The 144,054-nt window shown below is 39.0% G+C and overlaps 2 protein-coding genes across 6 annotated transcripts; one reads left to right on the top strand and one right to left on the bottom strand.

Annotated features, from left to right (window-relative positions):
- Positions 1–33,618: 33,618 nt before the first annotated feature.
- RALGPS2 (Ral GEF with PH domain and SH3 binding motif 2) lies at positions 33,619–143,759 on the bottom strand. Of its 5 annotated transcripts, none has more exons than XM_051624778.1 (20): positions 143,590–143,759; positions 120,168–120,299; positions 117,897–118,004; positions 109,350–109,400; positions 106,507–106,590; positions 100,242–100,331; positions 96,859–96,951; positions 92,583–92,709; positions 67,083–67,220; positions 66,093–66,183; positions 63,597–63,664; positions 62,789–62,924; positions 61,860–62,011; positions 51,768–51,822; positions 48,648–48,725; positions 47,043–47,148; positions 46,441–46,533; positions 38,966–39,071; positions 37,409–37,534; positions 33,619–35,301 (listed from the first exon to the last, which is right to left on the bottom strand). In XM_051624778.1, the coding sequence occupies exons 2-19, from the start codon at positions 120,222–120,224 to the stop codon at positions 37,425–37,427; spliced, it is 1,743 nt and encodes a 580-aa protein (XP_051480738.1). In that variant the 5' UTR covers positions 120,225–120,299; positions 143,590–143,759; the 3' UTR covers positions 33,619–35,301; positions 37,409–37,424. The 5 variants fall into 5 exon arrangements, with proteins under 5 accessions (XP_051480738.1, XP_051480735.1, XP_051480737.1 ...); XM_051624775.1 differs by having other exon boundaries at positions 37,443–37,534; positions 143,590–143,758; XM_051624777.1 differs by lacking the exon at positions 143,590–143,759 and adding an exon at positions 142,988–143,162 and having other exon boundaries at positions 37,443–37,534.
- Positions 70,036–89,259, top strand: ANGPTL1 (angiopoietin like 1). The gene is made up of 5 exons (XM_051624780.1): positions 70,036–70,126; positions 76,492–77,352; positions 82,438–82,631; positions 84,886–85,156; positions 86,256–89,259. The coding sequence occupies exons 2-5, from the start codon at positions 76,527–76,529 to the stop codon at positions 86,441–86,443; spliced, it is 1,479 nt and encodes a 492-aa protein (XP_051480740.1). The 5' UTR covers positions 70,036–70,126; positions 76,492–76,526; the 3' UTR covers positions 86,444–89,259.
- Positions 143,760–144,054: the final 295 nt, after the last annotated feature.

The raw sequence follows: 144,054 nt of genomic DNA, 5'->3' as shown, positions 1-144,054 counted from the left end.
ACACACAATGATACCCAGAATTTAGACACGGAGTCCTTTTATACTTTATTATACATATTCATACACTATATAATCAAATTATGCCACACGTTGGGACTGTATTTTCCTCCACAATACGCCTCCTTTTAAAATTTAGCCCTCACAAGAAGAGAAGTCGGAGATCCCCGCCCACTCTGTAGCAAATAATATTATTAACTTCCTGTTTCCCTAGATTTATACATCCCTAAATAAGAAATAATGCTCCAGGGTGGATTTAATTTAGCTCGAAGCTTGGCAGGGAGGGCACAGAAATGTGCTCAGAGGAGTGTGACAAGGGGCTGACAGGGCTGTGCCAGCTCCTCCCCTCACACACACCATCCCTACAGCCTCTACATCCCCTTCCTTCGTGGCTCCTCACTATCCAGAACACTTTTCTGCACCCGTTCTCCTCCACTTGCTCTTCCTGATCGTGGTTTTGGTTCCTTTTGCCTACCCTGCTCTCATGTACTCCTGGAACAAGCCCAGCCATGGAAGTCTTCACGAGTTCCTGAAGGCACCTCCTATGGCTTTTCACCACCCCAGGCCTCCCTCAGCTGCACCTTGCACAAACTGTTGCTCAAGACTAGACACTACTCATTTAAAAAAAAAATAAATAAAAAATCTGGGTGGGGGAGAAGGAAAAGTCCATCACATACCAACTTGGAAGACAGTCTCCTACCCCAACCTTTCCCAGAGATGGGAATGAAGCAGGTCTGAAGGCCAAGTCAGAAAGTGGGAGTGCTATTTTGCTCCCAGGGCTGTGACTAGAAGGTTTCAAGTCGTAGGAGCTTGTGGTGGAGAAGGTGGGCTGCTGTGCACCAGCTCCAGCCCTCTGCCTTCCACCAGCTCCAGCCCCTCTGCCTTCCACCAGCTCCAGCCCCTCTGCCTTCCACCAGCTCCAGCCCCTCTGCCTTCCACCAGCTCCAGCCCCTCTGCCTTCCACCAGCTCCAGCCCCTCTGCCTTCCACCAGCTCCAGCCCCTCTGCCTTCCACCAGCTCCAGCCCCTCTGCCTTCCACCAGCTCCAGCCCCTCTGCCTTCCACCAGCTCCAGCCCCTCTGCCTTCCACCAGCTCCAGCCCCTCTGCCTTCCACCAGCTCCAGCCCCTCTGCCTTCCACCAGCTCCAGCCCCTCTGCCTTCCACCAGCTCCAGCCCCTCTGCCTTCCACCAGCTCCAGCCCCTCTGCCTTCCACCAGCTCCAGCCCCTCTGCCTTCCACCAGCTCCAGCCCTCTGCCTTCCACCAGCTCCATCCTTCTGCCTTCCACCAGCTCCCTCCTGAGCCAAATAAAGTCTTTTTTTCATCTCACTCAGGGCTTCAACCTCCCCTATGCCGAGCACGCCAGGTTTGTTTGGCACCATGCATCCTAACAGCCCTATTTTTACTACCCTTGGCTTTCTGTGACTTCAGAAAGACAGTTGGAGTATCTTCAGCTACTTTAAGGCTGCAACAAATACTGCATTTCCAGACTGGCCTGTCTGAAGTGGAAAATAAATGTATTTCTTTCCAGGAATTTTCCCCTCCCCACCTCCATCTTTAAGCCTCGGAATGAAAACCTTTTTTTTTTTTTAATTTTTTTAACAGGACTTTAAAAAACCCCTTTGAAAAAAAATAAAAATAAAATCATACCCAGGACTTTATGACTTCCTGCTCCAAGCTTCCAAGCACCACAAGTAAACATCTTCACAGACATCCATGCACAGGATAGTTTTCTTGTGCAATGCTATTGCTAGAGGGAAAGAGATATATATATATATATATATATATATATGCACAGTTTCATTGTTATGGGCTGCACCTCTGCTAACCCCCCACCCAATTCAAATTTTAAATTTAATTTTCAATTTAGTTTTTAGCACATCCATGTTGAAGTGCTGAGCAGCTGACTGCATCTATAGACACATCGAGAGCTAGAAGTGGCCAAGTTGAGGTCACAGAGCTGAGGGTGGTGGATGAGAGAGGGACCAGGAGGCGACAGGGTGGTTACAATGGGCCAATGTCTTCCAAGGCCAACAGGCAGAAGAGCTCTGTTGGTCCCTTGCCAAGGAGACTCCAGGAAGATCAAGAAAAAGAGCTGATGGAGCTGCCTGCAGAACCTGCAGGTCGTGGGAACAAGGACTGTCTCAGGCTGGAGAACAAGGTCTGACTGGGGAACAGCAGTCCAAGGACCATCTCAAAAGCTGGGGCTGGTGTGGGAAGGAAGCCAGAGAGGCTGTTAAGTAATTCTAGATGCTCCAGGAAAATCTCTGCGTGCTCAGAAGGAGAAAGCTTTAAATCAACACACACACACACAGACACAGAGTCACCAGATGCGGCGCAGATCGTCCTGTTCAAAGGGGGGTGTGATCCTGGCAAGAGACAGAAATCAGATTTATCCAGTACAAAATAAATTCCTGAGTCAAGAACACCACTTAGGCCCAGAGAAGCATGTTCAGTCGCTTTGCAGAAGGCACCTATATATGCTAAAACCATGTGCCAGTGGAAACAATCAGCTGAAGTTACAGGAATCACTTCAGACAGGGTGACACCAAGGTCAGGTGTGGAGCACAGGCCCTGGGATGGAAACTCTCCAAATAAGTGGGTGCTACCCCCAGCTCTGTATCTCTCCCTGCGAGGCAGTGGTGAGAAGAACAGGTGCCTTGACTTCCCTCTGAAGGGGAGTCCTTGGATATTGTGAAACGGGAACAGTGAAAGAACCTGAAATAGCTGGACCAGCTCCACGCTCATGGGCAACAGAGAGGAGACAGAGCCTGGGGGAGGACTGGGCAAGTGGGATCAGGAGCACTCATGTGCATGGGTTCTTCTCCATCTTGCCAGGCTTGGCTGCATCCCATCATGAGGTTAATGCAACCTAGAGGCCAACCTCCCCAGCACCTTCCTTCTGGTGCTACCAGGAAAGGCCACAAGGTCCTTGCTCTATGGGAAGATGCTGACAGAAAGCTGTCATTGTGACCAGAAAGTGGCAAAGAGGTCCCTTAGTATATGGTCAAAAAAGGTCAGATTCTTAGTTCTGGGATCTGATGGATGGGATCCAGGCTTTGGGCAACGTGCAAAACATGCAGGAACAAGCACAAAAAGAGAAGTGTGACAGGTGATGACTCGGCCAAGGTGACTTAACCAGTTGCCAGCAGGTTTGCTGGCACCTAAGGAGCAGACAGGCCAGGCAGGGCTTGCTCCTCTGTCCTGGACCTGCCCAGAAAAAAGACTGGAATGCTGCTTTGGGGAAAACTTCAGATGTTCCCCCCAAAAGCCAGTTAACCTGCTTGCTGCACACACCAGTGTGTCCAAATCAACACCTTGTCCTTACTTGTGGTGTCAACCTAAACAAAACTCGTGCCAAGATCAGCAGAAGTTCTACATCATCACTCCCTAACCTGCTTCAGGGAAAAGAAGAGGATTAAAAAAAACCAAAACAAACCAAACATCAGAGTTAGTTTGCACAGTGTTTTGTGCAACCTTGGATGATTTTGCCTGGAGCAGATCAGGAAACACACACCCCAGCTGCTCCCCAGACAATGCCAAGGAGAAGAGTTACAATAAGAAGCTACACACATCAGGATTTTAATAGAGCTCTGCACCCTGAAGCACAAAGTTAAAGCAGTTAGACAAGAGATTAAAAATCTTTTCATAGCAGCGTCAGGCTTGTTTATACAATTAGATTGTCATTTTTATAATTAAATATTTGGGATTCCCCCCCCCCCTTCCAAAACTGTGTTTAACTGGAATGACAAAAAACACACATCTAGCATTTAACCTCCTTGGTTGCTTTTAAATGTCATGACAAATTAAAGCAGTGTTTGCTTGCAGTATAATTGACAAGCAGCACTAAGACAACACCTCTCCACCTGAGCAGGAAGGGAATCACAGAGCAGCAACACAAATTCTCATGGCACAAGCTGATTTTATCCTCCCTGCCTCCCCACCAGCACCTCTGTCTGTGTGTCCCCTTGATGGCCCCATACCTGTTTTCCAGCCTGAGAGTTGCCAAGTTCCAGCCTCATCCCTTGGTGAAGCAGCTCATTGTAGATAAAGCCTTCTCCTGTGATGGGGAAGTGTCCTGGTCCCTTGGAAGAATAAACCAAAGCAGTTAAATGAAGGCCAGACACTGGTCAGGGTGGGTTTCCCACAGGGCTCAACTACCCCCTGTATCCTTCCCACCACAGGCTGTGCCAGGAGAAGAGGGAGAACATGGGGCTCATTAAAAACTCATCAGTGGCCAATCAGTCAGTCCAGTCACTGCAAAAACAAAACCCAGGGGGTTAAAGTTGGTTTTCTGTGCCTTCAGATTTTGCATGAAAGGAATGAAAGCTTAAACAAATTCATATATATATATATATTTTTATTCATAGCATTTTTAAATTAAACTGCAAGCCTGGTTTGGTTGTTGCATGAAGCATCAGTGGCCAAAGTTGAGTTTTACAAGGTAGAACCTGGTGAACAAGAGCTGTGTGCATGATTCTGAGCCTTGTTTAAAAGATTAGGGTTCAGCACAGCCTGGGAAAAAGGAAGGGAGAAGAAAGGTTGTTTTGCTAGGAAAACAAAGTCCAGAGAGAAGCAGCAATACCTGCAGTAGTGTCACTTTTTCACTAGAGGTAACAGAAATGTTATAGATACTGGATTAAAACCATAGTATTCTCAAGCTTCTTGTAACATCAAGCCTTGTTCTACTGAGGGGTTGACACAAGTTGCTGTGCCAAGAACCATGAGAGCCAGGCTTTTGTGGACCTCTCTTCTTCTCTTGCATCTGGGTATTAGCCTGAAATAATAATTCAATATATTGAAATCATAACTAGCTGAGTTTAGAGCAAACCAGGCAGGTAATGAAGAGGACCTTATGGTTCTCCCCATCACTCTTCCAGGTTGTCAGCAGAGTCAGGCAGGTATTTGTTATCTGTTCTGAATGTTTTACCTGATTCCCAGTATGAAAGTCTTTCAATCTTCACATGAGCCTTTTGAAAGTGTGCTCAGCTGTTTGACAGAGGCCAGGGCAGGGATCCTGAACACAGGCTTGAGACCTGACTTGGGGACCTTTCTTTCTAAGTTATTTAATCTTGACACCAACTTGGCTGCTTACACACCAGCTACAGTTCTAGGGCTGAAAGAGACTTGTGTTCATGTAAAAGGCTTCCATCCAGTCTTCTTCCTGGTGAGAAGGGACATCACCCAAACTTACCTAACCTTTATTTAAAAGGAGAGATTAATGCCATTTGTCCTCCATGGCTATGAACTGACACTTTTCCTTGCAGGTAACATCTTGATGGCTTCTCCTCAGGCCTGTAAGCAGCTGCTGGAGAATAAGGGGTGAGTTTCTCTCCCACCTTTCACTCAGAGATGGCTGGGGCACCATTCAGTGGCTGCTCCATGTTCAAATTCACATTTTTTCACATTTCATCTGTATCATACAGAGACTATAGACTCTTCCTGCTAATACATGGGAAGTGCCATGGTATGACAAAACCAAAATGGCCTATTTGGAATCTATCAGTGAATTGCAATCCGTAGCAGCAGCTTATTCTTCCAATTTCAAATAACAGAAGCTGTAAACATGAAAACCCAAAGCTAGTTGCTCATATATGCATGGTAATCAAGAGCATTTCTGTGATATAACAGGAACTTTTATTCAGTTTCAGAGAACATTGATACTCACTGGCCATGAAGATTGGATAAGAGGCATTGAATGGTTGGTTTGTGGCCAGTAGGAAAGATTAATAAAGTGGAATATGGGTCTAATGCCAGTACTGCTGTTTTGACCCTCCAACAGATGGTTTAGATGCAGCATTCAGCTGGCAGGGCTGTGGGTATTGCATCTGCAGCACAATCAGGAGGGGTTTTCAGGGTTGGGAACAGGGAGAGAGCAAGCCCAGCCATTTGGGGGCTAAGCTACTCACATGTCAAGTCTAATCCTATTTCCAGGAGCATTTCCAGTCTTGGCAGCTGGATCCGTCTGTAAGAATTTTTTAAAGTGTCTATAAATACTTTTTTTTCATCTCCAAGCCTTTTACAGACAGGCATGGTGGGTCCCTGATCACTGAGACAGGGCTCCTGTCTTGAAAACAAAGTGACTGCTTGGCCAGCTCAGGGCTTCCCATGACCTATTCAATACTGACCTTAGCAGAGATGGAAGCACAGAGCTCGAGGGAGGGTTGACATGGCTAGTTAAGTAAAACAACACTGCAATTTGGCCACAGTCCTGAAATGCCCATTGTTTTGAGAAGTGAGATGGTATCTTTAAAGCCCTCGAGACATTGGAGCTCAACCTTCCTCTGGGATGGAAGACACAGCGAGGGTCTAGCACTAAGGCCCAGGGACCCACGTCATTCCTTCAGTGGGAAAATGATTCCTGAAGGCAGAGTAGCACTAACCTGTATCCAGCCTTCCTTACTGCAAAACCAGGGATCCACTTCTCCCTGCAAACAGCCTTAGCAACCACTGAGTTTATACCACAACTCATTTCTTCTGCATATTCTGTCCCTGCTCAGCGCAGTCTGGCTCAGTTTTCCCTTCTGCAGGGCAGTGCAGCCATGAGAGAATTAAACCTGTTATCATTCTTGGAGAAAATTAATTAGACCAGGAGTGCTCTCAGGCTGCCATAATCTCCTGTGCAACACTTGGCTGCACCCACATCACCAGGGGCCTCCTCAATAACCATCCTCTTGCTTCTTATTGCATGTCAGTGGGGATCCTGCTCTCCACTGGAGCAGAAAGGGAAACTGATGCCTCTGTAACTGGGATGCTCCCTGCCCAGAAGTAAATGCAGAACACAAACACAGTGAGGCACCTCAAGGCACTCAGAGCCAGACATTCAACCAAGCAACTGACAGCAAGGACGAGCAAAACACAAAGTTGCTGCTCTGCATATTCAAAAATGCACATTTACAATCAGACAGACCTTTTTGCTCTTGCATTTTAAAACAATAATCCAAACTGGAAGGGGAATTCTTAGTGTCCTGACTTCATCCCAGTGTGGAGCAGCTCCCTGGAGTGGTTCCAGCTCTGCAAAAGAAAATCCTTTGGGAAACTCAATCCAATACATGTACAGAACTTGCAGAATATTCCCCATCATCCTCTTTATGGCAAAAGAACTTTTGTGGGCTTAGCTGAAAGATTTTAAAAATCCACAAACTATTTCTGTGAGAAAAGATAGAAAGGATTTTTTGTTTTTTAAATTTGAATTAGAAAAGGATGAAGCTTTTAACTGGAAAAAGTTTCAAGTTTCCTCTAAAATAAATTTATTACTGGCCTATAGCATCAGGAGCAAGGATCAGCAAGACCCGCAGAATGTCTCTCTACAGGTCTCCACGGGGTGTCAGTGTTATTTCAAATTTGGGTCATTTTACACCGGAATCAGGCTAATTTTCTCACCACGTTTTTTTTCACGAGTCTGCCTCTCAGAGAGCTGCTGCCACCACAAGCTGCTCGCTCCAGAGCTCCCCCTTTCCTCCCATCACAGCATCAAAATGACATGTCTTATAATGGGGAGACAGAAACACACAGACACGATGGTCTGGGGACAAGATTTGAGAGAGATTAGAAATGGGGTTGATGTTCACCACTCCCTGTGTGCTACCAGTTTGCTGGTGGGATTCCCAGTTCCTGCTGGGTTGATGGTCTTCCAGCAGGTGATCCACGAGCATCTCTGGTGCTTCAAGACTGCTGCAACCCATTCTATGCCTTAAAGCCATTTTTGAGCCAACTCTGGGGCACAATAAAGCTGTTCACCAGTTGACCCTTGCCAGAAATTATTTTCCAGACATGTTACCAAGGTGGCTGTGCTGAAACAAGGTCCCATTGTACTCTGGCAGCTGCGTGGTGTGACACACAATATCCCCAACGACCCGTATCCTCCACGTGACCACACAAGCCAGCCTCAGTTCTTCTGCAGGGGCTTTGCAGGGATGCCCTCCAGACCAACACTCCCATTCTCAGCAACTTGCTTCAGTTCCCACCGGCCCAGCTGACCTTCTACAACACTTACACAATTGCTCCCCTCCTACCCTGTCATTGTGGGAGAGTTACTGGAGGCAGACCTCAGCTGGATGTCCAACAAGGACAAATCCTTGGGCAGAAGGTTTCTACAATTATTAACCACTCAGCGTGTCAGTTCTTTAGATCATTCTAAAATGGGGCATTTCTTACCAGTCTTAAGGGCATCATTCAAAGAACTTCTCCTGAAAGCAATGCTCAAGAATGCAGTTGCCCAGGGACAGGCAGCACGTTGCCTGCCTAGCCCTGCAGAGGACACACTCTGCCTTTACATCTCAGGCAGTCATTTGAGAAGCAGTTGTGTTTTTTTCAGCAAAACCACCGATTTAAGTTGCCCCTGCCTCTCCCTATTTCTCCCTCCAGTGGTGCTGTAAACGGAACTGCAGAACTGACCTCGGTTAAAAGTCCTCTGGCAACAAAGTAAACAAAGCATATGTTTAACCCACATTAATGATCTCATCTAATTCATCAGATGGGTGCACAAAAGTTGTGCCACCAGGAAGATGCGTGGGAGGAGGAGCAGGTGGGAAGGTGCTGCTGGACATTCAAATTGGTGCTGTTGACAACAGCCATCTTCAGAATCTTGGAGTTTGATGAGTTAGGGCAACAAAGAGGTGATCTGGATATCCAAAAAATACCTGGGGGTCCTATTTCTCATCGATTTCAGGATTTTCATGTTCCTCCTGTATGACCAGCTTGCTTTCTCTGATGAACCTGTCCCAACCTCTCCAAGGAGACAAGCTGAGAGGTTGGGACAGGCAGCTGGACTCCTGATCTCCCACACTGGTACTCACTCCACAAGCTCTGCAGCTCTCAGAGGGTCATTCACAAGATCACAGTTAGTCTGGAGCTGGTTGGTGGGTCCACCTTCCTTGCTATAGTCTTTCTCAAAGAGAAAGGGGACCTGATGGGATTCACCCACGGGTCCTGGAGGAGCTGGTGGATGAAATTGCTAAGCCTCTGTCCATCATATTTGAGAGGTCATGGCAGTCTGGTGAGGTTCCCACTGACTGGAAAATAGGGACCATAGACCCTATTTTTAAAAAGGGGAAAAAGGAAGACCCAGGGAACTCCAGGCCGGTCAGTCTCACCTCTGTGCCTGGCAAGGTCATGGAGCAGATCCTCCTGGAAAGTCTGCTAAGGCACATGGAAAATAAGGAGGTGATTGGTGACAGCCAACATGGCTTCACTAAGGGCAAGTCATGCCTGACCAACCTGGTGGCCTTCTACAACAAGGCTACAGAGGTGGTGGGTGGTGGCAGAGCAACTGACGTCATCTACCTGGATTTCTGCAAGGCCTTTGACACTGTCCCACATGACATCCTGGTCTCCAGACTGGCAAGACATGGGTTTGACAGATGGAGCACTCGGTGGGTAAGAGATTGGCTGGATGGGCACACCCAGAGAGCTGTGGTCAATGGCTCCATGTCCAAATGGAGGCAGGTGATGAGTGGTGTCCCTCAGGGGTCAGAACTGGGACCAGTCCTGTTTGACATCTTTGTTGGAGACATGGACAGTGGGACTGAGTGTCTCCTCAGCAAGTTTGCTGATGATACCAAGCTGTGTGGTGTGGTTGACAACCAAAAGGGAAGGGATCCATCCAGAGGGACCTTGACAGGCTGGAGAAGTGGGCCAGTGCCAACCTCATGGAGTTCAACAAGGCCAAGTGCACAGTCCTGCATCAGGGTCAGCACAACCCCAGGCACAAATACAGGCTGGGGGAAGAATGGCTGGAGAGCCTCAAGTCCTGAGAGGGACTTGGCGGCGGTAGTAGATGAGAAGCTCAACATGAGCCATCAGTGAGTGCTGGAGCCCAGAGAGCATCTGCATGCTGGGCTGCATCAAAAGAAGCGTGGCCAGCAGGGCCAGGGAGGTGATTCTGCCCCTCTACTCTGCTCTGAAGACCCCACCTGGAGTGCTGTGCACAGCTCTAGTGCCCTCAGCACAGGAAAGATATAGGCCTGTTGGAGAGGGTCCAGAGAAGGGCCACCAAGAGGATCCAAGGGCTGGAGCAGCTCTGCTGTGAAGACAAGCTGAGAGAGTTGGGGTGTTCAGCCTGGAGAAGAGAAGGCTCCAGGGAGACCTCAGAGCACCTTCCAGTGCCTGAAGGGGCTCCAGGAAAGCTGGGGAGGGGCTTTTCACCAGAGAAGATAGTGATAGGACAAGGGGTGATGGTTTTAAACTGAGAGGGGAGATTTAGGTCAGATGTTAGGAAGAAATTCTTCACCCTAAGGGTGGTGAGGAGCTGGAATGGGTTGCCCAGGGAGGTTGTTGATGCCCCATCCCTGGAGGTTTTTAAGGCCAGGTTGGATGAGGTTTTGTGCAGCCTGGTCTAGTGGTTCCCTGCTCATGGCAGGGGGGTTGGAACATGATGATCTTTAAGGTCCCTTCCAACCTTAATGATTCTATGAAAGACTTGTCTCCAGCATGACCACTACCTCTACTCAAGTATGACTACTATTTCAATTTGAGGGAAGCTGGAGGAGTTGGGATGTGACAGTGATGTCACACAAGGGGATAAGGATCTTGCACTGGACAGGTGACCTAACGGAAGGGCCAAGCTCTGGGTTAAATGCCAAATGTTTCCAGCATGGAGGTGGGAGAGAAGGATATTTCCTGTAGCTGCAGTTCTCTAAGGGAAAGCAGGGAAGATCACATACCCCAGAGAAACTTCAGAACAAAGGAGCATCCTGAAGACCTTCACTTAGGACTCCAGAGCAGTCACTGGACTGTGGGCTTGTCCTGGCTGGACTAAGACAACTGGTTCTTTCTGCTTTCTCCTGCCACAGCAGGGCACCAGGCAGCCTCACAGCAAGCCCTGCTGCTCCTGCTCAAAGCTACCTGGTGGTCTGCAGAACACTAGAAAGGTTTGGAACAGCTGCACTGGATGATGCCAGAGAAGGAATATTGACTGGGACCACTGTGGCTATTTCTTAAGTCTTTAGAAAAGAAACATCATGGCTGCTATTTAGTATGGTTTTTGAGAACTCAAATATTGACAGAAGGAAGTTTTCCAAGGGATGCCAGCAGCTTTTGCTGCAACCCCAGGAGCAGAAACACACCATGGTGTCAGATGTGGGCTGTAGCACAGACCAAACCCACAAGCTCCACACAAGCAGGAGAACGACCAGCTGAGCTGAACTACAGCAGCACTTCTCCCTGCTGTGAGATGTTTGACTGTGGGCTGGGGCAGGGGGTGGTGAGAGCTGGGAGGGTGGAAGGGAGAGGCTAAAAAAAAAAAATGCCCTAAGGAACTACAATCCCACTTGCCAAATTGCCTTTTACTGGGAAGGGGAGAGAGTGACTTCACTTTTTACCTCCCCTTCCCCACTTCCCCTGCCCCAAACAGACAGATGTGGCTTTGCCATAAATTAATTACAGATGGAGGCTAAAAAAAGAGAAAAGAAAAAAAAAAAAAAATCCTCAACCACAAGGCTTTTTCCTCTGCAGACTTGGGGATGGATGGGGCGACCTGGGAAAACTGGCAGATGGAAAACCCATTACAGATGTGAGGTTTGGAGAATAAGACTGAGGGACAATTTGAGAGTTGTAAATTTTAAGTTTGGGGGTTTAAATGCATTGCTTAGCAACAAAAACCAAATAGGAAACAAGCTGCCTCATGAGACACATGCTTAAATATTTTAGAATCCCTATTTGAGGTGAAGACTACATTACCAGAGATGTGAGGGGCTCCTATTCTCAACAGCTAGAGTCAAGACAGAAAGAAAATGAGGACTTTAATCTCATTCCTACACAGAAATGTATTGAACTTATTTTGGGCAAGAAAAATAGTTCTTTGTTTGTTCCCATACATACCTGACAAGATTGGAATACACAGTGTATCTTTAAGCACTTAGCTACCCAAGACAGATTTTCTCATCATGTCTTCAGATATATGCAGGGAAGCTGCTTTACTGAGGTGTACAATCATTGCTACCATATGTCTGACCCTTGCTACATGCTCCAATGCCTTTTTATGCTGCTGCATAAATCTCCTAAAATTCCTGACATCACAAAGGATGGCAAGGGCCTCCACCTCAAGGGAGAGGAGGAGAAGGGTGAAAAAGAACAGATCACCTGGAAACAAATGCTGAATGTTTTACACTGTTTCTTCTCCATGAAAAGACAAGGATAAAGGAAAAAAAATCCCAAAAAACAGACATTACCAGCTTTGGAAGGTCAAATGTTACTGCTTTTGGTTTTTTTTGGTCCATTGAAACACAAATAAAGCAGAGCACAAAGCTTCCAAACCACCCCATGACCAAACCCTCACCTTCTGCAGCAAAACACCCAGGGAGTTCATTGAAGATTAAAAAAGAAATTAACAAGAAACCAAGACTCCCTTTAAAAATTATTTTTCTTCTAAGACCCTGTATAAATAGTTTTTCAAATACACACACACACGTATGCACACACACATTTCTATACCAAACAACATCAGCATCAGGTAGTTCTTTCCCTTATCACAGGGTGTTAGCCCATGATGTTACCTCTGGGGTCTGCTGGATTGGTAGGAGCATGTTCTGATCCTCTCCTGCACTGCTGAACAGGACATCATTCTCTTTCTTTCATGAGGGAGGTCCACATTAGTGGAGTTCAGAAATAACCCAGACATTCCCATCTGGCTTTGCTGCTTGAGCTACAAGGGATGCTCCAGGTCCAGGGTTAGATTATTTTTTTTCCCTTATATGAAAAAAAAAGAAACCCAAGCACACAAGCACCTAATAAGTCTTGAAATAACTAACACTTGCACAAGTTAAAATCAGTAGGAAAGTTTCTTGGTAGCTAAGAACCTCAGGCCAATAAAACCAGCTGGTTTTATATGTATTTTACCTTCAAAATTAATGAAAAATAGAGGCATAATGGACACAACTTGTTTAAACTCATGGCCAGAAATCAGGAAAGCAAACAGCACTTAGAGAAAAGGCATTTGGACATAAGACAAAATAAGGCATCACTTGCACAGTTCTACTCATTTGGAGGATGAGAAGAGTATTATAACCCTCTAGAGAAAGGGAAGTCAGAGAATCCAGTGTCAAAGAGAACTGAAAATTTTGCCTAGAAATGCAATCAATTGCAGTCCTTGGCATATTAATTACACCAGTTCAGAGCTTAAAAAACACATGAAATCTAGAAAGTTTGAACAGTGCTTATTCTTTACCTCAGTACAAGACAGAAAGAGGCCTGGTAGGGCTGCCCTGGGTCACTGCCTCCTGTCCTCTTGCCTGCCCTGGGATCATGTAATTCCTTTAAGGAGTGCACTTGGCTTGCTTTGCTGCTCAAAAAAGGTGAACTAACAACTTACAGGCCACCTGAAACTGAAAACATGAAGCTTTAACGTGACAAACATCAATGCATTTTGAAGAGCTATAAGAATATTACAAGCTAAGGCTACTTTCAAAGGATGAGGGAAATAGGTATTTCTATATAGACCTTCAGTGGTTTTTATAAGCAGCCCTACATCAGCTGAAACTACCAGAGGCAAATACTGTGGACAAGAATCAAAGCCAATTGTGGTTACTCTCCTAGCATTAAGAGATGGTAAAAATCTAAGTGAATACCATTTTCCAGGCATGCTACAAAGACAGTGTAAATCAGAAAATAGCTTCTGCTGCTATGTATCTGCACACCTACCTGAAAGTCAACACTAAGCTGTTCCTGGAAGACAGGCTTTTGGGAAATGGGTTGATCTTTGGCCAAAAGAGTCAATGTCAGAAAAGCTCATACGGGAAAGATTTCAGATACATACTTTGAGCTTGGCCTGGAACAAGAGCAGAGACCATAAGCAGAAACATGGTGTGTTGAAGGTACATGAGCTCATGTTCCCCTTCCCCATCTCCCTGTCTAAACCCATGCTGGCAGGACTATCGAGAGGTTTTTCCTCCACTGTCCTTCCAAGACGTTTTTTGCTTTGCAGATCAAAGAAGTGAAAGAGCTTTTTTCCAGTCCCTGAATTAAAGACTAGGTCACCAAATCACCCACATATCTCATTTACCAGACTCAATTTGAGAAAATGCCTACTGCAAAATTCACTTGGTAGATCAGCAGATGACCTTAATAAACAAGGCCCTAGCAGCTCCCAGTGTTTTTTCTACTTCAGTTAAAACTATTTGACATGTTGGTAAATACATGCCAGAAACCAAAGCTCTCATCTAACTGCAGACTCCCCAGTGCTGCTAATGCTAGTAACACCACTGAACCAAGGGTAACATTAGCTGGGAAGTTTCACAGAATTCCCTCAGATAGCCAGGGGTCTCAACTTCTAGGATTAAAAAGGCAAGAAAGCCTGGGATCTTACACAAACTTAAAAAAAAAAAAATAATTCCTGTAAGTTCCTCTGTTTGCTTCTCTTCAAAATTCCCATGGGTCTTCCCTGAGCAACACAAGAAAGCAAAATAAAACTCACTATTCCACCTTGGTCAGCTGCTGCCTCTCCTTGCCATGGAGCTTCTTTTTCCATCATGTTCCCATCAGAGATGCACCACAAGCCTGTAGCACTGCTGCCCAGCTTGGCTTGCATATTTTTTGGAACTGAGGGGCATAGAGAAGGCACAGTGAGAAATGATCCTTGCTTTGTTGGATTCTTTCCTGGATGAAGGTAGGAATTCCTCCTAAACCCCACGCACCTGTGGCCAAAAGCTTTCCCCCAGCCAAGGATGTGACACCAGGTCACTTGACACAGGGAGCTTGAAGGAAAAAAAAAAATAAAAGCCCTCAGAGTTTACTTGTACTCTGAAGTGAAAACAGGCTGCTAAAAACTGCACTCAAATTAAAGAGCATCATAGTGTGGAAACTGAAATCTCATCAGATATTCCACTGGAAAAGAGAAGGAGTGGCTTTTCCAAGCACGAGACAGTGATGCTGCTCTTGGAGAGAGGGAGGGAGAAAGCAGCCAAGGGGCTGGACAGGCTTGTCCTGCTGAACAAGCCTCACTTTTTGGATGCTGCTGAAACTTGCCACCGTTGACTGAAACCCTGGCTTTGATATGTGCTTCACAGAGAGGAGATAAATGGGGGGCAGGAGAGATGAGGGGGAAAGGGAGCAGGCAGAGATAGGAGGCAAAGGGGCTGCTCTGTTCCCCAAACCCCTGCCTACCCCATGTCCTGAAAAGGCTCCTTCAGCCAGACCCATCTGTCAGTCTCCAATCTTCCTTTCAAGATTATGATGCTCTTTGATTTTATTCATTCCTGCTGGAGGTTTTGCTTAAATATAAACAGCAGAGCATTTCAGCAGGAATTAAAAAAAATACAAATAATATATATATATACATATATATAAAGAAATAAGAAATTCCCTAAATCTCTAGGCACATTTTAAAACACATTTAAAAAGACACAACAGTAACAGCTTCACACATACCACAGCTGCAGTGATTTGGAGCAAAAGTAAGGAACACTGAATGTGCTAGTGTTTTGTTTTAAAATATGGCCTATAGACTTCACATTCAGGCAGGAACCCTCTACAACACCAAAATCTCCCCTTCTCCCCCCTGAATTAGAGTGAGAAATACAGCGATTCCCAGTTTTCCCACCTTCATTTCTTCTCCTTCACATGCTGGGTAGGCTGGACTGTGGGAGACCAGAAGCTTTTGTGAGGTCCCCAGGACTCCGGGAAACACAGGCAGCTTTACATTAGGATTTACAACCAGTAGGTGAAGAACAACTCAAGAGGTGTTTTATTACTTGTGATGAGGGACTATCAAAGAAGCCACAGGGTACTTTGCCAACCGTTTGGTGTTGTTTCTTTAGTTCTTATTGGCAGCTGTCTTGGTTATTGCTCTGTTTTTCTTTCCCCTCCTACTCGCTTATCTTTCATCTCGCAGCCTCCAACATTGACTTAATTGACACACACTGTTAGGCTGGAAATTAATCCCCACGAATGCTGAAGAAATTTCAGCTGCTAAAAGAAAAAAAAAAAAAATCAAGGCAGCAGCTCAAGCTCCTGACATGCACAGGCCAAGATAGTGCTCCAGCACTTTAGCACAACACTGGTTGTGCAAAGAGAAAATGAAATCCTGGTCTTGAACCTTAGGGCTCTCAAATCCCTCTCAGTAATCCCAAAAGCCAAGGATGCTCAGCTCAGAGGCATCTCTTTTCCATTATGCTCTGCCAGCACAAGGGCTACAGGGAGAAGAAACAGGATTCAGAGAGAGAACCCTCTGGCTGAGAAACCTACAACCAAGAAGTTCTTCCTTCCCATTAAAAGATGATGATGATCACGAACCTATGAGCTATATTCCATTTTAACCTTAACATAGATGCTTTTCTTTTTCCTCTGCTCATGAAAGAAAAGTTGACTGCCTTTGCATGAAGTCAGCTCTGCAAGTCTCTTGAGTTACCAGTAAAGGCAGAGGGTTCTTTTGCACAGCATTTGACATTTTTATTTTCTGGTTTCAAACATGGCCAAAGGATGCACAAAGAGGGCTTTAACAACACGTTCCACCTTGCAGTTAACAGCAATGGCTTGGTTTCTTGATGCTTTTGCCATGAAGAATGGAACCAGATAACCAGTCAACCAGCACGTGTAAAACTACATGTCTTTACTATATTCTTGTGCTTTCAGCATTTCTCAGATAGTGCCTAAAATAAAAGCTTGCTCTGTGACTGGCACGTGTACAATCTCTACGAAGGACAAAGCAGTTTAAGAAATGTAGGTGAATATCTACTGACACTCCTTTGCACTGTGTGCAAATAAAGGGGCCCAAGCCAGGGCACTTATGTTTTACAGCATCACAAATGTCAGTAGAGATGGAATAGCTGCCTGTGTAGCTTAAACAAAAATGAAGAGAGAGAGGTGGTGTATGCTGTAAATCCATACTGGAGGATTCAGAAGCAAGTAAACCTCTTAATCTTTTCTGGCTTGTATGTACAGATGTGGGGGTTTTTTGGTAACAATTTGAAGTTAGACCCAGATGTTGTAAATCAAGCTGTAATGCTCATTATATATACACATATAAATATATATATATATATATAAAACAACCATACATTTATTGCATCCCTTCAGCATTCCAAGCAGTCCAGCAGGGCTGAGCACCCACCCTGTGCAGATGACATACTTGACCCTGGCAGCTACTCACAGTTCAGGCAGTGGATCTGTCCTCTAGTCGAGACAGAGACTTTCCGACTGAAACAGGAGGCACCAGGGTATATAAAATGAACTCACTTTCTGAGCTGACAATAACACAAGGATTGGACCATGTATGCAGTGAGATTTTTTTCCTCTGTCCATTGAGAGCTACAAGGCATTTTGGATAACAAAACTGCATTTAAAAAGTACTAATAATTTTTTTTTTCCTTTGTAAATTCTGTCTTCACCCAGCATCCTTCATGTTTATGAAATTCTCTCTTCACCTTTTCCAGAGATTAGTGTTTGCAGTGACCATTTAATTCTATGCAAACTGCTATGTGAATGACCAGTTAAGTTCAAGCACTCACCTTGTTTTTCCAATCCCACCATTACTTTTGAACTTACTCCTGTTTATTTTTGTTTGCAATGCCTTCTCTTAGCCTTACAACCATATTAACTAAGTACTACGATCCTTTCTATTACCAAACTGTTTAAAAGGTATTGTTTAAATAGCTGTGCTTCCATGCAATAAAGCCATGAGTACATAATAAAATATGAAAAACTCCAAACGACAGAAAACTGATAATAAATGAACCTTATTCATGCCAGACAAAGCAACAAATCCTCATTTCACACACCAAATAATTTATCCTTAGCCAGAAAGACACTCAGTCCGACTTTCAAACAGTCGTCTTTGTACACACAGAGGAGCTGCCAAGTCTTCATACTTGAATGATCTCATACTCTGGAAAAAAAAAGAAAGAAAAAAAAAAAGAAAGAAAAAAAAAGAAAACCAAAACATTTTACCATACTAGCTGAACACACAGGAGCATAAAAGATTCGACTTTAAAGCATTTTAGTGGTTCGGGTCCTAGTACGGATCTGTAGACAAGCTTTAGGAAAAATTATTACCACAAAGTCACAGAAAAAAATAAAAGAACTAATAAAAAAAAATCTCCTTTAAGTTTTCTCACCTACAGTAGTGCTCTCAAGGAATAACCACCCCTAAATATCTATTGCTGTTCTCTCCCCTACTCACAACAAGCAGAACTCACGCTTGTTTCACAAACAAGGAAAAGGTTTGTAACAAATTATATAAAGGTTGGAGAAGTTAAAGGCAGCAATGTTTTTCTCTTGAATCATCAGAAAAAGGTGATCAGTTTTCATCTGTGGTGCCTTTGCTTTTTGGTGTCAGTGAGGCATTGCTTAGTTGGACAGGAACAGGGTACAGGGGATGACATGGATCCAAGCAAACAAGAGGACATTGATCCATGTGCTGCTACCTAGGAGAAATATCTGTGTGCAACTCCGTTGGCTTGGGTTTAGTGCTGAGCACAGATAGTTACTGAGCTCAGCTTGGTTCCCAGCTGTGTACACTGGACCTGATCCTCTGCTTGGGTAAATTTCCATACTTCAATTAGGCTGCGAACGATGACAATTTTACCAGCTGGAGACTGCCTACACTTGGGGTTTCTAAAAACCCTGCAGTGCCTTTCATCATGAGACTGCACGTGTGAAACCTCCTTAGAAAGAGCACACGGGGTAGGGCTGATCCTGCCCAGATGAGACAAAGGCAGCAGGAATTGCAGGGTTAAATAGCAACTGATAGCTTTGGATTCCTCCTTCACCAGTTGCTAGGTCAGGATGGGCTGAATTCCCAAATGTGCCACATACTCCAACTCCCAGTTGACAAGAGAGACTCAAACAGTCCATTATACCACTGAAAATTATGTCCCTTGAAGTGTTAAGCCAGGCACCAAATATGCATAACCAATCTTAAAAAAAACAGGCATAAGTCACTCGCTTCGCCTCGCCTAGCGCAGAAACTGCGTGACGTGGGAAAATAACAGGGACCATTATGGGGAGGTAACATCAGTTTTCTTGAAGCCTTACACAGTGTTATCTACAGCTTAACTTAGGGTTTCACCATACTGTTTCACTGCTGCTTTGCATAAACAAGGAGACATCAGATGGAACAACCAGCTCAGAAACTGTCTCAGCATCTCTCACGCCACCTCAGCCTCCCTGTGCTGCTCCCACGCAGCCAGGTCTCTGGGCATGTCACAGGATTCATCTGCACCACCCCAATGGCACCAAACCTGCCCTGTCTTGTGTGTCTGAACGTGCCCCAGTGGCACCAATCCTGCCACATCTTGTGTGTCTGAACGTGCCCCAATGGCACCAATCCTGCCACACCTTGTGTGTCTGAACATGCCATTCACCATCTCAGCTCTGTTCATCTACAAGTGAGGACTAACCAGCACAGCCATGTATGGACAGACCAAGCCATGCCAGGCCATGGTGTCCTGCTGCACACCTGCAGGTCCTTCACACTCAGCCTACAGCTCTGGAATCTCTCTCTCCAGTCCTCTCTGCATAAATCAAGCAGCAGGGAGGCTCAGAAACATGACGAATACGTTGGCTAGAGTATCTCCTGCTGTAAAGACACAGGGAGGAAGGGGGATACTAAACTAACCTTGCCTTGGATGGAAAAGCAGCTGGAATTTAATGTTCTTGGAAGGCAGCCCTGGCTGTTCAGACATGGATCTGCTAGGGAAGTCCCCAACGGAGGCATTGCTCATTCTCCAAAACTAAAATGTCAAGAGAAAGCACTGGAAATCATTAAGCACTCTGTTCAGCATTTCTTGAACAATCTCAGCCAGGGGAAAGAAAACAAAAAATACCCCTCAACCACAAACAAAGCAGAAACAAATTCTCAGTGTTAACACAATACAGAGGGGAGATCATCAGGAATCTGACGTGGGATTTTGCTTAATTGTGTCAGTCTGAAATTATACAAAGCCAGCCCTAAAATAACCACAAGCAGCAAGACAGCAGAAAGAAAAGATAAATGTCTAGAATTGTGTGGGGGTTTCAGGGACTTTACCATTACAACCCACCTAGTAGGACTGCTGCTGCACCAGCTGCACCACCCAAGCCGTGCTTGGTCACCACGAACGCACAAAGGAGGAGAAATGGTGATGAAAAAGAAAGCAGCAGAGAAAGCCTTCCCCTGGAGAAGAGCTGGAAAATCCCACAAAAGCTGCATCTCACTGGCACAAACCCCATTTGGAAGTACACCACTGCTTCTCCAGTTAAAATTAAAGAGAAAAAAAAAAAGAAAGGGGTAATTTTGCCATCTGCTACAAAAGTGCAGCTCTAGAAAAAGTGTGTGTGCCAGTTTTAATCCTGTACCAATCAAACACACACACACCAACTGGCTATTGTGGAAAAAAACATTTCTGGAGTTGGTACCTCCCAGCCCCTTCCAGGGTGAGGGAAGATTTTCTTACAGATGTGCCTCTCCTCCACGCACTTTGTTAGTGAGTTGCCTTCCACATCACCCACAGAAAGGCATAATTCAGTACTGAGGTTTGATGCCATGCTGTGGAAATACACACCAAGGGAATCACCACCTTTCAGCAGAAATATAAATGACTAAGTCTTGCCCATTGAAATACCTAAATGCTCAGGGGCCATTTTTGCACAAACTTGGTAAGCAGCAAGTTAAACTGGATAGGGTTGTTTTGGTTTGATGGCAAAGATTTGTATTTCCTAACAAAATAAGGTTCTGAATTTTATAAGTTGGGCAAGCTGGTTGCTCAGTGTTGGCTAAATTGGTTGCTTACTGTTGGCTGATCCAAAAGATGCCAGACATTATTCCTCGTTTCCCATACGATCCGTAAAGCATGTGACAATCTCCTTCAGGTGAGAGCTGTACCATGGAAAAATAAGTAAATAAATCAGTATTGTACTGAACTGAAGTGTTAAAATCTCAGGAATCAACTGAGAAAGTTCTCCACATTGGCTAAACCTGTTTATTTTTACTTTTTTTTTTCAGCTAAGATTAGTAACATTTCTTACAGTGCTGGAAAACACAGGCAACTACATTTTCCTGAACGGTCCTACAGAGAATCACTGCACATTGATGAAGCATTTAGCCTCTGGCAACAGAAAAATTGACTTTATCCTACCCCCTGAATGCCTGGAGAGGTTCTGCCCAAAGAGCTGCTACAGGGCAGGTGGAAGGGGCAGGTTTTGAAGCAGGCTACAAGAAGAGTGTCTCTGCCCTCCACTCTGCTGAGAAGCTTGTAAAGACAGAACACAAGGTGTACAGGAATCCAGCAGCAGCTATTAGGGAGCATCAGGTGGGGACTGAAGTATCCCCACAAAGCAGTCCTGGCACAGCCATGGGACCTCTCTGAGGGGTGGCTGGGGAAGGGAACACAGGAAGCAGAAGTCTGAGGTACAAGAGACTTCCCCAATTTGTTTACTCACATGTATTGATGGGCATGTTCCAGCAGGAAAGATGGACACTCCTTGAATAAAACCAACAAAATGAGAAACAGCCTTTGTGCATTGGGACGAGACACCTCTTCCCAAACAGGCTTCCAAGCAGAAACAAGCCATTTATTCCAATATCTAGCAGCAAACACTGGACTGACAGAATTAGGCGGGGGGGGGGGAAGGCTTTATCCTCCCCCAAGCTGACTGGTATAGCAATTATCACCTAAAGGAGCAGCAGATCACCAAGACAAACATATTGACAGGGATTTCCTGTCAAAAGTCACTGCAATACAAACATTTTTACTGGAAGAAAATAAAGCTTACTAGTGACATCAGCTTAACACTATTTCCATTCAAAATGAAGAGCATGGCAACTTCAGTTTTAATGGAAATGAGAGTGTGCTGGCACTGTCAAATAATTGTTAAGCCACTTCAGTTTTGTTTGATTTTTAATTTAAAAAAATAATACTTCTGAGGCAGACATACTGTCAATACTTTCACAGATCCAATCCCACTTTCCATGTGTGCAAATGGAACCCTTATGGTTCCTGATTCACATGACTTACATTTGGGTTACAACTTCAAACCTTTAGCCTGATCTTTCAGGGAAAATTAAACCAACATTTTTCCCACAGCTTGTGATTGCTTACGTACAGAATTTGTTTCACTGTTGTTCTGATTAATCTTCTATTCCTAACAGGCAAAGGAACTAGAGTTCATCTTCAGGGAAGCTGCGTGAGTTAAATTTGCATTTTCATAGTAGTTGAGTCCCTCACAATTTCAATTATAATAAACAGAGTCTCGCAGGGATTCGAAACCTCAAATTCTTGTATGTTCAGACATCATCACTTGAAAATGTTCATCTTACAAATTCCAAGAGAAGGTGCAACCTAAGAAGATTCTGGTCTGCCCTGTGAGCCCCCAGGAAGTGGCAGATTTCAGGAAGAGCTACACCATTCTAGCCAGGCATACTTGTCAACGTAAGTTTTTGTACTGCTCACAAACTAGAACTAATTAGATACTTTTAACAAGTCCCTTTTGAAGATGACATTTCCTTCAATATTTAACAGTCACCAGGACCATTTGTAAGAGATGGCAGCCTGGAAGAGACTTCCTACATTGCAAAGTGCTGCCTTGTGGTATTGCAGACATCTAAGTATGATTTCTTTCATGATCTGAGTAAGGCCCACAATCCCCCTCCCATTAGGGGCTTTCTCCCCACTGCTCCTCTGAGAAGCTGTAACAGAACCTCACCCTCCCTGATGGTGTAAAACCTACCTTTTATTTATAGCCAGTGTACGTGCATTTGTTCATGCAACTAGCTTCTCTCACTTCAGATGTTTCTTTTCCATTTTCATGTTCCAGGATATGGGTAAGAAGCCTCTGCAAGTTTCACAATGTGGGAATAATACTCTTTTGAAATATTGAAGTGAATTAGGAAGTGGATTTAAAACAGTAACATAACCATAAAATATGGAGTGTTGGGTGCCTAAATAGCTCTTTAAAACAAACCACGAGAAATCAAAAAATCATCTAGTTACCAACATTCAAAACACCACTGACTTAATCCAATCTGTTATTTCCTTGCCAGCAGCACATTTTTACTTTCATCTAACTGCCTATTACATTTTCATTGCATATCCTTGATACTGAGGGAACAAATACTGAGTTGATATCAAAGCATTCAATGTCATTAACTAACTAGAAGTGACAGGCAGGACAGTGGGTTAAAAAACTCCTGCTTAACTGAAGGACTCGAAGAGCTCAAGGTGAACCAGTCCACTGCATCACAAAAGCCTCCACTGGAAGCTCTTCATACAGGAAGCAGGAGGAAAACATCCCATTGTATTTTATGGAATCATAGAATGGTGAAAGTTGGAAGGGACCTTAAAGACCATCAGGTTCCAACCTCCCTGCCATGAACAGGGACACCTCACACCAAAACAGGTTGCACAAGCCTTATCCAACCTGGCCTTGAACACCTCCAAGGAGGGGCTTCCACAACCTCCCTGGGCAACCCATTCCAGTGCCTTCCTGGTGAAGAATTTCTTCCAGATGTCTAACCTAAATCTACCCTCTTTCCATTTAAAACCATTACCCCTTGTCCTATCACTGCCCTCTCTGGTAAAATACCTCTCTGGTATTTGATTGTTTACCCTCAGCACTGAAAAAGCAGCACTTCAAAAGGCAACATAAAGCCCCAAGCTACAGAAAATAGTACATGTATAAACCCTGCAGGATCTGTTACCTCCTTCTGCTCTCAAAAGGGACTGTAATATGGGGGTAAATGAACAGGTTTGTGTACTTTCCTTTTTATAAGTGGACCTAATCAATAATTTTTTCTTTACCTTTTTAATTTGAAGTAACTATTCTACTCATATTGTCCCTGGCCACTCTCATGCAAACAAAATGGGAAGAGGACCAGTGGCTTACCCCTCCTGAGACTGGCAGAAGAGTCAGCAGCAGCAGCATGCTGTCTTACAGTCATTCAAGTGCATTATTAATCTTAAGTAAACCACTTTTGGGGACCATCACCTGATGTGCTATTGGAAAGTCTTCAGCTCAGTCATCCTTGCCTAGAGATTATTTTCTTCAAGTGGTTTTGGTATTACAAGCTTCTCTGAGTGGGGAAAACGGCTCTGTCTGCACAGAGCCTCACTGAAATCCCTGGGGTTCCACTTCCACAGGCTCCCATCCACAGCTCTGGCAGTACCAGCACTTAAACGATTTGGCTTGCTCAGCATTTTTCTCAGGCTGACTGCCTGAGAGACACAGCCAGGCCACCAATGGGCTTTACCTCCACACATCGTCAGCGTCAAACCCCATGATTTAAATCAGGATAACTGTTACACTTTTGCCAGAAACACTGGAGCAGATGTACTCTGACCAGCTCTTGCGTGATTACTTTATGCATTTAAGACCCACTGGAAAGTGCACTGGTCATCATCTCAGCAGAGCTGGCTTAGGCTCCAGCCTGGCACTGTCACTGTAGCAGCTCAACACTTACTGCTTCTCTGCTGTGCCTCAGTTTCTCCATCTGCAGCACAAGGACAGCACAATACCAGCCTCCTCTGGAAGACACTCTGAGACCTGCTGGTGATCCCCTGGTAAGAGCAGACATGTGAACTGCTTGCTGATGTTAAGAACTGGGCAGTATAGCAGCACAAAGCTCCTGAGAAACAGCTTCCCCTGATATCTTACAGCCACCAAGTTACTTAATTTGACAGCTCTCACTCAGCCAAATGTGATTGGAAGAAGAGCAGCACAAGGAATATGATTTAAGCAAGATGTTGTTTAGTAAATATTTATTAGATACCATAGTAGCAAGCATGATCTGTCTCAGCATAACGGCTAGCAGATATTCTCAGATAACCAAATGGCTAATACATTTATCCTGGAATAGTTTCCTTATTCCAGCACCTCACAAATTAAATGCAAAGCTGCGAGCAATAACCTTATGTGTAGATATTACATGAAGCATTTTGACTCCCCAAAATAAGTAATAATATGCAGATGTCTCTGACATGTAAGCCAAGATTTAACACAAAACCCAAGACATGTTTCACATTGGTTCCAAGCTGGTGTGTTCATGCTACGTCAGTTCTACTCTTTATCATCTTAAATGCAAGAGCTTCATGAATGTTTTGAAAAACATTCTTTCTAGAACAGGGACTGAAAGTACCACATCTCTCTCTGTCCACTCCCCAAAAACACTTGGGGGTTTGTAAAAATGTAAGCTTAATTCAAAGGGCTTTATGTACATACAACCTTGTTTCCAGATGACAGTCACAAAAACCTCAGACAGCTCTGGTGGTGTTGGGTACTGCAGGCAAGAGACATCAGGAATGGATTCTCATTTCTCTGTCATTCAGAGCCTGCCAAAAGCAAGACTCTAGGTTACACGAAAACTGAACAAGCATAAGGAGAACACAACCCTTATTTTCTATCTGGCACTTCTCTAGTGAGTGTCAAAGAGGCCCAGTACAAAAGAATGCCACATGTGCTGTGGAATATGGTCTCTCCACATTGATCCACTTCAGGGCATGCCATGTGATGGCTGTGAAGTCTCTCAACATATGCAACTCCTCACAACTGTGCAAAGACTGGATCCTCTCTAAAAGAGCCAACATGGTTCTTGAGTCATTCAATTGCTATCCAGTCTTTGGGGTTAATTCTGCAATGGAAGATGGGGGTGTTGGGAGCTCCCATGTAATCCCTTGTGCTGTCAAGCAAAGGCTTCTGGGTCAAAACAAGATTAGAAATGGCATTGCTACGTGTTAATTTTTTAATTATTATGTAATCTTACCTGAGAAGTCCCTACAGCTCTCCCTTTTGCTGACAATGGGCCTGTTCAGTAACCCAGTTTACTGAAATAGTCAAATTGAAAAGTCAGATTCTGGCAAAGGGTTATTTTAAACATACTCTTCAACATAGATTTATAATATTTTTATTGTCAGGAGTGTTTTAATTTTCATGAACGTACATTTTGATGGATTTTAATGAGGAAACTAAGGGATGAGCAGAAACATTTTAATTATTACAGCCACCGTCATACTGGACGAAATGAAGAAAACGAGACTATGAAGCTTTCAAGACATAAACCAGTCACTAAGTGTCAGAACTTACTTGCCTTGATTGTCTACACACTGTAGGTTTTAGTCTTTCCTCTGTAGCCTCTGATGCAGGTGCCAGAGACAGGGCAATAGAACAAAAGCAGCACTGGTGTAACATGATAGATTTCATACCGGTGGGGAACTGAGGACTGAAGTGAGTGACTCGGGTTCAGTAAGTGCCTAGACACAGTATTTTGGATATGCAGCACAAGTCAAAAGTTTGTAAAATACCAAGTATCCCCAAATCAAGAAAGATAATAGATGACAATTATTCAGTTTAGACTGTCTTAAGTCTCAGATCCATGTTTACACTCACCAAAGAGCATACTCTGTTGTTTCAGTACTAAGAACTCAGAATTTGCTTGTCCCAGTTCTATCACCTAACACTCCTGAGCTATTCAAAATACCATACATTTGTAAGCCACTGCTTTGGGGTTGTTCCTGTATGAGGCAATGCCCCCTCTTCTCATGCTTGCTCACTGTATCTTCATGTACCTTCCCCTGCAGAATGAGCTGCTTTCTATATTCCAGATAGTCATTCTGAAACAGCAAAGAAATTCTGCACTGTCAGATAAACACCACAAGCCACAGTTTGCCCTTGGCTGTAACATGTGTCTTCAACAAGCAATTACTTAAATATTAAGCTATATTACTTGACCTCAAAACAGTCCAGCTCCTTATTGATTTCCATAATGAAACTGAAACATTTTCTTACCTGAAAACAAAATAAAAGATACATTAGCACTTTGCTGTTGGCTGTATTCTCTCGTACAAGGGTCTCTTTAGCTTAAAAAAAAAAATGGCTTGGACTTAATTTTGTGTTTTCCTACACTTTAAAAACCCAATTTTTTTAAATCTAAAAAAAAAAAAAAGAAAAGCTTTCATTCTTTCCTTTGCAGATCTCCTTTGAGCAGGCCCTTTTAAATGTTTCAGAATAAAATGTTGCAATGTCTTATATGCAGAACATCTTGTCGGGTTCCTGACCTGCTCTATCATGTTATACTCATTATACAGAAACAGCTTCTTTTAAACAGCAAGATAAAGACATGTAGTAAAGGCTAGTTTTGCACAGCAGCAACTAACAATCTCTGGTACTAGCACAGGGAGACAAGCAAAAGGTTTTAACTTTGGATCTGCATTTTGTCCTTAAGTATCAAATTGAAATAAAAAAGAGGAACTGAAATGAGCAAATAAAAGTGCAAAGAGAAGTATTACCTATGTAAGGATGCATCTTTCAGTAAAAGTGCTCAATATAAGTGAAAACTAATAAAAATATTACAAGTTAAAGCATGGATTCAATCTTCTGTATTGAATTTGCTGTTACACATCTCTCCAGTGTTCAATAAGACTCATGCCAAAATTATGTGATCTGCTTACATCTGGAAATCATCCACTTACATTTTTTGTTACCCGACATTCACACTTGCAAAAACTAGGCTTGATACAAAAAGGGGGAAGGATTATCTCTTTTCAGCTTGCTTATTTCATGCATCTGTGGTTTGGTTTCTGTTTCTCCCAGAGAAGCAAAACCATTTCTCCAATCTCCATTACTGATTCCTTCACATGCAACATGAAAAAAAACACAACAAACTACACTGAGGATGAAGTTACAAAAACCAAGGCATTTAACATTTCAAAAAGGAACATTCAGTTGAGGGAGATATGCACCTGGTGAAAGGTAGCAGGAAATGTACCCATTAGGAAAATCATTCCAGCTGGGAAAAGCAAGGAAGAAATCAGGTGTCTTTTCCCCCCACCTGTCTTCTCACTCTGCAGATGGCAGGCCCTCTCCTGTAAGCAGCAATCCAAGAGACAAGAAAGACACCAAAGGAGTCCCTGACACATTCCTTGATTTGAAATAAATAAATAAACACTAATAAAAAAGCCTCAAAGAACTCCCACTGCAGCCACTTCTAATTGGCCCTGCAGAAAGATGCTAGAGCCCTTGAGTATTTAAAGGCAAGAAAAGCATATGAAAGATAGATGCTACGAAGAATGGAGCTAAGAGAAGAGAGCACCACATTTGGAATCACCATCAGTGTTTTGACAGAGACGCAGCTGAAACAGGGGAGAAAAAGTCTTTTCCAATAAGAGGCATCTGAACCAAGAATCACTACTCTGTGCCTCTCGACTTGCAGTCTCAGGCTCCTGCCTAAGAGCACAGAGTCAGCATCCAAGTTAATAAAGCAGCTCATCAGAAATCTGTTTGCCAGACACTGATGAGTAACCAATAGAGCTTTAAAAAGGAATCAAGAAGGAAAACAGAAATCAGCAGCTAATTAATTGTGTTTCTTTCTACACTATTGAGCCCTGAGCATTTTTCAAACTCAGTCATCTGGAAATAAGAAAAAAGGGAGAATGTACAAACATCTATTTTATTCCTTCTCTCTTTGTAAATACATTTGAAATTAATTGCTCCATTAAGGAGTTGGGGGGGGGGGGAAGAGAAGGAGCCCAAGGCTCACAAACCAGCAAGCATTTCACAACCTGACACCACAGCATTTCCCACTGAGGGTTGCACGACCCTGTTCAGTAAGGCACAGGAAGTAGAGAAGTGACACCAAACAAAAAGTTAATGCAGTAGAAGGCTTTGCAAGCTATTAATTCATTCTTCATTTTTTAGTTTCTCTTCCACATAGCTGCTCCTTAAGTTTAGAACCAATCTGCCTGATGACCACGTTCAGCCAGTTTAAATTTAGCACATCTGTAAGTACAGAAACAACAGAAAAAAATCTGATAAACTACCACAAAGAGAAAAACCACGTAATTTAACAGAATTATCTCTGAAACCAAACATAAATCTCTTCAATGAATGGTATTTTCTTGATAGTTTTTCAATTTCTTTTGTACCAACAGACAGCGGTGCATTTACATGCTACAATTCAGAGGCTCACTGAAAAAAGCTACTAAAATTCCAGCTGGTAACAGCATTTTTCTGAAAGACAATCAAATTCCATGTTGCAGTATCAATTTCTGGTGGCAGCACCAATGCAGTTGTTTCATGAGAAATTAAAACTTCAGACACGGGCCATTTTTTCAATCATTTATTTCAGTAGGAAAGATTTTTTTTTTGAAACCTGTACTTCATTTCAACTAGCTTATGCAAACACACAATTTTCACACGCACACACAGAATAAAGTATTAAAAAAAGTTGAAGAAAAAGGCTAGAGGACAGCCAAACTGCACATCACTCAACGAGATCATCGTGCAATCCCTCTATCCCTAGAACGTCTCACGCCAGCAGGGAACATAAAACATGGCTTGTGTTTACTGCATGACAACCTCCATCCCCCTTCCAGTGGTGGTTGGTCCTTACAGGATTATTACAAAACAGATATATATATGATTTCCTGCTGCTTTTGACATTGCAGTACAGTAGTATTTGAATTGATCTGCTCCTGTACACAAGGAGCTAGAAGTGCCTGTAAACAAAGCACCCTAGAATCCTTTATTTCAACATTTAAATTATTTCTGATGCTTTTCAGTTTCATCTGTGAGCAGCTTTGGAATGGTAAGAAATACCTTCAGGAAACTCATGTGAAGGCCAGCACCTATCCAAATAATGAGAAATACTATGCTAATCAAACAGCCAGAGCTTGCATTGAATTAGATTTCACACACCTTTCTTCTTAGCAACTTCAAGAAAACTTGTCAGGTCTGTTCTGCACAGGCAGGACTAAAATAAGTAACTTATCTTCTCTCCTTTTACCCAACCCTTCTTTTGTCTTTGAATATTCTTAGAAAGCATATGATTAATTTTCAAATTATCCTTCCCCTTTCCAAAATTTGAATTTACAAACACTTTAGTAAACCTGCTATGTTTTCATAGGATGTATTCCAGGAAAACAAGTATTTAATTGCTTAAAACCAACACATTCTTTCCTCCAACTCCCCTTCCAAAGCTTATAAAGTCTTCCTACTAAAACAATCTCTCGCAGTTGTTTCAGTGAAGGACAGTACTCTCTACATATTGTTGGCACTAGAAATACAATATATAAAACTGATCTTATGTGATATTAAGAAAGAGTGAATTTATCCAAGCCTTCTCTTCCTCCAGTTTTTTTTTTTTCCTGTAGTATTTATTTTCTATTAGCAAAAGCTTGTAAAAAATAAATCTCATAAGAATGCTCTTGAATGTTTAAATCAAAACAGGAGAGAGAAAAGCAGGCTCCTTTCTAATAATGTGAGCTCTTAAGTTGATCTGGTCTAGACCATGACTTGAACTACCCTTTTAAAATTCCCCACACACACACCTAAACCTATTTAGAGACATCTGAAATAAAATTAAATTCATTTCAAGGAAGTCTGAGCTACTTCTGACAAAAGTTGAACAAGCCCAAGCTACCAAATATCTCTGCATTTTTCCTAAAAAGAAGCTACTCAAATACACAAAAAACCCCATCATCCTAAAGCAACTCAAGCCACAACTATTTTACACTGACCAAAACAACTAACTTCTGCAGAAATGCAATTACTGTGAGGAATGTTGCCCCTTGGTTCACCAAGGACACAGTATGCAAAAGTCTGCCATTGTGGTACTCTCAGCACTGAAATAAAGGAATTGGTCTTCAAGGTAATAATAAGGCACTGACAAAAGTCCTCCTTAAATTCAAACACTCATCCCTCTTGCTGCATTACAAATTAGAATGACTGTTTTCAGGAAAGAATAAGCCCTACAAACAAATTTTATGTCCACTCTTATTGACTCTTTTCATGATCACTTTCCCAAGCCAAATCACCTTCTGCATGAACCACCTTTTAGGAACAAACACAGAAAATGGGCACTACTTAAAGAATAATAAAACTCCTAAAACTTGTCCTTGCAAAGAAAACAAGCAATCCACTGATGTGATTTAATATCAGCTCTGCTGTTTTGTTGCTTGCACACCCAGCCAAGAAAAAATATCAGAACTACTAATGCTGGTGAGTTAACACACCATAAAGAAAAGGAAAAGAAAGAAGAAAAATGCCACTGACAGAGCCAGAAGAAACAGCATCCCCTGGTTTATTGTATCTGAATTTGGACAAGATTTGCTACAGTTAACCAAAACCACAAGATCAATTTGCCTTTTATCAGAACGGGCCACACCTCCTCGAGTGCCTTAGCAGCACAAAAAACTGCAACTGCTCCTGCTGGATGGGGAAGCATTTCCTTTTAACATTTGTTATGTCTGATAAAATAGAGGAGGACTAGTGTGGAAAAGGTGTACATGCTAATAGAGGAGGCTGCTTTTGCAAGATTAGATGAATTTAGAAGAATTAGATGAATGTTCTAGGGAGGAACAGATAACTGAGAAAACCCTGTTGTGGTTTTTTAATGCTTTCTTTTGTTCCCAGTAAGTTTTCAAATACCCATGCTTCTATAAACGCTTTTCTTGGTAAAAGCTCAAGTGCTCTGCAGTTGTGTTTCGAGGAGGAAAGTTAATTAGAGGATTTCCCAAAAGAGACACTGACTCCTCAAGCAGGAGGCTGGAACATCTGCGTGACTGTGGGGCTGCTTAATATGCCAGCTGCAGAGTTGAGAAATGAAGTCTGCTATGACAGTATTTTCCTTTTCAGATCTTTCTTAAGCAGGATATAACTTTCACAGTAATTTTACAGAGCTAACAGTAACAAAATTTTAAATCTGCGTCCTAAAGCTCATTCTTTAAGTATTTATGTGCATTCATTTACTATTTGTAGTTTTACTGCCCATAACTGGCACCTAAACACTTAATGAATTATAATAGCCCAAGTAATGTTCCTCTGGCATGAAATGCCTGCAAAATGAAAAACATGTTTACACAAATTACCAAAATTTTTCACAAATAACTCTTATTTGCTTTCTAAGAACACTGGAATGGGAGTCAGGTTTGAAAAACCTGGCCAGAAAGCATGTATTAAGCAGGAAAGATAGATGTCAGCAGGGAGTATTCAACCACCAGTGCAATGTTATGTATTTCTAAAGCACTGCACCGATTTCACAAACCAGACATTTCCCTGTTCAGTGTTTCCCAATACTGCTAGTTTAGCTAACAAAGTGGGTAAGAGTGAGCAGGTGATTAACATTTCCAGGTGGAGGCTTGCTACTAAGATCTCCTTCGAATACCTTTTGCTTTTATGCCTCCTTATATGCTTTATTGATAGGTAAGTGGCTTCTTTAGTTTGAAAAATCAAAACAAAGAGAGTGACAAATATTAGCTCGAGTATTTCAGCAGTTCTTAACAAAAAATTAGAGCAATACATTAAAAATAAAAATCAAAGAGGAATTGCCAACTACCTGAAGAAGTCTGGATGACAGTCTTACCTGAACACCAAGAGCTCATTGCTGTCCTGGTTTTCTCAGTGCTCGTTTAAGCTATTTAATTTTTTAAACCCCTTTTTTACAAAAAGAGCATTACTAAGTTATTTACAGTGTATTCGACTTGCCTGAGTCTTTCCAAGGCTTAGCTGAGGCAGCTTTCCTTCAAGGAACAAAACCATCACATCTTTCTGAGCACCGTTTATCTCAAAATAAGTAACATTTAAGTATTCCTGAATTTCCCTGTAAGGACTGTGTGGCTCAATGGGAGATAAACAATAGAAAAGTACTGAACTACTCATCATAACAAGTGCCAATAATGCTTTCCATGTTATCATTAGTCACTCCAGTTATCATGGCTGCACTTTTTCAGAAACTCCTCCCACAATATTCAATCTCTTCCAGCATATCTGAGGGTAGAAAAACAAGGAAAAGCAGGAGGCTTGAGAACAATGGAAGTTGGTACCAGCAGCAATTCACTAAATGATGATTTGTGAACTGTTTTCCCCACCATCTTCCTACCATAAAAACCTAACTCAAAACAGCTGGAGAAATTAAAAAAAATAAATCATAAAATGACACCTTCTGACCTGGCTCTGTCTTTAGCAAAGCTGTGTGATGTCAGGCTGTGGCTCCCAACTGCATGTTTTCTTTCACTAACAGAAGAACAGACAGTTATGCTGCAATGAACCAATAATAGCTTATTTAAAAATTCAAAATCCACAGGCTAGTAATATTCACAATGCTTTAAAAAGTACACACGTCGTTAAAAGACAGTTGTTGAGAATCAACACACGTTAAGTCATTTTTTTTTAAATGAAAAAAAAACCAAAACAAACAAGTTGTGCAAAGTCTACTACAGTAACACTGCTGGCTATGAAGATGTCTTTACTACACACCCAACGTGAGCAAACTCGAGAGACGGGTGAATTGCAGAGGGATTCAGCACAAGGAACCCCTTCCAAAAATACATGACTTCAGGATCAGAACAGACTATTCATTCCCCATCAAAGCAACATGAAATTACAAGGGGGCACAAATTCCCACCATGTTTGTGGGGTAATTCTGACAGAAACATCCTTCTACTGTTTTCTTTCTACCAAGAGCCAATTCACAAGAACAATTCTTGGAAACATAAACCAGCCTATTAACCTTTACTCTGCATCACCAAGTGGTTGAGGTTTGTGTGTTTTGTTTTATTTACTGTGAGATTGGATTATCCTTCTTTTTTGCACACCACCTCCCCCTCCTCTCCCCCAGAAATCAAACATTAATCCTTTTGATTAAGAGATTAAATTGACCTTGGGGGAAAAAAAAGAAGAAGTTAATTTATAGGCTTCTACTCAGATGCAATAAACAAACTGTACATTTTCAAAATAATAAATAGTAGTAGAAACCTTTATTAGATAGTCAGAAAACTCTGCCACAGACTGGTAGATAGCTTGCTTGTTTTTGAAAAGGAGTATTCATGGTGGAATCTGCAAGTGTATTTATGGCCACTAAACCACACTGTCAATGGAACAATCACTATGTTGTTACAGACTTTGACGTTCTGATATTGGAGTAATATTTTGGACAATGTTTCCTTGCATTACAAGGATCATATTTTTTCAAGATTAAAGAAGACTAATCATCCAGGAAACTCTATCTAGGTGACATCAAGGAAACCCAAATAAAGCAAGAATCAAAAATTTTAAGCATAAAATACACATATAAAAGCATGGCTCGTTTTTACAACCATAATGTTTTTTCTATGAGTAATAACAGTGACCAAGAATTATTCCTGTCAAGGATGGAATTTTGATAGCCCCACACCTTTTCTCTCCTGAGGTTGTCCTACCTTCAGCTTACTTACTTATTTGCCTGAAGATCAAAAAAGCTTCTGTAGGTAAGGTCTGCTTTAGGCCATGTTATCAATACCACACAATGTCAACTATTTTGACCAAGAGAGATACTAAAATCAATTATTGCCAAATGAGAACACGAAAGCTTGAAATTGTGCCTCTTATCTTTTAAAAATTGAGATACTAAGTGATTCCATGAAACACCACACACTAACAGTGGTCCCTAACTGATAATTAACAGCCAGAGAAGTAAAAGATCTTGGTGAGCTACACCCAGGTGTTGGTTTTTCTGTCATTCAACCTTCATATGCCAGAGAGTGACAGATGTAGAAACAAATGGGGGAAAAAAACACTCAGTTCTGACCCAACAGTGCTTTCAGTTTTGTCTCTTCCACACACACACACACCCCCCCGACCACCCAAAACCCGTGAACTACGCTTTTCACCAGGAATTAGGCAACAAGGTACCAAAAATATGTTTTGGTGTGTAAGTGTTCAGCCTTTGTGCCACTCGTAGGGAACATTGGCTCCCATACAGTACTAAGATTTACAACCTTACTGCTATTTTGAACTTGCAGGTCTTACATTTCTTCTACTTGTAGATCTGAGAGAAATAACATTGCTCCAGGCTAAGCGTACCTGGGACAAGATCCCAGCAAGAACTCCTGGTATAGTCTAAACATCATCTCTAGAACATGAAGTACCTTTTTTACCCAGTCCGTACACAGCTTTTGATACGACTCTTAAATACCAGTTTACTTGTTCTCTTAAGAATGCCTAAAAAGGTGAGTTATTTTCAAAATTAGTATAAAGTTAAAAGAAACTCAAACTAGCTACAATCTATTTAACTCAAGCACAGCACCGCCAGAAGTTTCATACACACTATTTGGTGTTTCATGTTGTTTTTCCTCTCACTCTTTAAGGCAGTGGTTTCCACAGGTCAGTTCAGAGAATATAACAAAGCATGGTCCATGGCAATTCATGTTGCAACTCCATTTTTAATTTGGGGGACTGCTCCCCAAGCATTAGTGGTTTTGTTCAGGGCTCCAGAGTTCAGAGGTTGAGTTGACAGGCTCTGTTCTGGCACAGAATACAGCTGGCACATTTTTCATCAGGACCTCCTTCTCAATTATGAGATGGTTCAAATTGTTCTTTTTCTTTGTTGCGAATTAGCCTGTTATTCAAAGGTCATCAAGTTGGCAGGAACCTGAAAAGAAAAACATAAGTGATAGCAGATTGTAATTTGGGTAGTAGCCACTTACACTGCACTGTTTCACAGACTGGCCACCTTGTTCTGTCTTAAAAAAAGGGGAGGAGGAAAGCAACCATCATTCAGCAGTACAAATACACTTAGAGCTGCAGAAAACTGAGGGGAAAACCAAAACTGCTGCATTTTAAAATAATTTTATTATATGGCTGAAGAGCTTACTAATTTTGACGACATTCAAGATTTAAGTTGTCAGCAAAACAACCTTAACATGACAAAGCTCAGCACCAAGTTACACAAGCAGAACCTTCACACTCGTGTCCCAGCTAGAGGATTCCTGGCACACAGGTCAGTGACTGATGTAGGTCTTACAGTATTTTTAAGACTAAATTCAAAAAGTTAGCCACTTACTCTTGCCTGGGCTTTTCCCCACAGGAAACCTGAACACCTGCTGCAGACATCACTCCCTTTCACAAAGATTAAAACTAGTTTGCATTACATTTATATCCCCATTTTCTTCCCATCAGGGTTTTTTTTTTAAAGCAACATCTCTTGTTATCTCAGGCTATTAAAGAGCCACCATACTCCTCATGACTGTCAATAAATACATAGTTTGGTGAGATTTGAAACAAGCATTTCTTGCTTCACATTTACCTTTAGATGCAAAAGTAATCAACTGGGCTAAAATTCCACCATTAAAAATAATATCTATTAAAATATTTCCCAATGTTATTCAGCTGGATAGGTGTCTATGCTTTATCATAAACACTTTTAAATACCCAATCTTTCTTAGTCACACAAGCAAACAAGATCTCCTATTTTAAACAGTACCATAAGGCATCTCTCCAGGGGAAGAACTGCTCAGGAATCAAACCATAATCAAGAGAAACATTTTAATGGGATTTGTTTTTGTTTTTCCTCATTAGGTAAACCAACTTCTGCAAGCCAATGTTTGGGTGAGGCCCTGCTTCTTCTATGGGAGCAACTCTGCTGCAAGAACCCGTATAGTACAGCTACACAATATGCCAAAATACACGCAGGGATTTCAGCCTTTTAGGGGTAGTGTTTTTTTCACTAATCCTCCCCACCTTTCTTCTTTTAAAATCTTCCATGCTTATCTTTACTTTGCTGTGATATTTTCCACAGGAGACCCCACCAAGATCCTTAAGCCCTCTGCTTTTGCACAAGGCAGGGGCTGAATGCTTTAAACAAGTTTGCATTAAGGAGTATCATTAACCCTTCCTGAAGAAAAGCTGTCCTCAGAGGGCAGTTCTAGCTTCTCTGGAAATCACTTTCTTGCAAACTCTCTGCCACTGTTTGCTACTGCTCCCACATTCTCCAGTCAGGAACATGATTCCATCTCCTCTGCACCATCTCAAACGCTTTCACGAGAGCTTCTGCAATCCTCCTTCCCTCCTTCTCTCAGAAGCAGAACTGAACAAGAAAGCACAAAAGGATCAGGAAAGGTCCTTTTGCTTCCCCTTCAAATTCAGTAGGACTTTTGCTCTATGAACTCCATAAATAAATGTGCAAAGGAAAAGGAAGATTTCAGGAATGGTAACTTAAAGGATTTTGCTGATGAAAAAGGTCAGAATTTATATGGGAACTGAGTTTCATAGGAGTCAGAGCAGTCTTATCTTCCTTTTTGGTTCATGGAAAGTTCTACTTTTGCTTAAAGTCTGCCACTGTGCCCAGGACTAAATTATTTTTGAATACGTTATTAGAAATACATACAAAAACCAGAAAACATCCATGCCCAAGTGTTATCTGGAACTGATGTTGAATGCTATGGTTAACAGCTTTTTACATAACTAAAATAGACTTTTTAAATATGGGCAATGACAAAAATACAGCCCCTCAGGCAGATGTATTGGAGCTATTCCTTCCATTTATCCAATTGCTTTACATGAGCTTCAAGACGGCCTCAAATCTTTGGTCATTATTTACAGAAGCTCTGAGGATTTGTTTGCCAACAGACACCCACAACAGCCAAGGGAAATCAGTGAGCATGTGAAACACACATACAGACTGCTCAGAGTAGATTGTCCCTCATACAAAGCAATCAGCTACAGCTCAGTCAATTTGAAGATCAGTTTTGAGCTCTTACCAGCTAATATTCCTTTTCAACATCTTGCTCTCACCTGTTGTCTGTTGCTTTGGCAGGCAGCACTCAGGTGTTTAAACCAGAGCATTGCATTCATCCTGTTTCCAGCTTGAAATTTATATGAGTTTCCTAAGTAACAAAGAAAAAAATGATAAAGAAATACAAACAATCATAGAATCATAAAATGGTTTGGGTTGGAAGGGACCTTTGAGATCATCTAGTTCCAATGCCCCTGCCTACCCCACCAGGTTGCTCCAAGCCCTACCCAATCTGGCCTTCAACACTTCCAAGGATGGGGCATCCACAACCTCCCTGGGCAACCTGTTCCAGTGTTTAACCACCCTCACAATAACAAATTTCTTCCCAATGTCTAGCCTGAATCTCCCCTCTTCCAGTTTAAAACAATTAATGTCCTATCCCTCCATGTCCTTGTGAAAAGTCCCACCCCAGCTTTCCTGTAGCCCCTTCAGGTATGGGAAGGCCACTATAAGGTCTCCTCGGAGCCTTCTTTTCTCAAAGCTGAACAACCCCAATACTGTATATTTAAATCCTACCCATACTCAAATAACTCTATATTAAAGCATTATGAAAAGATTTAATAGCAGAAGGTTCATATAACTTTACACTTTGTCTGGCATAGGTGCAACTTAATTGTTTGACCTAGGGCAAGAGAAGTTTCAGCTTGCCTGTATCCTTTCCAACACTCTAGATTTCAGCTAACACCACTGTCAACTAGGAAAGAACAAAACATTTCTCAGAACCATACAACAAAAATGGTTTTGCTTGTTGCCATTATTGTAATTTGTTTATAATAGATTTTTAAATGAAGTGCAAAATAGCACTGAAACGCACTCGAGAAAGCAACATTTGAAAGCTGTTCCTGAACATACTGATCCATTTCAGACTAGCATTTTCAGTGCTGGAGTTATAAAGTGCTTCCTGGGGTTCAGAAAGGCCAAGGATTGCAAAAACATTTCAGGTTGCTGTTGCTGAGTTTAAGCTGACAAGCATTCATAATTTACCCTGCATGTCAGTGATGCCAGAATAGAGGCTTGGAAATAAAACGCAGTAAGATTTGAAGTAGACAAAGCCATAAAGAATGTTAAGCTCCTTTATCAGAATGTCTAATGATGCTTCCAACATAGTCTGAAGTGCTATGGAAAAGGAACAACTTCTTCATAGTTTAAACCAAAACCAGGGCTAAGGGCAGTCAAGGCTCCTCTGCAATACAGTAAAGATCTCTTAGCTTTGCTTTGTATGGTTTTGGTTTGGCTTTTTGTTTGTTTGCTTGTTTCTTCCTGGTACTAGCACTACATTTGAAGAGATGTTTGGTATGGGGATGGAGTAGTTACAGTTTGGAGAGTTCTTAGAAATTCATGCAGACTAAGGCTTCTCCACAGACAATTTTTGCATTCTAAAGGCAAACATGTCATACTGGAGAGCAGCTAAATAAGCGAAAGGTAACATCCTTCCAATTTAATGCAGCTGCTTCTGAATAACTCAGCAAAGCATATGTTTGTTCTGGGAATCACTGTACTCTTAGTGCTAAGCACTGCTTACCCTTCTCCGAATCAGTCAATAAGAAGAGATCTGGATGCTCAGGGTCATCTGCCATCATCACCATCCAGCCCACCACTGACACATTCTTACTCGGCGTGGATTTGAACTGAAAGCACAAGCAGATATATAAACTAAAGGAAAACAAAGAGCTTCAGCCAGACTGACTGCACAGAACTAGTATTCAAAAGGGCAGCTGTTCTCAGTGGCAATGCTAAAGACAGACAATAACTTCAAAGGAAGCATAGCACATCATAAAATTAAGAAAGTTTATTAATTTTATATGGAAGTAGTGTCACAAAGACATTTCAAACAAATTAAAAGGAATAGCACTCTCACTCATCATGTCTCAACTGACTTCTGCACTGTATGAATACAGCAGCATTCCTCAAGGCACTATTGCACATATGTATACTGTAGATCAAAAAAAAAGTGCATTAACCAATGCAAAGCTAATCCCTCCACTGTTAACAGGCAGAAGAATTAAACTTGTCTACGTCACAATTATTCAAAGCTAACATGCATTATTATAATAGCTTCTAATTACACATAACTTGAGGCCTGTGGATAAGGTAGCATAACAGTGTAATTAAATGTTATGATCTGATGAATGAAATGGATCAAAGGTGTAGATTCAATAAGCAAATGTGCAGAACACAGTGTGCTCATTTATCAACAAGATGTTCAAAATTATGGGGTTTTCCTGTTCAAGGTGTTAGTCACACAATGACATGTAACTTAGGCCTCTTCTAAGCACAATACACCTATCTCTGGTACACTAGCCCTTCCTCACCTGACAGTTTCTTGGTCCTATGATTCTTTTTCTTCACTGTTGAGCATTATTTTCTACTTCTCAGGCTTCTACTCTCAGTTCCAGGCTACTTTTGCCCATCAAATCCCACTCCTTTCCAAACCATAAGCTTCCTTCTCCCTTGTGTCCTTGCTTATCTCTTGGTAGACCCTCACAATTCACCTTTCATTACTTGGTCATGCAGTCCAGTTCACTCCCCAACACTGAATTAATTAACTTTCTCTCAAGTTTTTAATTGCCAGATCTTCTCTTCCCACATTTATGGGTCTAACACACTTTGGTCATCAATCCTAGCAGTCTCACCCTCTTTACCTCACTTCTCTGCCCAGAAAGTCCAACTCTGCTATATGCTGGTCCTTATCAGATGTGTCTTCTTCCTGCCTTGCAAAATCTCTAACCACTTTGTTAGCACAGTAATTTTGACCTAATGACATTATTAGCAATGATAAAGCTAAAATAGTCTTGGGAACATTTCATGTCAAATTTATTTGCAGTTCTAGAATACTCTTATTCTTCATACTAATGCAGCACAGTAAATCTACAAGGTTAGGCATCAAATGTCTTTTGTCTCAATTTAAAAACACTGCATTACCATTACAAATCCAGAGCTCTGGTTCAGCAACAGGAAGCACTACAGCTAATAGATTTAATGGTATCACAAGCAAAGTAAGAGCTTTTAAGAATATTCTCTAGATGGAAATACAATTACTTTATAAATAAAACTACAGTGCAAGTCTAATGTCAGTTATTCTAATCTATGCCACAGATTAACTGCTAAACCTGAATGTCCAAGTAGATTTCTCATCTATGCCACAGATCAACTGCAGAACTTGCATGTCTGTCTGTCTGGGGCTTGTGCAACAGACTACACTTAAAATAGATTAGAACTTTAAATGAACAAATGTTAGACCAGTATTTGAAATAAAAAGTATTTTAACTAAGTTAAGAGTCCAGCCTCTCTGTATCTTACAGACTTCTGACTGCATTATCTGTGTACTGCCCTCTTTATGTCACCATAGTTACATTTGCAGGAACCATTCCATCCTGAGTTCCTACCAGTCATGTTCAGCTAACGTTTGTGTCACATTAGTGGAAATATAAAAGCTGGGAAACTTTGAAGGGATGCTTGCACAGATAGCTTAAGTGATGATGACTGCTCTCAGGAAAGACCTGCCTGCCAAATTTCAAAATGGATACCCTTTTCATGATATTACTATGGATAAAACGGTGGGAAAAGATAATTCCTCATAAAATCCACAGAACCACATATACTGAAGTAACTACTGCCTTTGGGAAGTGGGCAGATCTGGTAGAACCTCATAAGAGGAAATAAATTTTAAAATTCTGTCAGACAACGTTTCATTATAGTGAGGGTGGGACAATGTAACTTCTTTCCAAATAGAAACTAAAATTTCTTTGAAGATTCCAGTCAGTAGTGAAAAATGTTAAGGAATTCTATCTGAAAGAAGGAATAAAGACAGGACAAGGGATTAAAATAAGAATACAGCTGATGAGTTCTAAAAAACAAACCCAAAAACTTATATATTCAGGACTTGCTATGGACTCATGGAAGAAATTGTCTTGATAAATAAGATGACATAACTCACACTTAAAAGGGACTTCCAAGTAGCCCTACAAAGCATTTTCAGAGAGGTGGAAATTTAGGTCACCAAGTGGTTTTTATCCATTACAGAATGAAAATGTATCTCTTGAACTGCACTCATTTCTAGGGTTTCATGAAGCAGCACATTTGCACTTCCCTATACTATGTTATAAATAACAGACAGTAGGTACATAATGCATGAAATCATCATGCAATCACAACTGCTAGAGCTCCCTTGTTTTCTTTTCATTTTATTCAAAACAATTAGTTAACCATGGCACTTCTCAAAACTGTAAAAAACTCCACACAAGGAAAGTGTTTCCTGCCAGCATCAATCCATCATCACTTGAAACACGTCAGTTTTCCAGCCCTGTGCACGGCTGGATTTGTATTCCATGTTTACATAGTCCCCCAGGGCAGTTCATTCTCCACTGATGCACAGAGCCTTGCTAACAGCAAGTCTGCTTTGTTAACATGAAGGGAATGAAAGCTTTATTGTAATTTAATGTTCCTGGTTCCTCTTGGCTTTTATTTTTATACAGGCCACTGGAATGACACTCTTATTATACACATAGAAAGCTACACAGCTCCAGCACTAGGCTTCACATGATTTTTTGTTGTTGTGAGCTCAAAGGCATTTTTACTTAAGTCTTTTAATCAAAACCTCCTAATTAATCTGTGAACAGACTCTTCCCTCCAACCTTCTGGCACATACACATCTCCTCCTCCGTATCTCCTGTTGAGATTTTAAAGCTTTCTAATAAGCAAATCATTTTCTCAGTGGCTGAACATACCTCCAAGAATGACAGGATTCTTTATCACCATATTTCAAAGAAAGCGCCTGAGCAACAACTACTACATTTTCTGGAGTACCAACAAATGGCTTTAATTCAGAATATAACATGCAATGGAAGGCTTGGAATGAAGAAGGGTTCATACTCCAGCATGAAGCCTCGAAAAGTCTCTGTTGCTCTTCCAAGTACCTACAAACATGGAAAAATCTCTCTTGCATGCTATGTTGTTACAGAATTGGCAAGATTCTTCCAGACAATCACTATAAACAGTTTTTTATGGGTTTAATTCACACTTCTCAGGGTGAATCCTTTCGTTAAGACTATATTTAAGTTGGCTATTGTCCTTTTAAGTTACTGTTGTCCTTTTCTAAAGGTCCCCAAGTGCTATAGTTTTTATCACAGAAGATTGTTTGTAGGTACCATTTCAAATAAAATGTTACACATTCCTCTCAGATTCTCCTGTGCTGCATCTCTGGCCTCTGAAGTTCACATGCTCATTATAGACCATTTTCTACTACTAAAGCAATAACTGAAACCTGTTCACTATTTAAAATACAAAGCTCATTACATTTATAATCTGTCTTAGTAGATGCAGCACAAGAAATTAAGTCCCATCCAGGTATCCTTTTCCTTTGGACTGGGTTCACATCTAGAATACACACTAAATTGGAGGCACTCTTTTTTTTCCTAACATGCATGAGAAGAAGAGTAGGCTTTCCCATGTTTAAAATGAGGGAATTTCTTGCCCTTTTTGCTGAATTTCACTGGGATTTTTATGAGGTAATTTTCCAAAGAGGTTGGCTATTATAAGCCTGGAAGAGCTTTTGAGTATCAGAGCATTCCAAGTCCTCAGTCTCAGCTGCCTGAAGCAACAGCAGCAGCAGAATGGTCAAATGCCTGTAGTCAAGACACATTTACCATGAGAGTTCTAGCCAGGAAACTTTAAATAGCAGACTAACTTTTTCATTGCCAGTGTTCCTTTCCATGACACAGAGGCCTTGAGAAAGGAAGCTGAAAAGACAGATGTTTACATGGTTCCAGAAGATGCCTGGACTAGTTTACTTAGGTAAATCTCAAGTGTATCTGTCTTTGAAAAAGAAACCTGTTTTTATCAATTTAAGCTGGACAGTAACAAAACATAGATCTAGCCTCAGATGTCTTTAATTTGCAGAATGGGCCTCTTGGGAACATCACTGGCCAGTATTTGTGCAGTGAACATATACTCATGCACTACCTATCTACAGCTGGTTGACCATCTACCGTTTATTCTCTCTTGATTAACTTGGTTTCAAAAAATGCAACCCAACGTGAGCTGAAGCATGACACTTGTTTGACAAGTCATCTCCACAGACTCCAGAACAAAAGCTGAGGCTTTGTACAATAACCTTGTCATGAAATGGATGGAAATCTAAGCCATCAATAGCTAGGCTAGAAGTACAACACGGGTAGACTAGCTGAGGAAAGTTACTGACCACCTATTATTAGGCTGTTTTATGAACTGCAGCCTCTCTCCCAACCTCAAGCTCCCACAGCAGTTACCAGGTTATCTTCCACCTTAATTTCAGCACAAAAATTATACTGTGTTATCATAACCTTTGGAACAGAAGTATGTGTGCATTCACTGTGAACTACTACTGTAAATATAAGATGATCCAAACCGTAGCTAATAGGTATTACTTTATGTCAACCATGACTGCACCTGGAAAACCAAATCAGAGACCTGAGCTTCACAACATGCTTTGCATGCACAAACAGAACAAAATATGTTCACTGCCCTGAACAGCTAAAACACATCAGCTACATACAGACAAATCCAAGGTTGTGCTGGATAGTTCAGTCCAATTCCATGGAGACAGCTGTTAAAATAAATCTGCCCTAGCAGTCATTGCTTTTTACTATCACTCCTCCATCTCCCTTTCCTGGGAATTGTGTTGCTCAAGCTCTGCTCAGTATTTGCAAGCCTTGGTGCTGGCAGGCTTCTGATGGGTACTCCTGCCAGCATTATGGACTTGAAGACCTCCTAGCCTTTATCTGCAAACTACCTTACTGGTTTGCTGGCACATCCTTGGGCAAATAACCACAAGAACATAAGGAACAAGACACATTTTAGCTTCTTAAGCACTTTTCTCTGTTCACTAGTAGTTTAGTTGTTGTAGGTATCACAACACATCAGTTACTTGGGGAACATTAAAAGTCAGTTCAACAGATTCAGAACATTCTTTTTGAAAGAGCATTCTAAATGGATATGACTGGATTTCAAGACAAAAGTAAAGGCTTTTGCAATAAGAGACTCATGGGGATCTGATGCCAGACTTGAACATTTACATTTGTTACCTTTTTACTTCATTTACTTTTCCTAAAGAAAGGACAAGAACCTTTAAATGTTTGAAACTGTTATTCAGAAGGAAATGTATAAACAAACAAATGACATAAAAATTCAAAATACATAACTGCTAAAGAATAACATTGCCAGCTCTGCAATTCTTCCAAGTTCTCTAAACTTGTATGTTATTTACATTATTTTTAAATATTTATACACAATACTGAAAAAAAGCTTCTGATTGAATAGGTACCAGTATGGTAAGTCTTTCATCATTCAGTACTTTGAGAGACAGTGGACAAGAAAGACTTAAAAATGCATAATCTATTCTTAAAACAAAACAAAATGCAATTTTGGCATAAAGCCTAAAGGCAGCACATCAGTAACAGGAAACCAAAGTCTGGCATAACAAAAAATTTCTTGTCCATTTCTCAAATGTTTCCAGAAAAAAAACAAGAAACAAACTGTGATGTGATGCCAGCCCGTGTTCTTTTGTGGGTCTTTCTCTTGCTTTAATACTTTATGGTTTTGGTCATAAGAGTTTACAAGTCAGTTCCTTCCAACTATCTTTACTTCTAATGAGACAGGCTCCTTCCATAAGGTTTTCACAGATACTAGAGACAAATGCATGCAAATACATACACTTCTCTAAAGACACCCAGGAGACAGGATGCTTGGCTAACAAACCTTTGGGCTGGGCTAGTGTTGCCTTAAGTGGCAAGACAAATTAAGCAGGATCAGTTTTGATTTCAGGTAAGCAATCAAAGCTATTAGGGGTGGGGCAGACAGGTGATGGCAAAGAAACGATGCAAATATTCCTACATGTAATTAGCTATTATTAAACTACTTGGAGTATTAGTATACTGTTTCCTAATGAACTACTTTCAGTAAAAGTGGACAATACTCAATTTTTTTTGTAGATTAAGACAATCTTACACACAAACTTTGCACACAGAAAATCCAAGTATCTAGGAATCTACTAATTAGGAATCTTAAGGTTCAAATCTCTACCCTCTGAATACAAAAGTTAGGGTAAGAAAAAAGCATTTTGTACCAAAAAGAAATAAGATAGTCCCCTTAGAAAGACTCTAAAAGCACATTTCAGTTTGTAGCATTACATAAGCTTTACACAACACAAATGTGTTTCAGTGACAGTTGTCATAAATTAAACTGAAACACTGGCCAAGGCAACTATAAGTAATGATTCTAAGTAGTGAATGAACTCAGAAAAAGTTCCAAGTATCTCAAATTTTACCCAATTTCTCAACAGAAACCCTGGCAGCATCACCTTCCATTATAATTAACCAGTGAAAATAGGAATTACTCACCTCATAACACCACTGGAAGCTCTACAGAAAATCCTTTTACTACTTCCCCACTTAAGCAAAGTATTTTTGGCTTTTCAAATAAAGCTGCAGTGAATAAAAGGAAAGCCAGCACCACGTGATATGCTAGCTCTCTGCTTCCCACATGAAGTGTCCTGTACTCCACTGTAGTTAACAGATTACAGGATTAAACAGAAAAAGGGTATTCTAATTTTACCACATACATGAAATCAATACGTTTAATGTGTTATGTAGCGATTCCTCAGCCTTTCCACGTCAGTGCTTGTTTGGATTTTAAGCAGCAACAAACCGCTGCAAGACTCAGAGATTATCAAAAGATAGGACTTCCACCTCAGAAAAGCAGACAGATTCCATGACCAGAGTTCCATCCTGTATAGACCAATAAATTCAAAGAGACCCATGGCATATGCAAAGCAGATGTTCTTGGTATAGTATAGAAATGTGCATGATATTTCCATTAGGGCACATCTATATGAGGTGACTGACTGGGAGATAGGATTGAGCTGACTAGAAATCATGCAAGTTCTAAACTACTCTGTGTTTACATCAGGAAATCACATTTTAATTTTGGCAGATGATACTGGAATACACTGCTTTTACATACATGTTTCCTCTCTGTAGCCTTCAGAGATTTTGCAGCATAGTAGAAGAGTTGGGTCCCACACAGTGCTACCCAGTATTTTGTCCAAGATGCTACCTAGAGAAAAAAAAAGTGCAAGAGCTAAATGAAATGTGATAAAAACTCTGTGCACCTCACTCAACACTTTCTGCAACCTTTACTGAGCACTTCATTGAGTTAGTGTCCAATTGTTCCTCTCACATTTTACACACTGCCACAAGGTATCCCCCACTGTGAAGAATATGTATTTTGATTTATAATTCATAATTCAAGGGTTATCTACTGAAAAATTGTTATGGTCCACCTGCTGTTCAGAAAGACAGAACATGCTCCTGTATCTTAAAGTTATCAATAATTCTAAGAAATTTCATGTAGCACTACACTTCTAATCTCTAGATTATGGGCATAGCTTTATAAAACTGAATAAATCCACCAAACAGAAGAATGCAAATGCTACCAGTGACCCTAAACCTAAATCACCAAGGATGAAGAGGAGAGATCTCAGACACTCAAATTAGTTGTAAAAGGCCATTTTATCATAACTGGGTAAAGCAAGCAGGTGAGAGTATGAACTAAGAATATCTTACTGTAGGTTTTTTGCCTTCTTTCAACAACGTCTTCCTCCTGAGGACACCTTGAATAGTAACTGCTCCTGGATACAAATGAACAGCCAAATCTTCAGATTCTAGAGAGCTGAAAGGAGCACGTGAAGACTTGAATGAACAAAAAAATATTCCAAAAGTAGTTTTCCAATCATTACCACAAACTACTGCAAACATCTGTAATTTAATTTAGAAATGTCAACTTTTTATTTAGTGGACTTCGTTGTGGAAAAAGACTTTGGCTGTTATAAGGAATTGCCAATGTGGAATTAACACTCACAAGCAAAAGTGATCAGAAAAATTAATTAGCCAAGCAGGTGATCCTTAATTTAAAAAATGAAAACTCAAGACAAGTGAAATACAGGAACAATTAATTTTAAGAAGCAAATGTTTGAACTACATTCCTACTGTTGGTGTGTGTGTTAAAACCTCTTTTTCAACCTTTGCAGAAAAGATTTTTTTTTGTTGTTAGAAATACTGGAATCATTAGCACATCAAGAACAAAGCATAGCTCAAACATGCACAATCTTGAAAACATCTGAAAGCAAGAAGAATGGGGAGGAGCAGCAGCAATAAAGAGCAGAACCCTGAACCACAGCTTTAAGGTGTTTCAATGCATCTGGGGCTTTACTAATCAGCTACCCTATTAGGATCTGAGAGCAATGGTTCAAAACAAATGCCAGGTACAGCACTGTGGAAAGAAAACTTAGCATTATGAAACCATCAAGCTGACTGGCTTATAAAACATTCTCAGTCAGAAAAAAAATAACAGAAAGCATTGCAGTAACTGTCAATCAGAGCACGTAACTAAATTACTGAACCCAGCAGCTTTCTAGAAAAGCCAAGAAATTGAACGGCACCTGAAACTTATTTTGAAGTAAGCCAGGATTTGCTGTTTCATCCATCCTAACCTTCATGCACATTCAAAGTAAGTGGGAAATGAGTATGATGATATGGAGACAGTTTTGGACATGAATGGATGTGAACATGAGTTTAATTCAGTGAGACAATGCTTGCTTCTTGACTTATAAAAAGATTAATAGCTAATGGTCATCTCTTTCCCCACTGCAGTGCCACAAAGCTGGAGACAATTTGTATGTAAATTAATCAGAACAGCATGTTATATTACTGTGTCAGCTTGCAAATAATACATATAATTAATTTGGGCCTATTTTAATGCATTAGTCATTTTAGCCATATTTCTTATTTCAGGGAAAAGGGGAAAATACTGAACTGCCAGCAAAGAAAATATCTGGAGTGTCACCCATTAGCACAAGAAGCAGCTTCCTTGTCCACATGAGAACTATCAACACTGCTACACAGTTAAAACACTACCTTTGGTAAAACATCTTTAAGCCTTGATACAAAGACCTAATGGTTCAGAATTTGGATTTGCAGACCAGAATGAACAAAAGCCCTTAACGGTGACACAGATCAAGTTACAGAGGAGGAAAGAAAAAGGCCTCTACCTTTGTTGTGACATAAGTTAGAAAGATAACATCAGAAAACACCCACTCAGTTATGAAACCAAACCAAATCACCAACACCAGAGGGAAAGTCTGACACCTCTGTGTGCAGTGGGGATTGTACCTGCTGGCCTTCATGTGGCCTCGATAGCCTTTTCGTGACACTCTTGTCCCCGGACCGAGAGAATGGTACAACCTGTTCCTGTTGGATTCCATTATAAATTGTACTTATTACATACACTTTTATTCACACAAACAGCACGACTGCTAAAACAGCACAGTATTTCTTTTGTCTGTGTATCACAAAGCCACTTCTACGTAAGAAACAAAGGATAATTTTATTTAGAAAAATGCACGCAGGGGTGGATCCCATGGGCTTTTATTTCATCAGACATTCCCTTTGTCAGTATTCGTAACACTGAAGTGTTTTATTGGCACTGAAGAATAATCCATTTTGAGAGCAAAGTGTGCATTTAGTTCTTAGAGATTAAATCGATGCGTAGGAACCACATTCATAAAACTGTTACGTCTTTTAAATTCTGATGATAGATGTTGCTACCAAAAAATTATTCAACTTCTATGAGTATGAGCACACATAGAAGCTGTTGGGCTGAAAGGAGTCAAAGGCACTATCAAAATATGACTGACACTACTTTAAAAAACTGGTGTATTAAGTAACATTGAAGGAAGCTGAGCAACATTTCAATTCTCCATTTCATAGAAGCTTCACACTTTACACATAAGCTTCATATTTTAGAATCCTTAACCAGATCTATACTGTTAACCCTAGCCAGGACTTGTGTTCTAGACCTGCCTTTTCAATACTGTTTTGCTTCACTGGACCTTTTTTCTGGCTCAGATCCCTTGGTTGACTGAATTCTATTTAACTCTATAGAAGCACATATACTTTGTCCTCACCTCCTATTTTTATCCATTTTTGCTAGTTGTTTGTATTATCCTAAAAGACTGATATTCAGCTCTAACTCTGCAGAAACAGGCAGTTAACATCATGCAAATTTTACAGGCAAAATCTCCTACATAGCATAAATCTCTTTTGTGCTTAAAAACAATTACTTTAGTTCCCATCCCCTCTACATTTCCCAGTTACAAACAACAGGAGGACCAGGAAAACCAAGAGTATTTTATACAATTCCTTCTGTTACTTATGGAATCTGTATGTGTTGTATCCAATTACTTCCTGTCAAGCATATTATGCAGATTTAAGCCCCCCTACCCAAAGATGCTGTTCTTAAATCACTTGCACTGAAGTTTCCCAATTTTGCCAGTAGCTGTTAATTCTAGATAACTAATGCTTCTCCCTCACTTAAAAACTCTTCTAAAATGGAACCCCACTGTACAAGACCAGAACTAACGTGATGCCCTCTCTACTTATCTTAAATATTAACATTTGCATTTCAGTGTATTACCTATTACATTTCAAAACATGCTTTATCATCTTATAAATCATCTTATCTGTTAATTCTAGATAACTAATGCTTCTCCCTCACTTAAAAACTCTTCTGAAATGGAACCCCACTGTACAAGACCAGAACTAACGTGATGCCCTCTCTACTTATCTTAAATATTAACATTTGCATTTCAGTGTATTACCTATTACATTTCAAAACATGCTTTATCATCTTATAAATCAAGGAACATACTCAAAGTTGTTGCACACCTGTAGGAACTTCACATGGTGTTTGGAATGCCTGTAAGGAACCCAAACCCTCTCCCTGGAAGCAAGAGAACTCACCCTCAGAGGGGTTCAACTTCAAATGGAGTTCCCAAAGAGCTCTCTCAGGAGAGAGGAAAGTACTGAAAACAAGTGGAATTCAGAGGCCAAATTTTCTGACATAGTTGTTTGACGTGGAGCAAGCCCTTTAACTAGGGGAGTCTGGGCCAGACAATTCTCATCATGACAGGATGAAAAACCTCTGCTTTGTCCCGGAATTCCACACAATCCTGCAGAGTGTTACCATGCTCAAAAAACATGAGTTTAAGCCTTGAGATTTTACTAAAATCTTTACATTTCTACTTAAGGGAAAAGCACTTAGTTTATAACTCTGTCTAAGGTTTTCCCATGTAACATTTTGGCTTTGAGAAATCATCTGAACTTGATTAGTTCTGTCAGTCAACAGGGAAGGAAAAGCTGAAGGAAAACCTTTTGAATGTTGCAGGCTGAATCACAGAGAACATGCAAGTTACAGATGTTCTTTCTGACCCAGCTGTCTTTCTGTGCCCACATGTAATGTTCTTATTTAATATTTAAAGGAATTGTAAGGGCCTTTCCTTAAGTATGTAATCATATTTATATGATATCGTATTTATAGTGTGAGATATCAAAGAGTTCACCTTTGGCACCGAGGTGTTTTCAAAGATTTCTTCCAAAAAACAACACAGAACTTCAACTGCTTCAGTGAACTGAAGCAGAATATAAGGTTTGTTGCAATAGCTCTCAACTATAAAGTTCTTAGACAAAAATTTCTACCAAATACATCTTCATAGCATGTTATAAAAAGCCATCCATGGCAATTCTGAAGCTGAATTACCTGAAACTGAGTTATGGAAGCAAACTATGCACTGTATGGCACATCCTACTGGGCTGTGGAGGATGAAATTTCCATCTTTTACTATATTGAACTAGAGCTGTTAATCTTTCTTCTCATTCTCAAATACAAACATGGGAAAGGATTGAAGTGGTCATTGTCACCTGAGCATCTGCAGGTCTTTCAATAAGGAGAAAGATAAATTCTGAACCACAAAATCAGACCTGAGCAAGGGGCATTACTGTGCTTTCCCATGGAGTACGGGCAAGTAACAACAAATTGAGTAGCAGATGGGAGAGACAAAACAGATGACAATGTCAATCACAAGAACAAAGAAACAAAGAATGGGTGACATGTCTTGGGGAAAGTGAGAATGCAAGGCAGGTCACATGAACAGCATACACAGGATATGTAAATATATAAAACAGAAAAATCACTTGGGGTTTAATAGTACCCTGGCTGAATTATTTTAAAAGGATGTGTGTGATGACTCAGTGTCCAATTAGACAAAAGCCCTACTAACTACTAGTGAGCAGAAGCTACTTCTCTGCTGCTTTAACAGATCCAGTGAACTCAATACAGCTCATTAATACTCTTACCTACAGACCACTAAAAGAAAGCACCGTTTTCAGGACTGAGAGATTGCAAGTAGCAATGTCTGAACAGAGAACTAGTGTTTGAGTGGCACTTTTTCTTACCTTTCAAATGCTGGCCAGGAAGTCTCTTCACTGAGTTCAGAACCATCACTGCTACCTTGAAAAAGGTAAGAATGAATGACAGTTCATTATCTACAACCCAACTATTTCAATGATGTCTGCTTCTCCTCAGAATAGTTACCATTAAACACATAAAAAATACTTCACCAAAATACTACAATGAAAATACTTTGTGATTTGCTTCAAGACTTTGACATAAACTGAAGCAGAGGTTTGAAAGGACTGGGCTTAAAGGAGTCTAAGGGAAATGCTTTTTAAAATATGTAAAGAACATCCTAAATGTGGATTTGTCTGATCAACACAACATACATTTAAAAAGTCAGTTATTTAAATAATTCCTTATGAAATAATAAATGGTGGTGACAAACCAGTGCAACTTCACAATAAGTACAAACTCATTGCTCGATCTCCAACACATTAGAAGGCATTGCTGATTTGAGAAGTCTTAAACAACTTTTTAAAGCTATCTTCCACTTATTATCAGGTCACAACAATCTGTCCTTCCTTCCGTTCTTCAAAGTAATCTAAATATTACTGCAAGTATTTTATTTTAAACACTAAAAGTAGAGGAAAACCAAAATCCAAATACCTGATGCATTGACTAATGGCAGGTCCACAAACAACATACTAACTTTACAATCACAGTGAATCCTATCAGCCTGAAAATTAGCATTTAAATTAGTATGTAAATGCAGTCACAAGGTATTGTTACCTGTAAGGGTCCTAACAATTAGTAAATATATAGGAGTATACAAAAACTGTTAACAGAACTCAGTAACTTCAGTTACTAACTACTACAATGTTCAGGTTGTTGTCCAGGAAGCTTTTAACCTTTCAGACCAGACCAGCTTCCTATGCCAGGTCCCATCCTTGCCCTCCACTTCAAGCAAACGTGTTTTTGGCTCCAGACAACCCCAGCTCCTCAGAGTTTCAGCCTAATGTGATGTCAGTCCCTCCTAAGAGCCCAACTATTGGCACACTAACTTGATGGTTTGTTTGCTTTGCCTCCTGAATACTCATATATAGAAGGAAGAATTGATTTACAGCGATTTTCATACAAAGTAAAAGTAACAAATACAAAAATCAATGCACCCTGGTGGTTTTCTGCTATCCATCTCTCTAATTTTTCTTCTCCTGTTTTCTCTCTTTTCCTTCCTAAAATTATTAGCACAAGGCCTAACCATGATTTTTTCTCAGGTTGTTCAGCTTAAACATACATGTATTGTACTCTTGTGATCTAAATGTGAGCCTTATTATGATTGTGCAGTCTGAGATAACAATTGAAACATCAGTATTCCTTCTATAGTTTTAATTAAACCTAATATTCAAATACAGACCTTGAGTGTTGTTTCACCTTAACCTGATCAAGGGGTACTGGATGGTCAAATATTTTCTTGGACCATGACATTTTAATCACTCTCCCTGGAAGGGCCAGGTCTGACACTAAGGCTGGATCCAGCTGCACCCGGGCTCCTCTCTGAGGAGGAGTTTAGAAAGCAAGGGGGTTCAATCTGAATCTCCCTGGGTTGCCCTACCTGGGTCATGACAGCACCTTACTTAAGTGTTCCCACAGAGAAACAATGGCTGAAAACGGGAACAAGTTCCCTGCAATTTTACATAGAATATCAGCAGGGAACAGTGGTACCCTGAAGAATAAAGATAACCTGTACAAAAGCAAGTTTGGATATCCACTGAGTGAACACAGAGTAAAGATGGAGATAATAAATATTCACACCCAGCAGAGGTTTTTCCAGCCAAGAGGCATGAAAAATCTCAGCATGGACTGAAGTTTTCTCTGTGCAAAATCCAGGAGAAAATACATGCCTTTATCTGTCAGCCAATTAAGCTTTGATGTCTCTTTTCCAAGCACTAGCTCAACATTCTCATATTAACATGATCTCTAAGACATACCAGATAATTTGGTCTCAGTTAATCCTGAACATTTCCTAAAGGAAGACCCCAATGTGGTTCACACTTAACATTATTGTAAAAGAGAGTTGCATAGTGGAAGAAGGTAAGAGACATAAAAGTGATGTTCCAGAGGAGCTCCTGGCTCCTTAGCCAGGCATAAAGGTTTGCAAGAAGGGGATTACAATACTCAACAGGTGACTAATTCTTTTCTAGAAGTGTCTTCAAGATTTTAGTAATTACATTCTCAGATCATTGATCCTTAAGCATTCAACTGCCTAAAAGGTTACAGCAGCAGGCAGGTTGTCCATAAAAAAACCCCCACAGTTACTTATACTTCTGTGACTTATATTTCCTCTGTAGCTGTGAGAACAAGGCATCCAAGAGCTACAGTTACTACCACTGAATACATGAGGGTTCTTACTTCAAATGACTGCCTGCACAAATTGAACCTACCAGCAGTCATTCTGGTGCCACAAGACAGGTAAGAAGCAAATATAAAAAGTCCAATTATTTGTTTCATCCAAACAAAACCACAGACCTATCTATCCTTTCTAAGGCAATATGGAAAGTCTCTTCAAACAAGTCACGTGGTTTGGAGATGAAGAGACAGAATCACATGTAACAGAATTCAGAGACAACATTAAGCAGGTATTTTGGGTAAGACTTCCCAACTGACTGTCTTTTGAGGAAGACTGTCTATAGTGGAATATCTTATAGTAAGGTCTTGAAGTTCTGTAATCCTTTTAGCAGGTGGAATGACAATTAGGAAGGTAGATTTCATGTATGTTGTCTCAGCATGACAATTTCTCAAGAAAGGGAATGCAGCATCCTGGACTGTTGTGAAGACAAGAGTGAATTTCTTGAGCCATCTAAACACCAAGGAGCACAAAGGACACAGAATGGCACATATAGGAAGTTAACAACTGATGCTACTATCAGGTGCATTTGCATCAAATAAAGGCATTGACTGCATTATTCTGAGCAAAGGTAGTAGCTCAGAACAGCACTCCTGGAATGTTTCAAAGAGGTCCAGATCCAGACCCACCCAAATACGAAATCTCTATTTGCTCAGTTAGTCTACTTATGAATTTTGTAATAATTCTGGCTGGAAGGGATGTTGGGAAGTCATCTGGTCCAACATCCTACTTGAAAAGAACCTAATTTGGTGATCAGGTCTCTGAAGGACTCATCTAGCCCATTGTTCAGGGATGCAGTGTCTACAGCTCCTCTGAGCAACCTGCTACTGCATTTCATAACCTGCATGTCAAACAAATTCTCCTTGTTGCTACATGGAGCAGTCTGTCCTGCAAAACAGTGCCAGAATTTCTGTCTGCTCTACTCATCCAGACAACACTGAAGTTATTAGGGACAATTAAAGTCTTATTTCCTTATGACTGCATAGATTTAGCTTTCTATTAACAAGTGCAACTTCAATATGACCAGAGCTCTACTTGATTGAGGCCCATGTGACAGAAACCCACATAATTAGAACCCACTAACAACATGAAGTATTATCAAGTAATTTTTCATATTTAAGTAGGCCCATACATTAACATTTTATCTGAAATGACATTTTGATGGCCCCTATATCAGCTTTGCTAAGAAAGCTACCTTTCAAACACTCTGCTAAGTACTCTACAGAAAGATTTAAAAGCTAGTGTTGCTGTTTAAAAATGCAAAACAATCTAAGGCAGAAGAGCTAAAATGTCATCCTTCAGAAAGTGACAATTCTTGTTACAGTATCAGTACAGTTACAAAAGTTAAATGAATTTGGGGACTCTAAAATTATTTAATGAAACGTTTTGTTTCAACCTCTACAGAAGTTGCTAGTTACACTTTTAAGAACAATGCTACTTTAGAAAAAAGTGGGCTTAACATCACAGCTATTGATTTAACATTTATATTGATGCCTATACAGGTTTTAAAACAATTGCAACAAAAATAGGGAAGAGGTTGAATTTTAGCATTTGACTAGCCCTCGTTAAAATCTATATACAACATCTCTGACAGGATTTTTTTAGATTCTAAAAAACTCTGGAAGATTTTTTTTTTGCACAACAAAAGTTCTGAGATTAAAAAAACCATTTCCCTGACAAGCAAAAGAATATACATTACATCCCTCTCTCCTAAACAAAACAGAGGTGAAAGAGACTGTTTTTAACTTACTAAAAGCTAGATGCCTAGCCAAATTCTGTGCAAACATTAGGTGCACTATTTGACTATCACCTCAACTGGAAACATTTCATTCATTCAGTACTTTAAAAATATATCACCTTCTTAAATTCTTCTCAAGTATGTACTCAATATTTGAGATTTTCCAACAACCTCAAGCAGCTCTTCAGGTTAAACTTAATAACAAATCTTAGGTAGTATAAATCCTTTCTATTAAGTGATGTTCTACACAAGTTTTGGTTTTATGTAAGAAGCCACATGACACAAACCACTATCTCCCTAGTTTTCTTTATTGCTAATAAAATTAAAACTTCTTGTACAAGGTTTAAAAAAAATGAATCAGAGTTGTGTTTATTTTTACTATGGAATAGGAAGGCTTTTTCCTATCTCAGGAATAACAGCAATTGGCAACATGTTTTTATTTTTGCCAACTCTGCTGATGATTACCTGAGAAGTTTCAGGATTGTTTACCCAGAGCTCCAGCACTGCAGCTGAATACAGACATGAATTTTTGGATGGCATTTGTAGATGTGGACATACATCACAGCCACACAACCAGTGGGAGGCTAGGCTCCCAGTTATGCCATAGGGAATGCCTAAACCATTGCACACCCTATTTCCCCCTGGTCAGGGTATCTACTCATTGCTGAAGGTCTGAGGATACTGAATGCTTAACACAGGCTTCCTTTATCCAGAAGTTAGTCCCCCAAAGTTAAACAGGTGTTAATATAAACAAACCAACCCCAAAGAGTTTAAGAAGTATTCAGACTAAAAATTCTTTCCCCTTCTCAAATCTGCAACTGACACTCTCTTGGCTCTGGTTACACAGTGTTTCCAGAGCTCTAGTCACTATAGCTGGTGAGCAAGCTTGAAATTCTAATGTGAAAACAGAAAAAAAATTGGTCTGGAGACCTGAACATCAATTGCTGTAGCACAGTAAAGCCCAGCTAACATCACAGACAGGGACTCTATGCTCTAAAAGTTATGTTCTGCCTTCTTGAGTCTATGACCTTATAGAAAAACTTTGTGTGTATTTGAACTAGTTCACTACCATTCAACTATAGTACAATAAAGTAGAAACAGCTCAGCTTTGGCTTGCTAGTTAATCAAATAAGAATGGTGTAAAGACTGGTAAATGACTGTCAGTCATAGGCTGCTGAAAAATCAACACAAACATCTAATACCATCACTGGTAATGAGTTTCATAATGAAAAGCCAACCACAACAATTAACCAATTGGATAAAGATGGGGCAGAAACGGGGGTTTTGTACAGCTGCATTAATCACACAAAAAACCCAGAGCATATGTCCAGTACCAAACAAAACTAATAAGGATCAGGAAAGAAATGAGGTACTAAAACTCCTGCATATCCCTCATCTTCTCAAATCCAGACATCTTCATGTGCATTTTTAACCTAAAGTATTACACAGCTCTTAAATTTACCCTATCACTAAAGAAGTAATTCACAGAAGCAAAACAGGGTATCCACATTCAGGGCAAGAGACATCTATACACTCATTTAAATGGAATATTAAAAAACCCCCATGTTTCTTCTGCTTGAAACCCTACCCAGACTTTGATCTTCTGACGCAGGCTGCTGATGACTCAGAGTCCTGAACACCCAAAGGGTGAAGGCATCAACAAACACTGGCTGTATAGAGTTCTTCCCTACTGTAAAGGCTGCCAAAACCCTCAAAGTAAATGCATACACTGTATACCTACACCTATACTTAATTTATTTAAAGAGAAATATAATCCCTTGTAGAATTCAAGTACTTCAAGATGGTAACTTAATAGAGAAATTCATTAAAATGCTGATATTCTTGTATGCATTTTGTGCCAGTTTTGGTTTTAAAACATACTGTTCTTACAAAGGCACTTTGTAACATTAATTCACACTGAGTTAACATACCTTTCTTTGACTCTGTAGCATTAATTTCTCTGATGGCATTAAAATAAAGGCTCAAGTTATTCTCAAGTGATTGGAACACACAAACAAGTGTTCAAGCACCTTAGTTTTTCCAGAAATTTCATCCATATCATTGTAGATTTGGGAAAATATGTAGAAAAAAAGAAATAAGTTTCAGAAAGAAAACACTCCATATTAGAACAGAATTTGCATCCAGGACTTCTACAAGCTTAATGTATAAATGCGTTTCTTTGTGTTTTTAAACATCTAAAATTACATTCTCAATTTCAGCCCAGTTATTTCTGCTCTGACATCTATTCTTGTTTACATGTGAGTCTGCACCTTTAAAGTAAAATTGCTTTGCATCTGGTACATTAGGTGGTGTAAGAGGGAAAAAGTAACACAGAAGCAACACATGAAAAGAGGGCTCTTTTACACTGTCCCTTTATCTCTACAGAATTATCTGGACAATCAGCTCTTTTAAACAAATTCCACTTCAGAGAAGAAATTCAGTAACTCAGCTGAGCCAAATAATAAGAAATGGTGAAATCCAATTCTAGGAACATTATTGAAGATGAGTTGAACATTGCCACAGAGATACTTCAGAGGGTCCTTAAGCAAGAAAATAATAACTTCAAAGTATAAAAGTCAGGGAGTATTAGAAAACTGTGTACTCTTAAAAAAAATCCTATTAATTAAAGGAAGTTTTATGTTATTTCTGAGTTGAACCACTCTCTAATAAAATGAGGAAGTGACAGCAGGCAAATACATGCAGGAGTACAGCTGGTAAGAACTTGCAGATGGTTCCTTCAACCCAGCCAAGAGCAATGCTTAGACCTCAAGAAGGGCAAGCCCTCTTTTTCTGAAAGAGTATACAGTGGCCTCAGCAAAACAGAGGGATCACAGAACAAAACTATCTTGCAGCTTTAAGACTTACTGACAGCAAGTAGTGCAGGTTCTTGGTGAACTTTCACTATAGAGTTAAAAGCCTCTGTCCCAGTTTGCTACAAGCAGACATTCTTGATTGTCTGCACAGGACAGATGTATTTTTCAACAGTATTCATCTGTCTGTATGTTCATGTGTTATCTGTCAAAAGTCTCTTTGCAGTCAACAGAAATAAAATGAAGTTTTAAGGAAACAAGTCCTGTAACTTCTTTTTAGTGAGATTGAAATGAATCATATCCTTGAAGATTTTAATTCTCTATGTGATTATAAGGAGCTCCCAATTACCATATGCAGCTGTCTAAATTATGAGCTACTAAGAGTCAGGAGGTACTATTTCCTCTTGTAACATTCCTGAATTCAAGAGAACATTTCCCATCTAATATTGCACATATGACTGGTTAAGTGTTTCTTCCTCCTAGTTAGGATAGTCCTGTTGGAAAATCATTTCTCACTTTTGATCAGATAACAAGCTCCTATATTAGAATGTAAACTGGCAACAGAACCAGATGCACATCTCCCTTACTCTAGCAAAACATACAACTGCACAACATAGTTCTAGGAACAAGAACTGTTTTGACCATGCACAATAACTTGTATTATTTGGGCTATTTTTTTTATTATTTTTTTGGGTTCTAGGTTTTTGCAGAATGAGTTAAATGTACAACTATCAGTCTCCAGACCCTGAAATTAAGGAAGGATACACATAAAGATCTCTCACCATGGCTATCGTGTTACAGATTTAGAAAATCTCACTCCTGGGTGTAATTGCTGCTGCTTTATGAATTATTCATTGCAAAGAAAAATACCTAGTGTATCCTTCACATATGAAGGATGAATTAGATCGATGTAAAAATTTTGGTATGCTATGCACTATTCCCAGAATGGATCCTCAGTCTTTCCCAGCACAACACAATCAAAATTGCCCACCATCAGTTGAACGTGTGCTTAACTGGATTAACTTCTCAGTTTTAGTATGCTTATATGCAGAACAGAATTTCACCCAGCCATGAATCTCAAAAGCCTAGTGATGCTCTGGCTGACCTCTATCACAGATCGAAAGCTTCTATCTTAATCTATGAAGAAATCAAAGTGGAAGGGTGCTGATACATCTGAAGAAGTCAATGTGTTCACCAGTGGAAAAAGAAACAGTCCTCCTGTTCTTGACTGTCTTTTGAAGTTATGGTCTAGAATACTGTGAGCCTGCTCTCTGCTGTAGTGACTGTACTACTTCCAAGTATTAAGTAAACAGACTACTTCAAACATGATGGAGGAACTTAGCAGCTTCAATCAACTTCCTTAAATCCTGCTGAAGCAGCAGTACAGAATGCCAGACAACTTACATTTCCAAGAATTCTTCTGTAATAGATACTGCCAGTCTCCAGAACCTACTCTCTTCCTCCATACGTATTTCTAGAGTCTCTGCTAATCTTTTAATGTCACTGAAATCTTCATAATTACCAAGCAGCAAAATTAATAATTGTGCTAGATTATTAAAAGAGATTGATAAAAACTACAGTATCCACATATGGGGAGGCTGGAGGTGAAAGAGAATGGGACAGGGGGAGTTCAAACCACAAACACTAATCTTGTTCAAAATGCATAAGCTTGCTATTTTAGAAGTGATTTATAACAGTCTTCTAAAGTGGTAATTTTGTTCCAACTTGTAAGGGTGACTACCTCAAGTCAATAAGGTCATGCCTGAGCTAAGCAAGAAAACATAGTTGAGAATTCAGAGATGAGACACAGTAGAAAACCTTGTATTCTCCAAAACAGCCAGATGGTGACTGGTTCTCAGCTGTACCTCATGAAGAACTGCACTGAGAAATGGAGCAATGCTCCATCTCAACAAAGGTGACAGAAGTCTGTTTTTACCCCCTAACTCCAGCACAATGCTGAGCACACTGCACTTGGATGCATGCATGTAGGTGCATGAGGAGCTTTCATCTCCTGTACAGTGTGAACCCTGTCTGTAAGCTAATGAGAAATAACATTTCTGCAGGATGAAAATGAAACAGCCAGAGCAGAGAACCTGTAGAAAACGGGAGACAGGCAATGCACATTTAATAGTGGAGGCTGAGTGATGTGAACAGGTTCAAACTGCTTTGGTCTAAGCTAGTTCCACAGATTCACTTGTTAGCTTTTTTAAATTGTCTCTAGATATTTTGCTTTTTCCACATGAAAAATATATTTAATGGTTGCTCAGAATACGTCCTTCTCCTCAAGAAAATACATGAAAACATGTATTATATAAAACATATGAAAACAGCTTAGCTCCTGAAAACAGCACCATTTCAAACTGTGTGACCTTGCTTCTCTCCATGGAAGTTAAAAAGCAAAACTGTTTTGTAAAATTACCTAAAGAAATATGTAACACTAGAAAATTCTTTTATTACCACAAATGCTTAAATACTGAAGTGAACAGAATTCTGTCCAGCTAACAATTTTGAGAAAAATTACTGATACAGCTTCAATTTCTCAGTCCTGGCTGCAATCAGGTGGATCTGGGAGGCACTTGCCCTGCCCTCTCCCCCAAAAGGATCTGTGCACAAGAGGAAAAAGAGCAACTGCCATCCCGTAAGAACCTAAGGGAGCAGAAGTTCTCAAAAGAATACCCTAAATATTGGAAGATAAACCACTTAACAAAATGAAGCAGATTATGATATTTTGAAGTATCTGAAAGTTAAACTGTTACCTACTCCTGACAAAATTAAGGAATATTTAGAAATTTTGCTTTTAAAGGTTGTCAGCAATTTACAGTTCTCACTGTCAGTTTGATACAGCACTTCAAATAGAAATCATACCACAAGACATTTTTAGTTTGGAATGATTGGAGGGTGAAAGCAAGAGAAGAAATGGTGTCCTGAGACCCCTCACACTCCTGTCAAGGAAGAAGAGGACAAACAGTAGTTGTATTGTTAAAGGGGATATAAAAACCCAAAGCTTTTACATAATTTGTCAGCATGGAGTCAGTGCTGTATAAATTATGCTGCTGTTTTCCACCCACGTTTCTCAAGTCTGTTCCAAAATAGAATTTTCATTTTAGAATAGCACCACTGCTTGCACATTTGCCAATGAATCATGCTAAAATCTTTATTAAATGACTGTGTATCACATGGGTATGTTAGAAGCTCATACCTATTGAGATCCCACTAGAAAGGGTGGAGCTCTCTGCCTGCCCTCGGGATGGGACGTGAGGCTCCATGACACTGTCATCCAGAAGGTGTCTTGGTCCTGCGTTTGGGAATGTTGCGCTTTTAAATTCAGTTGTATTCATTTTGTGTATGAAACTAGAAACAAACAAGGACAAAAACTGTTACAGCATTATCTTTGACACACTTCAAAAGCTGTTGCTTCAACATCCTGAAGGACTGCATGCAGCACGTTCTGAATACCAAACCAAACCATGGCTCAAGCAATTCTGCACAAACTATATTATCTATGTAAATTGCTAGTCTTAAAACTGCACAGTGATCCTGGAGCCAAGAAAGTCTGGAGCACTTTAAAAATTACTTTCAAGATCTTAAGGTATTTTTGTCTTACTTTAACGCATAATTGAACTTAAGAATTTCATTTCAGCTCATAAAAAGAAAGCTTACACTATATAAGCTAAGGGATGAATTACTGAATCTTGTATTTTGAAAAGATAAGGGAACCAATGATAAAATGATCAAGATAATTAACTAGGAATACACCTACATAGAAAAAACCTGAAGCCATTAGTACACAAAGTTAAAGGAGAGTCTACAAAGGTGGTCTCTTAATACAAATACCAATAAAGCAGTGATTTCAGTTTGTATGTGAAAGAATTGCACTGGCATTGAGCTGCTCTAAGCTAACTCCTTGGCCATTGCTGCCATCCTAACAGCCACAAAGTCCTCCCATTTTGACTGATTCTCTGTGGTTGGGACACTACCATTATAGTTCTGAGCTCGCTCTCTTGCCACAAATTGCTTTCTAAGTGAAGCACTGTGGACAAATCCTGCTCCTGTTTAACAGCAAAGCTTCTGTGCTGAGAGGTGATACGTCACAAAGCTCGGGATTTGCAGGTTAAATAAAATGCTGACTTGTATCCCAGACTGTGACATTTCCGATGCCCGTGGGGTATCAGGTTCCTGGGTGAGGGGGGTGTTGGTGGAAGCAAAGCTCCTTCAGCTGCAACGTTCTTCCGTCCACTTTGTGGAGATGCTCCAACCTCAGAGCCTGGGAACAAAAAAAGACATTACTCCTGAGTAACTTCAGAGTTACTGTCGTGGTGACTTCTCAGAAAATTGGGGAAGAGTTGCACAAAGCTTCCTAAACTCAATTTATACAAGATGGCCTATAATAAAACTCGCTGATAAGCACCTCTTGATAATTTAAAAACCTGTACTTTAGGGTTTTTTTTTCCACAGGGTTAAAAATAAACACACTTATTTTAAATAGACCACCTAGCTACAAGCATTTTTAAGTCCTAAAGGTTGCTGCATTAGCTACATTGGCACTAAACAGGTCCCATTGATTCCGTTTTGAAACTCCTGCCTTCAATCCTTTTTGGCATTGATTAAAAAATTGTACATTTTTGGAAGCATATAACACCATGAGAAGTGTATTTGAAGGCCATTCTGTCTAGACACAACGAAGAATGAATATTTAATAGCTCTTCACCCCAAATGACACGAAAAAGTCAGTGCCACAATACATAAAAGAACCTAAAAAAACTGACTCAATTCCTTGAAATAATTTCTTTACAGATCACCTTTAGGCTTTTTATTACAAATACACAGTGTTTATACTCCACACTTAATTAGCTTCGGGCAAATATTTATCACATTCACAACTCAAAAATAATGCATTTGACAACCACAAGATTTTTCACATTTATTAAACATTTACCTACTAAATCTTCTCTAGAAGCAGCGGAGTGGGGGGTGCTGGTCCCTGGTTCTATCTTTAATGAAAGTCTGCATTAAAGAAGCATTAAAAATTACTTTAGCAGGAAATAAAAGCATATAAAAGTAGCTTTTGAAGATTTTTTTTCTTTAATTTACAATTGAAAACTGCCTGTTTCTGTAATTGCAGGAAACACTATAAAGTTAATATAAACCATGCATAGTTATTTTTAGGACACACTATTTCCAATTTTTTTTAAAATATTTTTATACTTATGCTAGGGCATAATGTAGTAAATTATTCCATTGCTTTGGTTGATACAGACCAGGACAGGCCAACAGCTAAACTTTGGCTGCTGCAACATTTTCTGCATCGAGGAGACTGGCACAGCTGGACACAAGCAGCCAAACAGTCACAAGTTGCCATCCTCACCCTCTGTGACAGCAAAAACTCCTTGTGAGCTGTTAACAAGCTGTGGCAAAGTCACACTGAGGAAGGAGCAAGGGAAAAGGCCATTGCTTGGCCTTGGAACCACCCTTCAGAGAAAATACAGTCACATTGAAGCCAGGGACCTATATGGCCCTGGGACCACCAGCACATACATGAAATCCAGTGACAATATTACTACTCTAACATAAAAATGGGGAAGCATAGGGAGTATACAACTGCCACCCACCTTGACTAAAATATTTATACTTACTACACTTCATATTTTGTATTTTTCTACAAAATGCGGTAGTGTGCCAGGCCTTTTGTCTTCACTGGAAAGCAAATTTTTTTCTTTTGTATTTTGTAAAATACATTATCAACTTGACTACATCCACAACTTAAGCTTTTTTCTGAACAGGCATTTTACAAGTGCCAACTCCAACAGTACCACAAAGAGGGCAAACTCCAGGAGCAGAGAACTCCAGGAAGATCAAACGTATCTTGTCCACACAGTCTGCATAAATGGAATCTTTGATATCAGCAGGGTTGGAAAAGCATCTACTTAATTTTGGAGAGAAAAAGTTCAGTTTCACAGCTCCTATCCCTCCGATCCCCAATTTAGCAATGATTCATAACAGTTTTGAAATTTAATTTTTTAAAATAAACTGAAGTTATCTAGGAAGAAAAAAACATGTATTCAGGTCACAATGGCTGCTCTCTAACTTGAACCTCTTTGCAGACACTTCAGGGGATTAAAAAGTGTAACAGCCACTTATAGTAAGAACACTTCAAAATACACTCCTCCCACATAAAAAACCTGTTTGGAGATGTAAAAAAATAACAGTGTAAAAACAGACTTTCTGAACAGCAGCCACATTTCTGCATCATGTGCAATTGTCTCAACTCATTTCCTTGCTATCAAAATGTGGGTTGTACATGTGGGTTGTACAGGACAGAGACTCTAGCTCCTTCAGCAATAAAATTCTCACTAGTAGCAAGTCTTACCTACCGATGGTGGAGGAAGACAGAGTGTGGAATTCATGGAAACAACATGCCACTAAGAAGCAGACACTGTAGTTAAGAAATCTGGGTTGATTTTTTTTCCCCACCTCTTCAGATTTTTGACCACTGAGCTTTACTCTTGGCAATAAGAAACCAATATTTTCAAAATCAGGCTATAGAACATTTCAGCAAGAAGGTAAAGCTGGATGCTTGAATATGGACAGGCAGAGAACAATTTACAAATCCTAAAGACTGCAACATGTGAAGGAAAGCCAATAGTCTGAGCCTGGTTAACTGAAGGGTCCCCATTTGCTGCTTTTCAGTAAATCCAAGTTTGGGCTAATAAATGGGAAAGCATATTTGCTCCTCTAGTGAGCACACCCCTCCTGCCATTCCAGTATAGCTACACAAGCAATCAATTCAACACAACTGAGGTGACAAACTTCCAGGGTGGGCAGGATGGGAATGGGTGGGGAACCTCCTCAAGGAGATCAGTTGCTGAACAAAAACCTTCTTCATATGCAGGATTTACTTTAGGATTTTTCCTATCCTCAGGGCTTGTTCCTGTCTCCTGCCAGAGATTTCCATCCCCAAGTTGTGCTGGATGCCAAATCACTTAATACAGCAATAATCTTTTAATTAAGAAAGTAGAAACCTTCACTTGGGGTGAGATACTTGGGGGAGGAATGGGTGGGGATATAGATAGACAATATCTTGCTTCTCAAATTAAGTGTTTACATTTTACTCATACCATACAACCTGATCAGTGCTACATATGAGCTGAAGTAAGAGGTCTTCATTAGCAAACATTCAAAGAGATTTGCAGATCAAATCAGCAGATCAACCAGACCAAGCCAGGGTTTGATGTAGTGAGCTGCACAAAAGGAAGCAGATATGCCATCCAGCGTGCTGAAGATTGTCTTGATCACAGGACACTGCTTTAATCTCACTACTTGGAACTAGTGCATCTGAGATGCATAATCCCCTGACATAAGTGCAATCTTACAGGCTTTGTGTTATAAAAGTTATTTTGTAGTGAGTTAGCCAGCTATAGCACTTCATACTTACTTGTAGTTGTCATCTTCTACAAACTTTTGTAGTTCTTCTATGTACTGAACTGAGTTTAGATATTTTTGGACATGAGGCAACAGAGGAATATCTGGAGAAGAGAGGACATTCATTATCACTGTACCATTCCTTGGTAACCAAAGTTATTTCCCAGAAACTATTGAAACAGAATCACATGTCTTGCTTCTTTACGGGAGATGGAGGTATAAACTACAGTCCTTACTGATACTGACATTTTTGTCCTTCAGAGGACAAAATTCTCATGAGTTGAGCTGGTATCTCCCACATCCATAAAGCCAGGTATGTATCCCCCTGGAGCTGCTCTGCTGATCAGAGCACATACCAGTGAAAAGTGAGAGTATGTCCCTGGTCAAATGAAGTCCCAAACCGGTAGGGTTGTATCTGAGGACACCTTCACAGCCCACATTCCCAATATATTGAGCTTTCAGTGAAGCCACAATTCTGTGCTAATTCACCTTCTGTCATCACAAATGGAACCTTATGACTTTATTGGAAAGTGAGGAGGGTTGTGAGGGAGACCACCATTAAAGAAAAAATATGTTACCTGATCTATGAACAGAACTACAAATGTCCAAAAGATAAGCTGAACATATTTTATTTTCCCCAATAAAAGCAATCCTGGTTTTAGAATTGATAGTCATAAAACTATGAAACACAAAGATACAGGTTTATAAATGCACCAGTAAAACTACTGTTAAGTACAACACATTCCACATTTTTCATCAGAAAATATGTGCTGCAAAAATGTGTGTGATGTAAGAAAAAGGCTACCTTATTCTGTCTCCTCATGTTAATGCTCTGTCATAACCAACAATACCAGCATAAACTTAAGACATTTGGGCTGAGAGGATGAGAGAGACTCTTAATGACATTCAAGTGGGTTAGAACTTAAACTGCATCACAGAAGACAAATACTAAAGCTGTTAAGGTTGTTCTCTTTAACACTGCACTATTTACATGCTAGCTTACCATATTCACATGACTGCTGTAAATCTGAGATAATTCGAAGAATGTTGTTCATGGAATTTGTTCTTTGCTCGCTTTCCAGGATGCTCCCTGTTGATGGGTATGCAGAGTCAATATACGTCAAGTCTGACAGATAAATACCTGAATAAGATTAGAATGAGAAGTTTCTTAGTTTGGTGTCTCATATCCAGCAGAAAATCTTCACAAACAATAGCTGAAGAATTTTTGTTTTCATTGACACACGCCCACATCATCGCTGCAGAATGTTACTTGGGATTTATCTGAGAAATCATTTTGATGAGATCTCCAAGAGTCTTCAGAGTAAAACAGTAATAATGCTTGGACTTACAGCAAAGTACATCATGGTGCCACCCTTTGTCTACTGGATTTGCCCTCTCCTCATCATTTAATCCTTTAGTTTTGCCAACCTTATCTCAGCTATATTTGCAGATGCTGAGGATATGAGAGCAGCGAGGTTTCTGTGTGCAAGGTTTCATTCTCTGTACAACAAATGCCAGTGGGAAGCAGAGAGGATCCTTTTCTCCTGCAGCACACCAGGCATGTAGTAGGTGGCTTTAACAGTGTTGTCACTTCTAAATCTAAATGTAATTACAAGGACATGCACAACTACTCGTCAACCTCAACTTCTTCCATACCACCCACTAATGATTCCCTTGACAATCCATCTACAAGGCTAAAATACATTATTAAAATTACTGATTACTTTAGGAAGTCTACTGCTTCATTCTTCCAATTTTGCAACTAAAAAATCTAAAAGAAGGAAAAATCATTGTCTACAGCTCCTCAAGGTGAATAGAAACTGAAAGTCAGCTTGTAGCAACATGGGAAAAGTTAACAAGGCAAAAACTGCACTCAACTTGAAATGTGGTACAAGTCCTGCAGTTAATATGAACTGCAACTCCAAACAGCCTTATAAAGTCTCTTCAAATGTTCTACCTGCTTTCTTCCCCACCACCACTGTAACCTTACTACTCTTTCAATCCTTTGCCCATGCAGAGAGGAAAGCCCTCCACTTGACATACCAATGCTTAGATAAAACACGTATTTTAATGCTAAATGCGATTTCTTGAACTTCACTCAAAGACTAATCATTTGTCTCGACTAAACGAAACATATTCCAATCAGCTCTGCTACTAGAAGGAATTGCTCTAAATCCCCTGCATCTTCCACAAGATATCCACGTTTAAAAAACAAAACAAACAAAATTTAAATAATATTTTAAAAAATCTTATTTCAGTAACTGGAAATTTATACTTTGCTTCACTCTCAGCCTTGTATAACCAAAATCATAACAAGAAGTTTGGCTTTACAGGTGGAAGACTATTAATACAACCACACAAGAACAGCAGTTGTGTTTGTATAGCACCTAACCAGTACAGTCCTCAAATGTGAGTTGGGAGACTCTGGGCATGACTCCAAAATCAACACACACACACGCGTGTGCTCACACACACACAGAAACAAATTAAAATACTTGTGGTTGAAAGGTGACATACAAAAAAGTGAACAAAAAGGTATCACACATGACCTGATATACTACTAAATTTCCTCAATTTTCTATTCTATTAACATAAGTTTGTAAAAAAACAGAAAGGATAACTGGAGACATCAGAGAGCAGCACAAAAGAAATGTTACTATATAGACTGCATAAGCTAATTCTGCTAAGCAATGTCCAAATAGGCCTTAAGAATTGCAAACCTGCTCAGTCTTCCACAGAAAAAAAGTAAATCATGCTTACTAATTAAGGAAATTAACTATGAAAGGCACCTGCAATATTATGCATGCTTCTATAAATCAATGAATTTCTAGGATTATCTTTCTGAATGACTTGCTCAATTAAGCACTGATTTTTTTTCTTTCAGCTAAATCAAGAACTCTTCTGCAGATAGCTGGTTCTAAATGATTGGATGCATTTTTATGAAGTCTAAAATAATTTTGAAAGCATACAGGGTAATTATCTTCCAAATGTAATTGGCATATCCTTTGTGAAGAAATCACAAAGATCAATGAAAGCAAATTGAATGCACTTCAGTGCTGACTATTGGCAGAACTAAACACAATATTCTGCATTCCGCACAGAGCAAAACCTCTGCAGCTTTTACTACTTTTAACACCAGTCAGATGTTATCAAATATTCTGATACCTACCCAAAACCATCACACACACACAGTTTTAACATTTTCCACATGTATTGGAGACTTCATGCCTTTAACAACTGGAACTGTTTCTTATTAAGGGAACGTCAAGAATTGAACGCGACATTCTGTTGAACATTCTTCTAGACTATAAATGGTTCATTTTTCCTGTTGTATCCAGCCAGGCTGCCCCTTTTATTCACAGCAACACAAATCGAGTTTTATCAGCCTGAAAGAATCTTTCTTCTAAATGAAGCCCAGTACTGTAATAACTTGAAAGGCATCTTTAGTCAGCGTAGTAAAAATGTTTGATTTGTAATTGCCTGCTGAACTCTTGCACAGTCTGTTGCCATATGGTACCCTCCCTTCTACTGGCAAACAATCTTTCCTTGTTCATAACTTTTCAGCCTCCCTACCCCCCTCCTTTTCTGGAGGGTACAGATAGGAAATCCGAAGGAGGAGTTTCTCCGCTCCCAGTGTGTTCGTGGTGACATCATAGGTGGGCTGAACGTCTAAGTCGAGTGTGTGTTTGTTTAAAAAAAACTGTCCAAAAGTGATGTATATGGAATCTGGGTCAGCTGTAGCTGGTTAGTGCACTTCTGCATGTGAGAGTTGCAGGCTCAAAAAAACTTGTTTCTGTCTACTGGAATAAAACATACTGGAACATTACTCTCTTTTTTTTATTTCTAAGATTAGTTAGCTTGGTTATCATATGGAGAAACCCAATTCCTCAACCCAGTTTGGATCTAACAGACAAAGGCAAAAGCAGTTTTCAACTCCAACTGCAGAATAACAATCCACAGCATCGGGTAATATAGGAAGAAAAAGTAACTCGGCCTCTGGATTTTCCATCTACCACAGAAGCAAAACAGCTGGAAGCTTTTTTCTTGGTAAGTTTTAATGTTATTCATACTTGCAAGCCTGATTCTGAGCTGTTTGTGAATTGTATATAAATCTACTATCCATATACAATTGTGAATAGATAAATCTCCCTCGGCCAGAGAAGAGTTTGACAACTAAAATATAAACCTCACTTTTGTGGCATTTGCTAGACTTGGGAAACTTGGAAAGAACTAAAAAGGACTCTGCACTAGAACAGAGCTTAACTCATTCCAGTTGTAAGGATGAACAAATTTCAGTTGTTTAGCTTTAAGACTTCTGTAGATTTTGTTACATACAGTTACAGAAAATTAATACTACCAGATTCTTTCCTAATGTGTAATCTGAGTACTTTGAACATATTAATGTGAAATTCTGATCCTACCAAAAAGCAAAAGCCAAAAATCCCATTGATTTCAGGGCAGCTGGATTTCACCCAACACAAGAGCATAAACCTAGCATTACTAGAGCTAGAAAATGGATACCTCAATAAAACCACTGTGAAAAATCACAAGTAAATCAATGCACATCTATAACTAACATTGTATATAGTTTCAACTAAACTATTATTCACGGTGCTTTTGAGCAGTAAAAGTAGTCTGAGTTGTACAACCAAGAAACCCGAGTCATACATTGATTCAGAATATAATCAAGTTTGTAGCACAAACAATTGTGCAGCTGAAAAACCAAAAGCATTGCTGCAACAGGCACTAATCCCTTCCTTTAACAATTTGTGGAAGGATAGGGAAGTTAACTGTACCTCAGTGGAGCAGCAGTTTCTTTCTAAATAAAGATTCATTTCACAAACACGAAAAGCAACATAGAAGGCAACACTAATAAGTGGAAAATAGAGGGTTTTGTTACAGTCTCTTCTGTGGGGGAAGTGAAGGGGAAGGATGCAGTTTCAAGTCAAGGATTAAAACAAGAAAACTGTTTACAAACAGAAGATGAAAGTACAGATAAAACCAAAAAAACTGCTAATACATAATACTCTAGGGTTTTTTTCTCTCTGTGCTGACTTGGAAATTAAAATACTGTAAATAATCCAGAACAATGGAAAATAAATTAAGTAACATATTGTATTTACAAATGCTCAGATATGCCTAACACATTAAGAGAGAACGAAGGGAGAAGAAACAAAGTGTTACAGAAGGCCAAACCTAATGTTTAGTAGCTATGGGAGGAAAAGAAGTCTAAAGCAGTCTTGAGAAACAAGAAAGATGGATCCTTTCCAAGTTCTTGAGCCCTTTTTCTTACTATCTTTCTTGTGCTTTACATTTTAAAGAGAAGAACCTAAACAACAACAAAAAGCTCAGTCTCCATTCATTCACGACTAGCCAACGTTTTGATTTACACTGCTTAGAACAATTCCTAAATCTTTCACAAATGAACACAGCTGAGTCAATAATTTTGAAGTAACAAACTGGCTACATGCAAGGTTTTAACTATTTGTTGCTGTCTTCCAACTTAGGAGTTCAAGTTTTGAAATGCTTGTTTTAAACAAATAACGCACTGCTGATTTTCTGCAGGTACCACAAGAATGATCCGATGCAAAAATGTCAAATAACATTACACATTAATTCACTTCAAAGACTGGAAATCTTAAAGTTATGTATATGCTGGCAGAATTCTAATCAGGCTTTCATTATTGTTTTAATGAGCTTAGTTTGTTGTTCATAACGTGCTCTATTAGTCTGGTCCTTAAAATTTATACGCTGATGAAAGACACATAACTTCCTAGAGAAAACACTGCTAGATGCTTCAAATCTTCTGTGGCTGTTTTACAAAGAATCCTGGAGCACCAAAATCACACATTTCCAAATGCAATATGTGCCACCCCATTGTGCCTACCTGTTAAAATGGTGCAAACAAACACCGTGGCTGGAAATAAACATAAAGGAAACTCCATCAAAAAAACACTACAGAAAAAAAACCTGGAAATGTGATAGTTTCAGAACATCAAGTATGGCAAGATTAAGAAAACACTTCTGCACAGTATTTCTAAGAATCTGTCATTTTTAGAAATGACACATTTTCAATGACTGCTTCAAAAACTCCTGAGGATTTTTAGATTGCCTTTTCTAAAAAGAATCAGATTCCATTCATCTCAGAGAAGTAGAATTCTGTGACTCAATACATCATATGTCTGACTAACAAAACCCAAGAATCTATTATTTCTGGATCCCAGTCAATACAATTGAAAGTAATTCTATTATTTCAGCAAAGGCAGACTGACCTACTGGAAAAGAACTTGTTTATATAGGAGAAAGTAATTCACAGCAGTATACAGATATATCAAGATCCATGTTAACATTTCTCCTATAACACTTCTAGAAGGAAGTGTTTTCCTTATAGTAGTATTACTTCTAATGTTATGGACCCAGTTTTAAGTTAAAATCCCTAACAAAAATCTCCACTTATTCTGACAGGAGACTATGGATGATTTTATTGATTTTAGCTGCTTAGACAAAGAAAATGAATATGCATAACATCAATAAGAGCTTTCAGATTAGCTGCTACCAGGTTCAGAGGATCTTTATTCTCTGCATTTTTAACTTTCTCAAAGAAGCTCGTTCATCTTCCTGTTTTACATGTTTTTAAATGAAGGTTTATAAGAGAAAGCACCATTAGTATTTTTAACATGACCATATTCTTTTAATATTCTCAATAAAGATATATATTGGTACTGCACTTTCCATACAAAGGAAATCCTACATTCACATTTACCTGCAACACTTCCCTTGCATTCAGTCCTAACAACCCACACTGCCCAGTCTTCACCAGCTCTGAAAGAACAGATTTTTATTTGCATTGAGGGTCTCCAATTTCTGCATCCTGCCCAATGAAAGAGTCACAGCAGTACAACAAAGAACAAATAGTTCACTGCATAGAAAAGTTTAAAAAAGCCAAACATATACTAGCTTCCACACTTCCTCATCCCTGCAGCTCTAATACTTTAAAATGATATAACATTTTGGGGGGTAACAGCCCATGCTTCAGTAGCTTCTCAGCGAAAGGTAAAAATACTAGTCACTGGTTTATTTTGCTCTTAAATTGGATTTTTGTTGCTTTAAATACTCTAAAAAGTAATAAATCAAAGACTAGTTTTGGAAATGAGGGTTGTTTTATTTTTGCATAAGGATCAGTCTGGAAAAAGAAACGAGAAGAATGGCATTCCATGTCAAATGGTATTGAAGCCCCAGCCACAACTCTGAGTATTTCTGACAAGATGATGATGATGAAGTTTTGAGTTACTATGAATAGCTGCACATTTTCTCCTGCAGAAGCAATAAAATATCAGCATGCCAGAACATACGTAATGCCACTTCTGCAGAAACCTGAGACCCAAATCTGGGTGATGTGGGAACACGACAGAACTGAGTAAAATGACAGCCTATTCTAATTTTAAAAACATGACAGTCATCAAGAGTTAATTAACCTATTTTAAAGCAAGAGTATCTGTAACAACCATCTCACTTGCTTATATTCCAAGGTTTGTGTTCAAGGTATTTCAGCAGCCCCACTCACTACAAGCAGCTCTAGACTTGCAGGAAGGGTTTGAGACTGGCTGTGTCTGAACTGATCCCTGAGCCTCAACCACTTCATCTTGTAACAGATATGACAGCCCCTCAACAGCTACACCTAGCACTCTGTGACAGTAGGTCTGACTAAAAAAACCTATCATAAAAACTATTAAAAGCCCCCCAGTTTCCCAACTCTTAGTCATTTTCAGGTCTTACATATTAGGCTATCACTCTGCAATATTTTGGATAAACAGCTTCTATTTTTTTAAGCTGCTTGCCCAGAACATCAGGAAATTTCTCAAACAGTATTTCATTTCCTTCTAAGCTGATTAAAACTCCAGGTAAATATCTTACTCAGAACCTATTATTGTATAACAAGTTGGGCATTAAGCTGCTCAAACACACCAAGCAACATCATAATAATGTGTAATTTTTTCAACAAAATTTCCATGGAAGCATACATATTCCCTACCAGGCAGATGCTCAGAAGGAACTGATCCATGCTTATCTGAATGTCTCAGTTTAATACAACGACATCTGAATTATTTTAAAGTTTCAGGGCATAATCTTATCCAGCTGTTGCATTTGGTTATGCTCTATTATACCATTTAACTAATTTTATGGCCTGACTGCACATATAAAAACTGAACTTCTAACTTTAACACCTAAACAGAAATGTTCAAAATTAACACATAGAATATTAAAAGAAATGTGGAAAGCAGACTGCAGCAGAATACATGGTTGAAAAGTGGACTGGCATTGCAAAATGTTTGGGTTTCAAAGATTCATTTCAGGGGAAAAATATGCTGCTGTGGGGAAAGCCCCCAGTCATTCATTACTTAAGTAACTGTACAGGTCCTCCAAAAACTACTAAGAACTAAAGTGTAATTCACCTTTTTGGACTATGAAGTAGGTATTAAATACTGTGAAAACAGTAAAATCCTGGACTTTTGCTATGGCTTCATCCTTAACCATATGCCATAAAGTCACTTTGTCTACATCTGCAAACACTGAATATGAAGTATTGAACAATAATTTAGGAGATGTCACGAGGTTTCAAACTTCAGCCTATGAGTTCAGCTCATCCTTGTCATGTTCTAATGCACACACAGACCTCTCTTCCCATGTGTTTACCAAGATTCATGTGAAAATTTACCTAATGAACTTCCAACTCTAAGCACTGTTCAAGTGATTAATACTTTAAATGTCTGAAATTACCAAAGAAAAATACACAACTAGCTCCAGAGAAAAGTTAGACTTTTTACTATTTTTTTTTTTTAACAGAAATTACACTTTGAAAGGAGAAATATTAACCAAACATTTAAGCAAGTTCTGGTTTTGAAAATAAAACATTTACTAGTAGACACTGAAATTCTTATTACTACATACTAACAGTGAAACATAAAAAATAGCTTATAAAATATAAACATTCTTAAACTTATATATATATTCCCTGTGTTTATGTGGGGTAAGAAATTATTTTCACAATTTGCTAAAATCAAGTGTTTTCTACCCCTCCCAGAAGCAGGGCTTGAAATACAACTGTCAATCAAACAAAAAGTTATTTTTTATAAGCAGTGGAACATCTTATGAAGATTCCTAGATACTATTCCTGGCTGCATGTACAGCATTGTTTGAAGTTTATAACCACTGCTCCTAGTGAAGCCAAAAAATAAAGACTTGATATGTTTACTCTGAGGTTGAGCAGACATAATTTGCAGCAATAATATTTAAGCCTGTAACAGAACTGGGAGAAGTAACCTGACACAAGTCACCTTACCTTTTGTAAATGTGAACTTAAAGGGAGCAGGTCTGGTCTGCTTCTCCTTCAGGGTGACTGTTTCAGGACTGCCAAATGCACTTAAACTTGAACTTGGCAGGAATACCATGAAAATTATTAACTTTCTCTGGTTTTACTTTATTTCTCTTTGTAACTATACAAAGGCCACTGTACAAGGCCTTGTACAACCCCAAAATTGTAGTCTGGAAAACCAGATGAACAGCTGAGACAAGGAAGACTGATCTTCCTGACAAAGCAAATCGACAAAAACGTGAAAAATGAGCGTTTTGCCCCTGATTTAAGTGCTACCTTTACAATCTCAAATATTAAAAAAATAAACTTAAAAAACTGAGGTCTCTGAAAACAGTCTTGGATCTTCATCACTGCATTTTAATATTTTACACAAGGTTAAAAGAAATAAGTTATTTCATTTGAAAGGTGAATGAAACATTTCACTACGTTAAGCTAAACTCCTGCCTAACAGTAATGCCCAAAATTAGTGTTTGGTATGTCTGCATTTTTCAAGTCTATTATATCTGTGTATACATAAATTTGAAAAACATGTAGGCACGTGTACACTATTTAACAAATTCTATACCTACACATATATAAAGCTAAAAGATGACTGGAAAAGCTTATGTAACCCACACTCCTAAAGTTATATAAATATTTTTGAAAATACAATCAGTCATCACAGTCTCCCAACTTCCATTAAGATATTCTGCAAGCACTCTTCGTGTTCTATAACCTTGCAAATTTAATTGCAGTGAGTACATCTCTAAACAGTCCAATTTATAGTAAGAGCATAATACATAATCTAAGCAGAACATAGTTTCTCAAGGTTTGTCCACTGCAATAACCATTTCTTTGCTAAATCCAAACCCTAAATGTCAGGGTTTGCTGTTCAAAATAGAAAGCTATTCTTTGAAGCTCATCTAATGGAATCTAATTACAGATTAGATTCCAGAGACTTGTCTACATACATGGTAAATCTGCCATTTTAGGCAATTTTAGCAGTACAGGAGCCTTAGTTATGGCTCTAATTGAATTATTTTATCTTTTATCTATTCAGTAGTCTCTCCTGACAGTCATCACACTTGCTTCAAAATGAAGATATTTAAATGGACTTTGGGTGTACTGTTGTTCCTGCTGTTGTCTATTGGGCGCTGTACAGAACCATCCACACCTAATAAAACATCCCAACGCAGGTACCCTCGTTCAGCAGAGGGGGGAGAGGAAGGGAAGAAATGTGGCTACACATTCTTGGTCCCAGAACAGAAAATCACGGGGCCAATTTGTGTGAATACTAACGCACCAAGTACTGGTAACAGAAAAGATGAAGTCACCAGAATGGACATAGAGAACTTGAAGGACGTCCTGTCCAAGCAAAAGCGGGAGATCGACATTTTGCAACTGGTGGTGGACGTGGATGGAAACATTGTGAATGAAGTGAAATTACTGAGGAAAGAAAGTCGTAACATGAACTCTCGGGTCACCCAACTCTACATGCAACTCTTGCATGAGATAATTCGAAAGCGTGATAACTCCCTGGAGCTTTCCCAACTGGAAAACAAAGTCCTCAACGTTACAACGGAAATGTTGAAGATGGCGACAAAATACAAGGAGCTTGAAGTAAAATATGCAGCACTCACTGACCTTGTAAATAATCAGTCTGTGACCATCTCGCTGCTGGAAGAGCAGTGCTTGAGAATCTTTTCACGACAGGACACCCATGGGTCACCACCTCTAGTTCAAGTCGTGCCCCAGCACATTCCTAACAGCCAGCCACACACACCGGTTCTTCTGGGAGGTAACGAGATACAGCGAGACCCAGGCTACCCCAGAGACAGAGATGTAAGGCCACCACCTGATCCAGCTACTTCTCCTACAAAGAGTCCCTTCAGAGTACCACCACTGGCTTTAATTAATGAGGGTGAGTTACCTATCACTATTTATCTAATCTGAGATTTCTGTTTCAGAGGGATACCAACCTGGCTGTAGCCATAGAATGAAGAATTTAAAGTATCTGGTACAGCTGACCCTTGCTCCAGACTGACCTTCCTCACCCCCTTGGCTCAAGGAAAGCTTTAAATTGTCAAATAGTCTAATTTTTAAGCTATAGCTGCATAAGAGGAATTTGTTGAAATAGCTGATAGTCAGAAATTCAGTCAGAAAAACTTATGCCTTGGAGTCACAAAGTACAGGGGTTTCTGTCTCCACCTGGGTTTGAGTTATGGGAAGGAAAATTCTGTATTAGCATATACTTGCTAATATTTAGCCCTGTTTATTTGAAGATGCCTACTAGCTAACATGTCACAGTAACCAGCAATGGTGAATAAGAGAAGGTAATTCAGCTTAAATAAATGAAGTAATTTAAAGCAGTCGTCCTTTATACTTGCACATCTACATTTACCAAAGTTAATCCTGCTAGAAGAATTTTATGGTATTCTGAGCTGCTTTAAAATTAACATCTAAATTCACCAACACAGTTGTGCAATAAGTCTCTAACAGTTCAGTTTTAAATACTCAGGAGAGTAAGGTAAGTTTGAAAAGATAATTGACTCAAGGCTGGATCCAATTAGATGCACTCAGCTTGGAATATTTCAAATTGGTAACTACATTCCCAATAACTTCAGTCAGTAGGGGATGGCAAGGAAAAGTAATACCATAAATATTATGAAAATACATTTGGGAGATTCTATCACATCTTTATGTATTACATTCTTCAGGTCATTAGATAAATTCATTTATCACTAGAAACCAAACTAGTGTCAAGAAAATTAACTAATTCTGAGCTGCCCTGCATTCTATCACGATTCTCACATTATTGAAATGTTGACAAAATTGCAATTGAAAAAAACAGATTCTGAAAAGCAAGTTATTGTGCATATATCCATTCAAGCACTTGCTTTTGGCTCCTGCTAGCCTGCACAGCAATAAGATATGGTTTGGTTGTTCTTTTTGTTTGGGTTGTAAGTTGTTGGGTTTTTCTGCTTTACAATTGCCTTTAGTCACAGCTGGAAGTTCAACTTGGTTCTTAAGCTGAAGACAAACATTTATTTGTGACTGTTGTACAGCGTGACAAACAACCAGCTGCTCATGTAAAGAGCAACTATTTTTATTCAGGGTCTGCAGAAAATTCAGGCACAAGTCCAAGTAAAATGCCAGATATCGTGAGAATTTAAATCGCACCTCATGACACAAAGGAAACAGCTAATATAAAAGCCTTACGTTCATGTCTGGTCAGACAGCAAAAGTATCATTCTAAAAAACAACAACTTCCTCCTTCCCAGAAAACCCATGCTTCAAGGTTTTGCCATAAATGCATCTTTTTCTCTCCTAATATACACTTGCTGTACATATAAAACAAGCGACAGCACAAAATATTTTCTTCTGAATTCTCCACCATGATTTTTACTAGACTCTTCACCACTAAAAGTTCCAAGTTTGAAACCATTTTTGCAAGGGAACACAAAGAAACCCTAGGAAACTTATTTTAACATTATTCAACTTCTTATAATATTGAAGTGCTTCTTGCAGTGCCTTGGGAAAATGAGGGTTGAGAATTGCTACAGCTGGTAGAGCATCAATCATAAACAAAAAATCTTCTAAATTGTAACACAATGCCCAGTTATTACCTGATTTTTTTAAATTAAGGTCAGCATATTTAATGGTGCACAGAATGAAAACTATGTCACAGAAAAATGGCCTTTCCCGTTAAAAGATGATGACTACTTATAATGAATGGCTAGAGATGTCAAAAAAGACCAGGTCCCATTTAGAAACAGGCCTGTCAAAGACTTGTTTATGACAGAACAAACAGTTGGGCAAGAAGACAGGAGCTTTCTCCCACTGCATCTGCAGAAGTCAGAGCTAAGAAATACTTGTAAGTAGCATCAGTTTACAGAAGGGTCAACATGCATCTTAATATTGTGGGTAGAGAGTCAAATTCAAAATATATGGAGAGCAGAAGGATGAGATAATATTTTGAGTAATATTTTAGTTAATTTGCATTAAAATTGCTCTACAAATAGTGGAATAATAACGTTCCTGTGAATTACAGTTTTCATAATTATCTTACTCCTTGGAATATCTACCAGTATCCCCAGATTTTACTGCCACTGTGTTGTAGAAAGTACCTTCAAGTACACAGAGTACTTCCAAGTTACATGTACACACCCACACTTCACTCTGGTGCCATTACCTCTCAGCTAACCAATTACCTTTTTCTTTTTAATATATATCCCAATTTTTTTTAGCATTTTCTTCTATGATTGCCCAAAAAATGCTCTATGAAGCTTACACAAGCAAAGCTTCCATATCATCCCCTCAAGGTAACATTCAGCATCTTAAAATAGGATTCAACCATCATTTTATTAAACTTCCACCTTAAAATATTTCATCACTTTCCTTCTCTACTACATCTGACTTAGGATGTGACCTGTACTAAATCATGCATCTAAACCACAATTATGTAATAGATCATCTTGTCAGAGTATTTCTAACTTATTATCTCAGTAACTTAGTGTACACAGGCTGTTACAAAAGACTAGGTATACATGAGATACTTACGCCTTTCACAGATAACAAGATTTTAAACAGAATAATTATCTGCTAGGGCCTCCATGCACACCTGCACTGTGCAGAATCTTAAACTGTTTCACAAATCTCAGCATTTCCACTGAACAATAAATTGATCAGTTCTTATACTGTGAACTTAAAATCATTAACACAACAAAGAATTTAGTTATCAAAAAAAATTCAAGGCTATACACCAAAAGCTACAGAATTTGTTGGATTTCCTTACACTAAGAGCAGGAGTCTGTTATCACTACTACAATACATCCTACTCATGGTAAGCACACAGACAAATCTGAACAGCGAAAAGCATAAAAGTTGTGTTCTTAACAGTGGCTGAATTTCAGAAGTGATCAAAGTGAAGTATATAAACAGACGAGTACAATTCTGTCTGCCTTAAAAGATACTTTAAATTACTCCAAAAATCTGCTCTCATGAAAAAATGCGTCCTCCATTTGTCCTCCAGTAGAAATCATGTGAAATAATATACAGCAGATCTAACTGAGCTATTCTTAATCATAGAATGGGTGGAGGTTGGAAGGAACCTTAAGGATCAACAGGTTCCAACCCCCTGCAGGGACACCTCCCACTAGATGAGGCTGCACAAGCCTCATCCAACCCGGCCTTCAACACTTCTAGGGAGAGGACATCGACAAACTCCCTAGGCAACCTATTCCAGTACTTTACCACTATCATGGGGTACATATATAAAATACTGGTTGTCTGTTAACCCTTTTCTTTATGCAATAATTGCTTTACTTCTAGAACCACCTCTCTGTTCAGTTATACACCACCCAAACTTACTGTAGACAGCTGAAGGAAAGACAATTGAGACTCAATCTAGTCCAGGAAATCACCTATCCACTGGACAAACTTTGACATGAGCACAATCTATGTGTAAATTTTAATTATGAACAAGAGAAAAAGCATTCATATACCAAAGCTATCCTATGTTTTTCCTAAGCTATTATTACAGGCACTGCAAGAATAACAAAAACATCATTAAACACTGACAGCACAGGATGCAGCAGGACTTATAAAGACAGCTCCATGTCTGCAGCATTCTTGTTAGCACTCTCACAGAAAGCTCCAAGTAGTCACCTTCATTAGACAAGCTTTTGGCATTCTAATGTGAAATGCTTTATGGATTTCCTGCTAATTACACACCTACCCAACTGGCAACAACTACTGTAAAATCTAAAAACAAAAGCAACTTGCAACATGCTTTTGTGCCACAACCTTAATCTGCAATGAAGGTCATGTTCACTCGACCTTCACTTTTGATTAAAGAATAACCTCAACCACTGTCTTTTATGCTTCTCTGCACATTAGCTTCTTCTGTGACTGATGAGCTTTCTCTGAACTTCCAAGCAGATTTGAGAAAAGAGCCTTCTAAAAAAAAAAAAAAAAGAGGAAAGCTGCAGGTAATTAATTTTCAGGCTTACCAAGTATGAGTTTTCAAATACATTTAGGGCATCAACCACTAACTAGCCATCACAACACATCCTGCTTTTCATGAGTAAATAACCAGTGTCCCTTCAAATCAACTGAAGTCATGATACATGAACATAAATCACTTTCTCAATAGCATAAAATAAAAATATTACCAAAAGTAAAGGTGAAATAGGCAAGCTTCTAGAGATATGTAAGCTGCACGCTTCTTAGAGAACAACCAGATGCTCTTCTAGAGGTATTTGTAAAACCACTATTCACATAGTCCACAACTGAGCTTTCAAGCAGCACTGTCAACAGCATTTCTGTAGAATCACAGCTCTGAAAACAAGTGAGTCCTTCTAGGTGCTTAAAAATCCTTCTCCACTGCTTGCCTACTTTCTTCATCAGTATCCATCTACACATTTCACACCAGGATGACACAGGAAAGTTAAACACTCCTATCTACAGTTAACAGGCTGGTCCCAGAACTGGATGAGTACATAAAAGCCAAAGTTAGGCAGCATAAGAATACTCTTCTACTAAATTCCATGTCAGTAGATCTTGGCAGTAAAGATTTCTTAAAGCAGATCTCAAACTATTTTTATATTCGAGGGGGGCACTAGGACAATTAAGTAAGTCAACATCTACCTTTTACAAAAGTGGTACACAAGAAAACAGTTAATGAAAATCTTTCCATGCTTCTTGAACATCAGGAGTCAGAGTATAAATCTTTGACACAGTAGACAAAGTTAAAAATTGGGTATTGGTAACCCAAGTCTATTATAGGTTTAGGAAAATGAAGTGTTTGTTTAAAATATATATAGAGAGGATATTAAGATGTTTATTTATTTATACAATTAATCTCAGAGAGTAGCTTTTTACACTGTTTTCCATAGCAGTTTGCCTTAATTGAATTACTGACTTTCCATTACCGTTACAAAATATTCTTGAACAATGTGCACTGCAGAGCCAAGCCTGAATGCTGACAGCATTTCTTTTCAAAAAGGTCCATTCAAAGACTGCCAACAAGCCAAGGAAGCTGGGCATTCCAACAGTGGGATTTATATGATCAAACCTGAAAACAGTAATGAGCCGATGCAACTATGGTGTGAGAACAGCCTGGACCCTGGAGGATGGGCAGTTATTCAGAAGAGGACAGATGGATCTGTCAACTTCTTCAGGAACTGGGACAGTTACAAGGTAAATTCTAGAATGCAGAAAACCAGCTGCCTCATTTCACTGAAGGAGTGACATGAGCTATTGCAATCAAGATGGGGTGAACCCTTCCAATACAATTCTTCATTGCAAAGGGTTGTACTAAATGATAAACAGGAGCTGAAAACAGCTGCTGAAGTTACACAATGAAATTAATTTTACAGAGATAATTGAGAAGAGTGGTCATCCCTCAGAAGCACACATGTTTCAGTGGGAACATTCTATTTCATTGCATTACTTAACTTTGTATGAACTAATTTATCGTCTGAAACACCCTGCATTTGTAATACACAACAACTGGGGTGATGTGTTATTCTAGACAGGGACCAGGAAGTCATTTATTGCAAAGATGTAACTAAACACATGATTTCTATTAACATATTGAGAACTACAGTAAGTACTTGAAAAGCTTAATTGTCTGCCTTATAAATAAGCAATTTCAGCCAGTGGAATTATTCATTTAAGCACATTAATAGATCTGCAGGATCAACATATATACATTCTTAATTAATTAAATGAAATAATTTCTACCTTTAAAATTAGGTTAAAAATCTGTGGATGTAGGACTGGTGAAGAGAAACATTGTGTTTTATTGTGATACTATGATAATACATAGGATGACAAACACATGCTGCTTTAGAGGTAATTACATGCTAGGCAGGAAATTTGAAAATCCATTCTGTTGAGTTTTTTTCAATAATAACTGTATGACTTTACACAGAGAGGACAGTTTTTCCTATGATGCTGTGCCCACTTTCAAAGAATTTACCATTGCCATGTGCATATTATCTGAAGAGATAACTAAGCCACATTGAAGTCAATTATCAAATTTAAAAATATATACCCAAAGGAAATTACGAAAAATTACTATATTTTCACTCTCTTTTTTTGGAATTTAATAATTCAGTTATTAATCATCCCTCAGTAAACATTATATTCAAAGTCTTCTCAGACAAATGGGTTGTTGTTTTCTGGTTTTGGTGAGGTTTTTCTTGTTTGGGGCTTTTTGGTGTCTTTTTAAATATGTTGTAAGGTTGCTACTGAGTGTCTTATATAGTGACCGTAAACATTTTTAACATAATGCAAAGAAAATATAGAAAAGTACACAAATGGTATTTAATAATGGCTCAGTCTTGAGCAAAACCTTCCTCTGAAGAGATTTCTCATTAAATTACAGTGGCTGAAGACTGTATTCTTATCACCTAACTTTAAGTACTTGAAGGTGCTTCCTTGTGACTGGCTTTAAACTAAAGGCTGCACCACTGACAACAGGGATGTCTCCCATGCCCACATTTCTACTTCTCACCTGATCCCTGATCTCTGTGTGGCTGCACAGCTACAACACTGACACAAGGGAAGTACTGCAAACGTGGCCATGAGCCAGCAGAACAGCACTGCTACCATTTTTGGCAGCAGCATGATGCTAGATCAACTTAAGCCACTTGTGAAACTGCAGCTTGAATTAGGAGCCTGAACTGTTTATCTGCTGGAGAGAGACTTCCTCAGAAAGTGATTCAAAGCACAAAATCAACTGTAGGTCCTACATAATCAACAGTCTGAGCAGAAAAAACTCAAAATCTAGCAAGGATAACAGCTAGCTACTCTGGGTGGTGTACCTAGTGTAGCTTCTACAGAAAACATTAACAACACTGATTTACTCAGACAGGAGGCAGCAGACATGAAATACCACTCCACAGCTACTGTGTTGCAGAAAAGGTGTCCTTATATTTCATTTCTACCACATCTAGTAAAAACCACAGATGAATTATGTGATTAAATTCACGGTAAAAACCAATACTAGTTGCATAAAGAAGGCAACCAGAAACTATCTACCTTGAACACAGACTGCTGATCCATAAATACCTTTTCTAACCTGGAAATACACTCCCTTAAATTTCTTTACTCATATATTCTTACAGGTTCCCTTACCTTTGTCGAGAAAAATATTATTTCCCTATTGTTTTGGTTTCCCTGTTCTATTTTAAAAGGAAGAGGACATCACACACACACAAAAATAAGTTTTGCCACCTATACTGATTCTGGCAGTACCTCGTGGCTGGCAGTTCAACTGACTAAATGGCTAAATGCAACAAAATAAAGCATTTAAATGCGTGGGTTGAGCAGTCACTCAAAAGCTTAAAGGTTTTCAGTACATTGGTTTATAGGAGTCCTGCTTATGAGAGTTTTGACAAACAAGAAAAACTAAGCTAACATCACCTTCTGGTCCTCTTTCTTACAGAAAGGATTTGGAAACATCGACGGAGAGTACTGGCTGGGACTAGAAAATATTTACATGCTTACTAATCAGGATAATTACAGACTATTGATTGAATTAGAGGACTGGAGCAACAAGAAAGTCTATGCAGAATACAGCAGCTTCCGCCTGGAGCCTGAAAGTGAGTTCTACAGGCTACGCTTGGGAACCTACCAAGGAAACGCTGGCGATTCCATGATATGGCACAATGGGAAGCAGTTCACAACACTGGACAGAGACAGGGATATGTATTCAGGTAAGGGAACTGGTATGTACATGAGAACTGGGTAGAGTAGGTTCCATTAGCGACACCCCCGTTAACACAAGAACATAGTACAAGTTTAAAAAGTATTAAGTTCTGATTAAACAACTCCGAAAGATGCTTCAAATGGATAACGGTAAAAACCATCTTAACCCCCTTTAACAAAAAAACATACTACAAAAAACAAAGTATTAAGTTCTGATTAAACAACTCCAAAAGATAATTCAAATGGATAATGGTAAAAACCATCTTGAGAGAGCCCCCCTTCAAGCCCCAGCACCATGCAGAAATTCAAATGCTATTACCCTCACTGCAGGCAGCTTTATATTTCGCTCAGTGACATCCTCGTCACTTGCATGTGACTCTCTGCAGTCAGGATACTTGTCCAGGTGACTTTTCAGAGTAGTGCTGTGGCCACAATCACCAAGAACTAAAGCCCCTGAACAGCCTGGAAGGAATTGCAATTGCACACTGGCTTAGTTACATACCAAAACTTAAGAAAAACAGGCAGATCACTTTGGTTTGTTCTCCTTAAAGGACAAGTTGGTTTTGTTTTATTTTTCATTTCCATGTTCTTCCTCCAACTTTCCTCTTAAAGCCTTAGCAGTAAAAGAAAGGTTGGGGAGTGTTAACACCTCAGCTGCTTTTTCTCAGCTGGACAACCATAAATCTTAAGAACTCTTAAACAAGCCTGTAATGGTAAACAAACAACTGTCTGCAGAACCATGGCCCTGAGCACTGCTTGGGACTGTATCAACTCACATTGCTTCCACTGAAGTATAATCTAAACAGTACATAACCAGAGTTCCTTGAATGTTACCTCACAGACAAGCACTGCTGGTAGTCCAAGAAGAGTTGAACTCCTTACTTTTCAGCTGTCACATTTAATACCATGTTAATCACCCCACCTCCAGGCAACGGTTCCTGTTACAGCAGAATTTATAGTTTACATAGAAGCAGCAATTTATATGACCACAACAGGATACGAAGTGCTTCAAAGTTCCCTTTAAAACTGAGCCAAAACATGGAAGCGTGCTAATCTCCACTTTTCCTCTTGAAGGCTGAGTTTCACCTACTTCTCTCTGTTCCACAGGAAACTGTGCTCATTTTCACAAAGGCGGCTGGTGGTACAACGCGTGTGCCCACTCCAACCTGAATGGGGTGTGGTACAGAGGAGGCCACTACAGGAGCAAGTACCAGGATGGAATATTTTGGGCTGAGTACAGGGGAGGTTCCTACTCCTTGAAAGCAGTTCAAATGATGATCAGACCTATAGAGTGAGGAGGAGAATCCCGCAGTGCTCAAATGATCACGTATAAACTTCTCGGGGCTTGTGTTCCAGAAAAATAAAATATTACTTTTTAATCATTATTTTGCACAATCTGCCCCTGCAAAAAGCAGGTCTACAGTTTTCCTGTCCTTTTTTTCCCCCTATTGTGTTCCCCTCTCCTTTTTTTAGAAACCTTTTCTACTGTGACAGACTGTGTTTTTTTAAACACACATTCACAAAAGCAGATGTTTGTGCTTGCAATGCATATTTATCTTTGTTCAAGTTCAACATACTTTACATAAACAGTCATTAAAGCTGGTAAAAAATTCCAGATATGACAAGATATAAGCTTTTTCACTTAAAAAAGCTTATGCTTTTTCAGGTTAGCTCAATCCTTAAATGTAAATATGTGAAATGACATTGTCTTGCTTTAATGTGAAAATTGGTTAGTTATTTAACAATTTATTTAAAAATGTGGGTATTACTTTCAATGAAAATCTGACTTCACATTTCTGTTTAAGATCTACTTCAAGAAGCTACACAAACATTTAAAGACATGCTAGCTTTGCCAGCAGAGAGAGATTTTTGCAATAAACAATTGTTTCAAAATGAAGCGATGAATTAAACTATAAAACTTCTTAGTGATGTAGAGAATTCCTTAAGATCTGCATATTCTACCTTTTGTAAAACACTTAGGCACAATGCTCCTAACATAAGAAAACGAAGTGTATGAGACCTTAAGACAAACAAATTGCTTGGGACTTTTTTTTTTTACTGTATTCCAACATTGTAATTCCACGAAAGTATTTCTTAATTCTTAGAACTTCCATGGCAAAACAAAAAGTCCTGATACCAAAATCAACTTCAGATTTCTAGACCCCTCCCTTGCTCCAATAAGGAATAATGAGTTCTGAACAAGTGTTTACACTTGAAGAGAAAGACCCAGTCTGAATGCTGGATTTCCTCCAGCACAGCTTCCTGCTGACACAGCGAAACAAAGATCAGAAGCCAGGTCTGAGTGTATTTTCCCTGCCACCCCAAACTTGGCCTGCTCTTATGACATACTCATTTCCCTTCCCCTACATGTATAAAACTTTTGATAGCCTGTATTTTTTCCTACCTTTTACATATCAGACTTCCACTGGAATTAATATGTAATTTAAGAAATGAATTAGAAAACACTTTTTCAACCGTTAACAAAAGCCATGCTACAAACTACATCAGAACAAGATAGTTCCAAAATCAGAAACAACTAAATATTCACTTTCAGTACTAGAATCTCCAAATCTAAGGCTTTCTTCTTACTATATAAAATTGTTTGATAATGGTACTTAGCCACACAGCTTACCAAATCTAATTTGATATTATACAAAAACTAAATATGCTGCTCAGAGCTGTAACCAATGTATTAGTTTGGCCCCTCATGGGTTCCTTCAGGATTTTAAGGAACTTTGCCCCTATTTAACGTAAGAAAACCCAACAGCTAAAAGAATAATGTTTATGTTAAATTAGTTGATACCAATTGCTATGCAAAACCTCATTTGTAATTCAGAGGAGGAAAAACTACAATTCTGCTCTCAAAACACAATCTCTGGAGTAGATACAGCTTCATTGATAACACCTGGCTGCAAGAGCTGTAGTTAAACATTTGGTCAGAGATGAACGTCAACAAATTCCAACAATATTCAGTTGGGGTTGGTAGGGAAACCAGTCCCAAAATACTCCATTCCTAAATTCCAAGAATTTTAACTGACACAACTGTTTAAGGTTACAATTCTGAAATTATTCTTCATATATAGAATATTTGTTTGTTACAAATATTGTACAGACCACACTGATTGTTCTGTAAAATGCTTTTGAATTGTAAATGCTTAACATTCAGACTATGTATAGTCTATTTTTTTGTTTTATTCCTATGGTAGTTGGAAAGAACAGTGGTTCAAGTAAATTTAGAAGCTGAAAATACCCTCCAAAATGTTACTTTAATGAACACTTCTAGCAGCTTTAGTTCATTCAACCAACAGATTTCCTCTCCTTGGAAGAGGTCTTATTTTACCCCAACAATCTCTTGCCTGCTACAAAACCAGCGTTTGTTTATTCAGTGCAGCCAGTGAAAGGTGTACTTTGCAGAGAGCCCTAAGCAAAATTACCTTGCACTCACACTTTCAATTAAATATATTAGACATCTAGAAAGCGTGTCTTGCCCAATTTAAAGCTGCAAGATGACATGAACTGAACATTATTATAAAATATACCCAGGAAGCTCAGACTGTACAAACACTGTGCCCTGAAAGGAAAGAATAAGTTGCCAATTTGAGATTACAACGAGGGAATGCACAGCATCTTTTTTCAGGCAGGTTCCTAAGAATTTAATGTAATAACGGTTCACATAACAATTCACTACTTTCAAATGCTTGTACCTCTGTCAGCTCTTGGCTTTTGGATTTCATTTCCTAAGCATGGTAATTGTCTTTAAAAGTTCAGTGCTTTCTCTCACAGGTTTTTTTAGAAAAGTTTTTCAGAATAGGCTGAAGCATCCCTTAAGCTTCTTGCACTCAACACTCAGAAGCAGCCTCTCTGTGAAGGATACAGCTTTCACCATTCCTGTATTATTAGTCCAAATTCAGCCAAGCAGACCTCAAACAAATTTAACATGTACTAAACATGAAACACTGTTTTCACTTGTATTTCCAAAAAGTCTACTGCAAACATTATCACTGAAGCAGCCAAATACTCAAACAAATACTTCAATAACCTGTTTTTAGCTTTCCTGTTTCTGGATATAATTCCTGAAAGTCAGCTGTAAGAAAATATTTCACAAGGTAGCACTGCTTAAATAAAAACCTTTCTTCTCAACATATGGCTCAATTGTTTCATTGTGCAATCACAAATTAATCAGAACTCTCTGGCAAGACTCCCTTTTGAGTATGGGTTTTTATTCTGAGATGAAATACATCATCACATATACAGCTCCCATTTGTTTTGGCTACTTTAGTCTTCCACGTGATGCAACAAGTGATGACATCCCACACCACATCATGAGGACCTAATGCTGAACATTTTTACTGGGGTTGCACAGCTCTTAGCACTCACATTTAAGTTAGTGAGTCCACAATGACAATGTGCTGCTCCTATTTTTTCTAGAACTCTGCAATCACATCACACTTATTACTGCAAGGAACTGAAAAATATCATTTTTTTCCACTAGTTAAATGTGGAAAGACACCTTTATTTTGTTCACAGTAAGCTGTGGAAATAACAAAACATTCTGTACTTCTGTGGCCCTATTCCCATTGCAAAGACTACACAAAAAAAGCATTTAACCATTTTTCTTATAATGCTAAGATGAAATGAAAAAATGTAATGAAAAAAACTTCACAGTCACATTTTATATTTGGTTGCATAAGGGTAAACCTATTAACCTCAAAGGGCAAAATATTCCATCTTTAATATTGCAGCTGAAATTCCTTTATATGCTCCCTTTTCCTATTACCTTCCAAACAGGGTCCTTCACGACCAGTGCCAGCATTTCTCTGGAGGGGATCTGCCACAGTGAATGTTCCTGTGAGGCAGGCTTGATTCTCTGCACTCTTCTAAAAAGCATTTTTGGGGCACAAAGCAACTGGAGGACCTCTGCACCAACAGTGAAGAGAGCCCCACCTCACACCTCCCTTTTTCCACGAGAGGAAACAGACCTTATGACTAATCCCCCATCTGGGTACGTGCCATGATCGCAATATCAAACAGCAGATTTTTAGGTAGACTTTTCTACACATTTTAAGCCAGGATCAGCACTACTCCCATATACAATTTCATACCAGAAGTTAACAGCAGAAAAAGATCCTTTCAGGAAGTAGAACCTATAGCTGGTAAGCTTAAAACAGTAAATCAAACAAGTAACTTCAGTTTCTTCTTGTTCATATGACTCTTACATTGGTAAAAATGCCTTGGGAAGGAAATTTTATAAACAAGACTTCTGCAAATCTACTCTAGTCTTACTGGAGATGAAACTTTTGATCAACTAAGAAAAACTGGGCACAACAGCCAACCTTCCAGAATAGATCCTGATTCATCACAACTGTAGTTTCAAGGCAATTTTGTTCTCTATGCCACTTACTTAAACCTTACAAAATCAATTTCAGAGGCAGTGCACCAGTAGGCATTTGCTATTCCTTTGGAGAGTTAAAAGAGGCTTGAGGACATTCTTCATGTCATTATTAAGGATTGATACCAGGTTACAACACATTCTTCAGCTACAGAGGGTCACAGCAAAGAGCATTTCTTTCTTTCTAAGAAGAAAATGAGTATACATTTCCATCAACAAACAATGGAGTCTAGCCCAAAGTCTTTTCTAATGCAAAAGACACTGCTCATGTTTGGAGGAAAATATGTGTAACTGAACAAAACTTAAAACATTGTTTTCCAATATGTCACCTTTTAAAAAATTTACACTTGCACATAGGAAAGCAGTATTTTTCAAATGTTGGAGAAACACAACAAGGCACAAAGATTTCTCTATACAGCAGTAAGTGTCAGAAGGCCATAACTGCAAGGGTCAGAGTATCCTGAGATTTTGAAAAGTCTGACAGCAGGTTGGCCTGGGACTTTTATAACCAGCAAGAAAACAACTTGAGCCTGGTTTCATGCGTCATAAATCATGGCATATAGGTAAAAAACACCTGGAAAGCTAGAAACTGCATTTCAGAACCATATAGTGTGTGTACACAAGGTGGGAAAGCTAGAAAATCATGTTTGATCATATTATGTTATACTTGGCTGCTTCTTTTCCCCTTTTAATCCAGTTTTAACAGCTATGTCAGCAAACAGGGTAGCATGTGATAGGACACCAAACAGCAATTTCTAGACCTGCACTTCTGACAAAATACGCTTGTGCTTATTCTTCCATTCTAGGATATATCTGAACACTTGAAAACACAGGAAATTAACAGCTGTTAAGATCATGTTGGAACTGATGGGTGTTTCTGGGAGGGACGTAACAGGGAGGTAAAAAATGAAAATGAAATAAGGAACTCTATAAGATTACTGGTCATTAAAATTAGTATTGGCTCTCCACAGCCAAATCTTTTTTTCTATTTAAGTATAAAGCATGAAAAATTCAACCAATTTGGAAAACCTGAATGCATGCATTTTAGAAGCATCATTCTAGTATCAATTATGGTATTGTCACTCCTATCAAGCTATGAAACAGCTGAAACAATATTGGTACAGATAAACAAATCACAGCATAAACATGACTGCCAAGTTATCAAGCTTGAAAAATTAATAACCCCTCTGAGTAAAGGAAGTATCAAACTGCAGAAACAAAGAGATTACAGTTTAATGAGCCTTAGTGATCACAGGAGGTCATCTTGAATATAGAGCAATGTGTATCTAGAAAAAATGTCTACTTTTTCCAGAAAAGGAAAAATACAAGTAAATATATACCGAATTTTATGACTACTGACATCTTACAATATCAAAGAAAAGCTACATTAAAAAAAGCACACTGATCACTTAAAAAAACTGAACTAAGAAATTAAGTAACACTAGATTCGCTTGGCAACAAGACCAAAATATATTAAACACATCTATATAGTTTTAAAAAACAGAGGAATGTAATTTACTCCTAAATATTCCATAAAGCTGAGTCAGTTGTAACAATCCAGTTTCTCTTGTCACCTTAGCATAATTTAATACAGTAATATCTCCAGATTTTAGCATGTTTGAAACCCCAAGATCTACACTTACTTATCTCAGAGGTTGGGGTTTTACAGCTTCTCATAAATTAAAAGTCATCATTACTATAACAGTCAAGTATTTAGCTCCAAGTGCTAGCAGGCATAACAATTTAAGTAGCTCTCCAGAAGTCAGTGTTATCTATATAACATATGGGAAAATAATTTCCTAGAAAACTGATACTGTATGTAAAACCTGAAGTGTTTGTGAGGTTTAACATGTATTGTCTTTCTGAAGCTAGTGAAGTTATTTCTTGCCACATACAAAGTAACCAGAATCAACTAGTGGTTATAGATTCCTTACTGAAGTATTGAAATACTTTCACGAACGCATGGAAGATGGTGCTTAGCTTGTGTAATCACTGGACAAGTATGTTTGTCATCAGTCTTTCCCAAAAGAAATACTTCAACTCACCTAAATAGGGAATACAGGGAGTCATCTTCAAGCTGCTGATATAGTCTCTAAGTCTTTTGTAATTATCTTCTTTACTCATAACATACTCCAACTTTTCAAAGGTGGCTTTATCCTTCCGGCTCAGTAACTAGGAGAAAAAAAAAAAAAAAGAAAAAAGGCAAAAAAACAGGTGAGCTTAAGTTTTATTATGATGATTTCTCTCTCTTTTACTCTTGATTATGAATTTCTACCTCCACCTCCCCACTGTTATTGATTTGTTTTTTAACTACAACTGCTTCAAAATTACAGCATTTACTCCTTAAGAATGAGTACTTGGAGAGTTTACAAAGGAAAGCAGCTGTTTTGGCTGTTAAATTTAAGCTACCCTTTTATGTCCTGGAAGATCCATCTCAAATAATACAAGTTCTCAGAAGACTAATCTACCTAACATACATCACAATTTTACAAGCTGTCCACATCTACAATATTTCAAGCCAATATATTATTCATTCCGATTATCTGTAAGTTAATATCCACTGAGAAATTTTATCCTAATCCAGCTTCACAAAAACCCTAATTCCAAAATCTATTTTTATTCTGTCCTGGTTTGAGCCAGGATGAGGCCAATTTTCTTTTTCTGATTGTTTTTTTTTTTTATTCAGTGAACTCTTTTAAGCAGCACACTTGCTGAAAGTAGCAGCAAGTTTTCCAGCCAGTGCCCTGACAATGCCTGAATGTTTATGTTACTGCTGAGAGACCAGGGACACTTTGCTCTGCCTGTTGAATCTGCTGCTTCAGACACTAAAGGAGCAGAAGCAGCATATCTACAACCCACCTGTAGGGAGGAATGGACTAGACAGATGGCAAAATTGGCCAAAGTACTCCATCCCATACATGACATCATCAGTATAAATTCAGGGATCACGGAAGTCAAGTCCCTTCTTCTTCCCTTCATGGCTGGCATCCAGGGAGGACTCTGCCTATCCATCTCTTTTGATCCCTAGGCCCCTATGTTTCTGCCCCTCATCACTCTCCCCTCAGCTCCTGTCTGCTCTGCCACTGTCTCTGGCAGCTCCAGGACATTTTGGAACTGCTCACAGCTCAGGAGATGCCGGGGGAGTTGCTGGGGGTGGGAGGAGGCAATAAGGGGTTTGCATATTCCTGCACATACTTGTATGTATTTGTACATATTTTCTTTTAGCATTAGTATGTCATTAAAGCTGCCTAGTTTAGTTTTCAATCTGGAAGGCTCTCTGCTTATTCTCTCTCTCCTTTCCCTACCTGGGTGAGAGGGGGAAGGGACAGAGAGCATCGTTGTCATTCGTTAATGGCTGATCCCGAGTTAAACTGTGACAGATTATTGATTTGCAACCTCTCAACAAAAAAATATCCGAAAGACCCAAACCATTCTATCAAGATCTGATAAATACCTTAAACTAAACTACAATTTTAAAATCAATGAATGCAGATATACACATATACACGAACTTGAAGGCCAGCAAAAAGAGTAAGGATTTAATCCATTTTTCTTACAGCAGCCATTATGGACTTGAATACAGGCTGTGTAGATTGTTCTGCCAACTAGCAACTTTACTGGCTCTTACTATTACAGGAATGTCCACTTCCAATACAAAGCTTAAGTCATGGATCTCCTTCATTATCCATTCCTCTTCCTCCACCCCTTCCTTTGACAGAATTAACAGCAACTGTGCTCTCTTTGTAAGACTAAGGAATTAAGTGATTTTTAGAACATCTAGCTGAACTACAGCTGCGAAATGGCATTAAAGGCCTAATTCTAATTCAGGACCAGAGTTTAAGGAAGTGTATAAGATGTTCCCACTGAGCATTTTGGCAGAAGACTCAATGTTCTAGTCCAAGTCACAATTTTTCCCCTGTAAGATACCCAATAGTGCAAAAATTACAATGGTTGGATCACTAAATTTTTATGTGTAATCCCTTTTCTCTTCCAGTTAAGGATGTGGACATGACAGAAATGAAATGTCTGTTCTGTAAAGCTGTAAATTCACTATTAAAATTGCTCTTTTTACTTACATTTCCTATAACCTGGTCTTCATTTGGTTAGCTAACACACCAACAAACTGAAGACTGGCTACAGAAGAAAGCCCCTTCTCAAAAGTGAATTGTTTCCCAAGACATATTGATCTCTGACATTCCAGCAATTAATTTACATCTTTAGCTTTGGTTCCAATATTTGGATGAACAGCATCTCATGTTCATTAAAACTGCAGACATTTGTCAATTCGAGGACATGGAAACAGTAGACAGGCATCACTCCTTCTGACCACCAGAACTTGACATTTACCTTTTGAATTTTACCTCCTCAAAGTTCCAGTTTAATCAGCTTAGATTAGTTTGCCTTCGATAATATTATCAAACATTCTGCTCACATTTGGTGTCTGGAAGGCACAAAACTCTCTAAGGAAATCAAAATGAAGTTAACACTTTAAAATGATCTCAAGGAGATGTTCTGTTTTTCTGATTTTGTCATGTTGATGAGTTGATGCCTCAACAGTTTTACATAACTATGATGTGAAATTGATTTTATTTTTTTATCTCTGTGACTCGAAACAAATGGCAACTATAACCATTTATTAAGATAACCATGTTAGTTACTACCATAATTATACCATTCAGAACTGGGAGTGCCCACTGTCTTTTCCTGCTTGGTCAACCAGAAGTCCTAGTTTGCACTTACAAGGATTATTTGTGTGCTGTTGGCATATGCATCCATTTTTAAAGTTAGCACTTTTCCAACCTCTGAAATGTCAGGTAACTTCTCCCATCTTTCTGCAGGTGTTTGATTTCTTAAATGATCCCAAGTGAGTCTATGCTTTTCATCATCTTCTAGAAGCCTTTGCAACTCCAAGTTGCAAGATAGCTTCTAGCAATGTGCACTGCAAACTGCTTCAGATGTCTTTCTCTTGCAAGTTCAGTTTATAAATTCTTGAAGTAATTTGAAGCCTTTGGCTTTCTGTATATTGAAAGCCAGAAACGACTTGTGAAAAGGCACACCAAGCCACTGGTTGAGTCACCAAGTCACTTGAGTAAGCTACATGGTAACCTTCCAAAACCTTCACTGAGGAAGGATTTTCTCTTCCATTTCTGAGATAGTTTGTAGCCCCCACGTGAATACGACTATAAAACCCTTTAATTCTAAGAGACAGAGGAATACAAATTATTTAGAAAAAGAAGCAGCTCCAAACAGCTGGGTCCTTACTTGCCCTCACACAAACACTTTTAATATTATCAGGTTCTCTGTATTTTTTTTACATTAATGCAGGAATCAGAGACATTTAGAGATTCTTCAAGGAGCCTGAAATGATATATCAGACAAGATTTGGCAAATCAGCATATTTTGAGGAAAGTCCAACTAATTCCATTTGAGTCTAAGTTTAGGCCATTACTATATCTATTAGTCTTGTCTTACCTTCCAGTCTGTGAAACTAAAAAGCCTTCCAGATGCTGAGATGTCTTCAGTGAGAGTTTTTAGCTCTTTTTAAATTATCTATTTGTATGGATCCCTCTAACACGAGTATTTCAGTCACTGGATTATCTCTATCTGTTCACCAGTTAGTTCATCTGTTTATACAGCTGGATAACTACACAATGTATGGCTGAATCAAGCACAGTGTCTTCTCAGTTACCTCAGTTTTCTGAGGTATCAATGAGCAAAAGTAATTCCTAATGTTCTTCAGATCAGGCCACACAAGAAAAAAATATTAATTCTAGTCAAAAAACAGATTTCCAAAGAGCACCACTCTTTCACATAACTGTACAAAAGCAGAGACCTACTAATGCACTATGCAATGCAGTTTTTTAACTAGGAAAATAATTCTGAAAACTGCTAGATTTAGTTATCAGTCAGTGAAACTACAAATCTCTTTATGGGAACTGAATCAAGAGTTTCTGGACATCTGCTCTCCACAGCAAAAATAAATTCCAACAGTATGAAACCCCTAAATGATTGAAGTATGACCCGCTTTGGCACCCATAATTTTCCAGCAACTAAATACAAAATAGATTTGGCCAAATTAGAAGCCTCTGCACTTAGCAGAATCTGCAGGGAACTATTTTTCAAAGGAAAATATTTCAATGCCAGAACGGAAAAAATTCAGCAGGAAACCAAAGACTTAAGAGGCACTAGAAACATTTTGTACATGGCACAAGGAGATTAAAAGTATATGAATAATTATTGCATCCTTGCAAGCAAGCTACAGAATGTTGTGTTTTCCCAAAGACAAATTAAAACCCCCACATTGTCCTGCTGCTCACTCACCGCCCACGTTTTAGTCAGCCTGAAGATTGGAGCGCTCTGTAAGCCTGACACCACTGCCATGAGAGCATGCAGATTGTTCAGCTCGTACAGTTTCTGAGGACAAAAAAAACACATACAATAACAGTAAACAACATTTCAAGTGCTGTTAATAATGGCTGTAGAATAAATAATCTAAAAATGAGGAAATCTTGCATGTTCTAAACTGAATAGCCAGTCACAGCGAACTGCTGTGCACCCACATCCCTCCTACGGCCGCTCCGAATTTCTCATTACTGCCTCTTTACAGTTTTGGATTAGACTATAATAGCTGTTTCATAGCCCAGAGAGAGCCTTTTAAAAAAATATGGTATCCATATATGCATACATCTTGGGACATATATCAGAAGTGTCAGACATTCAAACCCAACAAATTCCTTTCATAGCATTCAAGAGCAATTTCAAACTTCACATGCCAAAAAGGATAACCCAGTTGTATATGATGTAATAATGTAAGTATTTAATACTGTAAATGCATTTAGCACTGCAGGTTTATGTAGCTATAAAGGTTGCATCAAAGCACCCAGAAATTACAGTTGCAGAATGAAATCAAGCAGGTAAATTTCAAAAAGCCATGTACCTGGAGTATGTCTCTCAATGAAAGGCAATTTTTGGGGTATGAGAACTAAAACCAGGGGAAATGAACAATGAAATCAAAACTGAAAACAGAAGACATCACTGTAAAAGAATTTTCTTTAAAACTCTCCACAAAACACCGTGCATAAGTACATCTTCTCACATATTTGGAATTTCTCTCTACTCTTTTTTCTTCTGTCTCCAAAACCATCAATCTGCCTTAGCCAATTAGATACTGGTACTGCTGTCAAGAAAGCTTAAAAATGGTCTAGAAGAAAAATATTTTCCATAAACTTGCAATATCAATTCTTCCAATAGCTACGAGCACCCTGAAATCTGAATTTCATTCAGGGATTTTTGGTGCAGAACAAACTGAGGTTTTACTTTGATAAAGAGAAATGGATGCTCAAACCCTGTTTAACCCATTTGGGAAATTCACCAAGGTAGGTTAGCATTCCAGCCAGAAAAATGATACAATAATATAAGGAACTCTTGCTACTCAAGAAATGCTGGAAGATTAAGTCCTTGAATCTCATCTTACTCAAGTTTTCTTAATTAGCCAGCCTTTCATGAGGTAACAGGACAAAAATGTAAGACTAACAATTCTGAATAAATGCTAAATGTCAAAGGAGACCTCACATTTGGAAGGCTGAAAAATGACACCACAAGGATGTTTTCCCAGTTTTGGAGCATGTCAAATGATTCTCTCTCCACTTAACACACTACTAGAAAACTAATAAATTTTTATAGAATTATGTTCTCATAGGTATTACTCAGAAATGCCACATTGAATGATGTCAGGTCAGTCTACTAGCAATTGCAGTTTGGGTGCCCAGAACCTTATAGTTCCAGCACCTCTACTGACAAACAAGAGTCTTTCCACATCTGCTGGTAGTGTTTCCCACTCTTAATCCTCTTTTGGAGAGATTCTTTAGTAACTGTGTAAAGGGCAATGAATATTTTCTGGCATGAAGTAGGACACTAGATATTTGTCCTATACCATAGTCCTACTATTCCTCCAAATAGTACTGCTGGTGTTCGTCCCTATGCTTACACAATAATCCTTTTCCCACCCCCACACATCCCCAAAGGACAGTGTAGCTGATTAAAAATGAAAATAGGGCTTTCCCAGCTGCTGCCAGCATTGAAACAGAAGGCATAACCAATCAGGATAGTCTGGAAACTTTGGGGGAACACAGCTATTAGGTCCAATTAGTTAATGCATAAAGCAATATAGCATGAGACAGCCTTAAAGGACTGCTAGGTATACAACAGATATAGTTGTCAGCACAGAGCATTCACTATAGAGGGATTTACAGCTTTTCTGATGAAAAGTTGAAGTTTGACCTCTAGTACCAAGCAGCTTTGATGTAAACAGAAAATCCTTCAAATGGCCCTAACTGCAGGAACTTCATGCTATCAGCCATACACAAGCAAAACCAAGGTAATACAGTAAGTAAATTAACAGATATAAAACCCACCCCATAGAATAGCTTCTTGCTTTTTGTAATTGTGACTTTTACAACTCTGGGGTAAGCAAAACTCTAATAACTGTTAGAGCAGATAACTGTCTCAAACCCAGCAGCATTTCAGCAGACTCTGCTGTCTGCGGTCCACTGATGATACCAGGCACCTTCAGGGTGCTGTGCTCAAAGCAGAGCCTACAACACTCACAAGTCAGCAAATCCCACCCAAGTACTAACCAAATCTGACCCCACCTGGCTTCCAAGATCCATTATGCACTATGATCACAGCAGGAGAAACTCTACCTTATGATCCATGTCACTCCATAGAAGGGGAATCTTTGTATGCTTGTATTTCTAACAAAAACCCAATAATTTGTTTTGAGAAGTATATGAAATTCAGATACATTAACTCACCAGATATCAAAGGACATTTAAGAGAGAACCTTAATAGTTCAGTTTATGACCACGGCATGTTTATTGAGCAAAGCCTATGGAATCTTGCAAGCTTTACTTGCTTTGCCCAAAAATTACAGTCAAATCCCACAGAAGTAAAACATTAATTTAAAAAGTCCACATCAAGAATGCATTTGCAAAGTGAATACCAGGTGATTAATTAAAACTTCAGATTTTTTTGCAGGTAGCCTGAGGTGGTCATAGAAGTAAGCTGTATTAATAGTCAGCCACCATCTGACCAAAAAACTTGAAAAACATCTCTTTCTTCATGCTACAATGAAGAAGCTTCATTCTGTTTGAAAGGCCCCAATTCTAGTTCATCTACATGTAAGTCAAGATTTGCTGACACTTTTCTTATTCCAGTCCTAAAGGCTTTCATGAAGATAACATATATTGAGAGCTCTAAAATGTTTTGTGAGTTCAGGTATATTTTTGAAATAGTATTTATTGAGTTATACTCATGCCACAATTAGAATAACAGATAACAGAAGTACTTCCAAAAGTAAAAAAGCTATTTCTGTTCTGACTGATGCTGTTTGAAGTGATTCTACATATAGAGTTTTGATTTAACCAACACCAGGTAGGTTATATTGTCTAATAAAGAGTATTTGAAATAAGGCATCTTTGCATTTCCTCTTGTTAAGCTATTTTTCTGTAAACAAAGGCTGCCATTTCAGGACTTTGGTCAGTCACAATTTCTGACTACTTTGTTCCAAGCAGAAGCCAAACAGCTATTCATGTCAACAGATAAAACTTGAACCAGGTATGAGATAAATATTTACCCATGTGTATTCCTGAACTGACCAACTTAAGCAACAAGAACTTTCATCATGGTAATATCCAAATTCTTACCTTTGCAGTTTTAATATAGTGGCTCAAAACCTCAGCTCTTATTTTTAAAGTCTGTGCATGTAGAATCTCTCTAACAACCCAGAAGCTTACCTAAAAAGAAGAAAATTTACCTTTTTAAAATACACATCTTCAACATCACACTTTTCATATTTTTATTTCATGAGTAATACATTAGAAGTCACACAATGTTCAGCCTCCATCTGTATTAACCCAGGTACCAATAAAAAAAAACTTACTTCAAAGTGTTTTGCTCTGCTGTTATGCTCATTCTTACCCATTCTTCTACATGGTCAAGCAGTTACTTAAATCAAATTAATAAATCCAACTTATATTTAGAATTTAATCTTATCTTGCTACTCTTTACCTTCCACAATTTTACAACTGGTAGCCATGCACACCAGTATGTTATTGGAGAGCGTGTTTCCTGGTGCCTGCTCTTCTCACTAAGTGTGTGGGTGGCTAGAATTTGTCTTTGTAAAATCTGCCACATCAGCTAGTTGCACACAATGACATTGGGAACTGTTTTTCTAATGAGGAAAACCCTTCTGCCACCAACACATCTGAAGAAACCCAGCAGAGTCAGAGTTGTCTTCAGAGAGATTTGAGGATGAGATCTCGCAGACAGAAAGCAAAAGGCAAAACTCTCTAACTTCAAACAAAGTTCACCCAAGAAATTAAAATAACAAAATGTTATTAAGAGAGTCTACAAAAAAGAAGGAATACAAGACCTAAAATTAAGTTCTATTCTTTGGTTCTACTTTTCCACAGCTTCAAAGCTACACTATCCATTCTCAGTTGAGCTGAACAGCTTCAATGACAGCTCACTAATGTCTCCAAATTCTCAACACCTCAGAATAAAAGATAATAATCAGATCAATATCACCTGAACAAAACTGAAACATAAGGTAGGAAGCCTCTGCTATAAGCCAGAGTTTATAGTTTGTATTCTTATTGTTACCTGCTAATTTACAGCACAGTGCCATCCTCATTTGTTTAGCTTTACAGGACTAACTTCAGCATAGTATAAAAATCCCTGTTATATTCAGTATGGTATGAAGGATGGTTGCTGCATTTCATAGTCACATGAATGCCTCAAAAACTATACTTGGAAAGTGTCTTTTTACCACATATACATTCTAATCTTTTCTCTTCTCTGCTCCCCCCATGCCCTCTGCCCTCATATACTTCAGCACAAAAAATTCTAGAAAATAAACACTTTCATAAGTGTAACAAGACAGTAGCAAAGAATTAGTAAATGGTAACACATACTGTAGCTTTTACTAATGTATTCAAAAGTTTGGAAAATATGAACAACTAGCAAGATACAGTGTGACAGCTATTTGCAAACCCACTGAAAACAGTGTATGAAAACGTGTGCTGTCATACTTAAATATTTTTCAACCTGTCATGCTGCTTTAATTTTAAGAGTGATTCTAAACTACTTCTTGTCAACTAACATTGCATATATATTCAGGTTCCTCCCCAAAATTTCCATTAAAAAAAACCCCAAAATATCCTGTTTATCCTGGTTTGCTTTGTACAGTATGACAGCTCTTTATACAAAGTAGCACAAGAAGGTCTGCACCTCCAAAACTATTGCATTTTCAGTGAAGCTACAGTGATCTCATAAGAACTGGGATGTCAAAACGCAACAGCCCTTTGGAACTGGAAAATGGAAGAATTACAAAAACCCACAAGTATCTTGCATAACAACTGCTTTCCTTTGGCCTGTTTGTCTAAGGTTGCATTAGCCAGGAAAGAATTAGCCATGGAGCTCAATTTTCTTTTTCCTTTTTTCTTTTTTTTAATTTTAATAGCAAAGTATCTCCAGATAAACTGTGTTACTCTGACAAATATAAAAAATGGTTCTGTGCAAACAGCATGACTGTAAAATACTTAAGTACCAAATACATAAATACTAAAATATTTGACAGTACTTCAAAATACTGTCAAAAAAGTTGAACTTCAGTTTGATGCAGTTACACAGCTTGAGAAAAATAGCTTTTCTCTTGACAGACGAAGGGGCTTCCAAGGGGATGCTTTCCCTTTGAAGATCAAGGGAATTTACATTTTTAACAGATTTTTCATATCAGAAAGCATCAGGTAGAAGCAACAGATGTACAGCTATGCCTTGAAATCAGGACCTCTTCGGTCTCAAGAGTGTTGATGTAATAGGAGACTGCTTGTGGTGTGCCAGAAGATGAAACACTTGCTCAAAATGGAGAGCAACACTCAATCATTTTCCTAAGAATGAAAAACCAAACCACTTACTATGTTGACCCTGACTGCTACAAAAGTTCATTACTAGCAACTGTGCCACACAAGTTCTCTTGTTTACTCAAGGAAGTTTGGTGTCCATCCCAGCCAGGCCCAGTTTCAACACTTGCAAGCTCTTGCAGGAAAAAAGAAGACCAAAACAAAATACCAGATTTTCTTCAAAGCTCAGAGCCATCCAGTCCCTTCAGTGACACAGTAAGCAGGAGAGAAAGAACTAAACACATTTAGTCATTTCTACTCCAATCACCTCCACTCCTCTTTGATAAGTTTTTACCAGCATTCCATTTCTTTTTGGCTGGTCTTGTCTATTCACTGGTGATATCTTGAGACAGAATCATAAACTAATGTGTTACAAATACTGAAAAAACCCCAAATTTTAATAAACCTTTTTGTTTCAATAGGCCACTTTTTTATTTCATCCAGGTTCATTCTTCACATAAAACATATCTATTTGTATAAATCATATATTTTGTATTTTGTGGTTATTTTGCTTTAAGCCTTCTCTCACTGCATTTAAATGTTATTATTTCTCACTCTGTCCCACCAATATCTATCAGTTAAGATGACCCTCAGCATTTGGGCATCAATGCCTCTGATACCAGTTCAAGAAAGCACTTAACCCCTGACATATATTTGTGCCCTATATGTATTCTTCCCTACTAGAGTCAACCTAGAAAAACATGCTTAACTTCAGAGTGTATCTTTAATTCACAGCTTAAGTTTTTAAATCATCCCATGTTTGCTTTAAAAGCATCAGGATAACAAAATCAGTATTTCAGTTAAGTGAATAGTCATTGGTTTTCAAAATGCATTGTGCTTTCTGTGGTAATCAGTAGGTTAATTCAAGGCCTTTTACATAGAGCTTCTGGATCTTTCTTCTAAATATCTGCTGAGAACATAGTTCTATGTCACCCCAAAAGTATTTAATAGAAAACAGCACTGACCTTGCATCATTACAGCTAAGGTGGAATCCCTGTCTTGTTTTCAGAGGAAGCACACTAATCCATCAACCACCCCATTTTTTAAATTTCTGACAACCTTTGTAAAATTTCAGTATCACACTTCACAGGAACTCAGCAACACTACAATATTCAAGGCAAACTATTCTACAAAATGTTTGAAATTCAATTAAAACAAAACAAAAAAACCCCAACCAACCAAAAAACCCAAAGCCAAACTGTTTCATAGAGCTAGTAAAACACAGAATTTGTCTTTCAAGTGGGATCTTTTGCTTTAAAATTGCTCCAATATACAATATATTGAGTCTAGCTGAAAAGTTTCTCCAATATTTTAAGCTCTGTGGCAGCCCTGTTCCACTCCCATTACAAATAATCTTATAACCAGGAGAGGAACAGCTTCCTTTACATAAACTATGAAACATTTTCATATCAATTCCTAAAAGCAATGTTCAAAAAACACGCCTCTCGTTTGAAAATTGTAATAAACACTAATTTTCAAAAGATAGAGAACAAGGGTTTACTAAGTAGAGAAACCCGACAATTTTGCACTAACAGATTTACCAGTAACAATAGCAGTATGTAATCATATAACTAATTTTCTGAAGAAAGCTGAAAAAGGCAGATGAGAGTTTTGAAAAAATGATGTAGAAATTACATCTTTAAAAACAATGCTTAATAGTAGATGTGTAGATCTATGAAGTACCACATAGCAATGTATTCTTCAAGAATAAGAGAGCCCTGGAATTATTCAGCTGGTTCCTCTTCCCTGAACTCAATCTGTTTCTACAGGCAGCACATATAATTATCACATAACTAATGCTGGAAAAACACTGCTTCATTCTCAGTGGACAGCAATCAAGTGCAGATAATAATTATTCTTCCCAAAACACTATGAGCAGATCAATTTGCTGTGAAGCAGCTGTTATTGATTTGATATTCTCTTCACTTAGAAAGTGAGAGCTGCTTATTGTTTTCTTTTGGCAAGCTGGGGGAAAGTGACAGATGTGTAATGGCTAATTTAAACTCAGTGAAATTTCAAAGGTTAACAAAAGTCTGATATGCATTCATGCATGATAAAACCAAAAGTCAGAACAATTTGCTAATTTACTTTAGGTCTAAGTATTGGAAACCCCCAGATAAGTGGGGCAGGTGCCCACCTGGAACTACACCTGGTTCAGCAAGCACCTGGGGTGAAAAACTGAACATCAAGAAGGCAAATAAGGCAAGCATGATGAAATTCACCTACTCCACTGTCCTTTTTGTTCTCAGCTGCCATGACCTATTCCATAGGAATCCTTGGGCTTTGCTGCTCCCAAAACTATGGTGAATCTAAATACAACATACTACTGGGATGAGTAAATCCTCCACAGTGGTGCATTTGGAACCATAGGCCCACACCACATCAAAAGTTACCCAAAGTACTGTCCCAAGAAGTCAAAAGTTGAGGTACTAACATGAGTAAATAGGAACCTGATACTGAAACAATACTTGTCCCTTTTGCCTCCTCTCTCCAGTCCCACCCTACTTCGAAGGTAAGACTAATGACTTTCTTTGGTGCCAGAATAAAGGCTGATGCAAACACCCTGGAAGAGCTTCTTGCCACCAAAGCTGCATGCAGCAGTTTCCCAAAAAACTGTTAGAGGCAAACTAACCCAACATCTGAGCAGATGTGAAATAGCTGGACTTGTTTCCTCTTTATTACCTATTCTTCAACTCTGCAGGGCAGAGTTTCTCCTACAGGCTGTTGTGGCTTCTATGTTAGTGTTTTTCAAATGACAACTTAAAGATCAGAAACAAATAAGAAAAAAAGAAATAGGAAAGACCACCTAGAAATGCCCTCTAATCTTCTGGCTTTTAATACAATCCAGCCTAAACACTGCAATACATGACTATGATGATGCTGACAATGTGAAAAACAGAAAGAGAAGCTACTTGTCCTCTTCCAGGTGATTTAATGGTTAAATGCAATGGCTTCAAGTATTTACTGGCCTGCTAAAAAAAATACTTTTTTCATTTATTTGGAGATAATCAGTGGATAGAGCCTCAAAAGTGGCCTGTCATGATTACACTGGTGACTCCACAAAAACTCACTGACAGGACAAAGACACGCTCCTGTTTCAGGGGTGCCCCAAGGACAATTCAGAATACTGGCAATGTTCTTTCTTTTACACATTGAAACCAGCAGTAATGGGCATCTAAGAAAGGGAATCTTCTGTAGCAGTCAATACAACTTCTGAAACCTAGTGGGAAAAGGAACACCAGGGACAGATCATGTCAGATGGATAGGTCTTCACTGGAGCAAGTCAACAGAAAACAAATTTTTTAAGCCTTTAGGAAGGCTCTTGACAGAGGGGCACATCCAACTTTTATGGCTGTAGAGAAAGAACATGAATGAATTACAGCTTAATTAAAAAACTAAACCATAAGACAAGCAAATCTGGAATGGTATTTGTGTCCATATCACTTTTAAGCAAGAAAGCCACAATTCTCAAACACTCTACCTGAAAAATAATGCCAAATAGAAAGTTAATGAACAAGTTTTGTACAGGAAATTGCTTGCAAGTTTTAAAATTTGCCCAGAATCACCTTAAAAGATAGCCATATTGACAAAAGGCTTATATTTCTAAGGACAACAAAAAAATCTGCAAGGAGCAACAGAAACTCAACTAACACAGAAAGAAATTGTATCTAATTAATTACTCCAGAAATCCTGAATGGTAAGCCTTTAACCTGTAGCTATGATTCTGCCTTTATGCAAAGGACAGCCAAAATTAAGGGGGGGGGGAAACCTTGATGTTTTCCTGTTTCAGCATTAACTGCAATTTAAAAAACACACACAAACAGCTATTTCTTCAGTACTTTTTTGGCCTTTCTTTATATCCTGAAGACAAGTGACACCTTATAGCAGATACTTTAGGTTTTCAAGTAATCACCTGTGATCAGTAATAAGAGTAACATGCCAGACCTTTTGATTGCCCAGACTTTTTCAATGTGTACATGCAACGACACTGGCAAAAACAACAACTCACATGATTGAATCTTCTGGTGAAATCAACAGCATTTGGTGCAGAACTGTATTTCTCTTTTTTATTCCAGCCACAGCTTGCCAGCTCCTGGGAGAACAAGGATATAAATTAATTTTTTTTAGTTATTACATAATGTGTTCAGAGCCAAGAGCATATAGAGAGACAAATCTCAAAAGTTTCAAAGCAACTGAAGACAGTAATAATACATTGAAGCAGCAAATTCATAGTTACACTTTTTCTAATTTTTTCTGTAAACTGTGATTCCACAAGAGTCATTTATAAATTGTTTTGAACTATTAGATTTTTACAATTCATCTTTTGCTGAATCAGGGACTAATTTAGCTCTTTTGAGAAACCAGTAAAATAATTCAAGTTCCAGTTCATTACCACTGAAAATTCTGCTTTAATTGTGAATGAGCTAGGGAGATCAGTATGTTCTATTGTTTTTAATTGCTTTCTGAAGATATTTGAAGTCTACTTACTTTAATATTGAGTCAATGACACCTCAGTAAGTCAATCTTGACACAAACCATACATATGTGTATATATATTTATCATTATTATTTCAAAGAAGACATCTCCCTGTTCTGACAGAGGACTAAGACAAATGAAGCCTCTGCTCCAGAAAAATGTTGAGATGTTCCCTATCTGAATGGAAAGAGAAAAAAAAAAATGACTGGCAGAGAATAACTGTTTTGGTATTTAAGAAGGAAATCTAAACAATGAGGCAGCAGAAATAGGCCCCAGAACACATCACAGCAGATTCCCCTAAGACCATTTCTGTATTCCTGAGCCTGGCTATAAGACATGATCATCCTCATCTTGGAATGAAATGGGTTTTCATGCAGTCTCACAAAAAGGTAAAGACTTAATTCTACCTTACTAACACTATCACATACTGTTTAAAATTGAAATTCTAATTAAGAATACAAAATAACCCACCAAGATTAACTGAAATTTTAAGTTTTACAAGTTAAAAAAAAAATAAATTCATCAACATCACTGCAGGTTTTTAGTATTTTTCCTCATGATTAAAGTTAAACAGATGAAATGCTGTTTAAAGGCAATGATCTGTCATCTTGCACTGCAAAGGTTATTTACAAGGTCACGACATTTTGCTCCAGCCCAATGACTCCCTAACAGTGCTACATGTGATACTGGTCACTGGTCTACACAAACCTTTCAAAGGCACAGCAGCTCCCAGGTCCATCTGCCTGAAGCACACCTGCCTCAGCCACTCTTCTACTAGCTCTCCTTTCTCTTCCTCATTCAAAACCCCTTAAACTCTGTAGTAAGATCACAAGCTGAAACAGTCATTTGCAGAATGCAATAGGACAGAGGGCTGAAGCATATAATGGGATGGGAGAGTTACAGGCAGATTGGGACTCCTAGATTTGAGGGGAAAAAAGATGATGAACTCTGACTACAAGAGAAGAGGTAGAATTGGCTGTCACATGGAAACCGAGTAGAAAAACTACATCACAACAAATGCAGGGTTAAGATAATTTGGAAATACATGGGTGCAGTAGAGAAAAGAGAACAGTATGGGACTGAGGTAGTTCCAGAGTATATGGGGTCCCAAGTAAAATGACAGGGCCAAAGGGTCAGACTCTTCTATACATGCTTGAAGCTCTGCACAGAAGCGAAAGTAACAGGCAAAGCAGACTCAACTAGTTAAATGGGTGTATTGATTTTTTGATAGCCAGTCCTCTGAAGCTCAGTGTAACTAGAGATGAGGAACTCTATCAAGCACCCAGAGCTTATTCAGCTTCAGCACGCAGGGGCAGGGGGGAGCCCTACACAGCAGTAATGCTTAACGTTAGAAAAACAAGTTCACAAACACATGTGAGTAAAATATTTAAAAGAATCAGATAAAAGGGCAAAATACTTTAAAGTTTTGGAAAAGAGCTTAAAAAAAAAAGTATATCCTATTAGAAGAAGATGAGGATAAATGTATTCTGACAATCAAAATGACTAAGGATGCCCAGAAAGAAAATAATGATGACATTTTCAAGCACAGATCAAAAGAAAGCCTTCAAAAAATTTGTGGGTTGTGATTATTGATTTCATCATTTGTGCACCAAGAGATGCAGCAGGCTTCTCCGCTTGAAGCAAAATATTCTTCAGCATGACACAAGAGAAACATGACAAAAGCTTGCTAGCAACAAAATAGTTTATGACAGTCTAAAGGTGACTGACGAGCTGAAGAAGACTTCCAGTCTACTGACAGAGTGGACAACAAACTGAAAAATAAACCTTTAACAGCAACAAACAATGCCCACAAGAAAATGCTAATCCTATAGAAATAAGGATAAACAAATTCACTGTGAAGATTCTGGAAACATCAGTTCAAGCCAGGCTGCAATCAGAAAGGAATATGGCATTATAAAAAACAAAACAGAACACAAAGCAATAATATATTATCCTAACACATCCACAGATCACACTCATCTTGAACACAAGTTGCCTTTACAGCCAAAAAAAGATATAAATCAGTTAGAGAAACACAGGACAGGATGAGGCATGACATGAGGTTATCAGGAGCTGAAACCTAAAGCATTATGACCAGAATAGTCAAATCAAGATGTGTACAATTCAGAAACATTAAAACCCAGATACTTCATCTCTAGCACCAGCTGAACATATTTAAATACCAATACTTCATTTCTTGAACAAAACTATTAGCTCCAGACATTTGTGTGTTATAAAACATCTGCTTCAGAGCTACATTGAGTGGGACAAAAATTAAGATTTATTGACATACTTACGCTCTACAATTATAGAATTTATACACTGGCATAACTTTTTACATTTTAATTAAAAAACAAAACCTATGAACTACTTACCTCTGGCTGAATTGCTTTAAATACAGGGATATCCATTAGTGTTATCTGACCCTGAAATAAACACACACCAGAAGTTAAGCTCAAAATTAACCTTGCATTCCACTGCTGTACTTTATGAGAACTGTACTTGTTCTGTTTCCTTTTATTATTTAGCTTCCATTTTGTAGCTAATTTCAGAGTTTTGGCTCCGACCACAGAGCCATCCTACAAAACCAGCCATAGTGCTCCAAACTTTAAATAAAATTTTAAAAGTTAATTATTCTCAGGAGCATAATCCTGCACTTAAGTATGCAAGTCAGAGGTTGAGCTCACAAACACTGTATAGGAAGATATCCAAGTATATAAGGAAATAACTTTAGTTGCTCAAGAACAGTCAAATACAGCCATCTCACTTCCACCACATAAGAACCAATCAGTACATTTTCATTCCAGGATGTGCGTTTAGCTTTGAAAAGGGAAAACAGGAACTCACAACTCAAAGATCAGGTTTTGCACTTTGAAACATATTCACAGAGCCTTATTTTAAGCATACTAGTTGGGATTGCTGGCTGCCTATGCATCCGGACGAGAGACCATGTCTTTCACAGAGTCTGTAGGTAGCCTAGAAATACCAGTGCCATCTGACACAGCTATCACAAATTCCCTTTTAACAGTGAATCCAGGGACCATCTTCAGCTTCCTCAGCTGTGAGCTGCAGAGCTTTATTCCCATTTCCCTGAAAACACTGGTTCCCCATTTATACACTCTGCAGCACACACTGACAGCTTTCTGACTCTCATAAATTGCAACTTCCATTGAATGCCATTTTTGGATAGCAGAACAGCTCCTCAGATAAAGTCAACCTTGCAGGAAATTTTTAACTAGGATGCTCCAGTTGAAAAAAAGCAGGTGCAAAGAGATGCATCCCCTCTAATGAGAATACCTATTCTAATGAGGCATGAAGTGCTGTGTTTTACCACAGGTTACCAGCTCTCTAATTTGTAGCAGATCTCCTTGACCTCTAAATCTATTTTTAGGTAGGAATTCTAACAATCAAATGTGACCATAAAATATATTCTTTGCCTTCAACACAACTTCTCTACTCCCTTGCAGGCATAGCAACTACACTAACATATGTATAATAAACTTTTGCCAAAAACAAAAGATGCCTTTCAAACTGGAAATGCAATCTTGCTAACTGAAACCATTCTTGTCTTTTATTATAAGGCCTATAAAAAATAAATAAATCACAGAATCACAGAATATTAGGGGTTGAAAGGGACCTCCAAAGATTGAGTCCAACCCCCCTGCCAGAGCATGAGTTATCCTTGGGAGAATAAAAATGTTTTATTTTCCTAAAATTAAAGACTCTTTAAGCATTTGTTTTTGTTGTTGCTGTTTATTTGTTTTAGATTGAGGTCAGAAATGCAGAAGTCTTCACAGGGAGCCTTTTTCTAAGAGGGGTAGTTTTATCTTGCCACAGGAAGTACTTGCAGTCACAGAACAAGTCATTCCTGGCAAGGGAGGCAAACAAATTTGTGAAAGTGTACCCAGACAACAAAACCACTATAGTGGTTAACAAAACTTTGCTTTTGAAACACTTTGAACACGTGCACAGACAATGCCAGTAATTTTCCATGCTACTTCCCACATTTTCCTAACCTGAGCAGCTTATCTGGGAAAGAACTAGGATCCTTGGACAGTGACAGAAGTAACCACCTTGCCAATATGCTTAAAAATAAATGTTGTCTTTCTTCCCAGTCCTCCAGAATTTGAGCTCTTCATCAACCTGAACTGCCTCCGCTAAATTAGACTATTACTTGTTTCAGTAGTGACTCCTAAACAAGCTATTAGTTTAAGACATGATCAACACCCAATATTTATGAAACAAAGATTGTTACTATAACTCAAAATCTCAAAATAAATTACTATCTTTTAAGTGGGGATATTCAATGGGTACATTAGTACTGAAAAAACACATATACCAAAGTTCAAGACGAATGTGTATTACTGAAAACATTTGAAACTGCTATGAGGTACATTACAATATTAAAAAAAAGCAAGTCTGAGAACTAAAAAAATAACCCAGTCCATTTCAACAGACAAACTATTCTTCTAATATCACACTGATGCTAGGCTTTTTTTGCATGTATTGTATCACTCTTCAGTAACACTGTATCACATTACTGCTTGTTCAAGAAACATGGTTCCTTTCTTAGAGAGCTGGCGATTTCCATTAAGGTTCCAGCCACTTAAAAAATTGTTCACAATTTAGAAGAGGCAAGCTAATAAATAACAAGCAATTTGAGTTTGTAGATGTGTCAGTGCACCTCACATAATAGTTTCAATGTACTTTTGACAATTTTATTTTTTTAAACTTTAACTTATTCATATTTTTAACTCTAACACTTAATTGAATTTTTGCCATTTGAAGGGTGCTTGTTCACTGCTAAATAAAAAATAAAGCAAACTGAAAGGCTGGCATTCTAATTAATAGAACTTGAAATTACAAAACATGGAAAAGAATTTCTTATATTTATGTTAAATGCCATTGCTCAACTTCTGCTATGACCAAATCATGGACAATTTAAACGCCAACAAACCAGCCACTAACTTCATTTCTGAAGTAAAGAGGAACAATGCACTAACTTTTCTCATTCCAGCTCCTTCACCCAGCCAATACAAATTCCTGAATAGCTCCCTCTCCTAAATGTGGTTTAATGTTTTAATATTCAAACTAGAAATGTTAAGTGTTCACATCAATTTGTTACATGAAGCAAGCCAACCTTAACCTCTCCAGTTTTTGAGTTGTCAGCTACATACATTTAAAACAACCCAGCAAAAAATCTCAAGTGCAGCATAAAACCTTGAACTTATTCTTACTCATAATTTAAATAAGCATCCTGATTACAGAGGATGGGACAGGGAAACATAGTATTTTCTACTTTTCCAGAAGTCTGCTGAGCTCATATATATAAAGAACTTTGTTGTTGCTCAGGCAGTGAAAGAGTTGAATGGAAGTTTTGTGTTTGTTTACCCTGGATCCTAGATAACAATTCTAGAATATTATTAGAAGAGGTATACTTTTAATGTACAACTCATATATTTCCCAATCCTCAATCACTTGAGGAACCCTAGAAGATAAAATTGTATTTTTAAAATAGTAAATGATAATCTTGTGATTAAGGCAAGGGAACAGTAGCTGGAAAGAAAACATTTTGCTTCCCTGAGCAGCCATTGGAGCTCTTGCATGGAGGTGAAAGACCTTGCTCCAACAACATCCTTCAGCTCTCTGGTGTGCCGAGACCTCGGAGTTGTTACCAAGTACTTCAAAATACTAAGCTTACTAACACACAGCTTCATAGATACAGAAATTTGCCTCTCTCTCAGGAAATGTCAGGCTAGAAATTTTACCAACAGAGTATTAAGAACTACATCTCATTGTGCTTTGCTAAGGAATATAGAGAAGCTCAGTGAAGTAAAACTTTAAAGTATTCCCCAATTTCTTCTCTGTTTTCTGAGAACACATATGCATTACCATCTCCTTTTGTAATACCCTGTAACTTAAGAACTTCTAGTTGCAGTTAACACCACAGCATCGAGCTCCTTTTGATGCCCCTCTGTGAAAGTTCCCATTTTATCTGGACTATAATCTCACCTTTCTAGTCCCTAAACCTTCTCAAGCACGAACTCGTTCTGTCAGGCTACTTGCTATACTACAACTTTTTTCCTGGCATGTACCTACCATGAGGACAGTGCACTTCCCATGGAGCTCCTGTACAGAGACTCTCATTGTGAAAAGAAAAACTAAGTTTCTGTCTGAGATGAAAAAAACATGAAATGAATATATTTTGGTTATTGAAGAATGCTGCCATAATCTGATTTTCCTTGAAGCCATGTTGGTTCAAGCAGCACTTCATAAATTGTTTCTTAATCTGAACTTTTAGACGGAATTATATTTAAGCCTTCCAACTTGGCTTAGCACTGTCTCTCCAGGCTGCCAGAATACCTCTCCTCACTGAAAAAAATAGCTAAGCCTCTATTAAGCACTGCATCAGTAGGAGAATAATTCTGCCGTCCAAAATGAACGCAGGGGGACTGAAGTTCCTGTGTTGAAACTCTACTTGTTTTCTCACAAAGTCCACTCGAAAACTTTTATCATGAACAGTTCCTCCACGTGCTTCTTCTTGCTCTCATTAGGAACATACTTATTCTTTTAATATTCTACTGTGAAACAAAGCTAGCAGGAACACATACAAGCACAAGTCCTTTTTCATCAAAAGCTCCTAGGGCCCAGTATTTCACTATATTCCAACTGCTCTCCAATTCAGCAGGCAGACTTACCTCAGACTCCCTAATCCACTGACAACCAGCCTCAGGAGAGGCCAAAACCAACATCACTGCCAGGAACCGCGTCGCACAACTCACCCCAGGAGCTGTGCAGGAACTTGCAAAGGGGACTGTGAATCTGCCAGAGTTCCAACACAAGGGAGAAAGTTCTCCTGGGGTGAACCTTGGGCCAGTTTAAGTTAATATTATTCTGTTCAAAGGGGCAAACAATGAGTTTGTTGAATCCCACACAGCTCAAAACCTATTTCTGAAGTTTTATTACACACACAGTGTGGTTGCAGAACTCTTGGGACCTGCTTCATTTACAAAACACGCTCTTGTGCTTTTTGTTCAGACACAGATAACTCGAAGTTTAACTGTCAGAGGAACTCCTCTGAGAAAAATTCCTTGTTTTGTCTACACATTTTTAAAATAAGCTTCGTGTATTGTTTCCAAAATAAGTAATACTCCTTTTTCCAACATCCACTTGACAAAACTTAACAGGAATCAAAAAGAAAGAAACACACAGATCTTAAGTGTGAGCTTACTTCATAGTGCTTTCAGAGATCAGGGCAAAGAATAAAGAATCTTTTTTAGATAACTAGTTAGGAAAAAAAAAAAGCAATGGATTTATACAGCTGCGCTTCCCTTAATTCTACCTCAAATATTTACACCACCATGGCTAAATTGAAGTATAAAACGGAGTCAAAAAGTAATAAACAGTCAAATAATTGAACAGTAGCAGTCTAAGGAATAAGAATTTACTGGAAAGCAAAAAATAAATATTTCTTCAACCTGAGGTTTGCCAGTATCCTAATTTGGAGCTCATGTCCCCAAAGCATTTTCCTTTAATTTCAGTCTCACCAGCAACCCTTGCTACTGCCACTGCAGGATTAACATATCCCTCCCCCACAAATTGTGCCCTGTACACTCAAAACCACACTTCTCCTTAAAAAAAAATGGACAGCATTCAGTGCAACTGTGTATACCCTGTCCATGCAGTGAACGTCTCCATCAGCAAAGCCAGACACCAGTGGGCAACCCTGGCACCAACTTGTTTTGTGGCTTTTAGCTGTTTAACAAAGAAGTGAGTAGTGATCAGCCTAGAAGCAGATATTTAAAACAGTCTCCTTATTAGTTACAGCTAGAAAGCTGTCCCTAGAATCTTTAGCAGAAAATAAGTGTCCTAATTCATACACACTGAATGGATTCTTTTTCCCCAAAAATAGGAAACATGCAGGCATTCAATGCACCCTCTGGAAAACGTTTTTGTAAGTTGCAAGGTGATAAAGCAATCTATAAATTTGAAATAGCAGCAGCTATGCCTGAAGATCTCACCTGTTTCAGCTGTAACTTGGCCCTTTCTAAAGCAGCCTTCAATTTTACAAATAACTTAAAACACTCAGTTGGTAACAACAGTACAATTTGACTATGACAACAATATACTTTTGAAACTAGACCCGTTGTAGGGCTGGCATACTTTTGCTAGAAAGTTAGTACCAGACTGAACAAAGGACCATTACATGAAACATCACACCAACTGGGCATTCAGGGTAGCATTACACGACTGCCAAAGAGAAGAATCTGGAAATAAAATCACCAAAACTATTTACAGTTAGGCTTCTCTTTGGCTTCATAAGCAGCTTCTTGAAAATACAGGATTACAAGCAGTAGCTTTTGTAGTCCAACTTGTGTCTTACCCACTAACTGCCTAAAGAGATCGAGTTTTGAAATAATGATGATGCCTTCAGTGGGAACTGAAAAGACATCTGTCCTTTCATACTGGCAGGGAAACCACTAGCATGAATCCTATTTCTCATACCTCTCAAACTTAAATTATCGTTCACTTTTGCACTTCTTTCTCCAGCATAACTGTAATTGTCCCATCTGTACACAGTGACCCGTTCTGATCGAAATGCAACATATCATAAGGCACATTATGAAACTTCCCAATGCTGTTGTTGACTTTATTAGTTAACTATCATCTTCATGCTAGGTATGTACTGAAGTGTTTTTCATTTGTGACAGGGTTTCCTAACTACTAATTACACAGCTGTCTAGCCAGCTCTTGTGCAGCAACTTGCTTGCTTTTATGGCTGTTTTACCAGCTTTATCACACTATCTTTTCTCTCCATGAATAAGGTACTTAACATAGCACACAATTTATCTCCTCAGCTCACCACTTCAAATAAAATTGTTTTGTAAAACAGCATTCATTTTGCAGTTGGTAATAGAATTCTGCTTTCACTAAGTCACAGATGTCAGTTGTCTTCACTGCATCTGTTTTACAAGAGCTATGACTAAACTAGAAGTTTCTCATGCTTTGAAAAAGCAATGGCATAGCATATCCATGTCCAATCTGAGAGGTTCAATTTTATAAATGAAAACCTTACTAATATATCTTTGCATTCTCACCAGTGCTGGTATCCTCAAGAGCTTGACCATAAAGCATCACTCAACTAGTCTGCACATGGACACTGAAATCCACATGAACACTTTATAGTTCTGTTATGGGAGGAGTAAAAACACAGAGTAAGAAAATAGCCAATAAAATAAAACCAGCATAAGGGTCAAAGGTACTTTTTCTCCAAGGTATTCAATTTTTTTGAAAAATTTACTTATTTCTACAACCTTCAGTAAGAATGATCAGAATGAGACAGTATTCAAATAAGCAAACCCTACTGAAGAGCAGATAAACTTGCCTGGGGAACCAAACATTAGCAAAGAAATAGAGCTGTGGACTGAAGCATTGAAGAAGAATTTAAATTAATTACAACTTTGCCAAAGGGCTAAACACTGACTACTGGCAATTTTGCTCAATTGTTCAGAGTTCTATCTATAAAACATTTCAGATTCATTTACAGTAAATGAAACCCCATATGAAGAACAAGATGCCTTAAAAGGAAAGACTAAGAGTAAAGATATTTTCTTTCGAAAAACTGAGAAAACAGCAAAAGTATACCAGGTAGTATAAACCAAAACCACAATTGTAAGTTCTTAATTGTAATGTGAAATGCTTAATTAAAAGATTCCTGTTTGTGAGTGGAGCTCTACCTAGTTTGAGGAATAATATGAACACAGTAAGAACACTGTGCATCTTTGTACATTTTGCTGTCGAAGCATGTGACAGTAACTCCACAGAGACTAAGTGATTTACTCTGCTGCTCAACAGCATCCACCACTGGCTAAATAGCCAAGCCATTCAAAGGAACCTGTAGCTATTATGGCCTGAACACATAATTCCACTTGAATTTACACATATCATCCAGATTCTGGAAGTATTTTGGTTTCCTTCCTGTAAAGAAATGGTAAGATAAAACTGAAAGGATAGCCAGCCCCAAAAACATCTTCCCATAAAAAGCAGGTTCCTGACAGCAGAGCAAAGAAGAGCCCCAAACCACATGACATGAATGTCAGGAATAGATGCCATTAACTACCCAAAGACTTCATGTGTAAACACCGTTTCATAATCCAGATGCTTTAAATTTTCAGTGTCCTCATTAAAATCAATTTAGCCATTAGTAATTCATTCAAATAGTTATTAACTATTAAAAAACAGAGCAAACTTAATGGGAATATTTTGTGATATATAGTACCATGTATCCTTAATCTCCACAGGACAACTCCTCGTTAATCTCATCACTTTAATTAGAAATACAGTAAGAGCAACAGCTTGTTAGCAATCTTTCTAGTAACATACTTGACTCACTAAGAGGGACCATCTGTTGTCTTAACCTCTACAAGTAGAGTAAAAAAATAATTTTTTATTAAATATTTTTACTCATTTACTCTTGGTTCTGCAGGATATCAAAGTCATTTTTTACCATTGAACCCAAAAGAAGAAAATCCTTAGGTGAAAGAATTAACAGTTGAAAATTAAAGCACTTCCAGAAAAAAAAAAACACCAAAAAATAAACAAGAAACCAAAACCAACCAACAACAAAAAAAGAACAGATCAAATATATTCTTGCAACTAAAATATGTATTTCAGAATTAAGCTGCATCATATAGATTTAAGAATCTCTGGTCTATGCTACACGTAAGTATGAAAAATGCCTGGACTGCATAGTCCAGAAAAGATCTCTTTACATTAAACAGAACATAAACAATGTAATGTAGGATCCATTTTTGAACCCCACGGATGACAGAAGTTAAGCAAAAAATACAAATGGAGAAGCTGAATAAAATTTTCCAAGAAGATTCACACACAAAGTAGCAAAAATTGCTGAACTGACTTACGGCATATTCCTCTGGTGTAACCTTTAGAACATCAAACACCACTGCATCAAAGCTCTTCTTCAGTTCCGCCGAACCTTTGTCACTCAAGGATTCAGAGCTGCTACTCTTCTGCACAAACAAACAAGAAGACTGATGATATTTTTGTTCTCTTCCCTTTTTTGTTTTCACACTTCCAGAAGCAAATTCCTGTTCAAATGTCACTGCTGACAGAATTTTTCTACTGGGCAAATTATCAATGAAAAGTCAGTCACAGGACATACCTTCTCCTGACAATGACCTCTTAAAATCAGAGACTTTCATCCTGACTTCCATGGATTTCAAAAGTGTGCCTCAAAACACAACAGTTAGGTTTCAGTGCATAATTAAATTCTGGGGTTTCTTCACAGGAAAGTAATAATAACAATACAGTCACACTGAATTTCACAAGTCACACTAAGTACAAACCAACACCTGCTTAGTCTTACACTGGAGACTGATGTAACCTTAAGCACTCTATCCCAACCACCCTCACAGGGAGATAACTCTTAGAAAGCTAAAAACATCAGACTGTGGCCCACATCATGAAGGCACTTTCTGTGTAATTTTACTGCTAATGTTGCAAGTTTTCAAGACCATGGCTATGGGTCATATACACAACACACACATGAATGAGCACTTCACCAGATCACTTTTGGTGGAAGCCAAATTTCAGCACTGTTATGCTGTACTTCCAGGAACACCTGGAAGGCAGCACACAGTCACTGATGCTGGTAAATAGTTCTACTGTGCTAATGTCTGTCTTCTCCTGAAAACCTAACAGTGCAGTATTTTAGGTCTACACTATATATTTTGACTTTAGCTTCCCACTCACAGAAGCAAGAATGCTTCAACTCCTTGAGTATTCAGTCAGCTGAAATAAACTCTTGTCCATTTTTAAGCACTTTTGTTATAAGGACATATGAAGAAAATACATACCTATTTAATAATAGTGTCCTGTTTTAGTTAGGTTCTTCTAACAGTACCATCTCTGAAAAACCTGACTTTGAAAACACTACCAAAAACTCCAAACCAGACAGGCATTTTCAGTAATCAGCATTCTTAAAGAAATAGTTCCATTACAAGTCCTCCCTCTTCCCACATCACTACTGACTTCCTACAGTTCTTGTCTACCTTGTATTTTAAGCAAATGAAGAATGAAAAATTAAAAATAAACCAAAAATCCTCTATATTCAGATGAGAGAGCAAGAGCAATAAAAACAACAAGCATCAGCAATACAGTAACTGACTCCCCTGAGCAGAAAACTTGGGTTAGCACTGCACACCTCTACAAGCCAAAGTATATATTCAAGTCACCCTAAAGATGACAAATAGTGCCTCTGGAAAGATCACTCAACACACACTGAAGGCTGACTTGCAGCTCCCTTCACTTCAGTACTACAAGGCATTAACACAAAAAAAACCAATAAAAACTTGAAAAGGGAGTGATTTTCAAGAGTTTTGGAAAAAAAACCAACAAGAAAACAAGAAACCAGCAACCAGGTTTTGCAAACCCTCAAACATTGCTAAGAATTTAGGAATCAGTCACAACTCTCAAAAACTCCTCACATAATCCTAGCAAAAAAAAAAAAAAGAAAGAAAGAAAAACACCAAAATTTCTGGTACTAAATTCACCCCACCCTTCTTTTCCTTCACAAGTAGATGACAAACACAAAACTGTACTAACTTCAAAACAAGAGACATGAGCATAGGAGGCCAACCTCCATGGCTTGGCTGGTGACTCATACTCAGATGTTCACTTACAGAGGACAGAAACTCTGGCAGACAGGAAGGGACCTGTACCAATGCCTGAATATAGCCCTAGAAACAAAGGGAACTCTTACCCCAGTGTTACTGTGTCAGACTTGCCCCTAGACACACAAATGTGGGAAATGTTCTGTTCTTTGACAGAACATTTCCCACAGGCTTTGCCAGCCCAGCTTATTGCACTAAGAACATCTATTGTTAAAACTTGAAAAGAAAAGCTTCCTTGACTAGATGTGATGGAAGCGAACATAAAAAGAGGCAGCTTTGGCTATGGCAAGGCTCTAAATACCAGCTCATGCTTTATTTTGGTATAGAAAGGTCAGAACTTTTAAACTATTTACATCTAAACTGGGGCATATGGAACCAACAAACTAAACAAGAACCTGTGGACCAGCTCTGTGAAGATAAAAACTTCCCTTTTGGTGCCTTTTGAAGAAATTGAGTACTTATGTTCTTAAATATGCAATAACTGAGTTTTGTAATGCTTACCTCTGAAGTAGTAGCTGCAATATTAACACTGCTTGACTGCCCGTTCATTAGGTCCATACTGCCCACACCATCAATCTTCAGCCCTACATTTACAGCAGCAGGATCATCTCCAAGGCAACTGAATAATCATTCCTACAAAGAGCAAAAGAATAATCAGAAGCCATTTTATTTCAAACAAAATCCAGTATCTAAAATCCATTAGAAAAACAAAGTACTTCCAAAATGGCTACACCACTTTGAGGTCCAAACTTTAGATATACACACACATTCCAAATTTACCAGTTTAAAAACACCATAAGACAAACAATTGAAGCAATCTAGCAATATAGAATTACTGGCAATATAGACTTTCATACTCTTTTCCACATGATTTTCTATATGTGAGGTATCAATATGTAAATTTACACGTTAAAGTTGGGCCTGCAACATCAGTGAAGTTCTGATTCTTCTTCTTTGATTACCAACTTTAAAAAGTATATTCCAGATGTCAATTCTGTAAGATAACTGTCATAAAAAAAGTTCCCTATTTTATATGCCTATTCACCAGCTTCAGGTGAAAACTACCACATTAAAAGCAATGTAAGTGCACAAGTGCAATTTACTTTCTTCCCACACATTACCCAAATTATTGTTTTGTGAGGAAAAACACTACACAAAGGAAAACTCCATACACTATGTTTTGATGCATCCTTGCAACAATACTATTATTTTTAGTTTTCATTTCTACAGAGAAAAGGATGCAAATAAAAGGAAACTTTTGTATTCCAGTAAAAACCAGCAAAACTATGCAATACTTAAGAGAATGAAAATGAGTTTGGGCTTAAATTTCATGAGATGTTAGTGCCCTCTAGTGTGAAAAAGATTATAAATCAGTTCTCATACTTGTGTATTTTTAACAGGTGTTACTGTTCCTGAATTTGCTGTTATTCACAAAATTCACTGTTTGTAGTTTAACTCAGAACTGTTACATAATCTGCAAATAGAGAAAGTGACAAATAACTAATACCACATGACAAAATAGTACCACAGCACCTTATACTTAAGAACTCCACATAATGAAATAAACAAAATAAGGCAATCCAAAAAGATCTACCTCCAAGTGACCTAAACCAGATATGCCAGATAATCAAATATCCTCAAAAAAAAAAAAAGCAGTAACTTTAAAGTGTCATTGTAGAAATGCAATACAGAAAGGAAAACAACTGAGAGCCACTTTGCAGATTTCAGCCAAGCACTAGAGCTTCTACGTGTTTTTGAGTATTAATAGTCCCTATCTGCCTTACAATGAGTTGTACTTCTGCAGTTCAGAACAGCCATTTACATGCTATGCTTTCTTGTTGTATGTTTTGTTTTGTTTTTTTAAAAAAACAAAACCTGATGGAACTGCCTCATTCACAGGGCAGAAAATACTACATTTCATTTTAGCATTATACTCCCAGAGCATACACTATAATTAAGCTTGTGTTTCCTCCACTAAAAACACCAGCAAAAATTTAAGTGTATTATACTAACAGATCATACAAAGGGGAAAAATATACCTCATCTTTGGCTTGCAACTGTCACTGCTGTCCTGTTGTTTTCTATCCCAACTAAATTTCAGATTGTCTCATGTGGAATATTTACAAATGCTCAGCTCTCCAATGCCTCTTTCCTATAGCCTTTTAATTTACTGAACTGAAAAGCAAGGAAATAAAATTTCGATGCACCGTAATTTTCATTTATATAGTGACACCAGAGGACAGAGGCATCACATCTCCAGAACCAGTTTCATGTTCAAAATGGTACTCTTGTTCCATTTTAATCTTCTCTGGATCATAACAAAGCTGTCTGCACAACATTAATTTTTACCTATTGCTGCACTGCAGTGTTATGTTTAAATATATTTATACTTTTTTCTCACTTCCTGGAGATACAATAAGGGGCAGAATTAGTACTTAACTGCTATAAACTAGCATTTATCAACTTTAAAAGTTCCAGAATTTGCAACATTTTAAATGTACTTTTAAACATTACATTAGACATGAGAACATCACCACTCCTTTAACAATGGAAAGTCACAGCAACAACCTAACCAGTCTATTATTTAAGAAAAATATTGAAAAAATTCTAACAGTGGAATCATTAAATCATTTGCTTGCTCTATTACCCTTCTGCTCAACACAAAAATAAGCAGTAAACAGCAATATCAGAAAATGATCAACAGGAGAGCTGTTCAGAGCAGCACAACTGGTATGTGAAACAACTGCCACCACACTGCAATAGTGAGTCACACATTTGTTTTCACTGCGTGCTCTGTATATCCAATTACTAAAACTGAATTACACTGAGAAATTTGAACTTTCAGTCTGTTTCTCCTCTTCAATTTAATAAATGCCTTCGTGCTCAGAAATGCATTGAACGTGGAATTGAAAGCGTTTTGGACAACATATAAAATACTTAAGCATGAATTTATGCCCATTTGAAACCTGCATGGTATCTTCCTACATCTTCATGTCATACATACGGTACAGTAAAAGTAAAAATACTGATAACAAGATCTATCATACCCAAAGAATGTAAGTGTCTAGACTAAGCAGGGTCTGCTGTCCTCATGGAATCTGAGTTTTTCTGCAACTTCACCCTAGGCTGTATTTGATGATCATGCCACTACAGAGACCCATCTATAAACCCCCAAAGAGAAGGCAGCTCAGTAGAGATGAGCAAGGGCAACGTGCCCATGAAGCTTGGGGAATAATGCAGGATTTGAGGGACCACAGCTGCTGCAGAGAAGCTGACTTTATCTCAGCACAAAGCGGACCAGAGGGTGGCCTTTGTTTTAGATAAAGAGCTATGTCAGTTGAGCAGATCAACTGACTAGATACAGTTGAGTGAATCAACTAGTGGTGTAAATGTTTCTCCCCGAGTTCATTAAAAAAAGTGAAGTCTCCCTGAGTTAGCTAAACCAGCATGGGGAGCAGATATGTGGCTCAGCCCAACAGTGTACAAAAACTAAGTAACAACAGAACTTCAAAGGGAGCAGCAGGCTTCAGCTGCCTTCAACCCACCTATTCCTTCCTGGCAACTGGGGACACCCAACATTGTAACAGTGAGTATATTCAAGAGCCCAGCAATGGGGATCATGCCAACACTGTGTTTGAACTGTAGATGGCAACTGCTACATCTTGCTAAGTTTAACTTGCATTTGTATTGTGATTTCAGTATGTTCTGTACCATTTCGCTAAACCAGAAATCCTCTGTAACATGAACTATCTTCAAATAGTAAATTTTTAATATTAAACATTACACCCTCCATGTCCAGAAAAATCTAGAAGAACCTAATCAGAGAGTATTGGGACTCTTGACACATGCTCAACAGGACACTTAAGCCTGACTCCCTTCCACAGCACAATCCAAGAATATTCTTGTCTCAACTTAGGTCAAACACTATCCCAAAAAAATATTGTTCAAACAGCATCTTAAAAGATGACCTTAAAATTACATTAAAAATTTCCTGTCCAGAACAGGAAAAGCTTTGGGGAAACACAGCCACTGTACAATTTTATTAGTAGCTCAAGAGTCACAGTGACCAACTTCCTCCTTTTTCTTATTCATGATGTCAGAACAAAGCCTCATTTGTTTGATCACAGATCACCATGAAGAAAACAGAAGTGCCTTGCATGGATTATGATGACCTACGAATGCAGAGTCATTCCCAAAGACTTTGAGGACCAAAGAACAGTAGGCATTAAAGAAATGGATCCCAACACACTCAACCTGAGATTCTGAGTTTGTGGAAACTCACTGGAATTTTCACAAATGGTACCAAAAAAGCTATTTCTTTCTAAAAGAGGAAATGAAGCGTATTTGGCTTCACGCAATCTTTACTCCCCCAAGCATAGTATAGCCTAGCTAGATTCAAGTGTTCCACAACAGGACCTCAAGACACTTCAGTGAAATCTTGAAGCCACTGACTGAATTCTAATTCTGGATCTGAGCCCTTCAATGCTTAGACATGTACACAAAACCAAATATTAAAAAAGCCAAAACACACCCCATACTAAAACAAAAAACCAACACACACAAAAGCCCCACAATCAAGCAGAAAGTCAGCAAAGTGTCTGGTCAAAGTGAAGGTCAAAGAATGTCCATCCAATCATGAAAGATTTTACCAAGGTTAAACAGGATTGCACCTTCCAAACTCTATTCTTCAGTTTTATATCCAAACCACCAAAACTAAAAACCCAACCACATTAAGGCACTGGAAGAATAAAGAGAGTATGTACACAGCATTCAAAAAAGAGAAATGAAAGCCACCTAAGCACAAGCTTTATATCAGTTTTCAGTAAGCATGAAAATATTGAGGTAGTGCAAGATAACAAAACTGATAAAAATAGAAACTTCCACAATAGAGATGAAATAAAAGCTCAAGCAACTTGATATAACACCATCCTCCTGCAGGAAATTTATCACTGAAGATAATAAAATCCCAGACCTAAAATTTCACATACTACAAAATCTCCAGTCAGACACATGAATCTTGGCAAAGTATTTGATAAGCTGAAGACATGAATGGGGTAGAGACATGATGAAAACAGCAACAGAACAACACAATATTAGAGTAGGAAGAGATTATTAAAGTTATTAAATATGCATCATTGGTACAAATATTAGGATGATAAAACATTTGGAAATACAGGAAAGCAACATATACAGGAAAATTAAACTATCTGATAAACAGAAGAATTAAAAATAAAAGTCAATCATTAACGGATCATTTGGGTTGATTCCTGTAAAATTCCTGCTATGAATTTCAGCACATCACTTAGAAATGACTGCCACCAATGCTGTCAGCATGACTAGCCACATGAGAACAAGATGTTTACATTAATTATGGTCAAACACTACCTTCAAAACATTTCACAAGAGTCCTTGTGTGGTTCTGGTCACCTGGTTTTGAATGAAACATTCAGAGAATAGCTTACAGGTTCACTGAAGACTCCACTGCAGGAGAAACCAGGAGACTTCAGCTTGCTTATGCTAACGAACTGACATTTGCATGAGGATATGCTTGCCATGTTTAAATATCAGGAGGACAAGCTAGGGGTATTAACAAAACGTAAATTTATGCTCAAAACCAGAATGCAGCAATCAGGTTCTTAAACAGCTTCCAGAAAGCAGTACTGAAAGCAAAAAAACCACATTAACTACTGAAGTCGAAAGTGCCTTCTGAAAGCGATTGTGTCATATGGTGCCTGCATCAGCAGTAAAGCTATCCCAGTAACACAGACTCCTCCTTTTTGTTGGTTCCATTAGTCCTGCTACAAACTCAAAGCAATTCTATACTCCTTCTCATAGAACTCAATCACTCAAATTATGTCACACATTCACTATTTCCCTAAGCATCTGTTGCACAACAGTCACAGCACTATCAGCTGTTTCATCTCAAAGATAGATAAAATTAGAAGCCATAGAACAGCAACAAACAAAAAAATTGTTTCAGTAGGTTTGACAGCAAAGATTTAAAAAAGCTTCATGTAAATATAGTCCTTAATTTAGATTCTCTTACCCTAGAAAAGGCTTTACCAGGACAAACAGTCAAGTAAAATTATTCTTTTTAAGCAGACACAACCCACAGAGCACTTTCACTATCATGTGTACACTCACATTCTGGACAACAAAGTCAACTTATTGCTCATTCTCTGACTGTGGGAGGGGGGTGTGGGGGAGAGGGAAAAGAAAGAGATAGGTAACATTAAGGTAATACATAGTAAGGCTCCATCCCATTACTCAGTTTCCAGCTATCAAGATCCCTTCTTCATGGTGCTCTCCTCTTCAATCTCAAGAACTGGTACAACTCATAGCTTTCATTTCCTCAGACGAGATAAAGAAAACAACTCAAAAATCCAGGAGAATATTCCTCTCCAGAGCACAAGCTATTTTTGTTTACCAAATCCAATTACAAAAAAATCAAACTATCAGCTCTGTTTCTAATCAACTTGCAACAACAAGAAGTTCAGCTCAAAAATGAAGGTTTTTTAAATGAATTACACACAAATAGATGGGAGATCCTTACCGTTCTGACTTACACCATCCAAAAGCAGGCTGACTCATACCCTGGAGTTAAGTGGTAGATACCGTAGCACAAGGCAACACATTTTAGCACTAGCATCAGTACACAGCTGCAAGCTGTAGCAGATCCTGGCCCTCACACAATGCAGGCATGAATCAAGCAGAAGGAAAGCAGCATCGCAGGCAACAAATGGAGTAAGACAAAAATGTGAGCATGTGTACATGCTACTTAAATTTAGCCTGGGGTTGTAAGTGGTTTGCTTTCTTCTAACAGAAGGTTTCTCCAGCAGAGTTTGAGCATTAAAAGACAAAATGTAGGTTCACTGAGTAAATAATTTAACTGCACAAGACCTGAAGAGGTTTCTGCTCACAAACTGCTTACAAATCATCAGGTTCCCAGAGCTTCTCACTTCAGAGAAGCCTCTACTCTGTTTTGCAGGTTTTTTAGAACCAACATTGCTCTATTATTTTAGTACTGCTGTCAAAAATGACCTGACATCTGAAGTTATGATGTATAATTTGTTTTTCCATACAGCAAAAGGGTAAGCTTTAGGGGAAAAAAAACCACTTTAGAACACAAAGTACATCGAGTGTAATAAGGTTTTGCCCTCCTCCATCCCTCTCCAGAATTCAAGCCTACCAACAATTTAGCCTGTTTGAGCAACATTTCTTCAAATATCTGAAGAAAAAATATCCAGGCTTGCTCAGCCAGGACCTAGAGGAGGATCCCTCCTCACCCTAAACACACAAGACAGGAGAAATCTTAACGCAAGAGACATTTTTGAAATATAGGAACTACTGATATTTATCTCCTTTAATAAGAAGTAAAAAGCAGGCAAAGAAAATCAAGAAGAATGATTTAGACTGAAAACACATACTTCTAATTAATTAGGCAACTCTATTAGATGACAACCTTCCCACAATTGGCTTTTCCAAGACCCCCACCCACATTGCCATGTAGCTATCAGTTTTGTTTGCAAACAAGAGGAGTAGTAAACCATTGATGTCAGGTTGACTAACTGATGCTCAGTTTGCCAAATATTTGTGTTATGCATTAGATGTGCAGGCACAGTTCACTGGAACTGAAAAGAACACATTGGTGGACAACATTGTGAACAGAAAAGTAATTCCTAAGAGAGTGCTTGCATAAACTTCAGGATCCAAATATTCTTTTCATAGGTACTCAGACCCACACTTTTGGCTCATTTCTGAATAATACAAACAACACATGAATAGGGAAGAACTACTATAGACTGCTTATCAGCAAAAGTATCACAACATGGTCACTGTGAAAAGTCTCTAGAAGCTCTTTTCATATTCTTTGGGTTGGTTTTTTTTTTACTTTAAATAAGGCAACGTTAAAAATTCCAGCAGAAGACGAATGAGGAAAATCACTGTAACAATCCACAAATGGATCCATGTGGGTTACATACCTTCACTCAGAACTGAAATCCAAAGAATTAAAGATGCTGTACATACACCTGCCTCAACAGCACACTTTCTTTGTACATGAAGACAAAAAAGATTTATATATAAGAAAAAGAAGGCAAAACTCCTTCCACATTGAATGCCTGAATTTCTCATTCAGGAAGAAGAAAATACTGTTGAGAGAACATTTTACTGTATTTTTTTTTAAGTCATTAATAGACAATGAAGCTCTTTCTTAAACATGACACACAATACCAGTCTGTTTTAAAATTCAGCTTTCACTGAGTACAGTCCTATCAATTAACAGCTGTGATGACAACATTCTAACAATGTTCTCTATAATTGTTTTTTAACATCATCTATATGGAAGCTTCCACCGTTGCTAAGGAAATGGTGCTAACAGGAAAAATGCTAACAGCATATGAATTGCCTGTATTTAGTATGATTAATATTATGTGGAAACACAATAGATATTTGGGGAAGAGAGTAATTTTCTGCCTGTGCCACTATCCCTTGCATTAAGTGTGTCAAGCTTAGTATATCCAACTTCTAGAAGCAAACAATACACAAAGCAGTTATTTATCCATCCAAGAATCCACATTTTTCCAAATTTCTAACTCCCTTTGTAAAAATCGCAGTGAATCATGCAACTATGATACAGCTGGTAAAGACCCAAATACCAACAGCTTAGTATTAAATACTTTTCTTCACCCAAGACCAGTCAGTAACTGCTGACCACAAAAGTATCTGCCTAAGAAAACATGGTAAGAGAAACTGAGCAATTTCACATTAATTCACACAAATCCAGGACTTCAACAAACCAAAAGGATATTAGAACCTTTGTTTTAAATGTTCAAGAACCAGCAGATAAATGCACAGAGGATTTGTCAGCTGGCCAAACCAAATGTCAATGACCTCCTCAACGTGCCTGAAATTGGAGACCAAGCATATGTTCACTTCAACTGAAATAATTTAAACTGAACACTTTTGTGAAGGAAGGTAGTTATAAGGTGTTATCAGACATTTTTCTTGTTATCTGAACAGAAACCTACAGCAGACTGCAGGGATAACTTGTCTCTTTAGACATCTGAGGCAGACAATAATTTATTTGAAGGCCTGAAATTCTGGTCTGTCCACCTTACTTCTTGTACACTGACAACAGCTGAATCACCAAAAAACTTAAATGTAATTTCAGGTAAATGGACAGTAAAAATAAGAGCCCTGCTGGAGCTATTCCTAAGCCATGCATCTACATTATTGATGAAAGGATCTGCTTGAAAGAAGGAATGACATAATAAATATCTACAGTTTGTAGAACTCATATAATTGATGTAGAATGCAATGTTTTCCAAAAGGCAGCAAAAAGACAATGAGATGTAGCACAACCATTACTTTGAAGAGCACAGCTAGCAAAGCACAAGGACCAGCTATGCAAAACAGTTTTGTACCTCTAATGGAAGTAACAGCAAAGCCTCAAATTCTTGTTACAAAACAGATGACAAACTGCAGGGGAATGATATATGGTGAAGTCAGTTACAGCACACATGACAGCTTTAAACTAACCAGGGACCAAGGAAATCAAATAATTTCTCAAATTACTTCCTAAGAAGGTAGAGACATGCTTTTCTGTTTATGAGCCAGGCTTCATATGAAGAATGCAAAAATAATTGATAAAAAGGTGCTACATCATTTTGCTCTACACTGGATTTAGTGGCAACATAATCAACAAATCAGGAAAGGAGAACAAAAACCAAGACACAGTTTACTGGCATTAAAAAAGTACAAGCACAAGATGCTGGTGTACACATCATGTCAACTGGAATGCATGGTTTGACAGGTACAGAAAGGCTGTAGGAGAACAGCTAAACATGTTCAAAGTAAACACAAGCATTTTCTTCTAGATCTCACAGAAAGCATGGGGAATCCCATGCCAAGAACATAGCAACTACTGACCAATTAACAGCATTTACTGGTCTCTTCAGTATCTAGGAGTCAAGTCCAGCTCACTTACCTTCCCCCACCTCCCCAGGATTCCAGTATGCTTTTGATACAGTCTGTCAAGCAGGATTTTAAAGATTATTCCACCACTAAGAACTCAGCAAAGTTCACAAGTGGCAGCCTACCCAAATTCTACTGGGATATTTGAGATATTCAGTGGATGACTGGATAATTATTATTCAAACATATCCTTCAGCTGTGTCCATTTCTGGAAAACCAATGGACGCACGCATTAAAAATTTAAATGCAGTGACACATAAGCTGAAAACTTGGGTACAAGAGCAATGACAGAGATAGCCTGCGTACAATATAGTTGTAATACATTTGGAGGAGAATGGTGTTTTGAATGTAAATCTACTGTTCTACAGCTGATAACATTATTTCTTCTTAAGGAAATCATGCTGTTTAAAAGTTCATTTAACTAAAAAGAAAATTATGTTCATCTTTGTGTCTATCTTTTAGCTGATAAAAAGTTAAACTAGAATGCTATTAAGACAAGAAAGTCCACACCATGAGATGGCAGGATATCACAATTAGGAATACAAAAACCATTGTTATATAACTACTCAGTAATGTTAACTGTATCTTTAAAAAGTTCACAGATTGCCACCTTCCAAAAAAACCACTATAAATTGCTACTTCAGCTAGCATTTCTCATCTTAGCAAACTGATTACAAAATGTTTTGCTTTCCTATCTAGGATTACCAAAACCATAGAATGATTGAATGGCATAGGTTGGAAAGGACCCATAAGATCATCTAGTTCCAACCCCCCTGCATGGACAGGGACACCTTCTACTAGACCAGGTTGCTCAAAGCCCCATCCAACCTGCCCTTTAAAATCTCCAGGAACGGGGCATCCACAACCTCCCTGGGCAACCTGTTCCAGGGTCTCACCACCCTCACAGTAAATAATTTCTTCCTAACGTCTAACCTAAATCTACCCTCTTTCAGTTTAAAACCATTACCCCTTGTCCTCTCACTACAAGCCCTTGTAAAATGCCCCTCCTCAGCTTTCCTGTAGGGCCATCACAGTGCTAAAATAAAGGAACAGAGCAGATTTTGGGGAAATACAATTAGAATAAGCGCAAAGATCCTCTGATCCTAAAACACCTGCTGGGTAAGCTTTTCTGTTCTCTGGCAGCTTCTGTAGAAACACTGAAGGCGTCCTGTCCTAAATTCTGCACAGAAGTCTCTCAGTCCACCCCCCTTCTATACAGAGGGGATCTTCTGGTCCAGATTAATCAATAGCACTGGCTTACTTTTAAACCACAGTGATCAGCCATTCTGGACAAACTAATGAAAACTAATGCTTCACCTCATCTGAATGAAAATGACTTTGATACACTGTCATGCCTTGTTTTAGTTTAAAAAAAAGTTAAAAATTCAACCACCCAAATAAAGACAGCTTGACCCAGAAGAGTATTTTTTCTGTCATTCAAGATTCACCTTGAATAAGGAGGAAAAACATGAGAAAAGGCCATGACTGACACAGAACTGAAAGGGTAAAAAAAAAATAAAATTAAGCAACCAGTAGCCTAAGCTACAACTTGGACAAGGATTTGATACCACTTCATCATTATTGACATTCAGCTGCCTTATCATGGAGGTATAAGGAAATCTGTCAACATAAGAAATCTAAGTGGACAATGCACACCAAACAGGGAGGAGGCTTGCTTGCAGCAACAAAAAAGCCCCAGTCAAGAGGAAGCTGTGCTAGGAAACCAACTGAGCTGGGAGAGCTGGACAAACAGCCCAGTTGTCAGCAGGACATTTTGTTGTCCCACAGCTCATGAGTGGCCAGATGGAGAACCCTGTTGTGCAGAACTGTATGCCTTTATTTTCTGGCCATTTGAGCATTTTTAATACCTGATTATTGCGAGTTTAAGACAGATTACTTTATCACTGCAATACTGCAGCAAGGAGAGAATTTGATTCCCCATTCAGAGACTGAGTAAATTTGCAATTCCAGAAGGTACTCTTTGATAAAATAAAAACTATGTTTAAATACTTTACATTGCAGTATTTTCAAATGGTTCTACTAACCACTACTAATAAACTGTCTTTGCAATATCTGGAGTAACAGTGTGCTTTAGATGATCCCCAGGTGTCCTCCCTAAAGAATTCTGATTCTCTAGTTGAAAGAACATACAAAAGGCACTAACAATCTAATTAAAAGTGTTCAGAGAGAAATATATCCAAATATACTGATCAAGCAGAATCAAGCTACACCATCTACCTCATTTCTTGCTCTCTTGATGATGTGAATTTTACTTATATTTTTTAGATTCCAAAAAGAGTAGATAAACATTACTTCAAAAGCTTGAAATCTGTTTGAACACGTTTCAATCTCCCCTTATTTCCTTCTATGTAGATTTAGATAAATTTGGCTTCAAGCCTCCAACAAAAACATTCTACTTCATAATAAATGAAAAGAATATCCAGCATAATAGTCACAGAAAGCTATTTTTAAACGCATCACTTCAAGCAATCAACTTGTTGCATGGGTATGTTCTCCTAGCTAGGAAAAGCAGCACTATGATGGATCCTCAGATACCCCAAAGCTATTCACATCACACAGCCTCTCCCCTAAAATATTAATAAGCTCCAGACGTGGATCAGTCTAATATTTTGCCCTTCCTAAAAAAGACACCAGGGAAAAGCAAGACTGCCAAACATTCATACACAGGTTCAGAGGTGAGAAAGCCTGTGGAGCCCAGAATGAGAAATCAAGTGTACTGGCAATGGCAGGCCATAACCCAGGAATAGGAAAGAAAAACTGCAACCTTCTCATGTTGTGAAAGAATCCAATAAGCAAGTAACAGCAAATCAGCTAGGTATCATGCAGGGGCAGAAGCAAAGAGAGAAAAGGCACAAGCCCTAGCTGTCCTCACTTTTCATAGCCCTGCCATGTCTTTGACAAAAGATTTCATTACGTTCTGATACTTCGTGATAGCGTCACCCCCATGAGAGGGTCAAGTGACGCTGCCCGCAAGGACGTGGAAAATTCGCACTACAAATAATTTGGTGAAAGAAATTAAATGGATAAATCTTTGAACTAAATAAATTCAGATCTTAGTGTTGTCTCAAAGACAATATCATCAGTATTAGTGAAAAAAATTTAAAAAAACAAGCACACAAATTAGTAATTAATTTCCCCATTCTGTACTCCCAAGACACGACTTACCTCTTAAATCCTAAAGCAACAGCCAGAAAGACAACACGTTGGCTGCATTTTGAAAATACTTTCATTTTTCAGTTTCATATCCAGCTTGCCAAGTTGAGAAAATTCATTCTGATCATTAATGTTATTTACACATAAAGGAGAGCTGGCCACATCACAAGCAGAGTTTTGGTACCTTCCTGTTGAAGTCACTAGCCACAGCACACTTACTGTGGTTTTGGCAGGTGGTATATTTTGAAACAGCTTTGTCACTTAAAAGCCAAGAGATTTTAACGAGCTATACAAACTTATCCTCCACAACAACAGTGAAAAAAAACCTCAGCAAAAACAGCAAATGCAGCTACCAATTTAAATTAAATACTCATATAGTCATTTAAAGGATTCTTATAGTCTAAGAACCTAGGGTTTTTTTCACAGACAACAGAATAGGGTTTTCCAGCTGAGTTGCATGTGGCTAATAAACATCACAAACCTGACAAAGCTATCAAACAGCAGGCAGCAGGACTGCTCTATCACAGACACTGACCAAGACACAGTCATCTCCCTCACAGAGGAAAGAAGCAAATGCAACACCAGTTCACCCTGGGACCCAGTTACATGTTCAAACCAGCCCCATCCTCAAAAATAACACAATTTGTGAAGTGACATCTCCAACCTAGGCAAGACCTCTTTTTCTCTTCCAAGATGCATCTTCTGATTTTGGCAAGTGTTACATTAAAAAACATTGTCCTCCTCTGCATTGGAGAAGACGTCAGTTATGAATTCCAAGAGACTGCAACTTTCTTCCTGTAAGCAAAGCACTTCTATCAACATTAGGAGAATCGTAAGTATAGAAAAGCCACAAAGGAATACCAATTACCTAGCCTAGTGATAAGATCATAGAAATACGCCCTATTGCCTTAAGGAAAAAAAGACATCCAATTCCATTAATGCCCTGGAATGCAATAGGGAAACACAACACCAGAGAAGAGACCAGCAACAAAAACTTCAGTTGCTGAAGCCCATGACTTCTCCTCATCTTCCCTCACTCACTCCAGCAAGTAAAATCAAGAAGATATCCATGACATTCAGTACTAGTCCACACAGAAATCTGACACTTAAAAGCAACACAGAAACTCCAGCACACCCTAAGACAGTAAGGAAAGCTTCTTCCTGTTCCCTGAAGAGATCTCACTTCTGTCCATGTCCTTTAACTCTACTACTGCCTGATTCTGTTTTCCACTTAACACTATTGCTTCAAAGAAAGAGGGGAAAAGAAAAAGCATGCAAAACCATGGATTTCCTTTAAGTCATGAAAACAAGAGCTAGCTTCTTTTTAAAAGACAGTAGAGCTGAAATAATTACTTAAAACTCTCAACTTTTCTACAATATACGTTTGTTTACAAATCAATGAGAGATTTAACACCACTAGCTTAGTAAGACAGCTTTCATGTTAGCTACTTGCATTATTTATCAAACAAGCTTCCCTTTTTAGCAGTATCACTTAACACAGGCCAACTTAGATTTCTATATCTATCTGACTTAGCATAACACAAATATGACACACCTCTGAATTACACTACCATATATTTCTGCACAACAGATTTCACATTTGTCTAAGCTGTGCTTTATAAAACACTTTCTGGCCTCAGCAATACCCTTTCAATAATGTCTTCATTGTCTTATAACTAAGTTATAACGTTCGGATCAAAAATTATTTCTTAAGAAGGCTGTGTCAGCCTTGAATCAGCAGCACATAAATCTCTGTTATTCCAAGTATAAAATTTGTTTAGGAATTCATACTCACTTTGCATACATTCACTTTGGACTTCAGAAGTACTCTAGCAGTTTTTTTTAGATACCTCTCTTTAACAAACTAAATGAATATTTAGACACAGATTTGTACGAATACTTCTTTTGTTCTTTTTAATTACTTTAACTGAAACATGAACTAGGTTCTAACGAAGAAGCTTTTCCACCACTAAGACAGCTTCAGTAGAGTCAAGATTGACCTTTCAGAAGTATTAAACACAAGTCACAGCAAGAAATACTGTTTGAGTTCTGTCATCACACAGAAGCTATCCACATTAAAAAAAAAAGTCAGCAAGTTAATTAAGTACAAGGACAAGCCATTACATGCAGACGTTGAGGAAGCACTATCTGCAAGCAGGTCCTAAAGCACCCTATCTGCTTATGGATAGCTGCTGTTCTTCAAAGGTAAAGAAATACTTCACCTCAAAGCAGTCTTCCCACTTTATTATTACTTCAACATGCCTTTAACTTTACAAACCATTGTACATCTGGCAACTCCAGCTTGTCTTATAGTTTGATCTCCTGACTACAATTTGGTCAACATCATTTTCCTCTCCAGATTCCTTCACAGGTATTCTGGGAGGACACTTTGAACACTTGAATAGATATTGCCAGTGTAGAGCTGAACAACTTCAACAAATAAAACAGCTTTCTGCCCCCGTAACTAGATCTACACAAAGGTATTTTAAAAACAACCAAAGAGTAAGTTTCGTGCTGTGATTAGATTTGATACTATGACCTTCTTGGTACATCCGTAATGAAGACCTTGTCCAACATAACACAATACGCACTTTTTTGTAGTACCATTAAAAATTATTTATTATTGTGACTAGAAATGCCACACACTACACTAGATCAGAAAGAAAGTTCTTGTCTACTAGTAAGCAGAAAAGCACTTTTAACAAGGCATATCACTAAGAACACCAAACTCTATTATCAGAGGGTTATCTGGCAAAATCTGTTCCAAATAAATCCAAAGGATGCCCAGATTAAGAGAAAAGAAAAAAAAACAACACACACAAAGGAGAAGCAAAGGAGGATTAGAAGAAATTATGTATTATCAACAGGGCAATCAGTAAAGGGTGGCTAGCAAAGCACTTATCAAACAGGAAGTAGCAAAAACATTTCTACTACAGAGGGACATTTGCTATTATCATATAAACAAAATGGAAAACAGTTTCATTAGAAACTGCACACCCAACACCATTCACGCATAGCATATTAAAAAGTAATAATACTAAATTAGCCTTATACCTCGGTAATAAGGCAGACCTGCAAAGCCCAGGTTTTGTCTGCCCTGACAAAAATCTCAAGTCTCTGGCTGCTTGCTGTCCACCATATCCATGGTTCTCAGAAGCACAGAGGGAGTGTGTAGCCAAGAAGAAATCTTGCTAAGCCTTCACTAATCTTACTCTGAGCTCCAGAAGATACTTGAAGATCACTTCAACTGAACTCAATAGATTCTACTCTTCTTATACATAATTCCTTTCCAAAATGCCCATTGGTATATTCCCACAAAAGTCTGATCAATAAAAATACCAAAATTATTTAAAAGTACTTACCAGACAAGTCTGACAATGCCCAAAGAAACTGGTCAGTCTAAAAGTACGTGACTATTATTCTAAAAATAAATGAGATAGCTGCCACTAGTCAGGTACACTTACCAACAAAGCACATGGGAAAACTGGCTGGTAATCAAAGACAAGACTGTTGGCAGAGTGGTCTGGACTTGCTAGCAACAGCAGCACAACTCAGGTGCCCTTTAACCACACAGAAAAATTTCATTATGTGACGGAGCAAGAGAGGAAATAAAATGATTGAGTCATCCACTTCACCATACACTTTATCAATACACCTCATGATATTAGAATTACTATTTAGTGACAGCACAAAACAGTGACGCATTAATGGGAGACAGAATAGACCAAATCTTTGGGTCATTACTTCTTTTATTCATTTAGATCTTCAAACAATTTACGCATATTTTGGAATCCAAAATGTACACCTAAGAAACTGTGTGATGCTACCAGCAATACAATGCTTCACACAAGTAATCTGATTGCAGATGCTTCTGGAATCCCCAAAATACTTTACAGGCTTCTGGATTAGTTTTTGCTTGATCAGACCAATGGCTGTATTACCAAGTTTCCAGCAACACCATCATCAATCCCAACTCACTCCACCAGCCTACCATAAAAGATGCAATGACTGTTAATTTTAGCTCTATGCAAAAGGAATTTTCAAAAATGTCACAAGGATTGTATAACGTCTCAAGTACTTCTGCATGAAATCTGAAACTAAGAAGTTTCTCCCAAGTTCTCAGACTTGCAAAACCAGCCTGAGATACCAGTAGAGCTGAGCTTGTGCTCTAATAACAGAAAACAGCATTCCACAAGCTCAGCTATAACCAAAGGGACAACTGATCCACTTAATGGATTTCAGCTGGGAACTCTGATTTTGTACTTACCAGTCATCTGCACCATTAATTGCTTAAACAGTTTGAGAAAAACTACAAAACAGAAAACCAAGGCAAGGAAAAAAACAACAAAACAAAACCTTAGTTCCTTAGATGGGTAAGTTCCCTGATGCAGTTCACTCTACTGGTATTTCTGCTGAAACAGTGAGAAGTCAATAAATAAGCTGCCCCACTACGTGTGGGGCTCAAAACCTAATTCAATTACAAACCAATTTAAATTAGTTACAACTGTGGAGGACCCAAATCTTACCAAGCAAATAACAGAACTTAAGAGCAATTAGAAGATTAACAACTTGGTAATAAAACAAGTGGACTAGAAACACAACCTTTGAAAGAGTTTGAGTTTTACATGGAAATAACAATTCACAAGTCCACCTGTGTTTTCATGCCTCTCCAGATTAAAAAAAAAAAAAAAAGACATGAAGCTTATAAAGAAAAATGTAGTAAATCAAGACTTTCAGCTTCTCATTGGAGGCTCCTGTCTGCCTATGCATTAATCAGAAAACTTTGTATCACAATAGAAATTGTGCTTTGTACTAGTCCTGTTTATTCACTTATTGGTCCAACTCCAGTCACTCTGTGACATTATACCACTTATTCTAAACCTAAATGAAAATATAATTCTATGGTTTTTACAATTATCCCAAACCCTGGCCACTTTAATAAGCTGATAAAAGCAATTCAATTTACAAACTACATTAAGATCACTTTTTCAGGATCTCTGCCAGTTTTATCTAGCTACTATTATCTAAGAAATACGCCTTCAACTTTTAAAAAAGATCAATATTATTCTTTCCCAGCACAATCAATCTGATCCCATCTCAACGAGGAGAGCAAATTTCACCATCTCAAAGCTGTCCCTTAATGAATAATGAGGAAGGCACAAATCAAACAGCTTTTAATGCCACACTACTACAACAATGATCAGAGAGTTGATAGCCATACCTAGGTCACTTCAGACTCAATTGATTGCTGCCAATACTGCAGCTCCATTAAAGAGAAAAATAGATATAACATATATCCCAAAGCATCAGTGCCACTGCCTCCTACTGAGACACCTCCAAAGTCAGCAGAAGCTTCTGCTCCACATTTTGCCTCCAAATTGCTTTAAAATGGAGTTACAGGATGAAAACCAGCATATTTCAAACTTCTTTGCAGCCTCCATTACACATTTCTTCTCTGTCCCTTCTGAACACTTCAGTTCTGAGCCAGCCTATGGACACAGCACCAGCAATGTAAGCGAAGAGACTCACAAGCTCCAAGAAATTACTAAGTTGGGCCAGCCACTTTTTGACAGAGGACCCCTACAGGAAGATCAGTCTCCCTCTTTGGCACTCCTGCTTGTCCCCAGGCATGCTGTTCCTTCCCCCTTAACTGACCCAAGTGCTCCACAAGTTGCATTTAAGTATTTGCACTAGGAACTACTATAAACAATCTAAAACCAATGGCAGGAGAGAGAAATCACTTCCAGCCAAATTCTAGTCAGCTCTAATCAGGTTAGGAGGTCTCAATCAAAGTCAAAGATTTTAAAAAATTATTTTACTGCTTCAATATGATTGCTAAAAACAACAACTGATAAACTCAAGTCACCAGAGGGCACTAACACTTCTAGCTAATGGCAAATGCACTCCTTCAATTAGGAAGGCTGACAATTACATTCACATCATCATGTATATTGTATCTGGACTGAATGTCAGCCAGCTTGTTCTAATCCATGTTCAGATCTCAACTACATGCTGATGAGACACTGAGCTACACTAACTGTTGTGGTCCCACTTGCACTGTACGGGGGAGACTTACAGTCTCCCCAAACAGACCAGAGAAAACAGAGCAAGCACATGCCTCTCCCAGTTCACTTGCATTCTAAAGCTTACGCTGCCTATGAAATGCATTCGTGTGTATACACAGAAATGAAATTCTGAAGCAGATGTGAGGATTAGGTCACAAGTCCAACATCTCAAAGAAACATTTAACCATTAAGCAGCAACATGTCATGTTACACATTTGATATTTAACAAAGGGGGCTTTTTTTTCTCACCACTGAGAAATAAGCAGGTTTTTAAACCACAAGTATGATGCCTACAAGAGACTGACAAGAGTGTTTCTTGATATTCTGACCAAGCAGCTCTTGAGCCTCTCAGTGTCAGGCAGAGAGGTAAGCTGCAGCACACCCAGAAACCTTCTGGGGCCGGAAACCTTGACTTGTTGATGTATCCCACACAGTCACAAAGAGCCAAAAGACAGCCTGACTGTTGCAGCCCTACAGAAATAAGGGCAAAGCTTCTGGGACCTGAAAAGAATACAGTTTTCTGAGCACTACTGCCCTGCAGTTCTACTCAAATTGTTGTTCTTGGAGTTGGGATCATAAGACAACACAAAGAAGGGAAGGAGAAGAGAATTCTATCCTTACTTAAGGAAAAGCATACAATAAGCATGAGGCCAGCACTCTTCTGCACTGAAATTACAGCCACAGAAAAAGTTACACTGATAATAAAGCTGGGATAAGAAGGATTTGGGGAGCATTCTGAAGTCATCTCCATGGGTTCAAGGAAGAAGACACCACTGTGCCATGTGAGATTCTAAAATCCATGTGGAAGCCTGTAGGGAGTTTTGGAAAGACCAACTGTGGGTGTACTTGAAAGAAGCACACCTCAGAATAGTGAGCCCAAGAGAGTAAACAATAACCTTTTATGCATTTCAGGAACACTATATTTTAAAATACTTAGTACTGGCCTACTAGATTTCCCAGTATTTTGTTTTGCTGTACTGTAAGATTTAGTGAATGGGTCAGTTTTTCTATACAAACTCTCCTATAAGCTGGAACACAGTCTGGAAACAGTCTCCCTCTTCCTCAGCCAGCAAGCAGGTTCAATGACCATCACTTACACCACACTAACTTTTGAAAGTCACAGCAAGCAGCTCCAATGTCCACAAGATACCACACCGATGGACACATCCTCCCCTTCTGTGACTTTGGGCCATCGTCTCCTTTTCCCCCCCTACGTCCTCCCAAGCGTGCAAGGCTGCTGCAGCAGTGAGAGCTGAAAGCTCTCCATCTGACACCTCATGACTGCTTTGCTCCAGCACTGCTTTCAGGTGTCCCCTTTTTGCTCAGCAGAACACCAGGTGGTACCAGCCTGCCACAAGGATTCTGATGCAATTTTCCCTGCGAGGCCTTTAAGGATCTTTTTAAAGGCAAGAGTTGCAGTCACACATCTGCATGTTATAGGGGACTAAGCAGACAGAGCATCCACTTTAAACACCCAACCATAGCAGTAAGACTCTCTTATTCAGCAATATTTAAGGTTATTAATTAATAGACAAAACATGAAGCCCACAAAGCTTCTGATCATGCAATAAATACTACACATGCATGAATATGTAAAGACTAGTTTCTACTGCAGCAGTTCCAGGTCTCTCAATGTAAAGGTTATAACAGAAATGTTTTCTTATTATTTTGAAAATGTGTTTGTAAGTATCTTTTCTAAAAACGCTGTAAAACAATACCCAAACCAGAAATAAACCATGCCTTTGGTGTCAAACGTTGACAAAATACAAGCAATTACACATCTCACCCCTAAAGGAAGTTTTCAACTCAGCTTTATTTACTGAAAGGAGGAGCCCAAATGACTCAGCTCCAAGCAAATATAAAGGAAAAGATTAATCCCTAATCTCAATGAAAAAAGAAAAAAAGGGGGAAGAAACTGTTTACAATGTAGGTGTGTCCTTATCAATTCAAACCTTTTAATATTCAAAAACATGTCAAGCAGAACATGAGTACACCAAGACTTCATTAGCTTTCTGAAGTCTCAAACATTTATTACATACACAGTCAATTTTACAATCAAAGTTTACACAAGTAACTGAAATTAGAGACTTACACCTGTATCTTTATTCTTGTTCACTGGTGCTGAGCAGCATCAAAATCCACAAAATACCTAAACATTGGGATTTTCAATCTACACAGTCATTAGCAAGACAAGTGTGGAAGGGAAAAGATCTCACTAAAAATTCTGCACAAAGGAGAGTTTCAGAGGCAAAAAAACCCCAAACAAATGACAGTGAACAGGATAACCTCATGAAGAGGAATTGTTGAGGCTTTTTTCTCCACTAGACTCAAGGATCAAACATTTCCTCATCAAAACCCAGCAAAATAAATCACAAATACACTATTTCACAAGGGGGCTAACAGACTCCAAGTGACTGCTCATTCCCCAGCTCAGCTGTGCCACATTGGCATTTCAGTGCAGAATACACCTCCAATTTTGTTGGGAGGAGTATTTAATTTCTGACTAGAACAGAGCTCCTTTACATATAGTTCAAACCCTAAAGGCAGATGTCACCAGAGGGCACTCTTTCAATTCAAGTGACCTAGCTTTAGCAAACTTCTGAGCAAGACTGCAGACAACCCACATGCAGGGATGCGCAGAGGCTGTACGAAGCAGTAGATTTTGCTCCTCAAGGGATTTACACACACACACAACTTAAAAAAAAAAAATCTCCAAACATAAATTAAATTTGATTCTTCATCCCAGAAAATATTTTTCAGAGTGACCAGAGGCACTGCTAGCAAAGATCACAAGCAATTATCAACTTCTGTGATACGTTATACTGTGGTACTTGATGCAACCAATTCACTCAGGCAGTTCTGGCACCAGTTTGCATCATATCAATGCACAGAAGCAGGGCTCAAGCAAGTATACCTCATGTAGGGGTGATTCTGGATGTTCTCTGGCTATATTATCATAGATACTAAGCCTTACAATAATACATGAAAAAGTCCATCTATGTTGTCTAGAGAAAGCTCTGGGAAATAATGTATTTTTCTACTCCTCACTGTCCTGTATTTGCTGTTGTTTTAAGAGGGTGAAAAATTAAACCATTTGCATTAAGGTAATATAAACGTAACAGCAGTTTTCAACCTTTGTTCCATGTATTATTTCTAATAGCCTGCTGAGGCCTAATAAAGGTTCAAACACAAGACAGAGTTCATTAAACAAAACTGTGCAGGAGCACTAAAAACCACAGTAGGCCTATATATTTCAAAAAAGGTCACAAACCACTGTTTGATGTGAATAGAAAGTTAAGCCCATTTTGCCTAGAGACAAAATACCACCACAATACTACCGAAATCAAGTCAGATGCAGAAGCATATGAGGGTAAAGGAAAAAAAAAGCACATCGTTGTGCATCCTGTGACATTTGCCAATCTTCAGAAACTAAAAACCTGTAAGCCTACAAAACACTTTATTGCCTGCTTATCCACCTAACCCATTTGAAAAGAAATAGCCCCCATCTCTTCCAGGTATCCATGATAGCAAAGCCCCTCAGTTCAGCATAAAACACAAAGGGGTGGGGGGGAGTAAGACCTGTGCAAAGGCACCTTTTGTCAGCACAGGGATCTCTCAAACAGATAAACATACCCAAAGAGTTTCACCAGGCCAGTAACTACCATTTAAACAGACAGGGACAAGTTAATTCCAACTACGACCTATCACCAGAACTCATCTTGGTTTAAAATGTATCCATATAATTGCTTTCCCAGCATCTGCTACCAGAAAACAAACACGCCTAAATACTCCTGATGTCAAACAAACAGTATTCACCTGCCCACCCTCCAAAGCAGACCGCGATGCCTCCTGCAAGGCAAGGCACTCACGGTGAACTTAACCCCGGTTTAACAGACGACAAAACCTTGTGCTGACAGCCCCTCCAACCCCACCCGTGTGCTCTGACCCAGCAGCCCGGGTCGTGCCGCCCTACCCTTCCCGGCAGCCTGGCCCCACACCAGGGGAAGGTTCCCCATCCCCCGGGGAAAGGGCTGCCTGGAGGGCTCTATCTCCCCCCGCCACAGCCCGCTCTCTGCCCACCCCACACACACACACACACACACAAACCCCTCCGGGCCTCTCCAGACAGCACAGCGGGGCAGCGTCGCCTCCATCCAGGCCACAACCTGCTCCCCGGCCCCTCACGCAGGTGGCGGGGCGGAGGAAAAGGGATGAGTGTGTGTGTGTGTGTGGGGAGGGGGATGATAACAAATGACTGGAGGCGCGTCCTGGCCTCGCACCCGGGCCCGGGGGTGGGGGGGGGAACCCACACACACCGGCGGACACACCGGCGGGCCCCGGGCCGGCTGCCGGGCGGGGGGGAGGGCCCTGCCGAGCCGGCGGGCCGGGCCGCGGGGTCCGACACCCCCGTTCCCCGCCGCCTGAGGAAGCGGGCGACAGGTGGGCGGCGGAGCGGCGGGCTCCGGGTGGAGGGGGGGGGGGGGAACCGGGACCCTCCCCGGATCTGGGAGGGGATCTTGCGCCTCCAATCCCCAGCCGGCCGCGCTTCAGGGCCCGGCGTGCCAGCCGGGGTGAAACCTCCTTTCTCTCCTCCTCCGAGGAGCCGGACAATCAGCCCCGCCGCGGATCACCCGCGGAGGCGGGCACCGGCCGCGCAGCTCCCTCCTCCTCCTCCTCTTCCTCCTCCTCCCCGCGCCAGCCCGGCTCACCTGCCAGCGTGAAGGGGATGGGCGAGCGAGGACGGGGAAGCCGCTGCCGGAGCTGCCCTCCGCCCGCCGTGCCCGGCTGCCGCTCCCGCCTGCGGGCTGCGCTGCTGAGGGGGAAGCCGGCACTCACTCACACTCACTCACACTCACAAACACACACACACACACACACGCGTACGGGTGGGTGTGTGGGGAGGGAAGGGAGGTGTGTGTGGGGGGGGGGGGGGGAGGCCGCCAGCCCGCGCATGCGCCTCGAGCCCCTTCACCCGCCTCCTCCAGGATGGTGGAGCGCCAGAGCTGCGTGCGGGACCGCGCATGCGCCGCCCCCAACGGGTCTGCGCGCACCGCGCCCCCCCCCCTCCCCCTTTCTCTCTCTCTCCAGCCACATACGCCACCGCCCCCAGCGTCCCGGCCACGCCCACGCGCCGTTGCCGTAGCGACGGGGGCGCGCGCGGGGCGGCCTCGCTC

This window comes from Apus apus, chromosome 7 (assembly GCF_020740795.1).
Source record: "Apus apus isolate bApuApu2 chromosome 7, bApuApu2.pri.cur, whole genome shotgun sequence".
Taxonomy (NCBI): domain Eukaryota; kingdom Metazoa; phylum Chordata; class Aves; order Apodiformes; family Apodidae; genus Apus; species Apus apus.
The sequence above is the reverse complement of the archived record's forward strand: the minus strand, read 5'-3'. Positions and strand labels throughout refer to the sequence as shown.

Coding starts and splice junctions, on each gene's coding strand:
- ANGPTL1 (XM_051624780.1), top strand. CDS start 76,527: ATGAAGATATTTAAATGGACTTTGGGTGTACTGTTGTTCCTGCTGTTG. Junction 77,353..82,437: donor ACTGGCTTTAATTAATGAGG/GTGAGTTACCTA, acceptor CTTTTCAAAAAG/GTCCATTCAAAGACTGCCAA. Junction 82,632..84,885: donor GGAACTGGGACAGTTACAAG/GTAAATTCTAGA, acceptor TCTTTCTTACAG/AAAGGATTTGGAAACATCGA.
- RALGPS2 (XM_051624775.1), bottom strand. CDS start 120,224: ATGGACCTAATGAACGGGCAGTCAAGCAGTGTTAATATTGCAGCTACT. Junction 62,012..62,788: donor TGTCACAGTCTGGGATACAA/GTCAGCATTTTA, acceptor GTTTGTTTCTAG/TTTCATACACAAAATGAATA. Junction 47,149..48,647: donor GGCCACATGAAGGCCAGCAG/GTACAATCCCCA, acceptor TGCTCCTTTCAG/CTCTCTAGAATCTGAAGATT.